The sequence below is a fragment of the Oryx dammah genome, unplaced genomic scaffold, assembly GCF_014754425.2.
Source record: "Oryx dammah isolate SB20612 unplaced genomic scaffold, SCBI_Odam_1.1 HiC_scaffold_26, whole genome shotgun sequence".
In the NCBI taxonomy this organism is placed as follows: Eukaryota; Metazoa; Chordata; class Mammalia; order Artiodactyla; family Bovidae; genus Oryx; species Oryx dammah.
Genome location: NW_024070210.1, coordinates 51,347,309 through 51,491,487, shown reverse-complemented (window position 1 = coordinate 51,491,487; position 144,179 = coordinate 51,347,309). Strand labels below are relative to the sequence as shown.

The window sequence follows — 144,179 nt, the reverse complement described above, 5'->3', positions numbered from 1 at the left end:
TACTTTAAGTCATCGCTGGGTGACCTGTAATACTGAATACAATGTAAATGTTATGGAAATAGTTGCCCTGCCCAGCAAATTCAAGTTTTGCTTTTCAGAACTTTCTGGAATTTTTTTCCCAAATATTTTCAACCTGCAGTTGATTGTATCTGCATCTGGGATGCAGAACTCCTGGATGTGAAGGGCCGACTATACAGATTACACTGAAATCATGGGTCACATGGTAACAGCAAAGCTACTTTACACTGGGCCAGAGTTACATAAATGAAACAACCGGATTTGCTCCGTGATGTGGAGTTTTATAACTCCATACAAATCTGCACACAGAGAACCTTTATTATTGAAATGGCAATAGGAAAAATAACTTTGTTGTTTTGATTCAGAAATTCTTGCTCCGACACCCATTATCCCAGTAACACAGTTTTCAATCAGGTGAGGTTTAATTGGAATACGAATATCAAAATCTGAGCACTACCAAAAACTATTTTGTTGTGGTTTAGTCGCTCAGTCGTGTCCAACTCTTTTTCCCCTGTGGACTGTAGCCTGCCAGGCTCCTCTGTCTATAGGATTCTCCATGTAAGAATACTGGAGTGGGTTGCCATTTCCTTCTCCAGGGAATCTTCCCAACCCAGGGACTGAACCTGCATCTCTTGGGTCTCCTGCATTGGCAGGCAGATCCTTTACCACTGAGCCAGCAGGGAAGCCCCATAAAATCCTGCATATTCATTGTAAAATAAAACTAGTCTAAGTGCTTTCAGACGAGTAAAAGTGAGTTATTATGAGGGACAGTGGTATGCTCTGAAAGACTTTTCTAGTCTTTCAGACAGAGCTGTAACATTTGTTAGTTTCCCCTCTCTATGTGGCTGATTTCAAGCTACCAGGGTGACTCCCCCACTGGTTGCAGAGCTGGGAGGAGATGCAATCTCCCACCATCATGTAGGCAGCAGACATTAATAGCATGGATAGATGTAAAATGTGGTAAAATAATTAGGGAGGGTTACATTCTGAGTATTTGTTGCCATTGCTTTTAATTTAACTTACTCAGTGAGATGTTTTTTATTTCATCTTTGTTGTTCAGTCACTCAGTCATGTCCGACTCTTCGCAACCCCATGGACTGCAGCACGCCAGGCTTCCATGTCCTTCACTATCTCCTGGAGTTTGCTCAAATTCACGTCCATTGAGTCCAGCCATCTCATCCTCTTTCACCCCCTTCCTCCTCATGCCCTCAATCATCCCCAGCATCAGGGTCTTTTCCAATGAGTCGGCTCTCCGAACCAGGTGGCCAAAGTATTGGAGCTTCAGCTTCAGCATCAGTCCTTCCACTGAATAATCAGGGTTGATTTCCTTTAGGATGGACTGGTTTGATCTCCTTGCTGTCCAAGGGACTCTCAAGTCTTCAACACCAGAGATTTCATCTTTAACGATTCTTTAACAACTGACACACATAATTTCTGAAAGTGTGACAGCCTGCTCTCACAGGCTGGGTTGAGGCCAGTTCCTGCACACTGGGCACGAGGGTCTTGTTTGCTAGGTAAGAAAGTCTGAATCCCTTTTTCATGACTGTGAGAGGTGTCCTTAATTTCTGGTAGCTGGTAGAAAGGAGCCGTCATCTCCTCGTTGTTGACTGCACAGGATCGCCACCTAGTGGTGGAAGGAGATGGTCTGAGTTGAGTCCAAGCCAGCCAGGAAAATGGCTGTTCTGACTGATTTGTGTCATGGTTTCCAGGTCTGCACTGCAGTTAGTAAAGAGCCAGTGATCACCCCATCGGGGCAGGTGTCCTGTGTTCCATGGTTGGTCTGACAGTAGAGATCTTAAAAGCACTCTGGAAAGCCGTCTTAGAATTAGAAAAAGGGCCTGGGCCATTGCCAGAATTCCCTCTTTTTAACCCGTGAAGACAGATCCCTAAAGATGTGAAGTGATGGATCCAAGTCATGTGCCAGCCAGTGTCGGAACTGGGCCTCAAACCCAGTGCACTGACTCCGATTCAAGCCACAGTCCCTTATACTACTCCTGCAGGACGTGCAGTCTTCCTGGGCCTGACGCCAGGTCCAGGGATTACCATGGTGAGAACAGCCGCCTCCATGGACTCTGCTGTCCTGCTAGGGAGACAGGTAGCCCAGGCCCCTGTCCCCAGTGCACCCACCCCCTGCTCAGAGCAGACACAGGCTACCAGAGGATGCTGCAGGGGCTGAAACAAGATCCCAAGGCTGAGCAGGAATTAGCAGTGCTCTGTGTGGGCTGGGGAGCATGGGGCCAGAAAAATCAGTGTGGCTGGAGTTCTGGGAGCCTGCTGCATACGCATCATGCCATTCGCTGAGGAAGCCAGCAGCAAATTCCAGGAACCCACGTCAGTGACCTCGTGGGAGTGTCGTGAGGCTAAATGAAGCAACATTTGAAAATGCCCAGCATGGTATCTTTCCCAGAACCTCAGGCAGGGGTTCCCAGACCACACCCCCTCTGTTGTCACTCACAAGAAGAGCGAGGACATGCTTAGATGTGAGAAGGGGGCAAAAGTGACTGGAGAGGAGGAGGGCTGACTTGGCAAAGGTGCTGCCTGACTGGACAGTTGTCCCCTTTCCTGGTTACAGAGGCAGACAGTGGTGACCTTGGGATCGCCTAAACAGCCCCTTTACTGATGCAAAATGCCAAGCTGTTCTCCACCCCCACGTCCTTTCCCCATCAAACACAGCCCACCTCGTCGATACTGCTGCTCCCCAGCAAACAGTGCCCCATTTCAGAGCTCTCTGGAATCTCCCCCTCCCAACTGAGCACTGTGAGCCCCATTCAGCCAAGAGGTACACGACCAGACGACCTCACACTGCCTGGCGGCCGTTGTCCGGGCCTGGGACGATCGAGCCAGTGTCCACTGTGCACGGGAGCCCAGTGCCTCAGTAATCCCTGAGGTTTTACTTTGCCTTATTCTGAGGAAGTAGGCTCTGATGGCTTGGAATCAAAGACCACACAGTGGCTGTGTTCACAGGTGTTTAAATGGTCTTCCATCCCCTCCTCCACTGTGTCGCAGTTCCTGGGTGGGACACCCAGCAGCTGCTTGTATACAAGCTGGCTGAGCTGACTCTGGGTATCAAGAGTGCACTGCAGGGCCCGGGGGGCCCATGCAATTTACTTATTTTAAAAATATTTTTTATGCAAGTATCTTTTAAAGAAATATTTATGGATGGCTGTGCGGGGTCTTTGTTGCTGGGCGGGCTTTCTCTAGTTGCAGAGAGCAGGGGCTACTCTCTAGTTGCCGTGCATAGGCTTCTCGTTGCAGTGGCTTCACTTGTTGTGGAGCACCGGCTCTAGGGCATGAGGGCTTCAGTAATTATGGAGCACAGGCTCAGTAGCTGTGGCACTCTGGCTTAGCTGCCCAGCGGCATGTGGGATCTTCTCCGAACAGGAATCAAACCCGTGTCCCCTGCATTGCAAGGCAGATCTGTAACCACTGACCACCAGGGAAGCCCCTTACTTTTTTATTTTTGAGTCAGCTTTCTTGAGATATAATTTACATACCATAACATCAACCCATTCAAAATACAGTTCACCAGCTTTTAGTATAGTCAGGGGTATACAACCATCATCATAATCTAATTTAGGAAGATTTGCGTTATCCCAGAGGGAAACCTTCTTCTCCTTAGCAGTCATCCCTCCCTCCCCTGGCCCTCAGCAACCACTAATCTACTTTCTGTCAGAACAGTTTTTTCTGGACATTTCATGTAAATAGAATCATCCTTTTGTTAAATTTACTCCTAAGTAAACTGGAATTGTCTTCTCAGTTCCTTTTCTAGATTGCTCGTTGCTAGTTCATAGAAATATAGCTGATTTTTGTAAATTGATCTTGTGTTCTATAGTCTTTCTGAATCTTTTTATTATAGTAGTATTTTTTAGCGTATTCCTTGGGCTCTTCTATGTGCAAGCTCATCTCATCTGCAAATAGAGGTATTTTTCACTTCTTTTCTAATCTGTATGCCTTTCATTTTTCTTGACTAATTGCCCTGGCTGTAGAGCCTCCAGTGTGTATTGATGAGCTGATATCTCTGTTTTGTTCCTGATCTTAGGGGGGAAAGTATATTTGTCACCAGCAAATAGGATGTAGACTAGGAGTATGTGGACAAGGTTCCTAAACCCAGCCAGGGCTCGGACTGCATGGAGAGAGGTAGGAAGATGCAAGTGTGGCCTGCAGTGGGATGAGAGGCTGGGAGCAAGTGGGGCCACACCTGGCAGGGACTTTATAAGCCAAGGGCAGGGGGAAGCTGTTGAAGGATCAGTGGAGAGTCAGGTAAACTAATAACACACTGAGCTGATGTTCAGGGAGCCTTGAAAGAAAGCAGCTGGCAGGAGTGACATGAAGGGGAGGAGCTGGGTGACCTCAGCCAAAGCTGGAGGTAGGTGGGCAGAGGAGCAAGGAGGGAGACTCCTGGGAAGGCTGCAGGCAGGCTGGCCCTTCTTTTCAGAGAGTCACCCAGCTTTGCCTCTACTTTAAGAGGGCCCCCTGCCCAGAGAATGCACCCAAGTCCCAGTACTCTTGGCCTCCAGACACCCCAACCACCTACATTAATGGTGGCAGGTCTCTTCCCATGGACAAAAAAGAGGCCAGCTCTCCATCTATGAATATTTGGTGAGTGTACGTGTGTGCACGAGTGTGCATAAGCACACATACCCTCCCAGCCCCACTCCCTGGAAGTGCCAGGCTGCAGGCTTCCTCCCTCCCAGGGTGTTCCAAATGTACACACACACCCCCCTCCCCGCCCCATTCCTCACTGCTGGGAAATCAGAAGACTTCTGGTATCCAGGCTAATGGCTCTTATTAACCAAATGCTGACACATCTCTAATATATAGGTTACTTAATTAAAAACCTGCTTATCCAGCCAGCCTGCCTTCTCAAGCAGGCGATGGGGATTTCCAAGACTAGGAAGGAAGTGATGTCATGCTAACGATCTATACGATGTCTTTCCTCTTCTATAAAAGTGCCTGGAGGGGGTGGCAAGTGGGCATGGGGGTTGATGTGAGAAGAGTGGAGCCTGAGTTACTTTGGGGTTTGCTCCCTTCTACATAGGGAGACCCGGGAAGCACTCAAGGAACCCCACCCCTGCTGGGGACAGCTAGCAGCCAGTACCCCCCACCCTCAGCCACCCGCCTCATGATCTGACTTGCTCATCAGCACCCCATAGCATCTATTGTCACAGGACGTCAGCGAGGACAGTGAGGCTCTGGCCTCTTCAGAACACGCCTCAAAACTGGGTGTGCTTTTTCTCTCCAGAACTCAGGCCCCAGGAAATACCCTGCCTTTTGCTCCGCCCTCCCACAGGTATTAACAGGCCCGACCAGACCTAACTGCCAGCCCCACTGTGTTGAGTTCAGTCCAGCCCCTCTTAGAAGTCTTCAGTTTCTTTCAGAAGCAAATGAGCATAGGCTTCACTTTAGTTAGTCCTTAAAGGGGAAGGGGGGTGTTTGCTCTATTTGTTTCCTAAATGCATTCTCTAAATGCTTTTGATGAACATATTTCTCACTAACTAGGACCATGCCTTTGAGACAAGGCATGAATGGTGACTGGAGGAAGCATAGTTTGTAGAAGGAATACATTTAAAGCTAGAAGACATTTAAATACATTTAAAACTGGATTAGGGCCTCAGCACCGGAGACATTTTTGATGATCATCACCAGGTAGAGGTGGCGGCACTGGCATCTGTGGAGTGAAGGCGAGGGATGTTTAACCCCCTACAGGGCACAGGGTACCCTCTGCAACAAAGCATCTTGACACCCACAGCGTCAGGAGTGCTGATGTTGATTCGTTGCTTTGTAAATTTTCTGCACAAGAACATTCACAGCAGCATTTTTCTGTAATGAAACTGGAATTATCTTGAATGACCACCAACAGTAGACTGGATAAGTAAATGGTGACATATTCATGGAATGGAATAGTAAATATAAAGCCATGAGCGTGAGTCAGAACTTCATGCATAAACAGTGTTCATCTCAGAAATGGAGTGAGTGAGGGAATTGCCTGGTTGCCCAGTGGTTAGCACTTGGTGCTTCCACTGCTGTGGCCTGGATTCAGTCCCTGGTCAGAGAACTAAGATCCTGCAAGCTGTGCACCGTGGCCAGGGGGGGAGAAAATGGAGCAGGTTATAGCAGTGTGTGATTTTTACACAGTTAAACAGGTAAACTATACCTACTGTTTAGGGATACTTATGTGCATGGTAAAACTACAAAGCAAAGCAGAATTATTAATATAAAATGCAAGCTAGGGGTTCATTCTGGGAGGGCTTGCAGTTGAAAGGAGGCACCTGTAGGCTTCTGTGGCAGAGTTCTGATTTCACAGTTGGGGGTGAGGGGAGTACATCCATGGCTGCCATATTATCATTTAGATGTGTAAATATGTTTTATAAATTTGTCTTACATATTTCCTTTTATGCTGAGAACACAGCAACAGCAGCTAATGTTTATGCAGAATTAACTACGTGTTTTTGCACCGACCTTGTCAGGAAGGGTGTTTTATTCTCCAAGAAAGTTTAGAGGTTGACATGTCCTTCTAAGGATGGGGCTAGATTTGAACTTGAGCAGTGTTGGCTCCAGGCTCCAAACCAGCGCACCGGGCTACTGCCTCCTCTTAGGGCCCAGCTCACCGCCTCCACTCTCTCCACAGGGCCCGGAGACAAACAACCAGCCGGCCTCCCCCAGCGGGGGGCAGACCCAAGCCCCAGCCCAAGCCCAAGCCTCAGGTGCCACAGTGCAAGGCTCTGTATGCCTATGATGCTCAGGACACAGATGAACTCAGCTTCAATGCCAATGACATTATCGATATTATCAAAGAAGGTAAGTGCACGGCTGGCTGGGATAGGCTCAAAGAGCAGACAGTCACGAGGCTATAAAAGCTAGTTTAAATGTGAACAGAATTTATGGGCTCTTCTAACTGAAATTTGAAGAGGTAGGTCAGGCTTCAGGCGGATTGAACTGGAAATAAAGTCCAGCTTAATTTTTCAATACTTCTGTCAGCTCTGCTCTCCCCTTTGTATTTCTTCACTCCTCTGGCTGTTTTTCCTCGTGGTAGCAAAGAGACTGCATCAGTTCTAGGCCAACAGATCAAACCATGTCTAAAATCCATTTTACTTCTGAAACGTCTCTTAGCCATTGGATAGAAAGCCTAGGTTTCACTCTGACTGGACCAAAGTGGTCATGTGCCTATTCCTGAATCAGTCTCTGTAGCAAGGCAGATGCTGTACCCTAAGTGGGCTAGACCTGCCGGCGACTGCCCTAGGAAATGGTAGGTAGGGCTGTCCCACCCAGATGTCATGGCCTCTCAGACTGAAGGGAGATGGAACGGAAGCCAGGGAGACAACCTGTAACATCCATTATAAAAATGGTCTGGTCTGTGGGCGTGGCTGAATACTTTATTAATTTGGTAGAGAAGATATGTTAGCACAAACATTACTGCTTATGGAAGCATGAAAAACAAAGATCACTCCTAACTTAGGATGTTAGGAAAAAAAAGTACCCTGATGGGAATGACATCTGTGGTGAGGGCGGGGCACAGAGAGAGGAGCCTTGGAGGCTAGAAAGAGCAGGCCATTTTAGGAAAATGATCTGACACTTGACCCCGGTGAGGAACCCCCAAGGAGATGTCACAGGGGATGAAAGGAAGCCAGAGTGGCCTGGTCACAGAAGCCCTGGGTGCTGGGCTTAAGTTGTCAAGACAGAGCAACGACAATCCGAGTGGACAGTGGTTCCCCAGCAGGGGCCGCTTTCCGGAAGAGGTGGCCAATTCTCACTCCCAGGAGAATTCTAGGTCCCCAGACCAAAGTCCTTCTAAGCAGCCTCTGGGTGTTATTTTTAATCTCCTTTTAACCACCTGGTTTTCTACAGGTGTTAATATTTTAAGTCATTTAATAGTCTTCAAAAAGTTGGAATTAAAATAAGTATTGAAATAAACTTTTAGTAACACAAACAGGATTTTTATCACCAGCATTGTTCAGCAAAAATATGGGAAATGACCTAATATCCAGTGACAGGGATTCGTTAAATAAAGTTTGCCATATCCACTCAGTGAACTTGGATGCAAAAATGTGTGTGAATGATGTAGAAGTACAGTACATTTATTGAAATGGAAAAATGTTCATGACGAAAAGGACAAATTAGAGGCTGAACTAGTCTCATTTTTGTAAAAATATAAAACACATGGAATAGAAAAAATTTTTTAATGTTTTTAAAAGTAGAAAATGTTATAGTGTTCCCTTAAGAGTTGAACTTTCTTTTCAGTATTACTTTCTTTTCATTTCTCAATATTTTCAAAGTTTTCTAGAAATAACACTGCTGCTCCTGCTGTTGCTAAGTCGCTTCAGTCGGGTCCGACTCTGTGCGACCCCATAGACAGCAGCCCATCAGGCTCCCCTGTCCCTGGGATTCTCCAGGCAAGAGTACTGGAATGGGGTGCCGTTGCCTTCTCCGTAAGAAATAACACAGTGGGTATAATTAAAACAATTATATATTTGTGTAAAATATAGAGTCCTAAAAGTTATCAAAACATGCTATAAAGTATTGCTTTACTTTAAACAGTGCAGGAATTGACATACAGATACAAGGGATAGAATAGCATCCAGAAACGGACCCCTGTGTGTATAGGTATTTAATAGATGATAAATGTGGCACTTGAAATCAGGGGAAAGGATAGAGTTACTTTCCATTTTGAAAAGAAAGTTTGCTGTATGCTTCATATACAAAATAAATATCAGATGAATATAAAGATCTGAAAATGTATGACTAAACTATAAATCTTAGAAGGAAACCTAGAATATTATATTAATCTTTGGGTGAGAAAAATCTTCCTATGGAAGATGTCAAACTCAAAAACCATATAGGATTTAACCTCATAAAAAGGCTACATTGAAACCTAGGTGGTGAATAGCACTGGGAAAGTTAAATGATAGAAAACAGACTAGGAAAAAAAATGTTTTACATATATAAATAACTCCTCTATGTAAATAATACAAATAATCCAGCCCCAAAGTGGACAGAGGCTATCGGGGCAATCAGTGCATGGCAGAGCCTCCTGTGATGTCAGCAAAGATTAAAATGTGAGAGAATCCACCACATTTCCTTATCCAAATCCTTAGAGTAAACTGAGGTTCAGAAATCAGAGCTTTTGCAAAGTTAATAATGGAGTATATATAAACATGTAATATATATACACATCATGTGATAGATAACCCCCCTTCCAATTCCCAGGGCAACAGCTTAGATCAGCCAGTTTCTGCTGTGGAAACTAAGAGCCTTCACGCTCAGTCAAAGACATCATAAACAAGCCCATGTCAGTTCAGGTCAAGTCTGGCCATCAGATGGATTATAGAAAACTTTCAATTTTTAGAACTTTCTGGATTGTGTCACTGCAAATAAAGTATGGAGCGTAATGTCTGTGTTTAGTCAGGTAAATAGATACCTTCTTTCACTATTTACTGCTGAAATAGGCTTTTGGGAAGGAAATTTAACAATATTTATCAAAATTGTTACTTTGGATTTATATATTAACCCCTTCCCCCAAGGTCAGTTACAAATAAATTAATACTTACATGCATAAAATACAGAAGTCCTTGATGTAAGTATAGGAGAGTTTTCTTTTCTTAATAGTATCAGTGTGGGAAAGGATTTCTAAAAGTGATAGAAAACTAAGACTGTAAAATGATCATTTGATTCAGTTGCTCAAATACTATGTCAGAGTTAATAAAAATGGGAAGAACATTTGTAACTCATGTGACAGATTCACTAGTATATAAAAAAACTCCTAATCAACAAGAGGCCAACATGAAATAAAATTAAGCAAGTGATATGAACAGAAGCTGATAGAAGTGATAGAATACAGAAGCTCTTTATATACAGATGTGAAATGACCTTTAGTCTATATTATTAAGGTTAAAGTACAGAACACAATAGTATGCTATCATTTATTTACAAAAGGTTGCTGGCTTTTTAACAAATACTTGACTTTATAGACATGGACTGTATCTTTGGAAGAAGTGCAACTGGCTCAGACGGTAAAGGATCTGCCTGTAATGGAGGAGACCTGGGTTTAATCCCTGAGTTGGGAAGATCTCCTGGTGAAGGGAATGGCAACCCACTCTAGTATTCTTGCCTAGAGAATCCCATGGGCAGAAGAGCCTGGCAGGCTACAGTCCATAGGGTCCAAACAGTTGGACACGAATGAGCGACTAACACTTTCACTATCGTTTGTATACAAAAGGTTGTTTTAAATAAATACTTGCCTTTATAGACATAAACTATCTCTGGAAGAAAGTGCAAGAAATAGGCCCTCCAAGAAGGGATCTGGGTGGCTGGATTCACTCTTAATACTTTCACGTGCACTTTCAAAAGTACAAAAGGATAATCTATCACAAAAAGTAAACTAGATTTTCTTAAAGGATAATAGAAGGTCCATGTTCTTTGCTCCAAGAATCTATCCTATAGAACTACTTGCACATGGGCATAAAGATATTATGTATGGACATTTATTGCATTAACAGCAAAAAATAAGAGAATGGCTATACAAATTTTGGTTTATGATGCAGCTGTTTAAAAAATGGGATGCAGTCATGGAAAGATGTATTGAGTTCTGAAAAGCAAGATGCAGAAGAGTAAGATATAGAATGACCTATCTAAAATGAATGTGTGTTTATAATCATAGAAAAAGGTCTGGAAGAATATATATCAAATACTTATTACTGGTAAGGGACTGGGATTAAGCTGGGAAGTAAGGATGGTGAAGTGGTGCAGATCAGTTCTCCCAGAAAGATGGTGAGGTGGAGTAAGGCGTGTGAAAGGTGAGTTGGGAAAGAAAAGGGGGGACGCAGGATTAGAGTCATCAGACCACAAGCTGACCTCACAGTCCGCCAGCCCAGCAGCTGGCCCGTCTCACAGGCAGGAAGATCCCACGAGGCCAACCACTAGAGATGGGCAGCAAAACCTCACAACTGGGCAGTGGGTTCCTCTGGAAGGGGGCCTGTGAGGCACATCTGCACGTCTGATTTTCATTAAAAGAACATAAGAAAGAACATGGATGGAGCCTAGTCTCCTCTGCCTGTAGGCGCAGCTATGGGAGCAGAGGCCCCCACTCACCTTCATGATCTCTGTGTCCCCACAGATCCTTCTGGCTGGTGGACGGGGCGACTGCGTGGTAAACAGGGCCTGTTCCCCAACAACTACGTGACCAAGATCTGAGGCGTGCAGAGACTCCGACGCTAGGGACGAAGGAGCTTCAGGCACACATGGGAGGGGACATGTGGGGGCTCTCCTCCCGATCCATAGCGAGCAGCTGCTTCTGCGAGGCCTGGAGCTCCTCGGCCCCCTGCCCGTGGAGGACTTTGCAGAGCTGGGTTGGAGACAGGCAGTGTCACTCCATTGGATCCCAGGAGGGCAAAACAAGCACCCACTAAGATTTATTTATTCTATTTAAACCTGGTGAGAGGACCAGCGAGGTCCACGCAGACCTTGCCAGCTCTATCAAAACAGCACCTGCTCGCTCACCAGGCCCAGGGGAACGGCCATGGGTGGCCGCTGACAAGTGCCTTTAGTTGAAGAGCACATCTCTCATCCCCCTCTTCATTACCTGACATGCACATTCCTCGGCCACCTGCCCTCAGGGGGGACCCGCTCTCTGCAGGCGCAGGGGGGCTTGGCGGGAGCGGGCACTTCCCATGCAGATGCCAAGGGCCCGCTGAGCCCACAGGTGCATGGGTGCTGCTGATTTTGCCAGGCAGCAAGGCAGGGGCTGGGCTGTGGGCCTGGCTCTCTCTGGGTCTTCAGTTGGTATGTGGCTGGCCCATGTTGGTTTTCGTGTTTAATGCTGTATCTATTATGAGAAGGATCTTTTTTTTTTTCAAGCTGTACATTTATTAAAAAAAAAACACACAACAGATCATATACTGTATATATAAAAATCTCAAGATGGTAGAAACATGTATGAATGTACTAAGTAGTATCCCACTGTACTTACTCTTAAGATAGGTTTTATGACAAGACTCACGCCAGGTACTTACAGATGTGCACTACTCCTTTCTAACTATAGAATCGTCAGTGTTACTGCTTCCTAGCTCAGTCCCTGCACACCCTTCCCAGCCCTCACCTGTTGGGAGTTCTCCTCTGCCCCCCACTCCGTGTCTCCTCTCCTGCCCTCCAAAATAAAGAATCAGTGAACCACCTTGCTCTTTCATGACCTGTGTCTGGGTTGCGTCCACCTCTACAGGAGAAGGTATGTTCAGGTCCTAAATGCCAGCACCTTACTTGGAAATCGGGTCTTCACAGAGGTGACTAAGTTAAAATGGGGTCATCAGCAGGGCCCCTAATCCAATATAACTACCATCCTGATTAAAAGAGGAGATTTAGACACAGATCAACACAGAGAGAGGAAAAAGATAAGTGAAGAGTCAGCTACCTACAAGCCAAGGAGAGGGCCTGGAACAGAGCCTCATGGTCCACAGAGGAGACCAGCCCTGCCAACGCCTGCATTGTGGACTTGCAGCCCCCACAGTGGTGAGGCAGGGGATTTCTGTGGGTAAGCCACCTGGTCTGTGGCACTTAAGTAACGCAGCGCTAGCACGAGGCAGTGTTCACTGCCAACAGCAGGAAGAAGTTGGAAACAGTGTCGTGTCCACCAACAAAGGAATGGTCACAACCTCTTCTCCTGGTTGCCACAGTTGATCTTAAGCTCCTGGGAAAGTAGGATTTGATGGCACGTCCCTTTTTGTCATTTTGGGGTCTCCAGGTCCAAGGGAAAACAATTATCAGGGATTACATATTAGGGGGAAAATGCATTTGAATTTGGGGCAAATAATTCTGTTCTACTTCAAGAGCAGAGAGCAAATATCATTTGCTAACAATGTTTAAAGTATATTTCAGTTCCATTTTATGACCACTTAAGAAAGGAAAAGCAAGCCGTAACGTGATGACATAAGGAAAGGTGATTCTACTGACACTAACAGTCTCTGTATTTCACAAGGGACTTTCAGTCTCACCCAGTTGGACTCACTGAAGAGCAGGAGGAAGGAGACAGAGAAGCATCACAGACTCCCCACAGCCCCAAGGCCAGGCCGCCTCCTTAAAGGGAGCAGGATCGTCCAGATCGCCTTGGTGTCACCAGGAGCCCCAGGCCCAACGCCCACACAAGGCTGTGCCCAGGGCTCGTGGTGACGGACACCAAAGTCCGGGGCCGGGCTCCAGGAATTCGGGCGTTGCCTGAATTGGTGACGGTATTGACGTTTCTAGGTAAAGACTTAAACTTGGGTTTCTCTCATCTGTGGATCCAGCCAGGCCTGCCATTTTGTTTAGACAGACATGAGGCTAGTACAGGAACCACTTAATAAAACATGGAGAGGGTGAGGGGCCATCCCCACCTCCTAGAACTTGTCATCCTGCTTAGGAGAAGGGGCCTGTGTGTACAGCAGTAGAAACTGTTACATTATGAAAAGGTGACAGATCCCTTCAGCTAACGATACAAAGTAACCAAGAGCCACAGAAGCAAGCTTGAACTTGGACCCTAGGGCAGAGGTGTTCAGACTGGTAGTGGGCCAGCAGTTCCCAAACCCTTGGGCCTCAGAACTCCTTCACACATTTCTGTACTATTAACGACCTCCAAGAGCTCTGCTTTTGTGGGTTGTAGTCATCAGGGTTTACCATACTAGAAATTCAAACTGAGAACATTTTAAAACGCCAGTGAACACGCACATTCCATCATCACATGTCACATAGCCTCTGGAAGATTCCACCATAAACTACTGACAGAATGAACAGTAAAAAAAAAAAAAAAAGAAGCAGCAGCAAATAACATCCTAGTATTAGGAAGAGTTTTTGCGTTTTGAGAACGACAGAGTGGGGTAAGTGCAAATAAGCAGAGGATGCCACAGGCAGGGAGGCCTGGCTTCCTGAAAACATTAAGCAAAGGGTCAACTTTGCACAGTGTTTGGGAAAGCAAGATTGACGCCCATGAAGAGGGCAAAGCTGAGCCTTATGAGCTTGCTCCCCTATCAGCAGGGGTGCAACCACCCATACCCGCCTCCCCCATCACACCTGACCCGTCACCAAGTCTGCCCCACGAAGGCAGTAAGGGGTGAGGAGCGCAGTTTTCCCATTTAAAGGACATTCCCTTCAAAGTGCACATACCTGAGTCCTGTGGCCTCAGATGCAGGAGTCGGGAGTCTCTTGCTGGGGAGTCTCTGCCCAGAGCAGCTGGCTCAGTGCTGAGAGCTCATTCACAGCCATGCCTCCTTCCAGGGAGAGATGCTCACAAGCACAAGTGAGGGACAGCAAGGTTGGGCACCCATGGAACTTAAGTCTCCAGGCTCGCTGCAGAGCAGGACGTGCACACAACCCAAATCCTCTCTCACATGATTTCCCCCTCCGCTCCCCAGACCTGTGTGCTGCTGGGCAGGCCCAGCTTGTCCTGCCTCTGGTATAGGTGATTTCCTGGGTGGTTTCATGGGGGAGTTCTGGGAGTAAAGTCCAGGTGTGGGAGCAGAGCACGCACAGTGTATCTTTGGTGGAGACCTAACAGTTTCACTGGATCCCTCACCTTTGTGGTCATGAGAATGGGGGCCACTCTGCACTGCTGCCCCCATCCCTCCTTGTTTTGTCTCCCAAGACCTTGCCAGTCTCACTTTTACTCCTCCCAGCCCATCTTGATGCCTTCCCCTCCCAGTGTACGGGACTACCTACCCTGCTGACCAGCATCTCCTAGCCTAAAATGTCCACTTTGCAAATGAGAAAGTGCAAGGACAATGCCCAACTAGAACCAGCTACCATTGGAACCCTGATCTAAGCCCAAGGTCTATGCTTTTAGTCTTTGTCTTCAATTAAACAAATATTAAGGTGTTTGATAGTCTGTTAACCTTTAAACTACCAATATCTTTCAAAAATCAGAAACCTAAAAACAAAAACAAAACCTTACAAATATGACTCAGAGCCTAGAAACAAACCCACACACCTACTGTCAACTAATCTTTGACAAAGGAGGCAAGAATATACAATGGGGAAAAGAGTCTCTTCCCCAAGTGGTGTTGGGAAAGCTGGACAGCTACATGTAAACCAATGAAGTTAGAACACCCCTGACACCATACACAACAATAAACTCAAAATAGTTTACATACTTAAACATTAGACATAACACCATAAAACTCCTAGAAGAGAACATAGGCAAAACATTCACTGACATAAATTGTACCTATGTTTTCTTAGGTCAGTCTCCCAAGGCTATAGAAATAAAAGCAAATATAAATGGGACCTAGTCAAACACAAGCTTTTGCACAGCAAAGGAAACCATAAAAAAGAAAAACGACAACCTACAGGATGGGATAAAGCATTTGCAAACAATGCAACCAATAAGGGCCTAATTTCCAAAATATACAAACAGCTCATACAACTCAACAAAAAAAGCCAATAAAAAAACAGGCAGAAGACCTTAGTAGACATTTCTCAATGTCTACAGACGGCCAACAGGCATATAAAAAGATGCTGAACACCACTAGTTATGAGAGAAATGCAAATCAAAACTATTCAATAAAATGAAGTACCACCTCACATCAGTGATTAGAATGCCCACCATTAAAAGCTCTACAAACAACAAATGCTAGAGAGGATGTGGAGAAAAGGGAACCCTTGTACACTGTTGGTGGGAATATAGGTTGGTACAGCCACTTTGGAAAACAGTATGGAGTTTCCCCAGAAAACTAGAGTTTGATCCAGCAATCCCCCTCCTGCACGTATATCCAGACAAAGCTACAATTCAAAAAGGTACACACACCCCTATGTTCATAACAGCACTGTTCACAATAGCCAAGATGTAGAAATAAGCTGACAGATGAATGGAAAAAGCAGATGTGGTACATATATACAATGGAATACTACTAAGCCAAAAAAAAAAAAAGAACAAAATAATGCCACATGGGTGTAACAAGAGATTATTGTGCTAAGAGAAGCCAGTCAGGAAGAGGACAGATACCATATGATACCATTCAAACGTGGAATCTAAATATGACACCGATAAACCTATCTATGAAACAGACTCACGGACGTACAGCACAGACTTGTGGTTGCTAAGGGGGAGAGGTGTGGGGAAGGGATGGACTGGGAGGTGGGATTGGCAGATATAAGCTATTATATATGGAATGGACAGATGAACAACAAGGTCCTACTGTATTACACAGAGAACTACATTCAGTATCCTATGATAAACCATAACTGAAAAGAATATTAAAAAAAGAATGAATATATCAATATATGTATAACTGAATCTCCTTGCTGTACAGAAATTAATACATTGTAAAATAAAAACATTTTAAAAAAGACCTATGTACAATATATCTTTGAATGCCCAGAGTCTATCTCTTTACAAGACCATCAACCTTCTTAAACTAACAGCCACTCACATTTGAGCACCTCCAGATACTTGCTTGACATGCTTGAGTACAACACTGTGAGGCAGATACCTTTTTTGGGGGGCCACACCATGGCAAAACATGGGATCTTAATTTCTGCAATCAGGGACTGAACCCACACGCCCTGCATTGGCCCTGGACCCCCAGGGAAGCCCTAAGGTAGATGCTTGTCTCCCCAATTTACAGACACAGAAACAAGCACAGAGGTTCCACAGCTGCTAAGAACACTTTTACCCAAGTAGCCCAACTTTTAAAATACTGGGGTTCCATCATCTCATTGTCTAATTTCAGTGTTTTTAAGATGTTATATGATCTCTGCTTTTACAGCTTATTTCACATTTATAACACTTCAGTTTTAGGTGCCTGGTTGGCACATGAATATCTTAAAAGGTTTTTGGCTGTTTTTTTGTTTTTTTTTTAATGACATCCTGGAAGTATGAATTTCCTGAGTCAGAGTATTAATAAAATAACTAAGCAAAATATGTAATAAAGAAGTTCTAAAATGTCTTTAGAATACGCCTAGAAAAACCCATCCTTTCTTGATGAGAAGTTGGAGCTCAAGTGTCCCTGAGAAATAACTGCTTTTCAGAGCCAGGAAATCTCCCTCTCAAGGTCTCACTTCGTCACCATTCACACTGGTGACTAAGTGGGTCTAAGGCTGCCATGGGAACAAGCATCACTAACTCAACGAGATATTTATAAAACTTTATACTAAGACACAACATATAAAGACACCCAGTTCCTCTCCATGCTTGAAACTTACAGGCTTACTAGCCAGGCAGCCTGGCCTACCCAGGAAGAGGGGTGAGGCCTCTGTGGAGTCAGACAGCCCTCCCGGGACAGGGCAGTCTCACACCATAGCTGAGCACAGAGCCAGGCACCTGTGGACCTCGGTGCTGCAGGAGGCAGCTTTTAACACATCTAGGTTGAGGAAACCACATTAAATGAGCTTAGTGCAAAGCTTCTGAGCCTTTATGAATCTTACATGAATTTGCAGTGTTTCCCAAATGTATCTAACTCCTGTGTCTCAGAAAATCAACTACCATCTTGTTGAACTAGTAGTTTAGGAAGCTGTTGCTATAAGAGACTTTTTTCTTTTTCAGGTTAGTGTTTGGAGACTGAGAATGTACTCCCTCTTAGAAAACAGTATTAAATGTAATCAAATGCCCACCAAAGGGAAAAAAAAAGTAGACCATAATGTAGTTAGAACAAACAAGCATCCTAAGTTTCACCTTTAACAAGATGTCACAGGCCTGCTTCCTTTTTCCAGCTGTGGCCCCTTGGCACTGGTATTCCTGGTCTCAACCCATGCCTTCGAGTAAAACACATTAGGAGGGTTACTTCTGGAAGCCATCACCCTAGTGGGCCAGGTGCTCCTGTACAGGAATTAGAGGATAGATAAGTATGATCTTGAAAGAAAATGTCATGGTTATTCCCATTTTAAATTTTCTATGATGAACCAATACTCTTACATTCACAGTTTAGGAATAGTTGAGTATTCACTGAAGCAAAGTTCTAGTTTTCTCTGAGAAAATGGTTTAAATCTTACCTACATCTACATATAATAATCATAACAGCTCAAAAAGAAATTAGTCATAGCAAGGCTTCTATTGACTTCTTCAGTATAGAATACCCAAACACAAACACACAGGATACCTTAAGAAAATCAATAGCTTTATTTTTCCTCAATATACATTTAGAAAACTGGTCTAAGAGGTTTCATGAGATAGACCAGAGGACTATATACAAACTCAGGAATTCCAGATCAGCAAGACAAAGTGCACAGACGACACACTCTTCCCCAGGGCCCTGGAGCCTAGGACCGTCCCAGCAGAGGTGAGGCAAGCTCCTGGATGGCTTTTGAGTTCAGCTGAGGAATCGTGCTGATCTTCAGGAGTTTGCTGCTTGCATACTTATTCTTGACGGCCTGCAGAAGTCATCTGCGGTTAAGCACACATCAGGAGCCCCCCACGACGCCCCCAACCTTATACATTATTCCTAGTCTAATTTACAAGTATCAAAGGGCCAAATCCACAATATCCAAAGGGTATGATGATGCCAAACCACTAAAGTTCACAAGTGCTCTAGGCAGGGGTCCCCAACCTCTGGGATCTAATGCCTGATGACCTGAGGTAGGGCTGATGTAAAAATAATAGAAATAAAGTGCACAATGAAAGTAACTGTGTTTCAGTCATCTCGAAATTATGCCCCCCATCCCATCCATGGAAAAATTGTCTTCTACAAAGCTGGTCCCTGGTGCTGAAAAGGTTGGTGACCACTGCTCTAGAGCAATTTCCTGCCATGCCTAGGAATGGATAAAACCCAGCTGGTAGCACAGGTGATGGGGAACAAACGATTTCAAGGTCCAGAGAGCAGGCTTTCTCTCATGAGGGGTAGAGACAGGAGCTGTTTATCATATCTAGTGCCACTGGGACATAACAGATTCACCAGCACTGGAGCAGTAACTGGCCATAAAGATGAGCGGTAACTGGTGCTCAGGTCCCAGAGGACACTCAGGACCAAAAACGCACTGCTTCCCTGGTGTGCTAAGTCATGCTGAAGCTACAAGGGAGGACGCATGCCTGACCGTGAGGACACTCGGTATAGATGTCTTGCTCTCGTAACCAGACCCTGGGTGAGTCCTGATATTCAGCATCACACAGGCACAGGACAGCACCCTGTCTCCCCTGGTTTCTCCTCTCAGGTGGGCCACAGAGAGACAGACGCCAGCCCCAGGACTCTTCCTGAATGGGCTGCCTGCCTCGCCTCCTTCACCAGGCTTGCTGTTCAGGGGTTGTATAGTGCTAGTTGCTCAGTTGTGTCCAACTCTTTGCAACCCTAGGGAGTGGAGCCCGCTCGGCTCCTCTGTCCATGGGATTCTCTAGGCAAGAACAGAGGATCTTCCCCACCCAGGGATTGAACCGCGTCACTTATGTCTCCCGCACTGGTAGGTGGCTTCTTTACCACTAATGCCACCTGGGCAGTCCCCCTCAGTCACTGTCCTAAAAGATGCTGGACAAAGGCCCTGCGTGAGGTCACCCGAACACCCAAGCCTTCCACAGGGCCACTCAAGCTGGGCCCTTACGTGCCGGCCAGCATTCCCTGCTTGTGGTGTGCCCTGCCCAGAGAGTTGGGTGGGACATGGGTAATACACTGAACAGCTGCCTCGGGCTGGACACAGGGAGCCTGTCTACCTTGGTGTAAAGGCCGTCAGCTCTCGGGGGTTATCAGTATGCTCCAGCCCCTGGTCTACTAGAGAAATATAACATATGAAACAGACTCACATACATGCCCGAGTATTTACATGAAGATGCAAACACATACACACCCGCCCTCTCACACCCTGAACCCGTAACCTTGAGTGACCAGTTGCGGGAAGAGCACTCACGGTGAGCCTGGTCATGTTCTCGTTGACACGCACGACGTTTCTGGCCATGTGCCGCATGACCTCCAGCATCTCGCTCTCTGTGTAGCCGGTGTAATACTGCTGCTTTAGGTTCTGGAACACAACGCAAAGCAGCCGCGAGATGAAATCCCTCTCCCGTAGGAGAGCACATCTTACATATGCTGACATTAGTGATGTAAAAGCTATAAAAATATCCTTCCCTGCTGGAAATTCAGCCTCAGCCTCAACCACTATCATGGTATTTACAAAGCTGCCAGTAAACACAGGATGACTCTGGCTCTGAGCCGGACTAAGTTAAGACACTACAAAAACTCTCAGCTCAATCAAATGGCGAAGGTCCCAAATAATTACATTGTAAAGAAGGTTGCACAGGGAAGTAGGTTAGTTCACCTAACAAAGCTTTCAGGCTTGCCTCTGTCACCACCCTGAAAGGGGAAGAAAAGAGGGACACGTATAAACAGCCTTAGAAGGGCTGACCGTAAGGGCACGCCTCAGTCCCCACTTAACAGCACAGCTTGGCAGCGTCCAGTGGGGAGCTGAGAGCCCAGATATCCATCCTGGCAGTCAGGGAAAAAGGTTCAGGATTAGGAAATAAACTGGGGGACTTCAGCGGTTAAGAATCCACCTGCTACAAAAATATACAATGGAGAAAAGACAACTTCTTTAACAAATGGTGCTGGGAAAACTGGTCAACCACCTGTGAAAGAATGAAACCTGAACACTTTCTAAACACCATTCACAAAAATAAACTCGAATTAAAGATCTAAATGTAAGACCAGAAACTATAAAACTCTTAAGAGGAAAACATAGGCAGAACACTGACATAAATCACAGCAAGATCCTCTATGACCCACCTACCAGAGTAATGGAAATAAAAACAAAAATAAACAAATGGGACCTAATTAAACTTAAAAGCTTTTCCACAACGAAGGAAACTATAATCAAGGTGAAAAGGCAGCCTTCAGAATGGGAGAAAATAATAGCAAACAAAACAACTGACAAATAATTAATCTCCAAAATACACAAGTAGCCATGCAGCTCAATACTAGAAAAATAAACAACTCAATCAAAAAGTGGGCCAAAGAACTAAATAGATATTTCTCTAAAGAAGACATACAGATGACTAACAAGCACATGAAAAGATGCTCAATATCACTCATTATCAGAGAAATGCAAATCAAAACCACAATGAGGTACCATTTCACACCAGTCAGAATGGCTGCAATCCAAAAGTCTACAAGCAATAAATGCTGGAGAGGGTGTGGAGAAAAGGGAACCCTCTTACACTGTTGGTAGGAATGCAAACTGGTACAGCCACTATGGAGAATAGTCTGGAGATTCGTTAAAAAACTGGAAATAGAATTGCCATATGACCCAGCAATCCCACTGCAGGGCATACACACCGAGGAAACCAGAATTGAAAGAGACACATGTACCCCAATGTTCAATGCAGCACTGTTTACAATAGCTAGGATATGGAAGCAACCTAGATGTCCACTGGCAGACGAATGGATAAAGAAGTTGTGGTACATATACACGATGGAATATTACTTGGTTATAAAAAAAATGCATTTGAGTCAGTTCTAATGAGATGGATGAAACTGGAGCCTATTATACAGAGTGAAGTAAGTCAGAAAGAGAAATACCAATACAATATATTAACACATATATATGGAATTTAGAAAGATGGTAATGATGACCCTATATGCAAGACAGCAAAAGAGACACAGATGTAAAGAACAGACTTTTGGACTATGTGGGAGAGGGAGAGGGTGGGGTGACTTGAGAGAATAACACTGAAACATGCATATTACCATAGGTAAAATAGATGACCAGTGCAAGCTCGATGCATAAAACAGGACACTCAAAGCTGGTGCTCTGGGACAACCCAGAGAGATGGGGTGGGGAGGGAGGTGGGAGGGGGCGTTCAGGACGGGGGATGCATGTACGCCTGTGGCTGATTCATGTCAATGTATGGCAAAAACCACAATATTGTAAAGTAATTAGCCTCCAATTAAAATAAAAAAAAAAAAAGAATCCACCTGCTACCACTATTTACAATAGCTAGGACATGGAAGCAAACTAGATGTCCACCAACAGATGACTGGACAAAGAAGTTGTGGTACATATGTACAATGGAAAACTACTCAGCTATAAAAAGGAAAGCATTTGAGTCAGTGCTAATGAGGTGGATGAACCTAGAGCCTATCATACAGAGTGAAGTAAGTCAAAAAGAGAAAAACAAAATATCGTTTATTAACACATGCATATGGAATCTAGACATGGTACTGGTGAACCTATTTGCAGGGCAGTGATGGAGATGCAGACATACAGAACAGACTTATGGACACAGGGAGCGGGGAAGGAAAAGGCAGGACAAATGCAGAGAGAGAAGCATGGAAACATACACACTGCCATATGTAAAACAGATAGCCAGTAGGAATTTGCTTTATGACCCGGGGAACTCAAACCAGGGCTCTGTGACAACCTAGAGGGGTGTGATGGGGTGGGAGGTGGAAGGGAGGTTCAAGAGGGAGGGGACATATGTCTATCTATGGCTGATTCATGTTGATGTAGGGCAGAAACCAAGGCAATACTGTAAAGCAATTATCCTTCAATTAAAAAAGAAAAAGGAATTCATCTGCTAATGCAGGGAACACGGGTTCAATCCCTGGTCCAGGAAGATTTCACATGACACAGGGCAACCAAGTCCATGCATTGTAACAAGAAAAGCCACTGCAATAAGAAGCCTATGCACAGGGACTAGAGAGTAGCCCTGCTTGCCACAACTAGAGAAAACCCATGCTCAACAATGAAGACCTAGCACAGCCAAAAATAAATAATTTTTTTAAAAAAAGAAACAAACTGGGCCATAAGCAGCAATCTAAGCTATGAAACCCTAAAGAACTGACTTCCCAGGTGGCACCAGTGGTAAAGAACACTTGCCAATGCAGGAGACACAAAAGACGCAAGTTTGATCCCTGGGTCAGGAAGATCCCCTGGAGCGGGGCATGGCAACCCACTGCAGGATTCTTGCCTGGAGAATCTCATGGACAGAGAAGCCTGGCGGGCTACAGCCCATAGGGTTGCAAAAGAGTCAGACACGACTGAGGCAACTTGAGCACACAACACACAGGGCTCTCTTGTTGGGCCCTCATAGTTAAGAACGAGAGGCCCACAGCACTCAGAAGCATGGACACCCAGCCTCCCAGAGAACAAAACTTAAGCAAAAAAAGACAGCTGCTGACTGAGAGTAAGACTTATTTTGCATGAAGATATGTAGCCTGACAATTTCAGTTTGTGATAAAAGTCTAAAAGCTAAAACACACCACTTTCATATGTACAATTGGGAAAATAAACCACAATATCCTTAATAAACCACAATAAATAAACCACAATAACCTTAATCCTAAAACAGTTTAAAGGCAAAAAGAAGTAAGCAAGAGTGAATCTGATGTAACACACAGCTACTGGCATTTTGATATTAACTGCCAGTAAACAGGGAGGCCTACAGTTGATAGGTTTAGAGCCAAGGAAGCAGCTCTAACTGACTAAAATGGGCCACTGGGACCAAGATCACGTGCCCTACATGGACCAGTGACTTTTTTGTCTCCAATTTTGTGTGTGTTTTTTATTTTTTTTTAATTGAAGGAAAATTGCTTTACAATGTTTTGTTGGTTTCTGCTATACAACAGCGTTAATAAACCATTGTTGTTGTCCAACTCTGCAACCCCATGGACTGCAGCACGCCAGGCTTCCATGTTCTTCACCATCTCCTGGAGTTTGCTCAAACTCATGTCATATATGCCCCTCTATTAAACCTCCCTCCCACCTCCCCATCCTTGCCTCCTATTTTTATGTCAAATAATCTCAAATCTATAGAAAAACTGAAAGAATAAAATAATGAATATCTGTATATTCTTTGTGCAGATTCATCCGTTCTTAATACTTCACCACTTTCTCTCCTCTTCTCCTCCCCTGTCACTCACTCATAGCATCTGCAACTCACTTTCACATGGTTCAGCAAAAGTTGTATGTGATTTTTTAAGCCATCAAATGGCTGAACCATGTGAAAGTGAGTTGTAGGACTTCCCTGGTGGTTCAAGGGTTATGAAGACGCCTGCCAATACAAGGCATATAGGTTCGATCCCTGGTTCCAGGAAGATTCCACATGCTGTGCTGCAAATAAGCCTGTGTGCCACAACTATTGAGCTTGCGCTCTAGAGCCCACAAGTCGAAACTACTGGAATATGTACACCCTAGAACTGCAATGAGAAGCCTGCGCACCACAACTATAGAGTAGCCTTCACTCACCACAACTAGAGAAAGCCCGCATGCAGCAACAAGACCCAGCGTAGCCAAAAATAAATAAAAATAAATTATAAAAAGGAAGTGAGTTGCAGACACCGTGACACATCACTTCAAATGTTTCACAAGTATCTCCTAAAAAGTATTCATATTTTCCTCCCTAGCCACAATAACTTTATCACATAAGAAACATCAACAGTTCCATAATATCATACAGTCAATATTCAAATCTCACCAATTGCTGCAAAAATATATTTTACAGATTTTTTTTTAAAATATATATCCAGGGTCCAATCAAGGTACACACAGTCCATTTGGTTGTTGTTGTCTTTGGTGTTTAATTTCAAACTCCCATTTTCTTGGCTTTAAATGACACTGACTTTTTTGAAGGATCCAGGCCAGTTGGTTTGAAAATGTCCCACATTCTGTATTTGTCTGTTTCCTGATGGCTAGATTCATATCCAACATTTTGGACATGAATTCTCTATAGGGGAAAATGCATACTTCCTACTGCATGAGAAGGAGCTCAAGTCAGGTTGTCAAAGATACAGGTTTTCTTCAGAATCACTATGCAACTGAGGGGTGATATTTGGAGAACAATATGAATCTTGTTCTCCAAAATTATTTTACTTAATACTTATAAGCATCAATTGATGATCCTTGCTGGAATCAGTTATCACTGGGGGTTTAAAAATGGTGGGTTTCTATCTCTACCATTATTTCTAATTAGCTGGCTTTCTACTGAATTTTTTTTTTTAACTCCCTCCCTCCCTTCCTCATCTTCCTTCCTTCCTTTTTTATCATTATGGACTCATGCATTTTTTAATGCATTATAATCTATTGGATCATAATTCTTTTTAATGCTCAACTGTAGTCGGAAACCTTCCAAGCCAGTTTCTATGTCCTCTTTTGATGTATCCCCACTGATGTTTGAGAATTTGCTTGCTACTTGTTATAAACTGCTCTAGGCTCACCATGTACTTCCCCCTGCCATAGTTCTGAAATCAGATATTTCTCAAAGGAGCCCTAGTTCCTAGTGGGTCATGCCTTGAGTATCCAAGATGTGAGCACTAGGCATCTTCATTGCTACTGGGTTATCACTCTTTCTGGTCTTTTCATTATGAATTTATTGATGTTTCTAAAACAGAATTAATATTATAGAGTTTTCCTTTTGTTTTTAATTGTTAACAACATTTTATCTTACAGTGAGAGTTTTCATCCTTAATAACATGAATGTTTATTTGCTTTGAGTGTTAGTCACTCAGTCATGTCAAACTCTATGCAATCCCATAGATGGTCTCCTCTGTCAAATTCTCCAGGCAAGAATACAGGAGTGGGTTGCCATTCCCTTCTCCAGGATATCTTACCAACCCAGAGATCGAACCTGGGTCTCTGCATTGCAGGCAGACTCTTTACTGTCTGAGACACCAAGGAAGCTCTACTGTTATTTGCTTTATCCTACAACATAGTTTCAGAATTATAACACCTACTATTAGTCTCCTATTAACAGATTAGTAAACCTCCTAAATAAGCTTTAAATATGTGACCTTTTTTGTTCCTTTGTTTTGTTGACCTTCACATCCCATTATAGATGCACAGTCAGAATGCTGTGTTCAAAAGCTACCAGAATTATTCTCTCTGTTACCACTCTGAATATATAGTAACATTTTTTTGCTTAATTCCAGTTCAGGATTTGCATAGAAGGTTCAAAAGTCAAAATAGTTACATTACTGTTGTATACAAGCTAATAAAAAATTACAACCAGGAGTCCTGCTTCCCCACCCTCAACCTTCTACTCTGATACCCACACCCAGAGGTATCCATCTTCATTCATTTCCATTTATATGTTTTTTGAAAAATGAGCAATTACATCACACACATACAAATCCCCTCTCTGTTTCCATTCTTTCTTATGTAAAATGTAAACTTTATCGACTGTGTAGAGGAACAGGTTCACCATGGTGCCCTGGCAATCTTGCACGTATCCATCACAGGCCATGCAGACAAACGCTGGAACCACATGGATCTGCCTTGGCTTTATGATCTTGTGATAAGATGGAGTCTTACCGCCTCCTGGGTTCAGCTAATGTGTTTGCTCTGCTGTCTGTGAACTCTAAAACTGGTTAATAGGAACCTCCCGGTGGTCCAGCAGCTAAGACTCTGTGCTCCCAATGCAGGGGATCCCTCATCAGGGAACTAGATCCCACATGCTGCAACTAAGACCTGGTGTAGCCAAATAAATAAGTGCTTTTAAAAATATATATATAAATAAATAAAACTGTTTAGTGGCGGTCAAGAGCAGGCTCGTCCACAAAAGCGCTCCTCTGACTCTCACCGCAGGCAACGCCCCCTATGTTTCACTGCTATCCTTTTTGGTGTTCGAAACAAGAACCCAGGGAGCAGCTGACATCTTTGACTACTTGAATGAACCTGAAAGTGGCTCAGTTCATCTTTACCCATCTAAACAAGGTCGGGTCTTGGCCCTACTTTGTCTTATGTGCTTGACAACTTGCTTGTTTCACTTAACAAAATAACCCAGAAATCTTATTGTATCAGTTCTCAGTGACCTTCCTCACTCTTGACGATGCTGTAACACAACATGTGTAAAATACCACGGCATAGTCCCCCAGTCTCCACCTGCATCATTCCAGCGGCTCTTTTAAGCCTGTGGAATTTTAAGAGCTGTTTCAAGGAGAGCACTGTGAAAATGTTAATACATTTCATATCAAGAGGCCCTAAAATACAGCTAATACATTTCTTCTTAAACTCAATACTCACCCATTTTCCTTGGCCTAGAACCTTCTGGGACAGGCAGGAAGCAGCCGCCGCCACCTTGGAAGGGTGATAGTGTACCATGTCATAGTCAACGAGAGTCAGCTCCATCAAGTATTTGGCTAAAGTGTGCTGTTCAATATCGACCTATGAGAAAACAGCCGGAAATGGAAAGAAGCACGGCTGTTATTACTCTCCTGCAAAATTCTGAGTGAAGACCTAGGAACTCAAAGCCACTGAACTCTCTTTTTCCTTCCCAGGCACTGCTCTGTTCCACAGCATGTTACAAACACAGAACATAAAGTCTTTGAAGAAATGACAAGTGTTAGGACTTATCTAAGAAATGCTTCCTATCAACTCATAAGCTTTCCGTTCATTGGATCATTTCTGGGATGAGATGACAAACAGCAAAATAAAGTCTCCTAGAGACTGGAGGCACTTACCTCCCCAGCTTTCGACGCCCGCCTTAAGAAATGTAGCGGCAACGGTCGACCCAGCTCAAATTTCAGTTCCTTCAAAATCAGAGTTTCCATTTCTCGAATTTGAGAACTGGTATAAGCATTGTCAGTGATGTAAACAAAGTCTTCGATGTTTGGAGAAAACATTTCCTCATACTTGGAAGCCAAGAGCAGTGCTGTAATGCCAACCAGCTGAAGCTTCTTACGAGAGACTGGCTGAACCTAAAGAAGAAAAAAGTGTCAGAAGTCTTAACCAAGGAGAACGGGGGCTCTGGGTGGAGGAAAGTGAGAGGAAACCAAATCCTGGAGAAGCCCACATCAGCCCTGCTCACACCTCTCTTAAGGCCCAGGAACCTCAGCACTGACCACAGTCACCACCACGGCCCATGGCACCTGCCTGTCATGGAGTGCTCGCTCTGTGCCAGGCACAGGGCTGAGATTCAACCATCTCTTCGGATCCTCACAGAAATCCTGGGCAGTGCATGTTTTTCCCTCACAATTAGATGGCCTGAGAAGAGAGGCAGACACCAGCCCTAGATCGGTGAATTGCCGACAGGGAAGAATTAGCCTGATGACCAAGCTCCCAGGCAGTACTCTGCACGCACCGTCCTGGCTTGAGGGTCTGGGGAAGCCCCAACGTGGCACTCAGCATGGTCTGAGTCATGATGAGGCCAACCGAAAAAGCAGGCGTTTAACAGGTGAGGAGGGCCAAGGAAGGGGGGCCTCAAGCGTTCCTTTAATCCTCACCAAAAGTACACTTATTATTCAGCCTGAAGACCCTTCCAGAGATGCTTCAGTGTCAGAGGAAATCTAAATCTAGAGTGTAAGTGCTTCTCTTGACTTTTACTTTTAAACTAGGAATTTGCGTGTTTTGCTTTAACTCTCAGTATTGAAAATCTGCCAAAAATATGACAATGCTTTCTGTACCACTGAGGATTTTTGGACAATGAAAACCAATGGCTCTATGGTTGCTTAGCATTTTGCAGACTCTCAGGGTCATTATTATCAACACAGTTATTACTGTATTGTTTGGGCAGCATTGTATTTGACCTACACCTATATTATAAATGTTGACTTCAAATAAATAAAACCTTAGGACTTCCCTGGTGGTCCAGTGGCTAAGACTCCAAATTCTCAATGCTGAGGGCCTGGGTTCAATCCTTGGTTGGGGAACCAGACCCCACATGCTCCAACTAAAGATCCCACATGCTGCAACTAAGACCTGGTACAGCCAAATAAATTAATTAAAAATAAATCAATAAATCCTTACCTGCAGGACTACTAGTTGGTAGATAACACACTAGAGGTTAAGGTCTGGCATTTCTTCTCAGTCAGTGTTCTTGCATTACTGGTAGATATTTTGATGGTTACTTCTGCCTCTCAGCTTCATTTCTTACCTTCCTCTTTGATTTAGACCTCACACTCTGAGTATACTCCCCACACATCCCTCCAACCCTTTTAAGAAAACTGTCTCCTCCCTCTTCTACAGTGATTCAATGCTACAACTGGCTGGAAACTATTAAGTTCTCTAGTCAAACTCTTCATTTTTCAGATAAGAGAGCTTAACACCAAAGAGTACTGAACAATGGAAATTGTGCAAGCAGGCCTAGAGAACCAGCCTCCAAAGGCACCATGGGCTTCAGATGGACTTTCAGACCATCTGCTGGTTTATCTCCTTTGATGAATGATTGTGGTGAGACAGCATCTCCTCTGGGCACTTTTCAGCAGGCTGACCTAACAGCAATGGTCAGCATTCCTGGAAGTGTGACATGCTTGAACTACCGCCTTTCCTAGCACTTGAAGTTCTTTGGCATCTCATAAACTGGCCTTTGGTCTCTTCTTCTGCGCAGAGTCCCCACAGCGTGCTCACCTGTAAATATCGGTCCATGATGGCAACACACATGTACAGCGTTTCCTGCAGCAGCCTGAACTTGGAGTGCACTTGCACCAGCCAGTCCACCAGGATGGCACGCATGCGGCCGTTTATGTCTCTCCCGTCTAGGAAATGCGGGTTTATGGACTGCAGAACCTGTTGGTGGAAGTGAAAAGTTTAAAAAGCTGACTTCGGTGAACAACAACGTCCTGCTTTAGCCATAGTCAATATCCTGTGACAAACCATAATGGAAAAGATTACAAGAAAGAACATATATGTATATATAACTGAGTCATTTTGCTGTACAGCAATAATTAATACATTGTAATTCAACTATACCTTCAATAAACAATAAATTTAAATTTTTTAAAAAAAAGTGAATTTCATTTCCTTCCCAGCTGTGTGGCAGATTCCACACTGCTGTACAACCAAACCACAAAGGCCCCCTCACCTCAAGCTGCCTTAGATACTGGTAGATATCCTTTACATAGTCACTGCAGAGCTGAGGGTTCTCCCAGTCCTCAGTATCAATATCCTCAATTTTGCAGAGCAAGGCATCAGAAAAGGCTTGGCAGAGGCTCTCTTCCTTCATGGAGATATCCTGAGGTGTGGGAGAAGGACCCTGCATCCAAAAGGGAAAGCACATGTGTCGCTACCTGAGGAGTAGACTTGATCACAAATGCAGGGTCAACTGGTTTAAAAGCATCACATGCATGTTTATAAACAATAGAGCCCCAACAAATACATTTCAGAGTTAAGAGGTGAATAATTCAAGTAGATGAAGTGTTTGGAGATAAACTCTTCTGTTTAAAAATGGTCTCATCCTTCAATTAAAAATGTACTTTAGGCCAAAAAAAAAAAAAAAAAAAACTCTAATTTCACTCAAAATGAAAACCCAGGCCCTCACACTGTAGGCCTTTCCCTCTTCCCTTGCTAACCCATCTCTTACTTCTCTCCCCACTGTCTGCTCCTCACCAGCCTCCTGGTCAGGCCTCCCTCACCACAAGCAGGCTCCCTCTTCCCGGAAGGCTCAGTCCTTGTATCCACATGGGTAATTCCCTCACGTACTTCCTCAAGTTTTGCTTAAGTGTTATCTTTTCAATTAGATTTATCCTATTTAAAATTACCATCTGTCTCTATAGTGCCCCCCCCCTCAACACACACACATTTCATTTCTCTAGTGTTTTACCCAACGAATCTATAACCTCCTAACATACCACAGAGGAGAGGCCGGGGTGCCCTCTGCTCCTGGGTGATGGAACGGCCCCAGGGTGGCCGATGGCAGCAGTGAGGTGGGGGTGCCCCCCACTCCTGGGCATCCTTCAGCATCAGTTCCAGCCTTTCCCAGAGCCTTTCCCTGGAGACTCCAGCAGGGCCTTTGCTTTGGCCCCCAGACGGCACATTGACCAACATTCAATGGCCAGTGAAGGTTTACACACTCAATGAGGACCAGCAGGGGGACAACCAGGGCACAGGGCATGTCATCCAGCTACATGAGGTGGCTGAAGGGCATGTCCCTGCAAGTCAGGGCCTGATAAAATGTGGTCCACTGGAAAAGGGAATGGCAAATCACTTACTATTCTTGCCTTGAGAACCCCTTGAACACTATGAAAACGCAAAAAGATAAGACAATGAAAGATGAGCCCTCCAGGTCGGTAGGTGTCCATTATGCTAATGGGGAAGAACAGAGAAAATACCCCTAAAAGAATGAAGCGGCTGAGCCAAAAGCAAACAACGCCCAGTTGTGGATGTGTCTGGTGGTGAAAGTAAAGTCCAATGCTGTAAAAAAAACATTACATAGGAACCTTGAATGTTCAGTCCATGAATCAAGGTAAATTGGATGTGGTCAAACAGAAGATGGCAAAAGCGAATATCTACATTTTAGGAATCAGTGAACTAAAATGGACGGGAATGGACGAATTTAATTCAGATGACCATTTTATCTACTACTGTGGAAAAGAATCCCTTAGAAGAAATGGAGTAACCCTCATAGTCAACAAAAGAGTCCAAAATGCAGTACTTGGGTGCAATCTCAGAAACAACAGAATGATCTTGGTTAATTTCCAAGACAAACCATTCAATATCACAATAATCCAAGTCTATGACCCAACCACTAATGCTGAAGTTGAACTATTTTATGAAGACCTACATAGACCTCCTGGAACTAACACCAAAAAAGATGTCCTTTATCATAGGGGACTGGAATCCAGAAGTAAGAAGTCAAGAGATATCTGGAGTAACACACAAGTTTGGCCCTGGAGTACAAAAAGAAGCAGGGCAAAGGCTAACAGTTTTGCCAAGAGAATACACCAATCATAGTAAACACCCTCTTCCAACAACACAACAGACAACTCTACACAAGGACATCACCTGATGGTCAATACCAAAATCAGACTGATTATATTCTTTGCAGCTGAAGATGGAGAAGCTCTATACAGTCAGCAAAAACAAGAGTGGGAGCTGACTGTGACTCAGATCATCAGCTCCTTACTGCAAAATTCAGGCTCAATTTGAAGAAAGTAGGGAAAACTACTAGGCCACTCAGGTATGACCTAAATCAAATCCCTTATGATTATACAGTGGAGGTGACGAATAGATTCAAGAGACTAAATCTGACAGACTGAGTGCCTGAAGAACTATGGATGGAAATTCGTACCATTGTACAGGATCAGTGATTAAAACCATTGTACAGGATCAGTGATTAAAACCATCCCCAAGAGAAAGAAATGGCAAGAAGGCAAAGTGGTTGCCTCAGGAGGTCTTACAAATAGCCAAGAAAAGAAGAGAAGCGAAAGGCAAAGGAGGAAAAGAAAGATATACACATCTGAATGCAGAGTTCCAAAGAATAGCAAGGAGAGATAAGAAAGACTTCCTAAATGAACAATGCAAAGAAATAGAGGAGAACAACAGAATGGGAAAGACTAGCGATCTCCTCAAGAAAATTAGAGATACCAAAGGAATATTTCATGCAAAGATGGATACTATAAAGGACAGAAATGGTATAGATCTAACAGAAGCAGAAGATATTAAGAAGAGGTGGCAAGAATACACATAAGAATTGTATGAAAAAGGTCTTAATGATCCAGATAACAACAATGGTATGATCACTCACCTAGAGCCAGACATCCTGGAATGGGAAGTCAAGAGGGCCCTAGGAAGCATCACTACGAACAAAGCTAGTGGAGGTGATGGAATTCTAGCTGAACTATTTCTAATCCTAAGAGATGATGCTGTAAAAATGCTGTACTCAATATGCTAGCAAATTTGGAAAACTCAGCAGTGGTCACAGGGCTGGAAATGGTCAGTTTTCATTCCAATCCCAAAGAGAGCAATGCCAAAGAATGTTCAAACTATTGCACAATTGCACTTATTTCACATGCTAGCAAGGTAATGCTCAAAATCTTTCATGCTGGGCTTCAACGATAAGTGAATTGAGAACTTCCAGATGTTCAAGCTGAATTTAGAAAAGAGAAGAACCAGAGACCAAACTGCCAACACCCATTGGATCACAAAAAAAAGCAAGGGAATTCCAAAAAAATATCTACTTCTGCTTCATTGACTACAATAAAGCCTTTGACTGTGCAGATCACAACAAACTGTGGAAAATTCTTAAAGAGATGGGAATACCAGAACACCTTACCTGCCTCCTCAGAAACCTGTTAGAACTGGACATGGAACAATGGACTGGTTCAAATTGGGAAAGGAGTACATCAAGGCTGTATATTGTCACCCTGCTTATTTAACTTATATGCAGAGTAAACCATACAATGCCAGGCCGGATGAAGCACAAGCTGGAATCAAGATTGCAGGAAAAAATATCAATAACCTCAGATATGCAGATGATACCACATTAATGGCATAAAGCGAAGAGGAACTAAAGAGACTTTCTTTTTTTAAGAGACTTTTGATGATGGTGAAAAAGAAAAGTGAAAAAGTTGGCTTAAAACATTCAAAAAACTTGGCACAACATTCAAAAAACTATGATTACGGCATCTAGTCCCATCACTTCATGGCAAATAGAGATGGAAAAAAATGGAAACAGTGACAGATTTTATTTTCTTGGGCTCCAAAATCATTGCAGACAGTGACTGCAGCCAGAAAATTAAACGACACTTGCTTTTTGTAAGAATAGCTATGACAAACCTAGACAGTGTATTAAAAAGCAGAGACATGACTTTGCCAACAAAGGTCCGTACAGTCAAGACTACAGTTTTTCCAATAGTCATGTACATATGTGACAGCTGGACCATAAAGAAGGCTAAGCACCGAAGAATTAATGCTTTCAAACTGTGGTGCTGGAGAAGACTCTTGAGAGTCCCTTGGACAACAAGGTGATCAAACCAGTCAATCCTAAAGGATCAACCCTGAATATTCATTGAAGTATTGATGCTGAAGCTGAAGCTCCAATACTTTGGCCACCTGATACGAATAGCCAACTCACTGGAAAAGACCCCCATGCTGGGAAAGATTGAGGGCAAGAGGAGAAAGGGGCAACAGAGGATGAGATGGTTGGATGGTATTGCTGACTCAATGCACATGAGTTTTAACAAAGTCAGGGAGAAGTGAAGGACAGAGAAACCTGGTGTGCTGCAGTTCATGGGATCAAAAGAGTCAGACACCACTTAGCAATTGAACAACAATATATCACAGACTTTATTTATATATTATGCATATTATTTTCTACTTCTACCAGAATGTAAGTTCTATGACCTTACATCTATTCACACTGATTTTGCCCTCTAAGGCCTCTCAAATGCCTATGTCATCCCTGACACACTTTTGTTGGCATGGCTGCTCAGTCATGTCTGGTTCTTTGCCACCCACTGGACTATACCACCAGCCTCCTCTGTCCATGGGATTTCCCAGGCAAGAATACTGGGCTGGGTTTCCATTTCCTTCTCCAGAGGATCTTCCCAACCCAGTGATTGAACCCACATGTCTTGTATCTCCTGGTAGGTGGGTTTTTTGTTTTTTTTTTTTTTTTTTACCACTGCTAGACCTGGGAAGGCCCCCTGACATATATTAGGGTTCAGTAAATATTGAGTGTAAGAAACTTAGACACCTCGGTTCAGAGATTCCTAGAACTGATAGTTCACTTTGGCAGTGCCCTCTTGAGCAAGTGTAATGTTTTCTTCTGATCAACTAATTTATTCTAAATTGAGAAATTATTTGACAATGAAAAAGCAGGAAAGCACATTCCAGCTTATGAATAAAACAGGAGGAAGCAAAGACTGAGCAAGTAGACACCCAGTATTTTATTTTCTTATCGTGACTGGGTGATTATTAAAAAAAAAAATCACACAAATTAAAAATTGTATGGAGTTAAGCATTTAGTAATGAAGCATAAATAAACCATTACTTTTTTTTTTTAAGGATAAGAGGTACTTCTCAAAGTATAGCCTAGGACTGCTAGGCTGTAAGAATATATATTAACATAATAAAATATAGAAAGAAAGAGAAGGCAGGATAATAAATTTAACTTACATAAAAACTCAACGGTTACAGTTTCCAGTCTTAGAGAAGAAAACAGTAACAGCCACAGGATATGTAGCAATTCAGATCATGTTCTTCCCTCTTAAACAAAAGGTCTTGAATTGAGGAAAGGCCAGGTGAGCAAGAGGTATACAGGTATACCTCATCTACTCAAGAATTTAAGAACTAGTAGAAGGAATAAGAAAAGTTACCTGAGGTCCTAGGGAGAAACCTAGTAAGCTCTTCAGAGAGCACAGAACTCACTGAGCAGGCAAAGGCCCACGAGTACAAAGTCCCAGGGGAAGCCAAGAAATAAAGGCAAGTCTGGGGACTGAGCACTGACTTGAGAATGGAAAGCGTAGCGTATGAGGTGACAGAAGCAGACTGGAAAGGTGAGCGAGAACCCGGCTAGGGAGTTTAGATTTCATCCAAAGGGAAGCAAATACCCTGAAGGCACTGAGCAAGAGTGACTGGAATCAGATGTGCGTTTTAATAAGTATGTGCAGCTTCAGTTTAAGGTTTCCTTTTTAGGGATAGTCATCATTACTCTCCCCAGGAGGGGCAATCAGTACCAGGAAGCCTGGTTTAAGAAGACAGAAGTATACTACAAAGCTACAGGCATCAAGACAGTATGGTATTGGTACAAAAACAGAAATACAGACCAATCGAAAAGGATAGAAAGTGTAGAGATAAACCCTCGCACCCATGGGCACCTTATTGTTGACAAAGGAGCCAAGAATATACAATGAAGCAAAGATAGCCCCTTCAACACATGGTGCTGGGAAAACTGGACAGATACATGTAAAAGAATGAAGTCAGAATACTTCCTAACAACATATACAAAGATAAACACAAAATAGATTAAAGACCTAAATGTAAGACCAGAAAATGTAAAAATCTTACAGGAAGACATAGGCAGTACACTCTGACATAAATCATCAGCAAGATCCTCTCTGACCCACTTCCTAGACTAATATACAAATGGGACCTAATTTAACTTACAAGCTTTTGCACAGAAAAGGAAATAAACAAGATGAAAAGACAACCCTCAGAATGAGAAAAAAATAATTGCAAACAAAGCAACTGACAAAGAGTTAAACTCCAAACTATACAAGCAGCTCCTGCAGCTCCGTATCAGAAAAACAACACAATCAGAAAACTGGCGAAGACCTTCTTTGGAGGCATTTCTCCAAAGACGACATACAGATGACCAATAAACACATGAAAAGATGCTCTCAACATCACTCATTATTAGAGAAATGCAAATCAAAACCACAATGAGGCACCATCTCACACCAGTCAGAGTGGCCATCGTCAAAAAATCTACAAACAGTAAATACTGGAGAGGATGTGGAGAAAAGGTATCCCTCTTGCACTGTTGGTAGGAATGTAAATTGACATAGGCGCTATGGAGAACAGTATGGAGATTCCTTTAAAAGCTAGAAATAAGACTACTGTGTGATCCAGCAGTCCCACGACTGGGCATATACCCTGAGGAAACCACAATTCAAAATGACATGTATACCCCAATGTTCACTGCAGCTCTATTAATACAATAAACAGGACATGAAAACAGCCTAGATGTCCACTGACAGATGAATGGATAAATAAGCTGTGGTACAGATATACAATGGAATATATTCAGCCATAAAAGGAATGAATTTGAGTCAGATGAACTGAGGTGGACAAACCTAAAGCCTGTTATACAAAGTGAAATAAGTCAGAAAGAGAAAAACAAACATCGCATATTAATGCATAAATATGGGATCTAGAAAAATGGTACTGATGAACTTATCTGCAGGGCAGGAACAGACACACAGACGTAGAGAACAGACTTGTGGACACGGCGGGAGAACAGAGAGGACAGGACAAACAGAGGATAGCACTGAAATGTACACATCACCATGCGGGAAAGAGAGACAGCTAGCAGGAAGTTGCCGTGTGACGCAGGGAGCCCAGCCCTGCGCTCTGTAACAGCCTATAGGGGTGGGGTGGAGTGGAGGTGGGAGGCAGGTGCACGAAGGGGATATATGTATGCTTATGGCTGATTCACCTGTTGTACAGCAGAAACCAACAACACATTGCAAAGCAATTATCATCCAGCTAAAAACAAATAAAAATAAATTTTAAAGAAGAAGACAGAAGTTATGTACTTCAGATGCCTTAGCAGCTTGAATATTCACCTGTGTCTACTCAGAAGCACACCTAAGTTTAGTCATATCCATAAAGCCACCAGGATAAGACAAGGATAATTGCTCTGGGCCTTAATTTAGAATTTCTTGAAAGCATTCCTTTAGGACTCCAACATAATGGAATTATTATAAAACCCTTTCTAAGATCTCGCTTGCCTGTGGAGATAATAACCTAAGTTCTGTGAGCCAACTGTGCACTGGCCAAACTGTCCAGTGTCTGCTGCATGCAAAGATAACATGGATCAACTGGTTGTCCAACACAAAAGTGGTCCTAGAGCAAAAGCTTCACATTAGATTGATGAATGAGTTCCGTGAGTTGTCAGAGACAACTGAAAAGCAGGCTCAGAAACAATTAAGTTGTGAGACTGTTCTGAACTTGAGATGTGGTTCTTTGGCAAAGGATGTGTGGAGTATGAAAAAAGGCTACCTGAGTTCTCCCAGCACCAACATTTAATGAGTCGGTTTGTTAAGAGAGCGGATTAATATGCATATGCAGGGCTTCCCTGGTGGTCCCGTGGTTAAGAATCCACCTGCCAATGCAGGGGATGTGGGTCAACTCCTGGTTGGTGAGCTAAGATCCCACATGCCAGGGGGGAACTAAGCCTGCCCACCACAACTAGAGAGGCTGTACGCAGCAACAAAAGATCCCACAAGCCACAACTAAGACCCAATGCAGCCAAATAAATAAATAAAATATAAGTATGCAAATATATAGGTATTTCCACAAGTTTTGTTGAAACAGAGTTATTTTTTAAAATTATACTTTACTTTCAGCTGCACTAGGACTTCGTCGTGCGGGCTTTTCTCTTGCTGCAGGGAGTTAGGGCTACTCTCTAGCTGTGGTGCTCAGGCTTCTCACTGCGGTGGCTTCTCTTGTTGCTGGTACACAGGTTTAGTTGCTCCGCATCACATGTGATCCTCCCAGCCCAGGGGTCGAACCACCACATCCTGCACTGGCAGGAAGATTCTTCACCACTGAGCCACCAGAGAAGCCCCAGGGTTCTTTTATTTGCTAGATTTATAATAGATAATGTCAACTCAGTGCAATAAGGAAGGACTCCAAGAAAAACTGTTGATTCCAATCAGAGTTCACGATTTGCAGCAGTGACTGTGTATATACGCATACACAAGCACACTCAGTTGTAGAAAGACAAAGTCAACTACTGAGATTACCTTTAGGGAATGCAATGGAGTGGAATTTTGAGGGTGGGGAGAATAGTAAAAATGAACTGACCCTTTATTCTATGCACTCTGTCTGTATTGTCTTGCTTATGCCTGTTTCTCGTATAATTAAAAATAAAAGACACTTATTTTAATATGAATAGTCATGCTCATTTCCTTTTATATATAGTTTTTGTTTTAGGGAAAGTTAGACCATAAAATATTCTTATCCTTGAATAATGACCATCACTACATTTAGTGTTTCAAGCAAATTTGTAAATCTAAAGCCACCTCAGAATTTCTAGCTGCCACTCCCCAGTATGTCTCCTAAGATTGCATCTGCCTCTGCTACAACGTATTACAGCACACACCTTCACTTTGATGTTCCGGGTTTGATTGGGAGCCTCCTGGGAACAGGAAGCTGGTTCACTCACCTTGTTTTCCCAGTGCCCAGCAAACAAGAGACTAGTAGAAAGCCTATTTCCTTCCTTCAAACTACTGTTTGCCAAAGCCTCGTGAGTCAGCAAAAACATAGTTTTCTCCCAAAATTTCAGGATTAACTACTCTAGTGCTTAAGGGTCTCACTCCACTCCAAGCAGCATACCCAAAGGATTCCTTCTGAATACAGGATGATGTCCCTGAAAGGAGTTCTGGGACATCCCAGCACGTTGAAGTTGTTTCTTAGCACCCACATTGACACTGGTAAATGGGCGGGCACTTAGGAGAGATCCAGGCTTATTCAAGACACCATCGGCCCAAGACACCCAACATATCCCTTCCATGGTCACCCTACACTGCTTTCATCACTGCTCTCATCTCCTCCTCCAAACTTTCCATACATTCCCCTCTGCCTAATGGGATATAACCCAAATTCCAAGGCCTTCAAATCCAACTGCAATCTTCTGTCCAACTTTTTGCCTGCCTCCTCACACAAACCTTCTGACCCAACTTAGACTTGCTGACTCTTTGCCCTGAAGGACATAACTTATAGGCCTATCCCCTCTTTGGTGCCTTGATCCCCACTGATGCTTTGTTTCCACCTTTCCTATCTGCTTTTCTCTATCCCTAAAAATCCCGCTTACTTCAGCAAGTTTGCCTTGACCACTCCATCCCCCATGATTCTCTCCTTCCTTTAGACGGGACACTGCATTCAGTCATCCATTGCCTGTGGGTACCAAGCATCACGCCCTCAGATTACATACTTAATTTTCAGGTACAAATGCCCCTCTAGATAAGTCTCCTCAAGGCACGATGTCTTAACACAGCCTTAACACAACTGGATGTGTATAGTAAGTACTCAACCTATTTCTCCAATATGTCCAATGTTTTACCAAAAAATTTCAAGCAAACAATTATATAAATATCTTGAACTAGAAAGAGTGGTCATTGTTGTATTGTCAGCACTTACAACAGTGTTGCTTCACTGTAATTATATGACTTTGTGTAATCTATGAATGAGAGCATGCATGAAATAGAAGATGGTGGAAGATGAACAGGCCAGTGCGTCCACTTCCATTCTAACTTTAATTGAACTGACCAGTCATGGAGACTACAATCGCTCAATACTATCCTGGCATTACTTTGTTCTTCCATGAGTGAAGGTCTCAGAATTGTAAGCTTCCACCACCTTCGCAGGCAAGTTCATTCTTACAGTGAATTATTTTTAATGAAATCTATCAAATTTTCCTCTGAGATCATGAAATTTATTCAGGTATTAAGGTATTTAACTTTGTTACTCAAGGTCATAACATTACGTTAATTACTACAAAGATGTTCATTTTCTACACTGTTGTCTTAAAGCAGAGCTCCTGCTATCAATGTTCTTCAAAAGCGGCAGTGATGATAAAGGTGCCCTTACACCATAGCCCCAAACTGGCTACTCTGTTAAGTATGCTTGTAAATTCAGAACTTCCTACCTTTGGAGCCAACACATCCATCTGCACTGGTTTCACAGAAGCAGTAGGTTTCGGGTGCTTGTTGACATTTGTTGTTTTGGTGGGTGGAACAGGTACTTTAGTGTTCTGGGCTTTCTGAAATGAAAAAGAAATGTGAAGAGGGCAAGACAGCCTGTGTTGCCACTGAGTGCTCTACAGGGTCAGCCTAGTGTGCAGAGGTGCAGCCCTCACAGTTGTTACCTTAGCTACTTGTATGGCTCGGGTTGTAACCCGATTTCCAATTTCTTCTAAAACTGCTCGCCTGATAGTCACATGACTTTTAGATTTAGAATTAACTCCTGTGTCATTATTCTCTAAATCGGTGGACACCTAAAACAAAAAAACACAAGGAAAAAAATTATTGAAAGTTGAGATAATTTACAATACTTTGCTGGTGTCAGATCCTCAGGTTCAGAATTGATTTGGCAATGGTGAATCTACGGAGGTCTATTTGAGAGAGGGAAAGGTAAATTTTAGGAAGTCTAAAAATGCTACTTTCTATTTATAACATCACTCTAAATTAGGCAAATACACTCATTCATTTTTTTTTAATCCCACTAAGAGCTTCCTATATGGACCCTGTATATGAATGGCATCTATTTAAAAAACTTCCTGGACAGAGATGAGTAACTGGTACAATTAAGATGCAATATTAAAAAGCTATTTAAAAGTCAGATGTTTAAAACGTAAACTAGGTTTTGATTCTACAAATAAGTGCTCAGATTGGCAACATCTTTAAAGACAGCCTTTTAGCTGTGAGGGTGCCATAGCATATAAGCTCTCTTTTATTAGGGATATTTAGAAAGAAAAGTTTTCATGGGTAAAATAGTTTTACCTCAAATTCAGAGAAAGTGTTAATTGTGTGAAATAAAAATTGTTAACATGCATTAGACAGAATGCACTTAGAAACAGAAACTTGTTAGTAAAAACAAGAAAAGTTTTACATAGAAAAGTTTATTATATGTGATAAACATTTCAGGAGAAAAAAAACAGCATGTACTATTCTTGATAATCAGGAGTCCTAATTGTAACATATTTTCCAACAGAGGGTTTGAATGGACCTACCAGAATAGACAAATGGGCAGGGGAAAATGCAAGCCTTACCTGAATAGAAGGGAATTTGACTATGAAAGCACTTTATGGGGTAGTTTAGACAAAAATTACTTATCAGTTTGACTCAGATTCACAAAAGGGTTACAGTTAAATACAGAATGTATTCAACTTATTAGGATCCTCAAAAGTCACACTGTTCAAGTCACTGCCAGTTTTAAAAAGTGTTTTAAATTTCCTGTGGGTTGAAGTGGTAATCTAGGTCAATCCATTTAGAAGGGGAAATCAGCAGCTTTTAACAAGCCTACAGCCAGGAGGATGGAGCTCAGGTGTGTCAGGGCCCTCTACTTTTCAGCAAGGAAAAAAACAGATCCAGGTACGATTCAAACCCACAGAAAATTCCAAACTACCATTAACGCTTTGTTTTTTGCAAAGATGAAATAAATGAATTTGGACCTTCTTTCAGTCTGCCATATGGCTCCAAATAATCTCTCTATTACACTTGAGTAAAGAAAATTACTTTTTTAAAGGGGCAAGCCCATAAATTGGCGAACTTAGCCTTGTAAGACTTCGTGTGCAGAAATAAACAGGAAACTCAAAGTGAAATGTGCAAACATTTGAAAAACAGCCATAGCTGTTGCTTGATTAAACATTTGAAATACTTTTCAGCCTGCGAAATTTCTTCGTCCTTCTCCCCTTCCCCACAGCTGATTCCTTAGCTGGCAAGGACTGAAAGAGGAAGAAAACCCCAAGCAGCTGTATTTAGATAATTCTTAACAACAAAGCGCTCTCGGGGACTGCTTGCCCAGTCCTAGGCCCAGCGCTCCAGGGACTCACTTGACAAGCGCCAGGCCCGAGGCGTTTTCCTATACTCCCCTCGCCCCGCGGAAGGGAAGGCCAGGCCAGAAGCCAGCAGCGGGAGAGCGGAAGGAAGGAGAGGAGAAGTCAGCCGGCGGGGATAGGCCTCAGGGCCGGCCAGGCCCTAGGGCCCAGGCCGCCCGCAGGAAGAGGAAAACGGCGCAGCTTAGGACGACGTTCAAAGCCGAAGAGAAAGAGAAGAAAGAGTCGGCGGAGCAGGCAGCGCGGCCGGGCCCAGGACCGTGCGGAGGGTCGCCGGCCCACTCACCGTCGGGCGTCGGAGAAGCGCCATGAGGAAACGGACAAGCAAGAGTGGCAGCCCCGCCCAGGGAAGGACGCGGACTGGACACAGAGAGCACTAGCTTCCGCCGCGCAGTTAGGACTACTCTCCGGGCCCGTAAGCTGGGGATCTTAGAGAAGTCGCCTAGTTCCAGGATTCAAATACCGCGCCGCTCGCGCCCCCATTGGGCGGCCCTACGAACCACGCACTCTTCCCATTGGCTAGTCAAGAGGCCCTTCCGCAGGCAGATTGGCTGAATTTTCCAGACCCGTTTGTTGTCATATCAACAGGTTGGTTGGTTTTTTTTCTGCTTGGTGTATTTTAAAAAAATCTCGGCTCCTAAGATAAACAAAAATAAAATGCCTCATTGGAAAAGCAAACTTAGGACGCCTTGTCTGGATTTTGACGCGACCTCAATTACGGATGTCTGCGTTTGTACAGGGTGCGGGGAAGTTGGTTCTAGGGATCACCCTTAAAATGCCATTTCTGATATTTACTCTTCTTCCATAAGTTTTGCGTTGAAGTTAGGTCGGATTGGCCTGCCTAGGTGGTGGAACAGGCGCCTATGGGTCATTTAGGTCTACGTTGTGTTAGGTGATTGTGATGCAAACGTGTGCTTAAGGAGTGGGAATTGTGGCGTTTACTCTAAAGCTAAGATTCTTAGGAGATGGGAAAAAATGATAAATGCGGTTCATGTGACTTGTGATTCAAGTAAGCTCTTCATTGTATTGCGGAACCTGGCACATTGTTTCGTGTGTGTTGTGATCGGTGCTCAGTAAATATTTGTCGAATAAATTATGATGTGCTGAAGATTTTAAAATGAGAAAGACAATTGAAGTGTGATCCAGCCTTGGGCAGCAGGGTGGGAGGTTCAGGTCAAGACAAGAAAAGAGGAAAGAAAAAGGGAGAGGAACAAGAAAGAAAAAGAGAGAGGAACGGGAAAGAGGAGAGGAAAGGAAGGGTCAAAGGCCCACAGTAAAGGTAGCGAAATGACTTCTGATGATAGGCTCCATCTAAGAATTTAAGCAAGATTTCCCATCTCTCCTACTCTTTAAAAAATGGTTTATCTCTCTGTTACTAGGGTACTGCTGCTGCTAAGTCGCTTCAGTCCTGTCCAACTCTGTGCGACCCCATAGACGGCAGCCAACCAGGCTCCTCTGTCCCTGGGATTCTCCAGGCAAGAATACTAGGGTGGGTTGCCATTTCCTTCTTCAATGCATGCATGCACGCTAAGTCACTTCAGTCGTGTCCGACTCTGTGCGACCCCGTGGACAGCAGCCCACCAGGCTCCTCTGTCCACAGGATTCTCTAGGCAAGAGTACTGGAGTGGGTTGCCATTTCCTTCTCCAACTGAGGTACTAATGAGCCTTAAATAAAGTGATCTGAATTAAATTCCTTCTCTTGGATCTAACATGACTACACCTGTTTCCTCTTCAGTTCAGTTCACTCACTAAACGTGTCCAACTCTTTGCGACCCCATGGACTGCAGCATGCTAGGCCTCCCTGTCCATCACCAACTCCCGGAGCTTACCCAAACTCATGTCCATCAAGCCGGTGATGCCATCCAACCATCTCATCCTCTGTCATCTGTTTCTCCTCCTGCCTTCAGTCTTTCCCAGCATTAGGATCTTTTAAAATGAGTCAGTTCTTCGCATCAGGTGGCCACAGTATTGGAGTTTCAGTTTCAACATCAGTCCTTCCAATGAATATTCAGGATTGATTTCTTTTAGGGTGGACTGGTCAGATCTCCTTGCTGTCCGAAGGACTCTCAAGAGTCTTCTCCAATACCACAGTTCAAAAGCATCAATTCTTCAGCGCTCAGCTTTCTTCACAGTCCAATTCTCACATCCATACATGACTGCTGGAAAAACGTAGCTTTGACTAGACGGACCTTTGTTGACAAAGTAACATCTGTTTTTTAATATGCTGTCTAGGTTGGTCATAACTTTTCTTCCAAGGAGCAAGTATCTTTTAATTTCATGGCTTCAGTCACCATCTGCAATGATTTTGGAGCCCCCCAAAATAAAGCCTCTCACGGTTTCCATTGTTTCCCCATCTACTTGCCATGAAGTGATGGGAACAGATGCCATGATCTCAGTTTTCTCAGTGTTGAGTTTTAAGCCAACTTTTTCACTCTCCTCTTTCACTTACATCAAGAGGTTCTTTAGTTCTTTTTCGCTTTCTGCCATCAGGGTGGTGTCATCTGCATATCTGAGGTAAAACAGAAATAATTGCAGCTACTAAGTGGCATGAGAAGATGTTAATGTATCCATCGTCCTAAAACTAAAAATTAGATATCCAGTGAAAAAGTATTGGGAAGGGAAAATAGATGTTTAGGGCATTGGGGTTGTGAGTAAAATTATACTTTTTATTTATTGTTATATTTTTGTGGTAATATCAAAAGCTACAACTATAAAACAATCCTTATCAACTCTTAGGGCTTTGTAAACAGAAATGTTATGAATGGTAAAGCGCTTTTATAAACTGATTTGACACTGTTAAAATTGAATAATTTATATTAGACATACTGTATTTTCAGATAAAGTAGAGGTACTATTTCTTGTGGCTTATCCCTCATTGCAGCTAACCTAAAACCTTACAAATAAACTTTTTGATTCAGTCTCTTGTTTAATGCATTGTAGTCCTATATTTTTATTTCCTCTTCCTGTCTATCTTAGATAACATTGACCACTCTTCCTATATACTAATTTAAATAAACTTCCTCATAGAATCCTCTTAGTCCTTAGATCCCAGTTTTTAGTATTATCCTAATTTGGGGGGCATTTTAAAAATTGATGTATAATTGATATATAGTAGCTTCAGATGTAAAATATAATCATTTAATATTTGTATATATTCCAAAAGGATCACAATGACTCTAGCTAACATCTGTCATGTGTTCCAATCTAACAGATAAAGAAACTAAGACTCAGAACAGTTGTATGTCTTGGCTGCAATCACAGTCCTTATGGGTTTCAGAGCTAGAGTGTGTACTCAAGTCTGATTTCAAAGTGTTTCCTCTGTATTTACCATTGTCCTCTCATTGGCTTCCCTGATGGCTCAGCTAGTAAAGAAACCACCTGCAATGTGGGAGACCTGGGTTCAATCCATGGGTTGGGAAGATCCCCTGGAGAAGGGAACAGCTACCCACTCCAGTATTCTGGCCTGGAGAATTCCATGGACTGTATAGTCCTTGGGGTGGCAAAGAGTCGGACATGACTGAGTGACTTTCACTTTCCCTATTTACATTTGGCAGAAAGAGTGGCAAAAGCTGAAAGAGTCATCAAAGAGAACTGAATAGAAAATTAACCAAGGATAAATTTCCTGAAGGCCAGTCTTTTGCAGTACGGTAAAATTCTACATGATCAATTCACTTTATTTCATTTATTGGTCAAGTACTGCTTCAAATATAGGCATATCAGGTAAATATGGAGTGTGGAAAAATATTCCAGGCGTAGAATGCACCCTAAGCAAAAGCACAGACCACCAATATTGGACTGGCATGATTGAAGACACGGTGAGTGGCTTGGTTTGGCAGGAGATATTATGCTTCAAGGTAGGTGTTGCCTAGTATCTTCCAACTGTATAAAAGTAAGTCTGAGACAGATTCTGAGATTCCTACACAAATGTTTAGGTCCTGAACTGCCAAACGGGAACTCTTCAAACACTAAGATTCCTCAGTCTGGGATAGAGTGAATGTTGACATTCTAGGAATCAGCGAACTAAAATGGACTGGAATGGGTGGATTGAACTAACATGACCATTATATCTACTACTGTGGGCAGGAATCCCTTAAAAGAAATGGAGTAGCCATCACAGTCAACAAAAGAGTCCAAATGCAGTACTTGGATGCAATCTCAAAAATGACAGAATGATCTCTGTTCATTTCCAAGGCAAACCATTCAGTATCGGTAATCCAAGTAATTAACGGTAATCCAAGTAAATAACAGTAATCCAAGTCTCTGCCCTGACCACTAACGCTGAAGAAGCTGAATTTGAACAGTTCTATGAAGACCTACAAGACCTTTTAGAACTAACACCCAAAACAGATGTCCTTTTCATAGGGGACTGGAATGCAAAAGTAGGAAGTCAAGAAACACCTGGAGTAACAGGCAAATTTGGCCTTGGAGTACAGAATGAAGCAGGGCAAAGGCTAATAGAGGTTTGCCAAGAGAACGCACTGGTCATAGCAAACACCCTCTTCCAACAACACAAGAGAAGACTCTACACATGGACATCACCAGATGGCCAGCACCAAAATCAGGCTGATTATCTGATTATCTGGGTAGCAAATCAAGATCAGGACCTGACTCTCGCTCAGATCATGAACTCCTTATTGCCAAATTCAGACTTAAATTGAAGAAAGTGGGGAAATCCACTAGACCATTCAGGTATGACCTAAAACAAATCCCTTATGATTATACAGTGGAAGTGAGAAATAAATTTAAAAGACTAGAGTGCCTGATGAACTATGGATGGAGGTTTATGACATTGTACAGGAGACAGGGATCAAGACCATCCCCAAGAAAAAGAAATGCAAAAAAGCAAAATGGCTGTCTGGGGAGGCCTTACATATAGCTGTGAAAAGAAGAGAAGCGAAAAGCAAAGGGGAAAAGGAAAGATATACCCATTTGAATGCAGAGTTCCAAAGAATAGCAAGGAGAGATAAGAAAACCTTCCTCAGCAATCAATACAAAGAAATTGAGGAAAATAATAGAATGGGAAAGACTAAAGATCTCTTCAAGAAAATCAGAGATACCAAGGGAACATTTCACGCAAAGATGCGTTCAATAAAGGACAGAAGTTGTATGGACCTAACAGAAGCAGAAATTATTAAGAGGTGGCAAGAATACACAGAAGAACTGCACAAAAAAGATCTTCATGACCCAGATAATCACGATGGTGTGATCACTCACCTAGAGCCAAACATCCTGGAATGTGAGGTCAAGTGGCCTTAGGAAGCATCACTACAAAACTAGTGGAGGTGATAAAATTCCAGTTGAGCTATTTCAAATCCTAAAAGATGATGCTGTGAAAGTGCTGCATTCAATATGCCAGCAAATTTGGAACTCGGCAGTGGCCACAGGACTAGAAAAGGTCAGTTTTCATTCCAATCCCAAAGAAAGGCAATGCCAAAGAATGCTCAAACTACTGCACAATTGCATTCATCTCACATGCTAGTAAAGTAATGCTCAAAATTCTCCAAGCCAGGCTTCAGCAGTACGTGAACCGTGAACTTCAGGTGTTCAAGCTGGTTTTAGAAAACGCAGAGGAACCAGAGATCAAATAGCCAACATCTACTGGATCATCGAAAAAGCAAGAGAGTTCCAGAAAAACATCTATTTCTGCTCTATTGATTATGCCAAAGCCTTTGACTGTGTGGATCACAAGAAACTGTGGAAAATTCTTCATGAAATAGGAATACCAGACCACCTGACCTGCCTCTTGAAAAACCTGTATGCAGGTTAGGAAATAACAGTTAGAACCACATATGGAACAACATAATGGTTCCAAATAGGAAAAGGAGTATGTCAGGGCTGTATATTGTCACCCTGCTTATTTAACTTATATGCAGAGTACATCATGAGAAACGCTGGGCTGGAAGAAGCACAAGCTGGAATCAAGACTGCTGGGAGAAATATCAATAACCTCAGATATGCAGATGACACTACCCTTATGGTAGAAAGTGAAGAACTAAAAAGCCTCTTGATGAAAGTGAAAGAGGAGAGTAAAAAAGTTGGCTTAAAGCTCAACATTCAGAAAAGAAGATCATGGTATGTGGTCCCATCACTTCATGGGAAATAGATGGGGAAACAGTGGAAACAGTTGGTGACTATTTTGGGGGGCTCCAAAATCACTGCAGATGGTGACTGCAGCCATGAAATTAAAAGACACTTACTCCTTGGAAGAAAAGTTATGACCAACCTAGACAGCATATTAAAAAGCAGAGACATTACTTTGGCAACAAAGGTCCATCTAGTCAAGGCTATGGTTTTTCCAGTGGTCATGTATGGATGTGAGAGGTGGACTGTAAAGAAAGCTGAGCACTGAAGAACTGATGCATTTGAACTGTGGTGTTGGAGAAGACTCTTGAGAGTCCCTTGGACTGCAAGGAGATCCAACCAGTCCATCCTAAAGGAGATCAGTCCTAGGTGTTCATTGGAAGGACTGATGTTGAAGATGAAACTCCAATACTTTGGCGACCTGAAGTGAAGAGCTGACTCATTTGAAAAGACCCTGATGCTGGGAAAGACTGAGGGCAGAAGGGGACTATAGAGGAATAGTTGGTTGGATGGCATCACAAACTCCATGGACATGAATTTGGGTAAACTCCGGGAGTTGGTGATGGGCAGGGAGGCCTGGCGTGCTGCAGCCCTTTGGGTCTCGGAGAGTCGGACACGACTGAGCGACTGAACTGAACTGAAAGATAAAACTGCTAAATGTTAAAGATCCAGAAAATGAGAAACCATGGAAAGTTTTGAAGGATGATGATTTGCTTAGAACTTTGTTTTAGAAAGCTGCCCCTTGGGGCAGCATGAAGAATGGACTATGGAAAAAGTTTTCTTAGCTGACATGTAACTAAAAGTCTGATTTGTATGAATGCAGAGGAAAAAAAAAAAAAAACAGGTATGAGAGACATTTCTATGCACATGAGTCTGAGCAAGCTCCGGGAGTTAGTGATGGACAGGAAGGCCTGGCATGCTGCAATCCATGGGGTTGGAGAGTCAGACACAACTGAGAGATTGAACTGAGCTGAACTGAATCTGTTGCTGGCTTGGCAGGGTGTATGGTTATGTCCCAGTCTGTTGTCTGTTCAGTAGCAGGGAGACCCAGAGAGGTAGAAATAAACACCTATTATGAGCCTCCACTCAAAAGGATTCTTTAAAATCTGGACCTCAAGCTTGTGGATTATCCAAGCCTTTTTTGTTGTTTGTTTTGTTCTTTTAATCTACTAAATGCCTTGTATAAGCAAGGCACTGAGCATGCTAATTAGAAGGAAAAAAGGGTGGTCATTAAAAACTGCGCCGCTGGGACTTCCCTGGTGGTTCAGTAGTTAAGATTCTGTGCTGCCAACGCAGGGGTTGCAGTTCAATCCCTGGTTGGGGAACGAAGATCCCACATGCTGTGTGATGCTGTCAAAAGATTGAAACAAAGAAGCCTGAGTTCCTGCCTTCATGGTGCTTAAAGTATAAAGTCCATGAAAGGATAACACTATAATTTACTCATCTTTAGAAGGTGAGTATAAAAATGAGGTCCCTTGAGGATAATAAACCACTGACTCGTTTTAATATTATACTGTTCAATTATTCATGCATTTTCTCTTTTCTGTTATTCCAGATAAACATTGTAAGACACTCTCTAATTTTTGTCTCATATCCTAATCAGCTTTGGTGCAATCTTGAGGGGCTACAGAATGCAGAGAATGTCCCAGCTGGCATATCAAGCTTTCTTTTCACTAACCAACCCCATGCTGGGCTAAACTGCGCCTGTTGGGTATCCAGGCCAATTGGGACATGAGAGCCAATCCCACTCTCACCCAGAAGGCAGAGAGAGTGAAGACTATGTCTCATTTCACTTCAGTTTGTATTCCTTTTTCAACTCATTCTTTCCATTTTCACACCTGTTGTTTAGGAACCTGTGTACCCTTAGAAAATACCACCATTCCAAGACCTAACTCATTAGCATGAGTAAGTTCAGGTTAATTCTGTACTTCTTTCATGCTCAGGTCACATCTGGAATGATGATCACTTTCAGGTATCATTGTGTGTGTGTGTGTGTGTGTGTGTGGACTGTAGCCCACCAGGCTCTGCTGTCCATCAGATTCTCCAGGCAAGAATACTGGAGTGGGTTGCCATTTCCTGCTTCAGGGGATCCTCCCAACCCAGGGATCAAACCTGTGTCTCTTATATCTCCTGCATTGGCAGGTGGATTCTTTACCGCTAGAAATACCCCCTAAAATGGTGACAATAGATAAGAGGTTTATGATCCAGTTTAAACAAAAGGGTTCTAAGGATATTCCACTTGGAAAAGACCCAAATCAATCAAGATGGCTGTCCTATAGTATCTGAAGAGCCAGCATATAGCAAGAAATCACTTATTTTTACACTGCTCCAAAATATAGGATAAGATCCTACATTGTAGGAACACCTAACAAAGGAAAAGAATTAATGACTTTTTAAAATAATTAATGATTTCAACACTTTACAAAAAAAAATGTGCTTCTACAATAAATAGTGACCTCATCAGCCCTGGAAGAATATAACTACAGGCATAATTGGATTAGTTGGGGTTCTTCAGAAAGATAGGGAATTGGCCCACACGATTTGGAAAGCTAAGAAGTCCTGCAATCTTGTCTGCAAGCTGGAAACTCAGGAGAGCCAATGGAGTAGTTGCAGCCCGAAGGCTGATAGCCTAGAAATCCAGGAAGAGCCTAGGTCTCAGTTTGAGTGTAGAGATAGGAGAAAATCAATGTCCCAACTTGAAAGTAGTGAAGAGGAGAATTCTCCCTTACTCATGGGGTGCGGGAGGAGAAGAGGAGAGTCTTTTCGTTCTGTTAAGACCTTCAACCGATTGGATGAGGTCCATCTATATTAGGGAGGGCAAACTGCTTTACATAGTCTACAGATTCAAATGTTGATCTCATCTAGAAACACCCTCAAAGACAGACCCAGAACAATGTTTTACCAAATGTCTGGGCACTCAATGGTGCAGTCAAACTGACACAGTAAATTAACTATCACAATAACCATCTATCAAGAACACTGCAGAAAGAATTTCTAAATTACACAAAGATAGGGCAGTCAAAGGAAAAGAAGCACCTAGCTATCTGCAATTTCTTTTTCTCAAATATCAGCATAAGGAAGTCAAAGTTCCTCCACCACTGATTCCTCTCATGATTACACTTCAGAGAATAGACCGTTTGCATATATGGCTTCTCCATATGTCAGGCTTCCCTCGTAGCTCGGCTGGTAAAGATCTGCCTGCAATGCAGGAAACTTGGGTTCAATTCCTGGGGATGGAAGATCCCCTGGAGAAGGAAATGGCAACCCACTTTAGTATTCTTGCCTGGAGAATCCCATGGACAGAGGAGCCTGGCAGGCTACAGTCCCTGGGGTCACATGAGTCGGACACAGCTTAGCAACTAAACCACCACCACATATGCTAAACTTCGACTTGGGGGGAAAAAATAAATGTCTTCAGGAAGTTTGTACTAGGAATTCTAACAAAGCAATAGCACGTTTTATCTCACTGTGATAAATTAAAGATGGTCATAATTCTTTTTTTTGCTGCTGCTGCTATTAATAGACAGTCTATTTCCCCTCCCCTTGAATCTGGACTAGCCTTGCTTTGACTCACAGATAATGGCAGAAATGATACTGTGCAGTTCCAGACCAAGGTCTTAGGAAGCCTGGAGGTTTCTTCTTAGAGTTCTGACCCACCATGTGCAGAGAGAGCTCTAGCTATCCCTCACTAGAGAGATCACATCAAGAGAGAGAAGTGCCCAGTGAGTCTTCAGCTGTTCCAGCCAACCCCACTAAAGCATCAGACATTGAAGGGAGGCCACACTGGACACTGCATCCCAGTAGAGCTCCCAAATGAATGCAGTCACATGAAGAACACAGAAGTCACACTACACTGAGATACGAGCTATCCTCACCCAGCTCTGCCCACATTTTAAAACGATGAGCAATTATACATTCTGTGTCTAAGTCACTAAGATTTGGTGTGGTTTGTTACATAACAGGTAACAGATATATTTACCTGGCAGTATTCGCAATCCTTGTATCAAATAAGCTTTTCTGTTTGCTGGAATAGTCTTATATCTTATTGCTTACTATGGTGTCACAGCTTAGGAAAACACAGCACAATAGGTAGGATTTACAATTATTTGTAAAGGCTGAACCTCAAAAACATTATTCTTGGAAATTTTTTCACACAGGAAACTTTAGTGCCTGAGCCATGTTCTTGCATTTGGCTTTCTGAGGGCACAGTTTACTTAGTGCTGAACCATGGATCAGATGTAACTGAGAGCCTAGGAAGCACTGAACTGGTCTCATAGAATTTCTGGCCACAGAAGTCCAAGGTCTGGAGACTGGGTCTTGATATAGGGGATAAGACAGTTACTAACTGTAGTATTTTAAAAATATGTACAGAAATTCTTGCTATACCTTCCTTCAAATTTTGGAACCCAGTCAACTCCTCCTGAGTAGAGGCTATAATTTGTAACTTGCTTCTAATGAATATAATATTGCAGAAATGAGAATATTACATCAGACTAGATGAAAAATCTCTTTATGGCTTCCTCCTTGCTCTTTCTCTGTGGTCATTTGCTCTGGGGAAGCCAGCTACCCTGCTGTGAAGACATTTGAGCAGCCCTATGAAGTGGCTCTTATAACAAGGAAGTGGGGTGGGTCTCTTGGCCAACAACCGATACTGAACCAAGTCTCCTATCATCAGCCATGTGAGTGAACCATCTTCCAGAGATCATCCAGACCCAGCAATGACTTCAGATGACTGCAGCCCCAGCTAGCACCTTGACTGTACCTTCACGAGCCACCCTGAGCCAGAAGCATCAAGCTAAGCTGTTTCCAAATTCCTGATCCACAGAAACTAAAATGTTTAAGGTTGAGCCACTAAGTTTTATGGTTACCAAGCAATAGAAGGTAATACAAAGCTTTGGGATTTGGGGCATGTGTAGCTAACAGTAAAGGAGGACCTTAGGAACATTATAACTTATTCTCTAAGCAAACACTAATAGAATGGTAGTCTAGATAGTTCAATAAACACATCCATCCTTTATTAAGGGCAAGCTGGGAGACTACCACATCTCTTCCAATTCTCTTGTCAAAACTCTTCTTAAAGAGGCTCCTGGGAATCTAAAAGGTTTGGAGCATCCCATATTATGGGCCAGCTTGGAAATCTGAGTGTCTTGACCTGTTCTACCAGCCACATAGGCCTTGGCAGAAGCCAAAAACTTTCTTTCTAAATAACACAATAGATCAGTAAAAATCTAAAGAATTTCATTTTAAAAGTCTCCCCACCCACCCTGCACACATACTGAATATTGCTACCTAAGGTAAAACTGACTTGGAGTAGCACACAATGAAAATCAGTGAATCTAACCATTCTGCTTTACTGATGATTATGCCAGAGACTTTGACTGTGTAGATCACAACAAGCTGTGGAAAGTCTTCAAGAGATGGGAATACCAGACCACCTTACCTGCCTCCTGAGAAATCTGTATGCAGGTCAAGAAGAAACAGTTAGAACCGGACATGGAACAACAGACTGGTTCCAGATTTGGAAAGGAGTACATCAAGGTTGTATATTGTCACCCTGCTTATGTAACAATGCAGAGTACATCAGGCGAAATGCCAGGCTGGATGAAGCAAAACTGGAATCAAGATTGCCAAGAGAAATATCAGTAACCTCAGATACTCAGATCTAAAGAGGAACTAAACAGCCTCTTGATGAAAGTGAAAGAGGAGAGTGAAAAAGCTGGCTTAAAACTCAGTATTCAAAAAACAAAGATCATGGCATCTGGTCCTATCACTTCATAGCAAATAGATGGGGAAACAATGGAAACAGTAAGAGACTTCATTTTCTTGGTCTCCAAAATCACTGTAGATAGTGACTGCAGCCATGAAATTAAAAGACGCTTACTCCTTGGAAGAAAAGCTATGACAAACCTAGACAGCATACTAAAAAGCAGAGATATTACTTTGCTGACAAAGGTCTGTCTATTCAAAGCTATGGTTTTTCCAGTGGTCATGTATGGATGTCAGAGTTGGACTATAAAGAAAACTGAATGCTGAAGAATTGATGCTTTTGAACTGTGGTGTTGGAGAAGACTCTTGAGAGTCCCTTGGACTGCAAGGGGGATTTCAGGCCAGTAATCCTAAAGGAAATCAGTCTTGAATATTCATTGGAAAGACTGATGTTTGAAGCTGAAACTCCAATACTTTGGCCATGTGATGTGAAGGACTGACTCACTGGAAAAGACCCTGATGTTTGGAAAGACTGAAGGCAGGAGGAGAAGGGGACGAGAGGATGAGATGGTTAGATGGTATCACCGACTTGATGGACATGAGTTTGAGCAAGCTCTGGGAGTTGTTGATGGACAGGGAAGCCTGGCATGCTGCAGTCCATGAGGTTGCAAAGAGTCAGACATGACTGAGCGACTGAACTGAAGTGAACCATTCTCTGTAGTGATGATAAAGGATTACAAGAGACATGCGGTTTGTCTGGACTAATCAAAAGCTTCCCCTGGAAACCTACACCTTCTACAGTCATAGCTCTTAGCCTAAGAATAAAGCTTAGAAGCAGCTAATACAACATACGTGGCTCAGTAGTGTGCTTAGTTAACTGTTAATGGGCACCAGATCTCTATATAACACAATTTGATGGGAAAAATTAGGAGAGATTGAGGAATTCTGTTAATTTCTCCATAATATTTATTTTCTTTTAGCTCAGAAAGGATGAATGGTTTCATATTCTGTGCCAATTCTGATCCACTGGCAATAACCTAAAACACAGCATTAGATGGTTTTGATGGGCAACTATGTGCCTCATGTGCTTTCAAGGCAAAGGAAGAAAGCACACGTGCTCTGAATCTTCCATTCCTCTGGTAGAAGAAAAAAGGCCAACCTATCAGAGAAGGGCTGAAAAGGATTGTTCATTCTTACCTAGTAATCAGTTGGTTGAACCCAGTAAGAGAAAGATTGCAGTAAACACTGATCTACGGTCCAGCACCTGCCTTTGCTATTATTTGTTATCAAAGGGCAAGCGAATTTGGGTGGTGGGGTGAAGCGGAGCAAGCATTGGGAGAACTTACTTCTTAATATATCGTATATGCAAAGCTCTTTATACTCATCTCATTCAATTCTAATAACAAACTATTTCTGTTATAGGTAAGAATGATGGAGCTCAGAAAGCTTAAGCTTTTTACAGTTGCACAATTCAAAGCCCAAGTCTTTCTGACACCAAAGACTATATTCTTTTCAAAATTTCAAAAGATCAACTGTGTAGCCTGTGAATCTGTACAGTATACAGAGGAGAGAGATGAGATTGTGTCCAGAAGGCACAATCACAGAATTGATAACATTTATTTTTGTAACTCTTTCTTCAAGGAAATGAGTGAAATCTATAAGAGAAAATATTTCAACCTTAATACATCCAATATTGTGACATGTTAAGTCTTGAATAAGCAAGAAAATTTACTGTGTTTCCGGAAGTTTTGGAAGTTAAATTAGAAATCAGGATGCAGTAATAACCTAAATGGGAAAAGAACTTGAAAAAGAATAGATATATGTAATACACATAACTGAATCACTTTGCTGTACACCTGAAACTAACAAAACATTGTAAATCAACCATACTCCAATATAAAATAAAAGGTTTTTAAAAATCAAGATGCATTTTCTACAAAACTAAGTTATTCTCATTTATGAAAAACTAATAATGAAATGTCCACAGAGTCAACATTTTAATGTTACAAATGTTAATAGCATTTTAAAAACAGAGCTAGTTACCTGTCAAATTGTTATGATTCAAATGATGAAACATGCTAGCAGCTAAAAATCACCAGATAAGAAAAATGCTTCAAGTATCACTTTATCACTTTCATATTAACAAAAATGAACATCAGGATTTGCTGACAAAAGAATCTTAGTTTTAAAGAATTTGGATAGTTATCACTGAAATTTTCACTTTGACATAAAATGTAGCAGGATATGGAAGACACCAAAACAAAGCACAAAAAGGTAAAATACCAAAAATTTCCTTCCATATTTGGTTCAACACTAATCACATCTTCCTGCAACTAACTGTAGTAGCTTAATAAGTTCCTACATAGTTCAGGTATACGCCACAAATACTTGCATAAATTTTAAAGTAATGATAGTTTATATTTTTTAAAAATCAGTAGCAAATGTTAAACAAATCAACAATTTAGTTGTGCATCTAAATCTGATATAATAAAAAAATAGAGAAATCTATATGTATTTGTGTTTTGGGGAGCATCAAGAGGACTCCGTTGTATAGAATTCTCCCCATTTTATCCCTCGGCCTGGACCACAGGTTTTCCAGTGGTAAAGTCCTACATCTAGGCCAGCAGAATATGGGCTACTAGCTCTTCTCCCCAGTAATATGGCAAAGTCTCTCTCTTTCTCATTCTGTCTTGCCACCCCTCCCACAACCCTTCCACAACTGCTGCTAGTATTCTTATTAATTGTATTATTTTATATCCAATTTTCTTAACCATAATCCACCCTTGATCTCTAACACCTACTATGCTGAAGCATGTTGATATTGACAATTACTCAGTGTAACATTTACTAATACAAAAAAAAGGCAAGTAGCCATAATTGAATGAATACAAACAAAATTAGGCAAATGTCAACCTGAGTGAGATCACTGTTTTTGAATCCCATAATGTTCAATGTAGGCAGTTTTATAAAAATGAATTATGAAACACAAAGACAATAGAAATATAAGTTATTTATTAATCAATCCACTTACAAAGCAGGTGGCTTAATGCAAGCTTATCGACATCTTCACATATGATCCATGGGAACATGTCTTCCACATACAGACAGTGATGTTACTGACTGATGCATTTGCAATCTGGGGCATATTAAGCATATTTAGACAAATAAAATTAGGCTATCCTGTATATGAAAGTATCTTGATAATATGCATCCTGAAGTGGATTAAAACTTTCTCCAAAAGAGAAATGTTAGTACATTAACTTAACTTTAATATTCTATATTATGCAGTAAATCTTAACTATAGAAATTAAAAATTTTAAATCAGTGATCGACTCTTGGTAATGTATGAAGTGGGAGTCTAAAACCAGAGCAACAGTAGGTTGACAGTATAATTTGTGCCTCACAGTATCTGCAGATTTACTGTTTTCAAGCTTAAAGAGAAATAAAACAAGAGACATGTAGATTCAGCTGACTTTATTTATCTTTAAACTAATAAAAATCCCTTTAAAAGTGATTCTGGGACCTTTAGAAGTTCTATGAATGCATAGATACCTGCCAGTGACTGCAATTCTAAATCCTGACTAAATGTGTTTACAAAAATCAATGTAAGCAGATATCTTTACTATGCGTGCTTAGCAGAAGACTGAATGAAATTCTACATGTCTTCTTCAATTTCCCTAAAATTTTGTTAAATCTGCAAGTATATACAATCCAGCTAATTGAAATTAATATTTAGTGTTCATCAGAGCTGTTTCACAGCAGCAAAAATTGAATCTGGGAAATAAAGTTCTAAACGATGGAGGAAAAAGATAAATACAATAGGAACAGCAGTCTAAATGTATGGTATTAATATTCAACTCTATCTGCATTGTGCTAAAAGGAAAAGGATACACCAAGAAGAATTCTATTGATCACTCTGGTGATGTGAGTACCACCTGCATCTGATTGAAAATGGTTTGTATTCTGTTCCTGGTATCAAGGATGGTATTGAACTCAGAACTCCATATTGTAAATATACAGCAGCCATTTTGTCCTAATTAAGGAATGTCTTAATACACAATATTATCATTTTCTAGAGGATCTTTATACATTAAACTAAAGTACATGATTGATTAAATTAAACGTTAGTAATGGATAAAAAAATTCATAATTCTCAAGACCTGGTACTATGTAAAAACCAAAAAGACCACAAAATTCTACTTACTAAAGCAGCTAATCTTGCCTGCAAGTTTAGGGTCACAAGCCCATAATATGTGCAAAGAAATGCAATACAAGGAACCATGCAAAAATACAGTAAAATGATACAGGAAAAATGTCAAATCTAGAAAAAAAAAAAGCTTTTATAAATACATCAAAATCAACTGTATACATAAACTGTAGGTCTAGCATTAGTTGTACCATGTAGCAGAGCCAGCACTCTTAAGTTCAAGGCTTCCGAATCTGCGCAGGTAAGTCATGCCATCTTTGGTTGACTGCAGTACCAGGAGGGTGGGAATGAGAGGGAGGGTAAGAGTTCTGAAACATGGTGTCAACTTTCACTTGGCAGCTGGGCCTCAATGTCCACTCTGCAAATGGGGCACTTCTTATTGGTGATCAACCACTGGTCAACACACACTTGGTGGAAAAGGTGCATACAGGGAAGGCGTCTATTATAAGTAAACAAAACAAAAAGCAAAAGTTAATTTTATGACAAGTGCAGTGGCATTTAAACAAATGATACACGCAATACTTCAGTAATGTTCTGAAGTTACTAAACATTTTCTCTTCTGTTAAAAAAAAAAAAAACAAAAAAAAAACCCCTCCCTACTCAAGATTATATACCTACATTAAATTAATACTTGGGGCAATGTAATGTATTAATGACCAAGATAATTAACTGTCACAGCTAAAGAATCAAATTATATAAAATCTCAAGAATTTTAAGAACAACAACTACAGTAACAATTATTCCAACTTTGTTTCTATACATGAGCTGCCAATTTATTAGAGCTGGCAATATGTTCCCCACAACATAATACTGTAAATATATTTTAAATATCAAATCATTGTATTTATGAAGCACTTTCCAAAAATTTCTCACTTAGTTCTCTCAAAAGAATTCTGTAAACACACAGCAGCCATATCATACTAATTAAGGAATGTCTTAATATGCAATATTATTTTCTGTCTAGAGGATCTCTTTAACACATTAAAGTACATGATTGATTAAAGGTTATTAATATTGTTTCATGAGATTATTTTCATGTTATATCGTACTATGCTACTCTTTTAAAAGCAGATTAAACAGATATGTTTGCTTTAGTACACTATACTATCAATTAGAAATAGAGAAATAAATAAAGCTTCCATGCACTAACATGCTAATATCAAACCTAACGGTAGAATAAAGGTTACTGACTTAAGTGTCAATTTCAACTTCACCACTGTTGAGTTGTTGTACATTTCAGATTTCATATTTTGTAAAAATAGCTAAAAAGAGGTGTTCTAATTACTCTCTGTACAGTATTATCAATACTGTAAAAAAATAATTATCTATATTTATAAATCTTCATTGGAAATACAGTGTTCAAACAACCTTCTATGTGATATAGTAGACAATAAAAGTTTATAACTTTTTCTTCTCTCTTAGTCAACTGAAGAAATAAGATACAGTTGTTATATATGTTATAGAACTTGCTTCATATGGGATTATGTTACATTCGAAAAAACAGAATAGGAACAAAACAGTTACTTAACAGATTATAAGAAGAAAAGTCTAAAATATTTGGCTAGCATAATAACATTTTCTAAATCACATAGTTGCAAGAAGAAAACAGTCTACAAATTGAGAGGAAATTTTAGGACAAGATCACTTTATAAATGATGATGTAAAACAAACTGCATGGAGCTACTCTGGATCCCTCTCTGTAAGCTTTGGAGAAACATTAATATACATGTTTTGGCCTCCAAAGTCTCTCATCTCTCAAGTTCTCCGTCCTACAAGATTCAGATAAGACAATCTTGACCACAAAATCCCCCTGGCCAAGTCTTGGTGTGGCCCTAAAACAGGTACTATATTTCTCTTTGATTTTAATACAGAAACTTAATCTTTTCACTGTTTTATTCACTATTAGAAGGCAATTCTACATATCAGAGACTGGTAACAGGGTACACTAGGAGTAACCTTTATTTGGTTTCTGGTCTGCTTTATAATAAAATTCCTCTTATTTTGGCTGTATTGCAGGTCTGTGAGAGATTAGTTCCCTGACCAAGGACTGAATCAGCACCCTCAGCAGCTCAAAGTGCAGAGTCTTAACTACTGGACGACAAGAGAATTCCCTCAAATGAAATCTCTTGTCCAGTTCTGACAATGAATTTTAGATAATTAGTGTTTAGTTACCTCACATCTTCACCTTCCTCTAAAATAGACAAACAGATAGTACATTTTTCCTCTGTGTCTTCCTCAGTCCCTTCTTCCCCATCTTGTTTGCAGTGCAGTTTCCTCTGTGAGAACCAATCAGTTGTTACCTTGTTAGTAGAGATGACATTATTGAACAACTGAGTAAAGTTTGTGTTTATTTGAAAAACAAAACAAAACAAAACCATACATTCACCCACAACATATTTCCCAGATAAAATTGCCATGAATTAAAGGATGAATTAAGTGACTATTATCAACGAAGTGTTCTCATAAGACCCTTAAATAATCAGCATCAAAATTAAAAGTAACATATTCATCAGTCTGAAATCTATCATTTCTAACTCACAATCAGGATCCTATATACTATTCTGTCCCATCATGAGGTACAGCCAGATGAAACACTTCGTTTCATTAATAAATGTTTCAGATAATGTTCAAAAATGAATGCTAGTTATAGTATTTAGCTTAAACAGTTAAGAGGACTTACATTGAATGGTAATACCCCATTAATAATCTTAGGAAAAGGGTGAAAAATACAACGAACAGTCATTTTCAAACTTCATTAGTCTCTATAGTATAGAACATTGTTTGTTGAAAGAAATTTATTTAATGTGCCTACTGCACATCTTCTAGATGTAACACTACATAAGGAATATAAGGGTAGAATATAAGAAATGTAGGTCAATTAAGTTCCCATCCAAACAACTGAGTAGCTAAATTATGGTACCTATAGGATGGAATTCTGTATAAGCTATTAGTAAGAATACAGGTCATCTGTAGGTGCTGACATAGAATAAAAAGAAAATGGACAAAAACTGTATGCATATTATCCCCTTTGAGTTATTTTCAAAAGTGGAAGAAAAAATATATACATATGCACATTATTAAAAATACTTGGAAGATTACCTAAGAAATCTTTAAGCATGATTTTTCTTTTGGGAAGGAAAACTAGGATCATTAGAGTAACAGACTTCAATTTATAGTTTTAGATTTTTTAACCACATGCATATATTGTTTTAATAATAAAAAAATGTAGTTGATAGACGCCACAAACTTGAAAAAAGTCCATGATATTAAATGTTATGCATTTCAACAATAATGTAGATGTTTCACAGAACAAATGCTTACCTTTTTATATTTATGTGGATATGTACATCTTTCAATTGTCCCCTGGGATGCTCCACGATTGACATTTCCTAATCTTTCTTCTAAATGAATAAGTTCCTGAAGAAGAAGAATAATCAGTATTAAAAGCCAGCATTATTATTCCTTGAACAGCACAATCAGTATTGTAAAAGCAATAAAGTACCATATTTATAAACATGCAATGTAAATAGAGTACTCAAAACTCATATATGGTAAGGCAAATGGCTGTTTGTAATTATTTCTCAGCTAACTGAACTGGTATGGCAAAGTTATCTTGGTAGACTAGAACAATGTATTATGACATGATCCTATATAAGTCAGTAAGCTTGTATGCATCTAGAAGATGAAGTCACTGCAGTAAAATAGGGAAACAAGTCAAACAATAATTCTTGATTCCAAATTCCAAACTGACATGAAGAAACAAAACTTTAATCATATTTAAATGATCTGTTCTTCCAGAAAATTCAAAGATATTTAGCAAAAAACTGAATTACTTAGGTTTCCTTTTCTGTAGCAATGCTTCTCTAAAAATTAAGCTTAGTCAAAAAGCATTAGGCATTGATTATAGTAGAAAAAATATTTTAAAAACCTAAATGTTTTCCTAGAATGGTTAAATTATATTCATCTACCCATGAGAATATCAGAACTATCAAAAACAATGTACTAGTCAAAAAACTGATAGTACTTATTTCCCAGATATATTGCAAAGAGTAAATTTATAGAAAAAATGTTATCACTAAATTCTAATGTATTACAAGCATCACATGGGTTCAGTAAAGCATATAAGTCTAGTGCATTTAAAAAATTTTTAACTTCTTATTTTGTATTGGGGTAGAGCCAATTAACAATGTTGTGATAGTTTCTAGTGAATAGCAAAGGGACTTGGCACATACAATACATGTATCCATTCTCCCTCAAACTCCCCTCCCATCCAGGATGCCACAAACACTGAGCACAGTTCCACATACTACATTTATTTAAAAAAAAAAAAAAAGGCATTAAGGTTTTTCTAGCACATTTAATGGTATGGTTCTTTATCTGATATTTATATTTAATAAAATTCTCAACATTCAGAAAACGAAGATCATGGCATCTGGTCCCATCACTTCATGGCAAGTAGATGGGGAACAGCGAAAACAGTGTCAGACTTTATTTTTGGGGGCTCCAAAATCACTGCAGATGGTGACTGCAGCCATGAAATTAAAAGACGCTTACTCCCTGGAAGGAAAGTTATGACCAACCTAGATAGCATATTCAAAAGCAGAGATATTACTTTGCCAACAAAGGTCCGTCTAGTCAAGGCTATGGTCTTTCCAGTGGTCATGTATGGATGTGAGAGTTGAACTGTGAAGAAGGCTGAGCGCCGAAGAATTGATGCTTTTGAACTGTGGTGTTGGAGAAGACTCTTGAGAGTCCCTTGGACTGCAAGGAGATCCAACCAGTCCATTCTGAAGGAGATCAGCCCTGGGATTTCTTTGGAAGGAATGATGCTAAAGCTGAAACTCCAGTACTTTGGCCACCTCATGCGAAGAGTTGACTCATTGGAAAAGACTCTGATGCTGGGAGGGATTGGGGGCAGGAGGAGAAGGGGACGACAGAGGATGAGACAGCTGGATGGCATCACGGACTCGATGGACGTGAGTCTGAGTGAACTCCGGGAGTTGGTGATGGACAGGGAGGCCTGGCGTGCTGCGATTCATGGGGTCGCAAAGAGTCGGACACGACTGAGTGACTGAGCTGAATAAATTTCTACATTCTTCTATTAGTAGATATTTTCAATTACTCTTCTTCAATATTGGGGTAATTTCTGATGCTAAGATTAATATTACTAATAAACCTTTCTATAATAATCCCTAGAAACAATATAGATGTGTTACTGCCTTTTGACCCTCAGTCACTGCAGCAATCCTATACTTGTAACTATTAATATTACACATACTCTCTTTTTACATTATAGATACTGTGGCAAATATCTTCATTAATGCTATTACATACCTCAAAATTGCCCCTGAAAGGACCTCTGAATGATGTTCCATCCAAGCCTGATGAAATGTAACGAATGTGAGGATAGCCTGCCATGTCAGGAACCTATTTTAAGAGAACAGGTAAGCTAAATGAATTAAGAACAGGCTCAAGTTTTATTGCTACCATCCAATAATTCAGATACTCAATTTTCTCCATATAGCTTCTCAAAAAAATCAACTTCAGGAAGTATACATAACTCCAAAAAAGGCATTCTGTTAACAGGTTCCTCTTCAAAAATGATCTCATTTATAATAACTTTTAAATTATCATCAGAAGGAAAAAAACAGAAACAGCAGTTCCATGAGATAACAGATTCTCTTCTACTTGATTTATTTTGCACAAAGAATCCTAAGTAGGGAATACTCAAACCTAAGAATGATGCTCTTAGTAGCCTAAACATATACAGAGTAAAATTTTCATAAGATCTGGTCAATTTCATACAATATTATACAGTAGTTAGCCTTCAATTAAAATAAATAAATTTACATTAAAAAAAGATCTGGTCAATTTCAGAGAGCTTTATTATACAGTATTAAGAAATAGAAATGCATAAAATTTTCTAACAAAACTTAATTTCAGGATAAAAGTTTTATTTCCCTTTCTCTAACTCCCAAATAGCCAAAGGTACCTTTGGCTGCTCTTTTGGTTTGGTTCTATTAGTGAAAGTTTAACAGTTTCTAACTTTTTGTTAGCTAAGGTCAATCTTCACAATCTTATTTGTGAGCTCACCTACTTGACAGAATTTGTTTGTAACTCCAAAATCAATAGTTGTGCTCTCACAAGTCATTCATAGACCTGCACAGAGCAGCAAAAAAATCTGAGTTACCCAATACTGTGCTCCCAGCTGAGGAAGAACAAGACCCTGCCCACTTGTTTCAGTTCTTACACTGTAAACAAGTGTCTTTTTTGCAATGTATTAAGTGCAATGTTTTTCACATTTTTGTACTTTGTATAGGTCATTCTGTTGTTTAAACTGATCCCCAAACATAATGCTTAATTGTTAGTTAGGGTTCCTAAGTGCAAGAAGGCTGTGACGTGCCTTATGGAGAAAATATGTGTACATAAGCTTCATTCAGGCATGAGTTATGGTATCATGAGCTTGGCCATGTGCTCAATGTCAATGAATCAACAGTATATATCAAACAAGGTGTCTCTAAACAGAAAAATACATTAAAACAAGGTTATGCATTGGTTGTTGGGACTGGAGGTTTGCACTAACCTAGGGCTGTATTTACCCTGGGAATAATGGTTCAATATCTATTTTGTCAGCATTCACAGTAACTCTATAGTACATTAACTACCATGAATAACTAGAGCTGACCATAGTGTTAGGAAAGGGATAATCTAAGACCATTCTTGCATTTTTATAAACAAATCTCCAGAATTATGTGGCTTCTACTAAATCATAATACACTTCTAGCATGTTTTACAGCTTTAAAAGACAGTTCACACATGGAAAAGCATTTAAAATAAGCAATAATTTTTTACCCTTTAAATAGTCTATTATTTAAGTATCTGCAACTTTCCTTATAATCAAGATCAATAGTATCCAGCTCTAAGCAGATAACCTATCTTCCTACACATCTCCAAGAGAAATGAAAAAATCAGAAAGGAACTCCTGCTTCTAAATTACTTAAAACCTGCACATCTCTTGTAACCCTCTCTAGCCTCCTTTCTCTAACTTTTAGGGATAATCTTCCTCTTTCTCTTACCCAAAGGTGAGCTCTATCATTTGCTCCCCCTTTCTCTTGTTTCCCTAACCTGGACCATCCTTAACTGCTACCCACCCTTTTTCTGTATGTCTTCAAACAAGTCCTCCCTGTTACCATTGTTTTGTCTTAAACCTAAAATTACCTTCAAGTTTCTCCAAACCCAGGTTGTCTCTCTAATCCTAATAGTGAGAGAGTGTTAGTCACTTAGTCGTGTCTGACTCTTTGCCACCCTATGGACTAGAGCCTGCCAGGCTCCTCTATACAGGGAACTCTTCAGGCAGAAATACTGGAGTGGGTACCCATTCCTTTCTCCAGGGGATTGCACTTACCCAGGGATTGAACCTAGATCTCCAGCATTGCAGGCAGATTCTTTACCATCTGAGCCACCAAGGAAGAATCAATCCTGGACTAAATGCCAAGGCTATTTCCCACTTTCCCTTCATAGCCAAGTTTATACAGCAAGTGGTTTATATTCAATCTCCACATATTTTAACTTTCCCTACCTTACTGTGATCTAAGAGGCACTCCAACCTCCATCCCTCACCATTACTGAAATCACTTTGACAAAAGCTGCCAGAAACCACTCTAATGCCAAATGCATTCAGCATTTTTCAAACTTTACTTTTTTGTGATGAAACACTACTGACCATATTATTTTGACATTATTCTAACTTTGTTTCTCCTCAATTATCCTAGCCAATTCTTGGAATTATTTGTTTGAAGTACAGTTGTTGTTGTTTAGTTGCTAAGTTGTGTCTGACCCTTTTGTGACCACATGGACTGTAGCCTGCCAGGTTCCTCTTAGCACTGAGCCACCCAGGAGGCCCTGAAATACAGTATTATCATTTAAATACAGTATTATCATTTAAATACAGTATTATTATTGGCCAAGGTTCTTTCAATCTCTCATCAGTTTGCACATTTTTCTTAGAAATCTAATCTTCTTCCATGGATTCATGTAATATGACAGACATGTGACACATGTAATATTTTATATTGACAGATCACAACCTATCTTTAACTCAAAGACCAGTTTGAGTTAAAGGAGATCCAGACCATAAATCCAACTTCCCACTGGACAGTCCACCCTGACACATATATCTCAGATTCAATATGTCCAAAATCTAACTCACCTAACCCTTTCCCTAAATCCTCATCTAATATTCTCCAAATTAGTGAATGGCAGCACGATACATACACCTAACAACCAAAGCTAGATATCTGGGAATCATCTTAAATATTACTCAAACAGAGCCCATCATTTTTAGGTCAACTGCCACTGCCCTTGTTCAATCATTTATCAACTTTCATCTCTTCTACTATAATGCGTCCTTGCTTCCATCATGAAACCTATTTTCCACACAACTGAAGAGATGGTCTATTTAGGTGCAATCTGATTAAATCACTCTAACAACATAAACATGATCAAGACATTCCTCTTTCAATGAAGCCTAAGTTCTAGTTTCTTGGCAGTGCACATATTTCATTGCTGAGTAACCTTCACCCCTAAGATCTAGAAACAGCAACTTGGATTTCCCTGTGCTTATGCTATCTGAAAGCTCTTTACATGATGTAGTCACTTTAAGAGTGCCATTCTCAATTCCAAAGCTTGCTTAGAAGTTGCATGTATAGTAAAGTGTCTTGGAAACCTTCTCTGCAATACTTCTACCCCTACAAAACTACTCACTTCTCTGTATTACGCAATATGTATTATGTGAAAAGAAAACTCAATTTTTGCTGAATTTGCTCTTTAGAACTCAAACTGGTATCAACAAAATCTGAATCTGCTCAAATCAGTTACAGAGAATTAGTAGAGTCTTTCTACTGATCAGAAAATAAAGTATGAATGCATTAGAACAGACCCATTACCATTTATGATAATAAAGCAGATATCCCACTAAAAGCAGATAAAGATTATCATGTCAGTATAAACAAAAAAAAAATGTCATTTTTTACATCAAGAAGAGTATATGTAACACTGCAGATACAAACACATATTTTACTGTATCTAATACCTTCTTATAGCACAATTTCAATCTAATAATAATAATTCTAATCCTCTACTGAAACACCTATTAACAACTAATACATTAAAAATATTTCCAAAAAATAATTTAGAAAAGGAAGAACAGTTTTTGAAGGCAACTATGTCAGAATTTTGAAATCTTCCTATTTTACCATTAAAGGTAGAGCTCCTAATTGCAAGTGATGAAGCCGGGGTGGTGCATGGTAATGAGCCAAGTGAGGATGCAATGCTCCAGGTGTATAAGTAGCTGCAGTTACTCCAGCTTCAATTCCCAGTTCCCTGACAAAGGAGAACAGTTTAAATGTTAGACATCCTTACAGTGTCTATTTTCAACAGAAATGCAGGAGTATGTTTACATTTTTTAATGTCATCTGAAGATTCTTATCTTACTTAGCTGAGAAAAAAAAGATAATTTAGCCCAAAAGATATAACTAATAATTTCAAGTTCATTTTAGAAACCAAAATTCAAAGGTTCAACTTTGTGACCATGAGGAGCAAGGCATCTGTATCCAGTTTCACACCTTACAAAGGAAGGACATATGAGTGGCCCTAAGGTTCCTTCCAATCTAAAAGTCTGATTTTTCATGAGAAGCATATACAATTGAGTTTACTTTTTTGGTTTATATGAATATTGCCCCCACGTCTTTTGTTTGTTGGATAGTGCCTCTGGATTGTTGGCATCAAGGATAATTCGAAGAGTAAACACTTCTATACCTTATAAAGCAAGGGTAAACAAAATTTTAGAAAGTAAAACTGGTAAATATCAAATCTTCATTTATTTATTCTCATTTTATATTTTGTCTGAAAAGTCACTGTGGATCAAGATCTCAATAGCTACCTACAGAAAACAGATTCAGAAAGAAAATTAATGCAAATTTGCCTCCATTTCTCTAGGAAATAACTCAAGCCTGGAGGATCCAGGCTGGATTTCCCTTGTCAATAGCAGGGGTTAAAGGAGGTACAGCAAACCTGAGTACAAAGGTGGAGGTGCTGGATAAAGAAGTTATAAAAAATTTAGGGACTTTACTTTGATGGTAGATCTCTGAGAAACAACAACAAAAAAGTTCTATTCCAGTTTGACAGGGTTCCCTGCCCTAGAACTCAAGTTGCTACTCTTTCCTCCCCAAGTCTCTTATGACTCACCCAGAGACAGTGAGTCACAGCTAAGCTGTAATTCAGTTTCTCTGTATTATCCTTAAAAAAAATTTTATATATCTAGCTATTTGCTGTGCTTAGATCTTAGTTGCAACACTCAGGATCTTCAATCTTGTTGTGACATGTGGGATCTTTACTTGCAGAATGCGAACTCTTAGTTGCAGCACGTGAGATCTAGTTCCTTGACCAGGGATCGAACCCAGACTCCCTGCATTGAAAGTCTAGTCTCAGCCACTGGACCACCAGGCAAGTCCCCACATTACCCTTCCCCTACAAAGTATCTCTTCCAACTTTTTCTACCACAAGAAACTGATCACAGCTCTGAAATAAATAAGATACTGACCAGGCAGATCTCTCCGGAGCCTGTCGAGGATGTGAGGACATAGTCTGAGGCACATGAATATGATGCCCGTGACCATAATTTGGGTGCATCCTATGTGGATGGGGTGGGGGGCGTTCATGTGCCCGCCTGGAAACACAGAACACAAAAAGACCACTGGAAATAATTGAATAATTGGTTATTTCTTAATGTAGAAAAAAACAATCTAGTATTAATATTATAAACATCTATAGATTAGTCTTGAAATTAACTCTGTAACAATAAACTTAATGATTAACAATAAATCAAGAAACCATAGTCCCACAAATTCTCACTACTCATTTATTTCAATGTCTCCAATCCAAATATCATCCAAGGGAAAAAACAGTATCTTTATAATATGGCAGATAGTTTAAATAGAATAACAGGAACTAAATGAAAATAAAATTTAAAAAATTAATACTCCAGCATATGCTTCAGACACAAGGAAGTTGTCTATATAAACATATAAAACAGAAGAAATAAAAACTATCTTGCTTCATCTTTTTGCTGTAATAATACTCATCCATTTTAATGGATAAAACTTCTAAGTAAAAAAAAAAAAACTTCTAAGGAAAAAAATTTAACCTGTGCATTTTCTTCAAACACATGCAACTACATGTCAACACATCTGGGAAACTGGTATTACTTCTATTCACACTCTTTATTCATCAGTCCAGCTTACAGTATTTTCTCTTTCTAAAGTCTGTCAAATTTACAAATGTAAATGGTAACAAAGTTCTAAACGAATGGCACTTGAGAAAAAAAAACAGTTCTAGGGATTCATTTTTATAGTCTAATTCTCATTTTCTACTAGTTTCAAACACATATACAGAGTTTTCATGTTTAACCTTAATGATTCAGAACAAGTAATTTTCTAGATACTGGAAGATAGAAATATTAATTGGCAACTTTCTATATAAAGAGGCACTGTATTAAAATGACAGAAATAGTCACAGATTCTAAATATAACCTTAAATTATATAACTAAAGAAAGAAGTTACACAAGAGCCAGATCATTGATTAAATCAAGAGTCTGCAAACACTCTGTAAGGGCCAAATACTTAATATTGCTTGCTCTATAGGCCACATGGTTTCTGTTCTAACTACTCAACTTGGTTTTTGCAGCGTAAAAGAAGCTACAGACAATATATAGATGAACCAGTGTAGCAATTTTCCTGCATAACTTTAATAGGCAGGCAGAATAAGACCAACAAAGTACACTGCCCCAAATTAGAATATCAGATCCTGAGTTTTCCAAAGAAAACAAAAAGTTCTTTTTGTTTTTACAGTCTTTTCATATGAAATAACCTGATATAAAATTTTTATGTCAGCACCTACAACTCAGGATAAGACATTCTGGTTAGTAAAAAATTAATTTCCTAGTGAACTAAAGATTAAGTATAGCTATATCGCTTCTGAAGACTTTACAGTTTTAAAAGCCAATGGAAATAGAAGGCAAAGAATAAAGGGTGATTATCTTTCTAAAAATGTAGAACATACGTTGGGTGCTGCATCATTCTCCTTCTTTGAACTTCCATCCTCTGCATCATTTCATGAGGGTGCAGTCTTTGTGCTGGAGGTGCTGTGGCTGGAATATGGTGTGAAATTGGCTGGTGTGTGGGAGGAAGATGCTGAGGGATTGGTGCAGCTGTACTGGCTAAATGAGTTGGAGGTGGGGCTGCCACAGGGTGAGATGTGGCATGAGACGATATTTGAGAATGGAAAGCATGAACAGGATGAGGAATAACATAATCCACTTGAGGTGGAGGCTGAGCCTGAGGAGGAGGGTTTCCATGAGAGTGGGGGCAGGCAGAGGTTTGATGATGAAGTGGTCTTGTCAAAGAAGCATCTGTAAGAAAAGCACAAGCACCACAAGGTTAAACATATATTGCCATAATACATTTATGTTATACTTTACAAACATATTAGTGTATTTTACTTTATAAATACTTTATCAATGCTTGAGTCTGCTTAGTCTTGTTTGGCAACCTGCTTTCTTCTTTGAGTAATCATAGGTATCTTCTCAAGTCAATATATATAGCTTTACTTCATTCACAGCATTTCATTACAAGAAGGCACCAAAATTTATTGAAGAAAACGCCATTGATAAAAACTGGAAGCAAACCAAAGCTGCAATAAACATCTCTGTGTATAATTCCTCTTGTACTCTCTTTCATACATGCCCTTGTACACGGTGTCTGAACACAAAGGCATACATTCATACACACCACTCACAGGAAGTTTCTATAGCATAAATTCCTATAAGCAGTTATGAGTCTGAAAGAATAATTTAAATTCAGATTACTGTTGTTTATCATGTTCGACTCTTTGTTATTCCATAGACTGCAGCACGCCAGGCTTCCTTGTCCTTCACTGTCTCCCAGAGTTTGCTGAAACTCATGTCCACTGAGTCAATGATGCCATTCAACCACTTCATCCTCTGTTGTACCCTTCTCTTGCCCTCAATCTTTCCCAGCATCAGGGAAAGATTGGCTCTTCGCATCAGGTGGCCAAAATACTGGAGCTTTAGCTTCAGCATCAGTTCTTCCAATGATATTCAGGGTTGATTTCCTTTAGGATTGACTGGTTTTATATCCTTGCTGTCCAAGGGGCTGTCAGAGTCTTCTCCAACATCACAGTTCAAAAGCATCAATTCTTCAGTGCTCAACCTTCTTTATGGTTCTACTCTCATATCCATACATGACTACTGGAAAAACCACAGCTTTGATTATATGGACCTTTGTTGGCAAAGTGATGTCTGTGCTTTTTAATATGCTGTCTAGGTTTGTCATAGCTATTATTACAAGGAGCAAGTGCTTTTAATTCCGTGGCTGCAGTCACCATCCACAGCAATTTTGGAGCCCAAGGAAATAAATAAAGTCTGTCACTGTTTCCATTTTTTCCCCCATCTATTTCCATGAAGTGATGTGACTAGATACCATGACCTTAGTTTTCTGAATGCTGAGTTTCAAGCCAGCTTTTTCACTTTCCTCTTTCACCTTCATCAAGGGGCTCTTTAGCACATCTGAGGTTATTGAGGTTATTTCTCTCAGCAATCTTGATTCCAGCTTGTGCGTCATCCAGCCCAGCATTTTGCATGATGTACTCTGCATATAAGTTAAATAAGCAGGGTGATAATATACAGCTTTGACGTCTTTCTTTCCCAGTTTGAACCGGTCAGTTGTTCCTTGTAAGGCCCTAACTGTTGCTTCTTGGCCCACATACAGGTTTCCCAGGTGGCAGGCCAGGTGCTCTGCTATTCCCATCTCTTTAAGAGCTTTTCACAGTTTGTTGTGATCCACTAGTGTAGTCAATGCAGCAGAAGTAAACGTTTTTCTGGGATTCCCTTGCTTTTTCTAGGATCCAACGGATGTTGGCCATTTGATCTAAATTCAGATACTAGTTGACAAAACACCTTTCCCAAAAGTTTACATAATTAATTACCATCAATAGTACATGAGAGTTCCTGACTAATTACATTGTCACATTTTTTACATGCTAATCAGAAAAAAATTTTGTATTCATTAATCAATTATATTTCTTCCCAGAATTATCTATTCACATTCTTAGCTTATAATTCACCTTTTTCTTATTGATTTATAAGTATTCCTTGTATACATGGGAGCTTTGTCATAAGAAAAAGTATAGTATAAACATTGTCACAGTATAAACATTTTTCCAAATTGTCTCCTGGCAATTTTACTTTGCCATAAGTGTTTTGCTTTTGTAAAATCAAATGTAAAAATTATATATTTATAAACACATAAATCATGTTTTCTTTCATCATTAATGGTTATATAGCACTATAGAGAGGAAAGGAACTTGCAAGTCCCAGGCACGCCTGTAAACATGTATGTTCACCACTGCACTTCTCTCCCTGCCCCATGCTATTTTTCCTGTGCTATATATTAAGTAGAGGGCATATTTGCTAGCAACTTGCCATGAAAATCAGCCTTTATCAAGATGGTTTCACCCATTTCTTCAATCTGAATCTTTATGTTGCAAAATGACTGTTGAAAGGTCCCTTAAAGGAATACTTTTCTCTCTTACTCTTAAGAGATAAACATCAGTTTGAGGTCTAAAAGTAAGTTTGTCTCCTCTGTGGATTTCAGCCCTAATTTCATTTTATTTGTAAGATTTTCTTGGTAGCCTGGTATGGAGCCATAGCATTTCTCTAGTTTCATTACAGAAAGATTACCTTCAATTTTTAATTGCTTTGATTCGTACAGCAGGGGTTAAAGTTAGGTAACCACAGACTCATTCAGCCGTACTTCAAAGGAAAACATGTTAGCATATATTTAAAGGAAACTTTCACTGAGCTCAATTTAAGTTGTGAGACATATTTTTAAACTAATTTTCTAAAAGTTGTATTTTCAAATCAGTGTTTTACTCTAAGAAGTCACAAAGCTCAGTACTTCTTAGTCATCAAAAAAGAAGTCACTAAGTTCTCTAACTGTTAACTATTCTTCCTCAAATTTAGAGCATTTTGCCCAGTTTCACAGCAAGGTTCTCTAACTCTATAAATTATTATATCACAAAATGCTAAAGTTTTGCTTTGGAATGAATCAATTTATTTAACCCTTCATTAATGATTTTTCAACTTTACTGAGGTATACTGAGGTATAATTAACAATTAAAACAATATATCTAAAGTGTATAATATGATAATTTGAAATGACTACCACAATCAGTTTAATTAACATATACATCACCTCACATAGTTGCCAATTTTTGTGTGTGGTGAAAACGTCAGCCATCATTATAATGCACTGTTTATCTAAACTAAATAATTACTAATCATTGTATAAAGGTGATATATTCTGCATTCCCACAGACCATTTCCCTTCTTCTCTGTATTATGTGTTCTTGCCAGTAAAAATAAACAGACAAACAAAATTGTTCTTGATATTGTTTCTTAAAAGTTTAGCATGTCACTTTAACCCAGCAATCTCAATCCTAGAAGTTGTCCTACAGACTAGTAGAAAACTACAAATAATTTAAATGTTCATCAACTGAGGACTAATTAAATATACAATGGAATATTATGAGGATATTAAAAACAATGAGCTAGAATTTTATATTTTACAAAAATCTAAGACATATTGTTAAATTTTTTAAAAATGAAAAAGAGGGAAATACTGTTTGATATGATCCCTTTTTTTTAAAAAAAAAAAAGAAGAGATATGTCATAATAAGAGATGTGTCATAATAACATGTGCAGAGAAAGAAAATTTCTGAAAGTGTTTATAATGAACTATAAAACAGCTGCTACCACTGCGGTATTGGGATTAGTGGGAAGAATGGAGAAGGACTTTTAACTTCTTATTTTATATTATTCTGATTTGAATTTCTTAAGGTGTACACAAGTTACTTTTATGATAAAAAGAAAACATTAATTTTTTAGATTAGGATATAAAAAAGCAAAGGATACACTTATAAATTGCTTCAGTATATTATTTTTAAAGAAGAGGGGGAGAAAACCACACATTTTGAATTTCCAATAAAAGATGATAAATGAAAGATGAATATCAACAACTATTACAGAACAGCCTGCACATCCTTCCAGCATTCACACACGGAATTCGTCCACTAGTTAATGCTTTGCAAAAACTTGCACTCTTGAAAAGATAAATGATGTATCACCAGATTTCACTGTGCAAATTCTGGGTTGACTCTAGCTGTATATGCAGGACACAGATTTTTGAAATTATAGGACTGGAATTCTAAGAAGATAAATAACTGAACATTATCCCTCGTATGTAATCAGGGGACAAAAGCAAATTTCTTTGCCAATGTTTTGCTTTACTCCTGACATGAATTTTCAGTGCTTTTTTAAAAAATCAAAATATTTAATAAGTTTCCATCTGATTATTAGCCTATGATTTAACAAAGCAATAAATACACAGCCTAAGGTTATTTCTCATTTCTTGTATCTTATAGATTTCAATTTCTTAGAAAAGTCATATCTGATTCTATTTTAATTGCTTGCATGAAAAGAGGACAGATAACCTTTCTACAATTGGCTTTCTGTCAAGGAATTTTCTCCTGTATCTCAGTTAAGTTTCAGAATTCTTAAAAGTTTACTTTCCTATGCATAGAAACAACTACTAAACCTTCCAATTTCTTTTTAATACTAAAGGATAAATATAAATTCCTTAGAATTTCCTTTTATAGGAATCTAAAGTGCCATTCAATGTACTTCTAATAGACAGATATTAAAACATAAATGTTAAAATGTATATCAGACAAATATGATACTTTTTATTATTTTCCCAGACCTTTTAAAACAACATCTGCCATTTTTGCTTAAGAAGACCGCTTTAGGTATATGAGGTGAAGGAAGGATGAAATGGGAAAAATACACTCCACTTTTTGGTCAAGGAAATACTAGAAATTTATAAATTAGAATTACTGAAAGGTTATTAAATGGAGGAGAGTACAATGCTTCATTTATGTGCCTCTAAGTTCTTTGCCTATTAAATTTATACTTACAAGGAGGTGGCATATAATGTCGACAAGATGACAGTGAGGCTTGTGGAGGGGGCTGGGGCTGGGGCTGGGCAACCATGCTTGATCCATAACCATCTATTGATAATGGCTGACTCGGGGCAGCGGCAGCAGCAGCCTGATGGCCAAAGATTGCAGCTCGGGAAGAAGAAACAGGACAGCAGGGGTCAAATGCAGATGCTCCATGAAAACCAGCACTTCCATGACTTCTGATACCACTGCTGCTCAGGTCTACTGGCAATGCCTGCTGTATAAAGAGGAACTATGTTTTATCTTTCTAAAATTTGGTCAAAACATTGTTTATGGTATACTGTAAAAGTACTCAATGTAATCTAGAAAAATAGAATCAATAAATTTGAAACTGGTAAAATTTTGAGTGTGAAGACCTACTGAGCACCAAAATATACTATGTGTATCTTGGACTGTAAAAATTATAGTGCTTATCCACTTAAAAACTATAATCAATTTTAAATAACCAAGCATGTGATAGTGCTTGAACAAAAGTTAATGTATTATTTTAAGATCTGTTTATCTTCCATATACTAGGTCTTAAGAGAAAAACTTTTAAATCATACTTCGATATCCTCCTTTACACCAAACTCTTCACTGGTAATTTAGGACTCCTTCAGAAAACATATAATCATGCCACTGAAAACATTTAAGGTTTCAGGTAAAAATCTGTCTCATTTTTAAACTGTACATAGCAAGGATTCAACTAAAACTCAAATAGTGAAACATCCAAGATAACAAAGGGTCTAAGATTATTCAAGCTAAAACCATTAGTTAGCTTTGCCTCACAACCTTTTTCACTTAAAAAATATTAAGCCATGATTACTTTTATTAGTAAGGTAATTTTAGGAAAGGATCATTTACCAAGTTGAAAAATCAAAGAGTCTAAATTCCATCCCTACTACAGCACTTTGAAAAGTCCTAAGGAAAACACTTTACCTTCTACTCTAGAGCAGATAACAGAAACAGAATTGCTTCTTTATAGTCTTAAGTATTTTAAGTATAAGCCTTTGCTTAGTGTTCAGTACAGCTGCAATTTTTAAAATATGATTAAAGAAAATGAAGATGTTATATACAGAATCATATGTAGGGATTGTTGACTACTGAAAGCTGACGGGCTAGAGGTGAAGAAAGCTAGGGTAATGCATTTATTAGAGGCCCAGGTCACTCAGTCCAGTGAGGAACCATAGCGGTCTTAGTATATTTTAAAAATTTATTTTATTATTATTATTTTTAGAGACAGAGTGGTCTTTGTGGTTTCAATGGCCACCCTGTTCAGAGGATAATAGAAACATAAGAAACTCTGGATATTAAAAGGGAAGGAAGAGGATGGTACAGAATGAGGGAAGGACAATAGAACTACTTTCCTCTTGTATATTACGTGTCTACAATCAATTAAGTAAATGTCTGACGTCTTTCTTCTGAGTTGGCAAATACAATATCAGCTTCTAATTTGAATAAGGTTTAAGAACAATATTTTAAGATTGTGAATTATTACTGATGACTCAAATCCTTTGTGTATTTCCTATTTAGGTTAAAATTTGGCAAATGGACTGGAATATTAACATACTAGGAAGGTGAGCAAATTTCCTATCTTCTTCTCCAGTCAGTGATTAAGAAAACTCTCGAAGTGTGAGTAAAGTAGGGTGAAGGTCCTCGTAGAAGCAACCGAGGGTAAAGTTAACAGTAGAGAATAAAAAGAGGGAAAAAACCAACAGAGAGAACCCTCTTCTTCACAATTCCAAGAGTTCACTCAATTCTTCTTCTAGAAGGAAAAGAGGGGTTAAGCAAGATGGTACAGAAATAGCAAATATTACTTTTTTGTTGTTCAGTCACTAAGTCCTTGCGACCCCATGGACTGTAGCCCACCAGGCTCCTCTGTCAACTGGATTTCCCAAGCAAGAATACTGGGGTAGGTTGCCATTTCTTTCTCCAGGGGATCTTCCTGAAGGGAAGGCCAAGAATGCTGGAGTGGGTAGGCTATCCCTTTTCCCGCGGATGTGCCCAACCCAGGAATCAAACCAGGGTCTCCAGCATTGCAGGCAGATTCTTTACCAACTAGGCTATCAGGGAAGCCTTTTACATCATAAATAATGCATAAAACTAATTAAACTATTCTATCAAAAGAGAAAGCTACACCCAAAGGAGTAGTATGATAGAGTCAAGTGACTACTAAAACTTCTCTGTTAAGACTAATCCTCCCCAATCTTTCTCTGCCTATCTACAGTTTGACAATCATGAGACACCGCACAATTATAAATTCTAAGATCAATCTCCTTCTCCTCAGCTTCCTACTATGTCCACACAGGTCTCAAATGTAGACTATATGAGGATATCTCATGTACATCTGGTTAATTTCAGGGTCCTACAAAGAGCTACACGAATCTCAAACTGTTCGTATCTCCAAAACCTCACTCTTTAGCTTCATATCCATTATCACTATTGAATGCCTGATCCTGCTGATTTTCCTCAAGGTTTGTATATAGTCCAAATACTTCTACTTAGAGATAGATGTTAGAGAAGATCTCTTGGAGAAGGAAACGGCAACCCACTCCGGTATTCTTGCCCGGAGAATTCTGTGGACAGAGGAGCCCAGCAGGCTACAGTCCACGGGGTCACAAAAAGTCGGACACAACTGAGCAACTAACACTTGAGAGAGAGACAGATCCGTAGGTTACACCTATATTTGACATAAAACAAAAAAAGAGATTCTACCTATAATTAAGTCACTCAGGTTGCTTTTCTAGGCCCAAAAGGTAGAACAGGTGTAGTCAACCAACAGATGTTAGTACTTAAAACTGCTGTTACCAGAGCCAAAACATCAGCTAAAATCTCTTTAATCACATTTCCTACTAAACCCTTTCCATATTTTTTATATCAGCAGCTAGTTTCTTCTTCTTAAGGGAACACTTCACTTTCTTAATTTTAATTTGTCAGAACCAGAAGAGATAATCAGCAAAAATTTAAAAGACGAAGCAAGTAAAGTACTTGAGGAAAGAGGAGAGGGTACAGTGGAGCAGTTACTCTGAATTTCACTTTAACTTTTTCAAGCCCATTTTTTTTAACACATGTGTCACTTACCATTTTATATTACCCATTTTGTTTTTTAAAGTATGCACCACCCAGGTTTACATCACAATTATATACAGAAACAACACAGCAAAAGTTAAAATAGCACATAATACCTTCCTTTATTTACTCCATGTGATCACCAATACGAATTTAACATTATTGACATTTTAAGTACTCACTAATATCATCAACCAATTTACTTAATTAGCAAAAAAATATTACTGATAATTTTTTCTGCTGATATTTCAATTTCCCAGAAACTAAAAATCTAATCTGCTCCTGCGAAACAAGAGGTTCCTCCCTGTATGGTTTTGCAGCTGAGAAGTCTGTTTATTTCTAGATGAATGGAGATTACCAGGAGGCTCCAGAAGAGGAGGTAGAGGAGGAAAAAACTGGGAGAATTCCCCAATTTCTCATGAATGAGGCTGACACTGCAGTTTCAACACCTTTGTTTGAAATGAAATCCTAAACATTAAATCCACTTATATTTAAGTAAAAACACTGAAAAACATTCCAGAATAAAAAATAGTATCCAACTATCCACATCCCTGGTCCCCTCAATTGGTTGCAATCATTTAAAACATGAGAAAATCCTAAATACTTAATCTAAAAAAAAAAAAATCACAGATCATTAAATTACGCCACTCTTGCAGGGGCAAAAAGAATGACTTATTTGGTACATAAACTTTATCATTAGATTTTTTTTCTCCAGCAAGAACTGCAATTTTAAAAAATTAAGAAGAACTCATCAAATTCCACATACCTGGTCATGGTAGCTGGTACTAGAAGTACTATTTGCTCCACAAGGTGGTTGTACTTGTGGAGGTCTTTCCACAGGACAAGTAGGATCACTAAAGGAAGGAGAAACTGGGACAGCTGGGTGGGGAGTATGATGGTGGTGGTGATGATGCTGAAAATGGTGGCCATGCTGCTGAAAGCAACTTGTGTGTGGATGTCCTAACGCATGGTGATTCTGCGATGACCCTCCACAGGGCGAGTGCTGGGGACAGCAGGACGGTAACCTAGGCATTGCAGGAGGGCCAGTTTCTGTTACAGCATTAGACGCAGTTCTCCTCGAGTCATCTTGAAATGAAAAAATGCACATATCAATTAAATGATCAAGTATCACTGTGTAAAAAATACGTGTGTGTGCTTATCTGCTCAGTCATGTCTGACTCTTCACAACCCCATGGACTGCAGTCCACCAGGCTTCTCTGTCCATGGGATTCTCCAGGGAAGAATACTGGATGGAGTAAGGTAGCCATTCCCTTCTCCAGAGGATCTTCCTGACCCATGGACCAATCTGGGTCTCCTACATTGCAGGCAGATTCTTTACCAACTGAGCAACCTTGTGTATAAATGTGTATAAATAGGTGAATAATAAGTGATTAGTGAATTCAAGTATCTGGAAATAATAATGTGATATAATCACCTTCTTAACATGTATATAATTTTAGGCAGTGGTCTTCACTGGGATTTTCTTCCAAGCTTCAAAAGGCTTGTATTTACCATGACATTTAAATATGGCAATAAATCACCTTTTCCTAGGTCATGATAAATTATTAGTTTTTAAAAATAAATTATTAGTTTTAAATTGCATTTTAAAAACTCCAAAGTATCATGGGAGTCCTTCCATTATATACAACAAATACTCTTAATACTATAAATCATTCCTATATAATGAAGACTACTATGTCACACTTCTTAAAATCTTAACTTCTAAAAGATATAACCATCCAACTCAGCATTTCTGGCTAAGTCTTACTAACTTCCAATTTTTTTCCCTTTCTCTGATCTCTAACCTCAAACCCAGTAGAACAAAAGAAATGATAAGATTCTACCTGGTTGAAAATTAAAAGTCTCCTGTAATAATTTTGTGAATCAAAGTTGAATAGTGGGACAAAAGCATGAAGTCAGATGGGCTTAAATTCTAATCCTGAGCCTGTTTAATTTGAGTAATGAGACCTTAAGAAAGTTATTCAATCTCTTTCTCACCTATTAAATGTAGCAGTAACTATCCTGCATGGTTGCTCTTAGAAAAGATAATAATCTTCTAGGTACAAAACATCTGAGTCCTAATTATGCTCTGTTGCACGCCCAGAGTTACTTTGAAGGTACATTCTTCCAGGCCAGAAGAAAAGCAAATGTGTCCCCAGAAGGTTTATCCTAGTGTTTCAAACTCTTCTAAGAAAAAGCACCCTTTCCTCAAACTATATATGTGCAAATTTTAAAAAGAAAAAAATGGAGATACATTTTTTACTTAAAAAATAAAAATTAGAGGAATAGAAAACCCAAAGCCTTGTCCTTCCTTTCCCCCACATGAATCATGAGGCATCTCCTCAGAATTCTTACGATTCTAGAGTACACCTGTGTTCCAGCCATATTTCTAGAATAACCAATACCAGGGATACCCTACTCCTATTTGGCTCACAATACAAAGCTATTCTCTTCTGGGTCAATGTACCAATTAGGAATCTTATAGTTATTTATAAACAATACAAAAAATCCAACCAAAACTGGCTGAAACAATGAAGGGAATTTACAGACTCACATGAATGAATCTGGGTGGCTCTGACTGATGACACCTCCCTGTAATTCTCCAGGGTCTGCCCTCCTATACATGTCCTATTCTGCTGTTGCTGAGTCTCTTCTGGGCAAACCTAAACTCTTCCTAAACCCTATTAGGCGGTATCTCTATTCTAAATCTCTGAATATTGTTTTTTTTTTCCCCCTCAAGTTCCTATTCTGGCCTATTTGGGCTAATTTCCTGAGCCCTTTTGTATGGATTCTTAACCTGAGAACCAGAATTCAGGAGTCTGTAAACTCAGATAGAAAGGAATTACACTAATCTCTAGTAGCCTCCTGGAATTAATACTACCTTGTTATCACAAGTTGAGAGGTTAAATACCACAAGTAATTTGTAACAAAAACAAAAAAGATAAAAAGTCAACAAGTTGTTCACTTTTAAAACATAAGTGATAGCATATTCAAAGTCAGTTGGATAACTACATCCCTTTCATTCATTTGCATTTCAAATTTCTTGAGTAACCTGGATAGAATCACAACTGGCATACTAGAAACTGACTATGATCAACAGCTATCTTAGTTATGCTGAATCAAAAGTAGCTATTTTCTATAGGCTGTAATATTTATAGCAATATCATTATTATCCGATCTTCACTTCCTACAACATTTCTGGGGTTATATCTCTGTCTCCATGTCAAAATGTTACACAAGTAAATGTCATTTATTATGTGTTACTTCAGAAAAGAAAATCAAAAACCTTTAGGACACTAAATCCATTCAGTGGATGGACTAAATGACCTTCATGGTTCCTTCCAACTGTGACACATTAATTTTACAAATCGAAAAACTCTAAGACTCAGGAGATGAGTCTGTAACCAGAGCAAGAGACCTAGGGACTGTATGACCAAAGTGATAGATACAACATTTATCTGTTTAAAAATGACTTGCCCTCTTGGTGTTCAATTATTACAAAAACAGAGGTCAGAGTGAGAGAAGAGGAAGCACAGTAACTATAATATCCTTAAGGCTGAATATATATTTAAGGGGTTAAATGATTAACAGTATGCCCCTCAAAAGAGGACTGACCTTATAGCTCTACTTCTTAGGGTACAGTTTTGACTTCCAATTAAATTAATATCTGTTTTCCTACAGTCCAGAAGCTATCTGTTGCTCAAACAAGGTAGAAATCCAAAGTAAAGACAACTGAATCTCCTGTTGTTCAAGAGTTAATAACCAAAGAAAATTGCCAGAGCAGAGTGAAATACAAAGATATCTGATTAAGTAAATAAACCCTGCCCTTTTTAAAAATTAAAATTAGCCTACTGAGTGTCCACTAAAAATAGATCATCACAAATCTACATCAGAGAAATTAACTCTACATCACAGTGACATCAAGCTGGTTAAAGTATTTTTACTGTAATTCAAGGAAGAATACTGAGATGTACTCATGCATTTATTGATTTATTTGGCAAGTCTTACATATAATAATAACATGGCTAAGGATCTATAAAGATACTGGAAAATACAACAGTAAAAAGGAAAGTCTTGATCATTAAAATAATTTAGGGATATTGTCTGCTTTTGTTGTTTTAGCTCTAGCAACTAGAAACAAACTACAACATAGGTAGATCAATAAGCATTTGCTAAATTTAAGCTAACCTCGCAAGGGAAAAGAGGCATGCCTGCATGGGAGCAACTTAGTGCTAAAAAAAGGAAGACTTGATCTTTGGTCTTCAAGGAGCTCATCATCAAGCACAGAGAAAATTTAAAAAGAAATCAACCAGTATTGTAACAGAAGCACTGGGTTCTAGTACAGTATAGAGCAACACTGTCCTCCAAGGAGTATCCAGCAACAACTGGGGATACTTTTGACTCTCACAACTGGAGGGGAGGGGGCACTAATGGTTATTCAGTGGGTGGAAGCGAAGAAGGATGCTAAATATCCTACAATGCACAGGAGAGCCTGCCCGCCCCTACAGGAACTGTCCAGCCCAAAGACAAGAGTACCAAGGTTGAGATATCCTGGCATAAAGAAGAATATAGTGCACGGGGATGATCCAGAGAGATGATATGGGGTGGGAGGTGGGAGTGGGGTTCATGTTTGGGAACTCATGTACACCTGTGGTGGATTCATGTCAATGTATGGCAAAACCAACACAGTATTGTAAAGTAAAATAAAGTAAAAATAAAAATTAAAAAAAAAAAACATTGATTTTGAGAATTAAGAAAAAATAAAATAAAATCAGTTGTTTGAAAAGCTAAAAAAAAAAAAAGAATACAGGATTCAAGCTAGACTTTGTAGGTCTGAATTCTGGCTCTACTGTCATATAACCTTAGATAAGTTACTTCACCTGCAAAATGAGAATAATCAGAATCTGTCTCATGGGGCTTCCCTGGTTATTACAAAAGTCAGAGCTACTATAAATAATTAACCAATATTATGAGTTCAACAGGTGTTAGCTATTATTATCCGCTACAATTGTTAGCTCTTTTTATGTTGTGTTCCCAGTGTCTAGAACAGTGCCTGATACATAGCATGCAATCAATAAATAGTTTGCTGAATAAACGAATACACAAGATATGTACGCATACGCTAGGAACACATTGAGAAATCATACAGATGACAAGCTGACTGGAGGCATGCTGAGTTTGAGGTGATTGCAGAATGGCCCAGAGGAGAGGAAGCTGGATATGAAAGTTTAAAACAAGGAGAGCACTCTGGAAGCACAAAATGGTGAGTCATTGACTACTGGTGGCAGGTGAAAACACCTACACTTATGAGATGGATCAGTGAAAAAAAGGGATGAGAATAGAGTTCTAGGAGAAAAGAAGATGAGAAGAAAATTTACTGCCAGATTTTAAACATCATGTTTGTTTTAAAAGGAGTCAAAGTTAAATGAAGGAGTTTAAGGTGAAGAAGATCCCTTAGGTGTACACAGACTTAACACAAATGCACATGTACATGTATGAAAGGAATGAAACCAGCACAGATGCTGAACACACAGGCAAGATTAAAACAAGGTCAAGGACACAAAAAAGGATAGCATGAAGAGCATAGATAAAGAAACTGGAAGCTACAGGAAGGGAGTTAAGAGACCAGCAGTTAGGAGATCTGGATAGGTATAAACATACAAAAGTTTTTATTAAAGGGGCTGGAAGTTACAAATATTCATGCATGAGAACCTTCATTTATTTTTTTAATCCTCCTTCCACCCCCAGAAATAAGAATCTTAAGGAAAATAAGACAATTTTGGAATAGACACTGAGGGGAAGGAAAGGGTAGGGAACTAACTAAGGTATCATACTATCACAACTTATTACCAACAGCCCCAAGATCTGATTCCATAAATTCAGGAGGCACTGATCTGCATGGTTTTATGATTTCTATCAGCCCCATTTAGAAACCTGAATAAGAGAAAAGCTAGACGGCTCAAGTGATTCAAGGTTGGAAATACGCAAGAAGGTGCAAAGTAAAGACAGGAGGTGAAGAAAATAGGTGAATGCTATTCTACAGTCCTGGAAGGAAATGAAGCCAGCAGAACTGAATGCCCCTAATACAGTCTATTTGTATGTGCTTTTATCAGATTTATACAGAGGAACAACTTGGCCTTGAAAAAGATTCTCCTAGTCTAGAGAAATGTAACATGATTAAATCTGTCAAAAGGGCCATCATAAAAAGATAGAATAAATATCATGGAGAGGGTCCACTCATGCAATGATATTACTCCTTAATAGATTAAATGTGAATCCTAACTAAACAAGTGTGTTAAAAAAAATAAGTACATAAATAAAAGCTTTGAGATAAAGTTTTCCTGAAATAAAGTTGGGACTGTTTCAAAGTTGTCTTGAAATAAAGTTGGGACTGTTTCACATAACATCTAGTTAAACACAAGGTACAGAATGCAACCAGAAAAGAGTGTGCAGTCAATAAATGAAATAAAAGCCCATTTCACTTCTGCCTACATTTTCTTTTTCAAAAAATGCAGTATTTAAAAGATATCCCTAGGAAATCTTGTTTCCTCAAGGTTCACCTTTAGTTTCCAGGGGAGGGAGATCTAAACCAGACACAGTTTTCCAATATGCTCAACGTTAAGTTATAAGGATATAAGAATTAAACATATTATTAAAAGCAAAAAAAATAATGATATAAAATATATGGTGGTTTCATTATTAATGGTGATTAATTACTATTATTACTGGTGATAGAGGCAATCTACGACCTATAGGGTCTATGATGTCTCTGTTAGTAAACAGCAAGTTCCTATCTCTGTGCCATCATTCAGGAGAGAAAAAAGACTAGTTTAAGATCTAGTCAAACAGCTGATAGGAAAGAACCAGAGATAGCACTGCCAACTGAAACTTAAGAAATAATCTATAAGCTGAAACTATAAAATTCTCTCTTTAAAAATTTTTATTGAGATATAGTTGATTTACAATGTTGTGTCAGTTTCAGGTATTAAGTGCTCAGTTATTTACATATATATATATATTCTTTTCTGGGGCGTGGAGTGGGTGGGCTTCCCTGGTGGCTCAGATGCCTGGAGAATTCCATGGACAGAGAAAGCCTGGTGGGCTATGGTCATGAGGTCACAAAGAGTCAGACACGACTGAGCGACTAACACTTTCACACATCACTTTCACAGGTACTCTTTTTTTACATTCTCTTCCCTTATAAATTATTATAAGATATTGAGTATAGTTCCCCTGAGCTATACAGTGGGTCATTGTTGGTTATCTGTTTTATATATCAAAGTGTACATATTTTAATCCCAAACTCCTAGGGATGAAGGAGGAAACAACATGTTGCTGCAAGAAGGAAATTGTTCTAGGACTACTGAGAAGACCATCAGCTCATACTGCACATAATCAGCACCATCATATTCCCTTAACTCCCCAGAGGGCCCTTCTGGCATTTATTTTTCCCTTTTTTTAAAACTATCAAACTCTTAAAACATAAGAGTAAATCTTTGCAACCTTGGGTTAAGCAATAGCTTCTTAGACATGACACCAAAAGAATAAACAATAAAATTGGGGAAATGGACATCATCAAGCTTCTTAAAACTCCCACTCCTATTTTCAATTCTTTTGGATACGTATTTAGGAGTTGACTTTTGGGTCTTATGGTAACTCCGTGGTTAACTTTTTAAGGAACCATCAGAGTGTTTCCTATCATTTTACACTCCTACCAGATGTTAATAAAGGTTCTAATTTCTCAATATCCTTATTAACACTGGTCATCCTCTGATTTCTTTTTTCTTGTTTTTGTTTTGTTTAATTATAGGCATCCCGGTAGGAGTAAAGTGGAATTTCATTCTGGTTTTGATTTGCATTTCCCTAATAATTAATGTTTTTATGTGCTTCTTGGTCGTTTATATAAATGACCTTCTTCTTTGGGAAAATGGCTATGTACATTCTTTGCCCATTTAAAAACTGGGCTGTTTTTCTTTTTACTATTAAGCTGTGCAAGTTCTTTATATATTCTGGATACCAGATCCTTATCAAATATATGATTTTCAAATATTTTCTCCCATTCTGTTGGCTATCTTTTCACTTTCTTATAATTACCCTTAATTTACAATAATTTCAAATTTTGATCAAGTCCTATTCATTTTTTTCTTTTGTTGATTGTATTTTTGATGTCAGCCATACAATTCTCCCCCATCTCTTTCAGTTGAGCTATAATACTCTGGTAATACAGCACACAGAAACTCAAATATGAAGTCATAATCTAATTCTAATAGAGACCACTTTGTTAACATATGATGTTTATTCTAAGAATATACTCTTGCTAACACAGCTAAAATCTTAATAACAACAATTCTTTTTCTAACAAAGAGTCCCTCCCCACCCCTTTTTATTTTTTAAACATACCTCCTGTAGAAGTACCAGTCATACTATTGCTTGTGAGAGTAGTTGAAGTCTCTGACACTGTGGAGGGTTGGCTACTAGTGACAGCTGCAGCAGTGTCAGAGGCCTGCTCAGAGGTAGATGGATTTGAATTGTTAATGGAAGCGCTTGTGGTTTGTGATTCCATTCTCGCAGAAGTGGTTGGTACTACAGTAGGTTCTACAAAATACAAAATGTTTACTTAGCATTTCAAAACAAATTAGGCAACAGGTTATATTTTAATGAAAGCTAATATTTTTATAGCTATTAAACTTAAAATGTGAACCCTCTGTAAGTACAATAAATATATAGTTTAAAAAGAAAAGCTTTCATAAAATTAAATCAACATTAAAATGAAATGTTACTGTATTTTTAAACACACGTGTGCATATTCCAATAATTCAAAGGACTAACATAGTTTTTTGGGGTAAGGACCATGCAAGTTTTCTGATCACAGAAAGGTAAAGGAAAAGTCCCTCTGCTCTGTTCACACACACTGTCACAGGCTGTTAGAACAACACACAAATTGTACTTTCTCTGGTACCTATGGATTTTAGAGTCAAGCGGTTTGGATAGAAATTCTGATTTCACCACTGACAGATTGATCCAGGAGAAATTATTCAACTACTCTCCATTCCTCATCTACAGAACTAGTAAAGTACAAAATTTTCATCATAAAACTGTTGTTAGGATGAACAGAGATCACACATATGAAGTACTTATAAATGATGCTTTACAAATGGAAGTTATTTAATAAACATTAGCTGTGATTTTCAATATGTTTTAACTTTTCACATGTCTTTTTGTATGTTTTCCCCCGATTTTTTTGCAGATATTTTTATCAGTGCTTTCTAATAAAAATTAAAGTTTCTGTAGTAGAAATTGAAAGAAATTTCAGGTAGACTTTAACTTATGAATGAGTTCTATTTTAGACTCTAATTGTTACATGACTTTAATAATCAATAATGGGAATAAATCTGTCCAAAGCATAGTCACAATAATTAGACTTGCAAAGAAGATATTTAAAAATGATACAGAATAGAATGTGAAGACAACCATTCTATACAATACAGTACAGAAGACTGATTAGTGAAACACAAATAGTGCCTGTTAGTCTATATGGAACCCTATACTTCATTTGCTTAAAGAAATATATTTGCCTAAACATAAAAGGGAGAGGAAGGAACTTCTGTTTATTTGCCAATAGTTTATCTCAGTTTCTCAATCAGAGGTATTGACTTTTTTGGTTGAATAATTCTGGACTGGAGGTGGGAGTGGCTTAGAGGTGGGCTGTCCTTTGCATCATAAGATGTTTAACAGCACCTCTGGCCTCCAGTAGATGTTAGTAGCACTCTCCCTCCACTCTGAGAATCAAAAGTGTATAGATACTGCCAAATGTCTCCAGGCACACAAAACGGTCACCAGGTAAGAACCACTGTTCTAACTAAACTTATGTTTTAGATTTGCTTTTAGTAAGATGGAAGCCTTACCCTGAGAGAAGGGAGTCTGTCTACTAATCACTGGAATACTTTTAACATAAAAGTATTCTGTTTGAACTAAATTCAAGTGGATGAAAAAGTTACTTAGATGGCAGGTGTCATCTAAGTTTCCAAAAGAGTCATCAATTTTAACTGGATAATCTTTAATAAATCCCTATTATATTAACCATTTCTTACAGATGATTAATGGTACTTCCAAAATAAAAACCAAGACATTGTTAACTGAAATGTAGACATTGCAAAGAAATTCTCTCTTCATAAACACCTTAACTCCAAAGTACTGGTACTCTGAAAGTTATGATCATCCAAACTGCAACAGCCAATATTAGAGTTGATTTCACAAGGCCCCTAACTCTTCTGACCTAGAAAATGTATTCTTCATCTAATTTATAGCTAATTGCCAAAACTAATGGGCTTCCCTTCTGGCTCAGATGGTAAAGAATCCAATCCATATATAGCTTACCAAATATTAAGGACATATGATTGAGGGCTTCTTTTTATTTTTTATTGGAGTATGGTTGCTTTACAATGTTGTATTAGCTCCTACTATACAGCAAAATGTATCAGCCATACATATACATATATCTCCTCCCTTCTGGACTTCCTTTCCATTCAGGTTACCACAGTTCATTAAGCAGAGTTCCCAACCATTTCCTTCCAAGATGTAACTATCAGTATCTGAAGATAATTCTCAATTTGAGGGAAAATTCACAAATGTATTCATATATTCATACCTGCTTACCGCATTTCCTAACCTCTGCTTTCCAACTCTAGCATTGTTTCCTCAGTTACTTGGATGTAGCTGTATGTAAGCCAAAGAAGTGAAGTGTAAGTCTTAGTCGCTCAGGCATATCCAACTCTTTGCAACCCCATGGTCTGTCCATGGAATTCTCTAGGCAAGAACACTGGAGTAGGTTGCCATTCCCTTCTCCAGGGGATCTTCCTGTCCCAGGGATTGAACAGGGTCTCCTGCATTGCAGGCAGGTATTTTACCATCTGAGCTACAGAAGCCCTGTAAGCCAAAACGAAACGCTAAAGCTAAGCAGCACACAAAGTAACCATATTATTACACTGAAAGATAACGTAACTTATAAAAGCAAATTCAACATTTCAAATAACTAGTATTAATCATTTAAACTCAGTTACACTGCTTTTCTGTTCTGTATTTTAAAACTGTTGTTTCGATTTTTCACAGTAAAGTATGACAGCAATATTGTAAACAAAGTAACACATAAGTCTGAGAATAGATCAAACTACCACTTGTAAAAATAATTTTTTCTAAGAAAACAACTACCAAGCAGTGAAACAATAACCAGAAAGAACTTTTAGACACAACTTAGAAACTGGGGTTATATTATCAATTGAAAAATAACATTAGGATATCTGCCAACTTCTCTGTAATTTAATATTATTGACATATTATTATTATTACCAATAATATGTAGCAATAAGAGTTTCTAACATATTAAGATATTTCATTTTACTAAACTGTCTTCATAATTTCACACTGCTAGTAATGGCAACCCACTCCAGTACTCTTGCCTGGAAAATCCCATGGACGGAGGAGCCTGGTAGGCTGCAGTCCATGGGGTCACTAAGAGTTCGGCACTACTGAGCAACTTCCCTTTCACTTTTCACTTTCATGCATTGGAGAAGGCAATAGCAACCCACTCCAGTATTCTTGCCTGGAGAATCCCAGGGACGGGGGAGCCTAGTGGGCTGCCATCTATGGGGTCGCACAAAGTTGGACACAACTGAAGTGACCTAGCAGCAGCAGCACTCCAACTTACCATCTTCATCAACAGTAAGGTCCACAACTTCTGCTGCATTCTGCCTCAAGGGCTGTATAACAGTAGACATTCTATTGCGGTTCCGTGGCTCCTGTGGTCGACTTGTATGAGAACTTGAACCTTGGTTCCAGTGAGATCTGTTGTGTCCAAGGGTTGACCGAGACCTAAATAACAAAATTTTTAGTCACCTAAGAAATCATAAGCCTTTCTTACAAAATAAGTTGTGAAATTCTTCATGCAAGAATTCTCCAGAGAGATAATCACAATAGATATTTAAATTATGACTAGCATAATGCCAAGCACTCAATAAACATCTGCTGAATTAAATATTTAATAAATGTTCACCAACCAACTGACCTAAGAAAACAAAAAATATGTTAGGCCTATCATTGGTATAAAAATATAGGATTCTGTTTCAAGAATGCTACTCTCTTTTCAAGGTGTACTTTGAACAGTCACCTGGGTTATAATCAATCATTTACATTTTATGTTAACACCTGAATTATTCACCATAGATATAGTAACAAAAATATCAACACCCTAAACATTTAATAACATTCACATGATCTTCAGCTTTGGGAGTCCAGAACCAAGTTGTTTCTGGGACTGTCCTAAAAGAGATTTGAAGTACTAGAGAGATTTCTTGCTATCAGGAGAAGTAAGGGTAGCTGTAGCTAGTTTACTGCAGCTAACTATACTTTGGCAGCTATACATAACATCATTGTTTGAGCCACTTTACGCTTTAAAGGCATATAACTACAAACCCTCAATACTGAATGCCTTTTATCATCTTTTAATTATGTGTATTGTACTAAATTACTTACAGGCATATATTTTATTATTAAAAAATTGTAAAGGATTCACTGTAATGATCTCGATTAAAGGTACAGAGACAGTATATAGAATATGCAGTTCTCAGGAACCAAGGAGAAAAAAATAAATGTTTTAGGAAGATAGAGTTTATTACAAAGTTGGTTTTTCCTCCTGCCCAAAATGAATGTAAAACTGCCTATATGCTTATATGTATCTATGTCAGCATGTATGGAAAAAAGTGAGCCAGATTCACTAACATGTAGCAGTATGTGTATGAGATTGATCACTCACAGTTCATACAGAGAAGTTCAGAGAAGAACTCCAAAGTTCAAACTGAGCTGAAAATGGCCTCAGCAATCATAGAGCCTAGAAGTTTAGAAAGAACTTCAAATTGTAAAATTAAATTTTCAAGTAGTAGGAGTATAGAGGTTAAATCCTGAGACATAGATTAAAAGAAAAAAGAAAAAAAGACAGTGTATTCCAGCAAGAATTGTACATATTAAGGCATGAGGATAAACAAATGTTTCAAGATGAAATAGTTTTAGATAAGGAGAATGATCACCATTAAAAATTCTTGAGAAACCAAGAGTCTTTGATGAAACTGAGCAGTCTATTATTTCTGATAAACTGTTAATAGCTGAAGAAACTTCCAGGTCTTTGCAGTACTTTGGTGAAAACTTCACAGGATATACTAACTCCAAATATAATGTTGAGTGAAGTACCAGCAAAAAGCCTGATGTATAAGGACAGTTTCAGAGAGGCCTTAGTGGCAATTACCAAATCCTGACACGAGGAGATCTGAAACACGGATACATTCTCTCTTAGAGAGGAAGGGCGAGGAGCCAACTGAAGTAACGAAGTTCGTGTTCTACTTAACCATAAGGAAAATGAATATGAGTAATGAGCATGTATGGCTTTTTCAAGAGCACTGTCTACCACTATGTAAATGCATTTGCTTCAATATTTAAACATCTGCATGGTAAGAAAGCTCTTCAATTCCATGAAAAAAACAGGTTCTTAGTTTCAACAATCATTATAGCTCATAATAATCAAGTTAACGTTGTATCAAGCACTATGGGCAGTCACAGGTATCAATGGCACATACCATGGAGTATCAATTTTCCTCCAAGTATGGGAAAATCATTTAAATTTAAACAAGGATATGTTATAGAGTGCTCTCTTCCATGCCATTAGAGCAGTACTCCAATGAGAAAGTGTTAAGCAGTTCAGATATGACTGCAACATGAACTTTTTTTTTTAATCAGTAACATTAAAATACATTTTAAATTCATTCTAAATTTCTAAATTCATTTTAGAATTCATTTCTAAACTCATTTCAACACAAACATTAAGGTTCATCCATAGATTAGTTTTGTGCATGAAATGAAGGTGAGGAGCAGTTCACTGCTTCCTTTACCAGTATCAAAACCATCTAAAGCCCAAAATGAATACAGTATTAGGGTCTCTCTCTCTCTTTTTTGGTCAAAGTGATTCTCAAAACGACAATGTCATTTCAATTATTTATCAAAACAAACAAGGATATCCCACTCATTTTTTATTACAGAGCTTATAACAAATTACTGAGTGAAGGACAAAAAAATTTTAAAAGAGGTTTCATACAAAGTTGTCCTAATATAAAAGCATAAACATCACTGGTATTAATGAGAGACCAGGAGTTTGTGAACTCTGAATCATAAAACAAACTCAATTTTATAAAACACCAAGTAAAATCAATATTTATCCAGAGCAATGACTCAACTCTCACTGTATATTTGGGGTGCTTAAAAAATACTGATTCCTAAGATTCTGGTTCAACTGGTCTGGGCCATGATCCAGCAACAATATGTATTTTCTAATCTTCTCAGATGAATCTAATTCAGCCTGGTTTAACAACCACATACTCACACTAGGTTTAAAAAAAAAAAAAAGTAAAACAATGAAAATATCTGCAGCACAAATGTGTCTAAATATTTATACTTAAAACTTATCAAATATACAACCAGGAATTAAAATCTTACCGATAGCTTTCCCCAACTGTTACTATCTCCACTTCACTGTCAGTTGAGGTAACATTAATTTCTTCATTGGCAGTGATCTGGGGAGTGGAGGAAGCTTCTATCACCACAACATCTTCATCAATATTTCCTAGAAAGAAGAAAATACATTTGAAGGGTATATGAGATAAAGCCCTACTGTACAGCATAGAGAACTATATTCAGTATTCTGTGATAAACCATAATGGAGAAGAAGAAAAAAAAGAATGTATATACATGGGTAATGTTATCAACTTGCCAAACAGAAGAAATGAACACAACATTGTAAGTCAACTATACTTCAATTTTAAAAATTAAGGGCATATGCCTGTCAGCTAACTTATAGACAAAAAATTTTGACAGAAATTAGTCACAAAAGTAAAAATTTCATCTGTCAAAAGTATTTAAAACCAGAATTCACCACACGTAGTGAAAAGTTACTTACTCTTTTTTAAAATTTTTATTTATTATTTATTCTTGGTTATGCTCGGTCTTCATTGATGCGTGCCGGCCTTCTCTAGTGGCAGCAAGCAGGGACTACCCTCTAGTTGCAGTGCACAGGCTTCTCACTGCGGTGGCTTTTCTTGTTGCAGAGCACAGGACTCTAGGACACGCAGGCTTCAGGAACCGTGGCATGTGGGCTCTAGAGTGCCCGCTCAGCAGTTGCGGAGCACAGGCTTATTTGCTCTGAGGCATGTGGGATCTTCCCAGACCAGGGATCGAACCCCTTGCACTGGCAGGTGGATTTTTAACCAATGGGTCACTAGGGAATTCCCTTTCTTAATCTGTACATATTCATTTTTAATTATTCTTATGATTTTTGTTTATGCTTTACAAACTTGCAGTAGTTTCCATATGAATTTGCATAATCATATAAGGACAGTAACACTGTAATATTAGGAAGTAGTCATTTAAGATCTTATGTAAGATATTCACATTTTGTAAGATATTAACCCTTTAACATATAAAATGAAGACACTACACTCTGCACACTTTCTTCAGGGTTGTTTTTATTTGTGTGGTATGGTATTTTTTAAGAAACACAGTGACTTTTTAGTTTTATGCTACAAAATCTTTAATTTTTCTGTACACAATCTTTTCTAAAGTATTCTAAGCTTGGAAAGTGTTTCCTTATCTAGAAGACATTATATTGGGTTCAGTGTGTTTCCTTAGTATTTACTTCACCTAAAACTAATTTTTACTTATGGGATTAGATAAGATTATTACTAGAATTTGGCCCTGCTAAATGAAATAATGTAGTCGTGCGCATGCACACACACACACACAGAATATGATTTCACTTGTGGGCGACTGTCTAAAGTAGTCAAAGTCAAAAGTGGAATGGTGGTTACCAGGACTGAGGGGGGAAGAAGGAAAAGGGAGCTGTTAATTAGGTATGGAGTTTCAGATTGCAAGAAGAAAAAGTTCCAGAAATCCATTTCACAACAATGTGAATATTCTTAAAACTACTAAACTGGACCCTTTAAACTGGTTAAGATGGTCAAACAAACAAACAAAAAAAAAAGGATAAAAGTTACACTCCATTTCTTCTCGCTGTATTTTCCACAAATCTAGGGCTAAACTATCTTTTTTAAAATAGTCTTTTTTCTTCATTACTATCACCTGTCTAAAGGTCAGCCAACAATTTCTAAGACATGTTTGAGATAAGAATTTTTCAATAATGATATTGAGAGCTTAAAATTTCATCCACTTTAAGTGTACATTTCACTGACTTTAGTACATTCATGAAGCATAATCATCATCACAGTCCAGTTTTAAAATATTTCCAATACCTAAAAAGATCCCACAAGCCCTATTCCAGTCAATCACCATCCCTCTATCTGCATCCCTACACCCCTACAACAGGGAGAAGGAAATGGCAACCCACTCTACTATCCTTACCTGGGAAATCCCACAGACAGAGGAGCCTGGTGGGCTACAGTCCATGGGGTAGCAAGAGTCGGACACGACTTAGTGACTGAACCACCCCTACAACAACTAACCTGCGTTCTGTCATTATGGATTGATTTGTATTTTTAAAAGCTCAATATAAATGGAATAATACATTATAGATACTTTCATATCTGGCTTATTTCACTAAGTATACTTCTTTTGTAATTTATTCATCTTTCTGGCATATCAACAGTTCATTTCTACTGCTGAGTAAGTATCCTATCATATGAATATATCAGAGTTTATCCATTCTTCTGTTATTGATGAACACCTAAATTTTTCTCACTTTTGGCTATTATAAATAAATGCATGTACTTCATTGTATACATGTGATTTCATTTTTCTTGGGTAAATTCTTAGGAATGCAATTTCTAAATACTATCATAAATTTATGTTTAGCATTTTAATGAAGTGCCAAATTGTTTTCCTAAAAGACAGTTCAATTTCACATCCTTGCCAGGAAAATGAGGGCTCCAGTTTGTCTACATCTTTGCCATGAATTATTATTGTCTCTTTTTTATTATAACTGTTCTAGTGCATATATAGTAGTATCTTATTGTGGTTTAATTTTCATTTCTATAATAACTAATGATGTTGAGCATTTTTTCAAATGCTTATTAGCCATTGTGCCAAAATATCAATTCAGATCTTTCATTCATGTTTAACTTGGACTTTTGTATTGGATTATAAAAGCTCTTTATATACTCATTTTCTTAATGGTGTCTTATGAAGCTCTTTCATTTTAAGATGGTACCGAAGAATTTATTCGCAGGGCAGCAATGGAGAAACAGACATAGAGAACAGACTTACAGACATGGAGAGAAGGGAGGAGAGGGTAGGATGTATGGAGAGAGTAACATGGAAACTTACATTACCATATGCACAACAGATAGTCAATGGAAACTTGCTGTATGTCTCAGGAAACTCAAACGGGCTCGGTATCAACCCAGAGGGGTGGGATGGGGATGGAGATGGGAGGGAGGTTTAAGAGGGAGGGGATATATGTATACCTATAGCTAATTTATGTTGAAGTTTGACAGAAAACAACAAAATTCTGTAAAGCAGTTATCCTTCAATTAAAAAACAAACAAAATTAAAAAGAAAAGAAGTCTTTCATTTTGATGAAACGCCAAGTCAGCAATTTTTTTAATGGATCACATTTTTGGTGACTGTTTAAACAAACCTCTGCATAACCAAAGGTGACTGAGAATTTGTATGTTTCTTTAGCAATTGTGTAATTTAGCTCTTAACATTTATGTCTGTGATCCATTTTGTTAATCTCTGTGTCTGACATGATATAAAAGGTTTAAATTCACCTTCTGAGCATGTAGATCTATAATTGTCCCAACACCATTTGATGAAAGGACTAAAATAATTCTATTTTGATACCTAGTACATTCAGGTTTTCTTAATTATTCTTCAGGATTGTAAATCAAAGGGAGAGAAAAATTTCTGAGATCTGGACTGGAGTGGTGGCATTAGACATCACTTTAAAAGCGCTGATATCTCTAAAACATATATACTTCCATCCAAGATCCTATCTTGACATCTACCAATATCATATTTATAAACCCCTAAAACAACGGAGAATACGGTTTGATTATAAATGTAATTCTATAAAGTTACATAATTTTCTTCAGAGAAGCCAAATGTACTCACATTGAGCTTATTCTTAGACACTGTATTCTCTCTGCTGCTTCTGTAAACATGTTACCTTTTTCTCATTGTATTTTCTACTAGTATGTTGGTATTCCATTGATAGTTATATTCAATTTTATCCAGTTCTGACAGAACGCTTGCTTACCACATGATAACAAATGGCTCAACTTTTTTCCCAGTGTGGAGTTTACGCAGTCTACATTCATTCACCTGAGGCACCATTTCTAGACCTAGAATTTCATCTGTAATATAGCTGTATCATCAAATATCTGCACTACTTCAAAAGCTGTCCATGATTAAATATATAACATATTCTCTGATACTGATACTCCAAAGAGGATAACAAAGAAGAACTAGTAAATCATAGAGGCAATGAAAGATGTTATGATTGGAGAAATAGTTATTTTAAAAATATTCCATAACATTTCTATTTTGGAATACTTATAAGTTGTTCTATCCACTAAATAGAAAAAAAAAATAAGATTTGAAAACTATGAGATGTGCAAAATTTTAAAGTAGTTTCTAAGTCCTAAAGACTATACACATAGACATGTTCAGGTCAAATGTTGTTTTTTTGTTTCTGCTTTGCTTGTTCTGTTTTACATTTGGGAAACCAGGAGATGGCTTCTGTTTTTTAATTGTTTTCAATTTATTTATTTAGCTGCACCAGGTCTTAGATGCAGCATGCAGGATCCTTTATTTGCAACATGTGGGATGTACCTCCCTGACCAGGGATCAAACCCAGGACCCCTGCATTTCGAGGGCAGAGTCTTATACCAAATGGACCACCACAGAAGTCCCTAACTGTATTTTTAACATCATAAATATCTTATACACAGAGAACAACAAAATGGCGGCACTTAAGTGTCTACTTAATAGTCTCAATTCAATTTCCAAAATACTTTTCTAATTCTTCATAATCTCATACATACATGATAAACATTAAGACAAAAGCTCCCAGCAATCATATATTTAGAACTAAAAGTATTATATATAAAAATAAAACACCATGGATTAAAAAAAAACAAACTCTCTTATTTTAACCTATCAAGTAGACATTACCATTTTACATGGAGAAAAGCTACATCTGCATGTCAGCTTTGTTGGTGTTCCCTCCATGGTATGTATATATGAAATTTCTTTACAAGCCTGTAAAGAAATCACCTAACGTTGTTGTTCAGTCACTAAGTTGTGTCCCACTCTTTGTGACCCCATGGACTGCAGCCTGACAGGTAATATTAAACACCTTTCACATAGTTAAGCAAAGTCAAATATCAGATCCAATGATAAATGATACAAAGCTAGCTTTGCTACTGTATTAAAATTCAATTTGTATCATTTTTTATGAATATAGAGGTTGTATAACTAAAAGTTATATAAGTAACTCATTTAGGCACTGTTCCTCTATTTGCTTAAATGTAATTTTTCCAAAAAGAACCTTTATAAGCATTACTTGATCACACTACACAAAAATCATGCAACTAAATAACATCACAATTAGGCAAGATTTGGGTATCTTTAGAATGACTATTATTTAAAACAAAATTTAAAGGAAATATCCCTGAAATTATGAAGTTAACCCTAATAAAGCTTTAAAAAATCAACAGGTCACTTCTTATTGGACCAATTTCATTTTTATGTTGTCTTTTACACATAGAAATATTAAATGACAAGAAACTTTAGTTTAACTAAAAGTGATGGGACTGAAGGTGATTTAGCTGTTTAAGTTTACTTATTTTATTTGTATTTCATGAGAAAAATAAAATGTAACAACCTGGATAGTGTAACACTGATAACAAAAACAATGGTTGCTCTCACAGACTTCTTCAAGAATCCCTCCATATCACTGGTTATTTTTGTTTTCCTGTGTCTTAAGTCTGGTATGATGCCAATAACAAGAAGGCCTTCCAATCTGTGAGCATATACTCTGTCCCATGTTTAATATTCTACGTGTCTAGCTCCATAAGAACCTGAAACTTAGAAAGTTTAAATGACTTGTCGAACAAACATAAGCAACACTTGGAATTAACACCTAATTCCAAATCTGAACTCAGACTCTTTATATAAAATATATCATCATGTAACACATACTCAACAAGCTGATGCTAGTTACTATTAAAAGAATCTTCCTGTTACAGTTGCCATTGCTACTGCTCCTGTCTTTTGTAGACACAAAGTTACTTAAGTTTTAATAGCTTTGACTCTTCTTCTTAGGGAGCTTTTGTTGGGTATCTATTCAAAATAAATGAAAACATATACGTACACAAAGAATCTGTACCCAAATGTTCACAAATAGTATTATTTACAATAGTCAAATACTAGAAACAATTAAATGTCCACCACCAGACAAATGGTACAAAATGTGGCTTATCAATACAATGGCATATTATAAAGGAACTAAGTAATAAAATGAATAGAATTCAATAAAACAAAGTGAAACTAATTACTGATATCTGCTACAACACAGATGAACCTCAAAAACACTAAGGGAAGTGAAAGAAGCCAGATACAAAAGATCACATATAGTATTATGAAATGTCCTGAAAAAGCAAGTCTATAGAGACAGCAGCAGATTAGAGGTTGTATGAGGAAGTAAGTGTAGGACACAGACTAACTGTAAACAGGCAGGTGGGGTCTTTTGAGATTAATGGAAATGTTCTAAAACTGTACTGTGGCAATGGCTATACAGCTTTAAGTTTACTAAGTCACTGAACTGTATACTCAATATGGATAAATTTTATGATAGGTAAACTATACCTCAATAAAGCTGATAAAAAATCTACAAAACATTCCCTGCAAGATCAAAATTACATTTCAGTAAATGAAAAGACATTCCATACTCTAGAATAGGAACACTCAAAATCTTAGAGATGTCAGTTCACTCTAATTTAGCCTACAAATACAATTCCAAAAAATATATCGTCATGTGTCTCCCCACTACCACCACCCTCAAATAAAAAGTTGACTACACATTCACTTGGAGGAAAAAACAGGAGAAAATAATCAGGAAACTATGAAAGAGTCTATAATTAAAACTGTGCTTCTAGTGCATGGACAGACAGACTGACCAATGGAATAGTAGGAAAGCTCCATAAATAGATCCAAATGCTTATGGAAATTTAACATAAGACAAAGGTGGCATCTCAAGTCAATAGGAAAAAGAACATTTTAAACGGTTTGGTTTGGGACAGTTGGATAGTCACGTGAAAAAAAGGATCCATTCTTCACATTGTAAACATCAAATAGATCTGCACTTTGTAAGGGGGAAAAAAAAGGTAAACAATACAGGAGCCAGAGGGAAATGGGTTAGTTCCCTTATAAACTTGGAGTGGGAAAAACTTTACTAATTATGATCAAAAACATAGAAACAGTAATGGTCAATAAATGTGACTAATCCAAAACAATATTTGACACTGCAGAGTCAAAAACTAAAGAAAAATTTGAGAAAAATGTATGATACAGAATACATCTCTCTAATATATATATAAAAAACTTCTAAAAATGGATGGACTAATGACCAATTTTCTGAGAGAAAAACAGGCAAATGAAGTGACTGATCTCAAGAAAAGAAATGCAAATAACTTTAAATACATGAAAAGACACACAAACATTACTCATGAAAAATGCAAATTAAAATACACTGATATACTACTTCTTCCCTATCAAATGGACCAAAAAATTAAAATCTGACAACAGATGCTGCTGGAAAGGCTTTGGGGAAATAGGCACTTTCATACAACGCTGATGAATCCAAAATGGTTACAATCTTCACAGAGAAATTTGGCCATATTTTAAAAATAACATACTCTTTTGTCTTTGACCCAATAATCCCCTCCTAGAATTCTATCCCAAAGATACAATGGCATAAACTATCAAATGACATATACAAAAAGCTATTCATTGCAAGCCGATTTATAATAGCAAAAGTGTGCAAAATGTTCATCAATAGGAGACTGGTTGAACAAATTAGGATATAACTATACAACAAGTACTGTGGACCTGTGGAAAAAATAAAAGAGGAATGAAAAAGAATGAATAGAGGAATGAAAGCCTACATATCATATCCTTTTTTTATTCCTCTATTATATCTCTATACTCTAACAACTGAATATAGTGTTATGTGAAAAAGAGAGCTATGTTGTGAGTAAGGGGAGGATGTGTATATGTAAACATATATACACACACATATATATATTTGCTAATCTTTTTGAAGAGAAAAATGGAACAAATGAAGACAGAAAGTGTGAAATGACTATTAGCGAGAAAAAGACAGGAAGAGAGGGCAGAGATGGAAAACTAGACCTCAGTGAATGCATCTTATTTAAAAGTTTTGATTTTGTTCAGCCGCTAAGTTTGACTCTCTGTGACCCCAAGGACTGCAGCATGCCAGGCTTCCCTGTCCTTTACTATCTCCCAGAGTTTGCTCAAACTCATGTCCATTGAGTCAGTGACACCATCCAACCATCTCATCCTCTGTCACCCTCTTCTCTTGTCCTCAATCTTTCCCAGCATCAGGGTCTTTTCCAATGAGTTAGTTGGCTCTTCACATCAGGTAGCTTCAGTATCAGTCCTTTCAATGAATATTCAGGGTTGATTTCCTTTAGGACTGACTGGTTTGATCTCCCTGCTGTCCAAGGGACTCTCAAGAATCTTCTCCAATACCACAATCCAAAAGCATCAATTCTTCAGCGCTCAGCCTTTTCTATGGTCCAGTTCTCACATCCATACCTGATTACTGGAAAAACTACAGCTTTCACTATGTGGACCTTTTTCAGCTAAGAGGTGTCTCTGCTTTTTAATGCCCTGCCTTGGTCTGTCATAGCTTTGCTTCCAATGAGCAATCGTCTTTTAATTTTGTGGCTGCAGTCACTGTCTGCAGTGATTTTTGACTTCAGAACCAGGTATGTGCTTCACAGAATTAAAAAGCAAAACTAAAAATTTTTACAAATCCTTTAAAAGAAGAAAACAAAACCTTGCAGCAACCATGAAACAAATGATCCTAAATGCATATTAAATTGGTGGCATAACCACACAGAAAACCAGCCAAGGGCAACAAAGAAACACACAGAAAAAATTTTGTAATATATTCAACAGAATTATTGTTAGAAATAATTTTAAGTATTTTCATTTAAATTCATATATGAATGTTTACTTCTGTGTATTTATAGTTTGTATAGAATAAAAGTGAATATTAAGAATCAAGATTTTCAATGTAAGAGTAAACAGATCAAAAAGTAAAACACAAGCTTACATAAAAACCCTAATCCTAAATTTTCAGTGGAAACAGTCATGTGAATTAATGATTTATCTTTCTATAATCTTTACAAACCACATCCATTAAGAAAGATGAAGAGCAATGATAACCCAATAGAAAAATGAGCAGTTTTGTTCCCAGGGTATAGCTTCTAAATATCATTTCTCAATAAAAAGCAATCAGGAGTACTTGGAATGACTAGTTCCAGGTTTGGGACAGGAAATGAAAAGGATGAATCTGGACTATCTTGCAAAGTCAGAGAGTAAGGAAATTATCAAAGTTTACTTGAGTGGTATCAGAAGGACACAGACCAACTTGAAAATGCTCCCACTGGTCAAAGATGAAACTATGTGAACATCAAAAAGAATAAGAAGACTGCAATACATCAACTATGCCAAAATCCACGATCTCAAAATGGTACTTGAAAATGAAAAATCTCTTTAAATATTGCTAGAGTTTATTCTGAAAAAATAGCAAATGAAGGTAAAGATTCAAGCATTCGTCTTACCTTTCCTGTATGACCTACATTTCAGAGTAACTGATTAGTTGATGTAGAGAAAATTCTTCCTTTTAAGAGAACTCAGTTAAAAAATATAACAGAATGACAGAATTAGAAAGTCAGCATTTTAGAACCCTTAATGAAATAATGTATCTAGATAAGATCATCAAAGCTGCTAAAAGTATTTTATGAAATGTTGATGGGAAATTTTATGGTGGAAGGATCAGGATGACATAATCTAAACCCTCTCATCAATTTTAACATGTGATACAACAGAAAGTGCACAGCATCACCAAGGAAATGTTGCTAAACTGAACCTGAATCTAATCAAGCTTTCAGATCTACCAGTCTGTAGGAAATATGTAGTATATAGAACAAATTAAATGGTAGGATGTCAGAAACTGTTCTGAAATTCTCCATTTAAAAAAAAGTGAGAGGTAAGAGATGAAATAAGAATGGCAGAATGTTGAAAACTGAAGTTAGATTCTGAATATGTAGGAGTTCATTGTATACTTATATATTTTTATATTAAAAGTGTGAAAATTCCCATATAAAAATTATAAAATAACAACAAAACTGTTATTTTTAGAAAAGAAATATTCATGAATTTAGATATAATTCACAGTGTAAGGACTTTACAATTCCAAGGGTTGAGCATCTTTACAAGCTGAGTACACCTGTAAAACCCTTAAGTCAATACAGTATGACTTAAAATGTTCACAAAATATGAACATACACCTGTTGGATAAATTTTTAAAAGCTGTAAATAAAGTGTACAGCTATGAGATATAAAACAAAACAAAACAAAAAACCTACAAAAAAGGGATTTTCCAATCATAATATAAGGAAAAAAGGTATATGTAGTTTGGGATAAAATTTCCAGTGACAGCATCACTCATGGAGTCAGCAAGTACTATATCTTACACAAAGATGAGAATAATATGATCTTGAAAACTGTCCAACTTAAAATGTGGTTCTAGCAATTACCAAGTCACTGGTACCTAAGGTTCCTGTGTGAGTAATAATAATTATTATTATTATTATAATTCCTATTATAAGGAAATATGGGTACTGACACGCAATATTTCTAAATTGATATTTATTCAACATTTTATATATACAAATAAATTAGTGATTTAGTTTTAAGACTAAAACTACTACTTTAGATATGCTACTACTTTAATTATAGACCTAAATGTACATATTTCAAGAGATTCAAAACTTTTTTTTTCTCCTCAGTAGGCAAGTGGGACTGACATATTCTAGCTCTCTTATTTGGGGACATACATGGTATTTACATTTCCTTCAAGTCTGGAGGAAATATAATCTATAAATATTTAATTTAAAGTTAGTAAAATAAGGAGATCCTCAAAAGCACAATTGGGAAAAACCAAAGCCTATAGTATTATATAATAAAAATTTAAACAGCAGTTCAGAGAAGGCACACTGAATAATAGCTTCTCTGAAACTTAGCTGCCACTAAGTTGTTTTAAAATATATGAAGTTCTTGGCAAATACTGAGAACAAAACACGATGTATAAATTCTCTACCCAGTTGGCAAAGGGAAATAACTCAATGTCCAACAACTCAAGTTGTGTATCATTTTGGCTTTCTAGGCTTGAATAGAGAGCTCTAATAAATTTAAAAGACAATAATGATAAAGCAAAAGGCAAATAGGGATTCTACAGAAATCTGCTGACTACATATGAACTAATTTGTTATACAATATAAAGTACTGACTTAAATAACTCATTCTTGGTAATCTGGCAAAACCCTTTAATTATCTACAACAGTTTTGCCTTAAGAGAGTTTGAAGATTAAACAAAAGACTTAACATGTAAAACATTGTTTCCATCAGTTCACTACAGTAATAATCAATAAGTGCTGATGAACAGCATTATGAAAAAGTTGTCCCAGTACTCCAGATAATGCCCATCCACATTACAAATCATATTACTAAAGTTCAGTAGATAAATCCTCCCCCCAAATCGTTTACACACACTAAAACACACTAGACCTGGAGTCAAAAAGCCAGGACTAAAAATACATCTAGAAGAAAACCCTACCTCAAAGAATCTAAAGAATCCAATTTTTTGAGAACACTAAAAATTTTTGACAATACACCATTCGCTGTTCACCTGAAACTATCGTAACATTGTTAATCGGCTATACCCCAATACAAAATAAAAAGTTAGAAAATAAAGATTAATAAAAAATACAATAAAGTGGAAAAAAGAAAAAAATGTTTGACAATACAGCTAAGTCCCATCAATATTTAACTCTTCTGTATATAAATTATTCTAAAATGGTTTTCTAAATGCTTCTCTATGATATGAAGATGATAATGAAAGAATCTACCTCCAAAGAGTGGGAGGATTAAATGAGAACACATATAAAACACTTAAAACATTACTGTGCACGCGTGCTAAGTTGCTTCAATCATGTCCTACTCTGTGATCCTATGGACTATAGCCCACTAGGCTCCTCTGTCCATGGGATTCTCCAGGCAAAAATACTGGAGTATGTTGCCATACCCTTCTCCAGGGGATCTTCCTGGCCCAGGGATCAAACCCACACCTCTTATATCTCCAATACTGGCCGGCAGGTTCTTTGCCACTAACGCCACCTGGGAAGCCCAGAACATTACCAGCACAGAGTAAATACCCAACAAATACTAGGTGTGTTTTAAATTTTTATTTACTTATTTGGACTACAATGGGTCTAAATTCATTGTTACACATGGGCTTTCTCTAGTAGCGGCAAGTAGGGGCTTCTCTTTGTTGCGGTGCACAGGCTTCTCGTGGCAGTGGCTTCTCTTGTTGCAGAGCACGGGCTCTGGGCCCTGGGCCTCAGTAGCTGCAGCTTGCAGGCTCAGTAGTTGTGGCTCACAGGCTTAGCTGCCCCATGGCATGTGGGATCTTACTGGACCAGGGATTGAACTCATGTCCCCTGCATTTGCAGGCAGAATCCCAACCATGGGACTACCAGAAGTCCCCAATACTAGGTATTTTTACTATCATGATATCCTCCACTGTTGGGGAGTGAAGAACTTGAGGCAAACTCCTTGGAGGGCATCCTGGCCACAACTGCTACCAAATTTTAAAATGCATACACCCTGTGATATACTTTTCAAATTATTCCTTAAGATATGCTTACTTAGACATGTAAAAAATGCATGTAGAATGCTGAATACTGATGATTGTAGCAAATATCAACAAAAATAAGTTGATTAAATAAACTGTGGAACAAAGGGAATACAAAGGGAATACTATGCAGCTTTTTTTTTTTAATGAACTATACATACTGATATTTTTAAAACCCACATTACTTATCTTTATTTATATATACTTCCACATTTTTTGAAGGAAGTAAGAAACTGCTAACTGATTACTTTTGGGTAGCAAGACTGGAACCTAAGAAGAGGTAAACTTACTTTTTACTTTATACTTTCTTGGAACTTTTAAAATTTCACACCAAATGAATATTATTATTAAAAACTAATATAAAATAAAATTCTGGTCTAGAAATGAGAAAACATCAGGAGTACTTGGCTTCAACTTTTGGATCTGTGTTTTCAGAGACAAACCATTAAGGGTAATGTTTGAAAATAATGAAGTTCTTACAAGAAAGTTTAAAATCCCACATGCTACAACAGTACTAAACAAGATTCTTAAATGAATTACAGTTTGAATTTATCTTGAGTATTTGCAGGTATACGACCTCCTTTCTTCCTAGATAAAGATGCTGACCCAGACCTACATTTCCCCTCCTCTTATGCTTCCTTGCAAACACCAGTTCCGTGGACCTTCTGCCTTACATAGCCAACCACGCTGTCTCACTAACTTCGAGCAGACACTACTCCTACTCCCCAGACTAGGCCTCACATTCCAATCACCTGAGAAAATGTAAAATGCGACACTTAAGCAAGACAATTCCTATCAGCACTTCCCTCTTTCTCAAGAAACTTCAAGGAATGGTTGTTGTAACCTTCTTTCAGGTGATCTCAATGAACTTTTTTAAAAACAAGTATTTGGGTAGGTTTTAAAAAATAACGAACTAACCATAGCTAAGACTAAAATTAAGAACAAAGTTGCTGATTTCAGTGTTCTGGCAAGGATAGAAAAATAAACATGGGAGAGGAAAGGGAGTCTCAAAAAGGAAGGGACCCATATAGAAGGAGAGAAGGGGGAGAAATGGTCATCTGCAGAGAAGGCTAGCAGGCTTTGCTCTCAATAGGAAGACACCAGGCAAAGACTGGGAAAGTTCTGCCAGTAATTGGAAACCATGATCTTTGCCCCATAAAAATCAAGCTCTCTCAAATCGCATTTTCCTTATACTTTCACAAGAAAGTAATCTTTTACTTCAGTTCAGACTTCACTCTTCAATGCTCACTTCATCAAACTACCTTAAGTGACTATGAAGTATAAAAATGGTTTGTATGTAACATATGCTGTAGAGACTATACATAAACTTATTCCAATTAAATGTAACATTTACTGGGGTGAGGGGTGCACTCTAGTTAATGATTAACCCATTTTTAACGGACTAATCACAGGCTTGACTGTGCACTGTCAGGACTAAAAGTTTGTGTTCCAGTATCACAATAAAAGCTACCTCTCAAATGCTTGAAATTATTTTTTGGTTATAAAGAACATGACAAAAGAATAGTAAACAGTAAGAATAGAGTACTTAATGAAAAATAAGTGTCTTTTTTACTGACCAGAATTGTCCCTACTGTGGCTGAATGTAAAAGAAATCTGTCACATAGCTATCTAAAAAGGCACTCATAAAAGGTAATCATATTAAAGCTGCACTGTAAAAGAAAAAAGGAAACTGTGCCATGAATCAACAATTCATAAAATATGATCTGATATGTGTAAAATGAAAATTTTTTCAAAACAACCCTCAATAAAATCTCTTGCTTCATTTTTGTCAGAAAAATTGAGAAATATACAATTTTCTATTTAAAATTTTAGAAAATTTAAACATTTGTATCTCAGAAAAGGAGTCATGGCTAAATAAAGTTGGTTATTTTACAGCTTAAACATCAAAGTTAATAGAGCCTCATATTCCTTTTAAATATAATGAAATCACCAAATGTAGAAGAAAATGAGGACAAACACAATCCAATAGCTTCCATGCTATACTAAATTTAAGGAACAAAATTTTTACCTGAGGCAACAGCTGGATTGTTTTGGTGGTTTTCACTGGTAGAAACAAACAAATCTTCTTCTCCTTCAGTTGATGAGCTGGAAGAGGATTCACTGCTGAGGTCATTCTCACTGGAACTACTAGAACTGGGAAGCAATGCATATTTTCTTCGGGCTAACACTTCTCGTTTTTTCCTCTGCATTAATATCCTCTCTTTTTGTTTCTGTGTCCTCTGTGAGGAATTATTTTTCACAAATCTCTTTCTGCATGGAAGTCTCCTTAATGAACTGCTATGAAAACAGGGTCTTTTCATTAACAATCCTGAAACGGATTCTGTCTCAGTCCGAGGCCACTTATGGGACCGTGAACTGTGAGTTCTACTTTTAGCACTCAAAATTGCCTGGGAATGTCTTACAGAGACTTCTTTATCCTCATCTGAAGTCACAGTATCAGAATCTCCAAAATGTAGACTAGATGAAGGAGAAGAAAGACAATCACTAAAAGAGGAATCATTATCTTCATCACTTGGTGTTTCTAGGTGTTGTCTCAATCCTAATATTCCCTGGTTCTCCTTAGCACAATTTTGCATGTATGAAGGGCCAGCCTGCTGGCTTTTGCGTTTCTTCCTCACAACAACACTTTTTTCTTGCTCTTGTTGGTTACCATTCATGTCCTTCTCTTGTTTTTGAGAATCATCACACAAATGAGAGAATTCATTCCCCACTTTACTATTAATCATCTCAACTCCAGCAGGAAAACTTTTGGCTGCCCCAATGGGCTCTGGATGCAAGAGGATCCCTTTCAGACTCTCCTGTGTCTTTGGTGCATCAGAAGGAATCTCACTCTTCATATCCACTTTTAAGGTGTACAGCTTGTTATATTCAGGAGTCCATTGAGACATGGGAAACTTTAAGGAAGGCCTAGAAGACACAACACGATATTTAGAAGATTGTTAATGTGTTTTATTAGAATATTTAAAGAGTTCTCATATTCCACTGAGAATATCCCTGGGCGTGCGTGCTAAGTTGCTTCAACCATGTCTGACTCTGCAACTCTTTATGATTCCATGGACCGTAGCCATCAGGCTCCTCTGTCCATGGGATTCTCCAGGTAAAGATACTGGAGTAGGTTGCCATGCCCTCCTCCAGGGGATCTTTCCAACCTAGGGATCAAACCCTAGTCTCCTGCATTGGCAGGCAGGTTCTCTATCACAAGCGTCAACTGGGAAGCATGAATATTCCTGTAACAGGGCAGAAATGCCTTTTTCTCATCAGGATATAAAATGGCTATAACAAGTCTTTTTTCTCTGATACCTCTTACAGATCCAATTTTCAGGGAGAGTATAGATCACAGAACATAAGTCCACTTCAAAACTTATATCAAAAAGCTGATCTTATTGTATCTTCCTAACATCAGCAGCATAATGTATTTGGTCAAAATCAAACAACTTCTCCAAACCCTATTATAGTAAAAACAGATAAAAAGATCAGAATTCAAAAGACTGATTAGTCAATATTTTTCTTTTGGTATCACATTTTAAAGTGATAATTATATCAAATACTTTCTGTACATCTTGATGGTTACTGTGATAGATGGATTACTATAAATAATGAATATGAATATAGCTTCTTTTTCATGGTTCTTTCCTTCACACTACTCTAGTCTCTTAAGGAGACTCAACTTACTAACAGACAGCAGGCACAACTACTACATTTCATGAAGTTGTAGATACATATAGAAAGAAAAAAGCCAAGACTGAGTTGCTTCAGATCACTCAGTTAAAGCAACACAACAGAACATAAAAATCAAACTCTCTACAGCCAATCTAAAAACCTAAATCACTGTATCTCTAAAATTATGAGCTGCACATCTGGGAAGCCCTAACAAGAGAACCTGAAATTAAAACATCTATACCAAAGCAGTGTATATACAAGAATGGTGATACTGTAAGGTATTAAATATCATGACTCAAAATGGAATACATTCTTGGGATGGGAGGTGGGAAGGAGGTTCAAGAGGGAGGGGACATATGCATACCTATGGTTGATTCATGTTGATTATAGCAAAAACCAACACAATACTGTCAAACAATTATCCTTCAAATGAAAATAGATTTTTTAAAATGTATACATACTCATTTAAAAGGTAGTTAATAAGACAAATGAAGACCTTTACTAGTGCTAAAAATGATTTAAACAATGTTAACAATTTTAACTTAGGATTTTATTGAAGTATAACAAAAACACATGTATTCTAAGTTTACAGCCAATGAATTCTCACACACTTATGTAACTAGCTCCAAGATCAAAAAACATAAGATAACTAGCATTCCAGAAATCCCCTTCCAGTCACTCCACCCACCAAGAGTTTTAACCATTGTCCTAACTTCTAACACCACAGATGGATTTTTGTACTTAACACCCACTTTGTAAACTACTTCCAGAAAAAAGAGGAAAACAAGATAGATATTTAGTAGGAAGATTTTTCTTCTCCACAATTGACAGTTACAGGAATAAACAATGTCACAGGTATATGTTTTTGTTTGTAACTATTATCAAATAGATAAAGAGAGGACAGCGATTAAAAATTGAAATAACCTATTTCTATAAGAAACTATCAAAATCTCTATCTTCTTCAAGGGGAGGTAGTGTTGTATTCAAGATCAGTCATCAAGCCCTGTCCGGAATTCAGCAGTATCAGCAGTAAAGGAGGAACAAAAGATGGGTTTACATATGTGTAGAGCAATGAGCAAACTATAAGAGGCAGCCAGTCATACAAGGATCACCATAATTAAATGCAAGAAAAACAAGTCACCGTAAGACACAGGTATATGTGATTCAAGATTCAAGCAGGTCCCTTAGGAGAGCTACAATAAAAACTACAGATAATAACAAATGTTGACAAAGAAGTAAAGAAACTGGAACCCTCACACATTGCTGGTGAGAATGTCAAATGGTACATATACTTTGGAACAGTAGTCTGGCAGTTCCTCAAAAGATTAAACACAGAGTTATCATATGATCCAGCACTCCCACTCCAAGGCATAACCCAAGAGAAATGAAAATATATATCCACACAAAACTTTATACACAAATATTAATAGTACCATTATAGCCACTCACAAGAGCCAAAAAGTGTTAACAAATGTCCATCAACTGATAAATAAGTAAGTCCACAAAACTGATTAACACTCAGTCATCAAAAGAAATGAAGTACTGATTCACTTTAGAACATTATACGGACCTCAAACATACTATGCTAAAAAAAAAAAAAAGTCATAGAAGACCACTTATTTAAAGACTCCTTTGATGACTGTTCAACTCAGTGAATATTCTAAAAACCACTGAGTTCAGTACACTTAAAGTGAGATGTGTATGGTATGTGAATTATATCTCAATAACACTGTTGTCAAAAAGTAAAGCCATAATTAAGAAGGCATCAGATCGTTACGATCACCCTCTGGGTCTTGGTAAAGCAGATCCTGAGAGGCAATAAAAATCTGCCAAAAGAACAAGATAAATTCTGAGAACAGGAATCCGTAAGAGAATTTACAAAGAAATGATTCACAGCATAATTTACTAAATTCAATTTCTTTTCCATTAGTTTATGCCCCAAGGCCAAAATAATTAGCTTTTTATGTTAACTCTGCTCTGATTTTTGGTGAATTTTGTCTGCTCAATTCAAGGTGGGAAGGGAGTAAGGGAGAGAAGTGTGGAGTAAGGGAGAGAAGTAAGTATGGTGCAGCACGTGGTATGTGCGTTTGTTTGCCAGTAACTGTTTTCTGCACTGTCACGCAGTCCTCAGATGCAATATTAACATCCCCTATTACCTAAGATGTTCCCACCAAGGGAGTACAAATGTATGCTCTACTTTGAACTAAAAAAAAAGAAGGGGAGCAAGGTCAGGAAAAGAAATAAATATCAATTCTATATTTTTTAACTAAAAAAGCAACAAAACTGACACAGAAGATCAATAAAGAATGCTCTGAACTACTTGTTATTTAATAAGATTACCATCTAGTATTTTATTTCTGTAAAAATTATTGGTTGATCTAATTTATAAAGGTAATTTTGTACTAGATATATCTAGTTCCTTGGCCCGATTATGAATGGTTTGATACTATAGTGTTTCAATACTGAAACCATAATACCAGTTCTTCTTTGTACTGGTTTGATTTAATCATTTTACTGCTATTCATAACAGCAGCATACCAATTACTCCTGATATTAGTTTAGGATACAGAATGAGTAGGAAATCCTGCATGAAAGAAGATAACAGCTAAAAAGGCTAACTTTTAAAACTAAAAATTAGGGTTAGGATTTGGCAGTTTACATTATAAATTAAGTTTATGTGATGGTATAAGTTTAATAATGGGAGTAAAAACCCACTAACTTTATCAATACAACTTTTAGGAACTGTTACTTCAACACAGTGATAAAGTTTAGAAACAGTCATCATTATTGGTATGAACCTTCACTACCAATGATAAATATACTTTTTTATGATTAACACAATATTTTAAATTTTTAAATAATAATTTTACAGAACTCTAAAGGAACAAAATTTTAAAAGGAATACATAAGATAATTTTGATTTTTCTATTAAAGTTTTAGAAGTTTTCAGAAAATGAACTAGAAACAGGTTTGCTCTTTATTTTCTTTCATATGTGAAAGTGAAAGTCGCTCAGTTGTGTCTGACTCTTTGTGACCCCATGGACTTTACAGTCTAAGGAATTCTCCAGGCCAGAATATTGGAGTGAGTAGCCTTTCCCTTCTCCAGAGGATCTTCCCAACCCAGGTCTCTGGCAGTGCAGGCAGATTCTTTACCAGCTGAGCCACAAGGGAAACCCAAGAATACTGGAGTGGGTAGCCTAAGCCTTCTCCAGTGCATATTCCCAACCCAGAAATTGAACTGGGGTCTCCTGCATAGCAGGATTCTTTACCCACTGAGCTATCAGGTTATATGAAGCCCCTGTCATATAATTAAATGGGGGGAAAAAAAGGAAAGAAATATTGGATAATGAAGATATAGGACAATGGAGTTTAGAACTGTGAGACTCTGAAAGTTGCCTTAGGAGATCACTAAAAAGGGTAAAGAGGAACCAGGAAGCGCAGAGAGCACCAAGTTTACATTTAGAGTTCACAGGGTCTGACTATCTCATCTAAGGCTTACTCTGTGAATGCAAAAGTCTTGTGCCCCACCCTCCCAGTACAAACTTGACCTCAAATGACTCAGGGTAGAGAACTAGCCAACTAACCAAACCACCAAGAGGAACATTTCAACACAAAGATATTTTATATCTCCAAAATATTCTAGGAAGCTAGAGGAAATAAAGGCATTACACTAATAACCAAAAAAGTTATAGCGAATTTAAGAACTTCGGGAAAATATTAAGGAAAAAGATATACTCAAAGAATACTGAGATCAAATTGAGGAACCAGAGATCAAACTGTCAACATGCACTAGATCACAGAAAAAGCAAGAGAATTCCAGAAAAACATCTACGTCTGCTTCAACTGTGGAAAATTCTGAAAGAGATGGGAATACCAGACCACCTAACCTGCCTCTTGAGAAATCTGTATGCAGGTCAGGAAGCAGCAGTTAGAACTGGACATGGAACAACAGACTGGTTCCAAATAGGAAAAGGAGTACGTCAAGGCTGTATATTGTCACCCTGCTTATTTAACTTATATGCAGAGTGCATCATGAGAAACGCTGGACTGGAAGAAACACAAGCTGGAATCAAGATTGCCAGGAGAAATATCAATCACCTCAGATATGCAGATGACACCACCGTTATGGCAGAAAGTGAAGAGGAACTAAAAAGCCTCTTGATGAAAGTGAAAGAGGAGAGTGAAAAAGTTGGCATAAAACTCAACATTCAGAAAACAAAGATCATGGCATCCGGTCCCATCACTTCATAGGAAAAGATGGGGAAACAGTGGAAACAGTGTCAGACTTTATTTTTTGGGGCTCCAAAATGACTGCAGATGGTGACTGCAGCCATGAAATTAAAAGATGCTTACTCCTTGGAAGAAAACTTATGACCAATCTAGATAGTATATTCAAAAGCAGAGACATTACCTTGCCGACTAAGGTCCATCTAGTCAAGGCTATGGTTTTTCCTGTGGTCATGTATGGATGTGAGAGTTGGACTATGAAGAAGGCTGAGCGCCGAAGAATTGATGCTTTTGAACTGTGGTGTGTTGGAGAAGACTCTTGAGAGTCCCTTGGACTGCAAGGAGATCCAACCAGTCCATTCTGAAGGAGATCAGCCCTGGGATTTCTTTGGAAGGAATGATGCTAAAGCTGAAACTCCAGTACTTTGGCCACATCATGCGAAGAGTTGACTCATTGGAAAAGACTCTGATACTGGGAAGGATTGGGGGCAGGAGGAGAAGGGGATGACCGAGGATGAGATGGCTGGATGGCATCACTGACTCGATGGACGTGAGTCTGAGTGAACTCCGGGAGCTGGTGATGGACAGGGAGGCCTGGCATGCTGTGATTCATGGGGTCGCAAAGAGTCGGACACAACTGAGCCACTGAACTGAACTGAACTGACCTGTCTCTGGAGAAACCTGTATGCAGGTCAAGAAGCAACAGTTACAATCAGACATGGAACAAGAGAGTATGCCAAGGCTATATGTCAAGGCTGTATATTGTCACCCCACTTATTTATCTTGTTAGAAGAGTGAAAAGAAAGTGAAACTGAAGTCACTCAGTTATGTCCAGCTCTTTGGGATCCCATGGACTGTAGCCCACCAGGCTCCTCCGTCCTTGGGATTTTCCAGGCAAGAGTACTGGAGTGGGTTGTCATTTCCTTCTCCAGGGGATCTTCCCGACCCAGGGATCAAACCCAGGTCTCCCGCATTTACAGGTAGATGCTTTACCCTCTAAGCCACCAGGGAAGTCAGAGTACATCATGTGAAATGCCAGGCTGGATGAAGCTCATGCTGGAAGCAAGATTGCTGGAAGAAACATCAATAACCTCAGATATGCAGGTGACACCACTCTAATGGCAAAAAGCAAAGAGGAACTAAAGAGCCTCTGATGAAGGTGAAAAGAGGAGAATCAAAGAGCTGGCTTAAAACTGAACATTCAAAAAACGAAGATCATGGCATCTGGTCCCATCACTTCATGGGCAAATAGATGGGGAAACAATAGAAACAATTAGACTTTACTTTCTTGGGCTCCAAAATCACTGCGGACGGTGACTGCCGCCATGAAATTAAAAGATGCTTGCTCCTTGGAAGAAAAGCTATGACAAACCGAGACAGTCTATTAAAAAGCACACATTACTTTGCCGATAAAGGTCCATATAGTGAAAACTATGGTTTTTCTAGCAGTCATGTATGGATGTGAGAGCTGGACCACAAAGAAGGCTGAAAGTGAAAGTCGCTCAGTCATGTCTGACTCTATGAGACCCTCTGTCTAGTCCATGGAATTCTCCAGGCCAGAATACTGGAGTGGGTAGATGTTTCCTTCTCCAGGGGATCTTCCCAACCCAGGGACTGAGCCCAGGTCTCCCACATTGTGGGCAGATTCTTTACCAGCTAAGTCATCAGGGAAGCCCAAAGGAAGAAGGCTGAGAGACAAAGAATTGATGCTTTCAAACTGTGATGCTAGAGAAGACTCTTGAGAGTTCCTTGGAGAGCAAGGAGATCAAACCAGTCAATCCTAGAGGAAATCAACTGTGAATATTCACTGGAAAGGCTGATGGTAAAGCTCCAATACTTTGGCCACTTGATGCAAAGAGCCAACTCATTAAAAAAGACCCTAATGCTGGGAAAGACTGAAGGCAGGAAGAGAAGGAGATGACAGAGGATGAGATGGTTGGATGACATCATCGACTCAATGGATATGTGTCTGAGCAAACTGCAGGAGATAGTGAAGGACAGGGACGCACGGTGTGCTGCAATCCATGGTGTTACAAAGAATAGGACGCAACTTAGCAACTGAACAACAAAAGATACTGAGTGAAAGGCAAGCTTGTAATCCACATTTAAGTGGGATCACTGACAAAAAGGAGTAAATAGTCAACCAAAGCTAAGTGTTTTCATTTGTGTACTAAAAAGACCTGGATTCAAGTCTCTGGTCATGACTAGCTGTGTAACCTAAGGCATATTATTTAAACTAACACTGTTTCTCCTCTATAAAATTGGGACAATAATAGTATTGACCTTGTAAAAGTACTTTTAAGGGTTAAATGAGAGTACCTACCACAGTGCCTAGCATAATGGCTGTTATTCCTTTTTCAAAGCAGCAGTTACACACAAGGTACACAATGTTTAAGGTCTTCTCATATAAGCAAAAATAAATGAAATCCTCAGAGTCAAAGAAAGGCATAAAATCATCTGTTCCTACAGAACCTTAAAGTATAGAAATAAGGGACAAAGATTTTTTGGCACAAAACCTATGAACGCTAAAAATTCTATAATGCTGTAAAGCAATTTTCCTCCAGTTAAAAAATAAATTTAAGAAAAAAATATTCGAAACTCTCCTTTACTATGGAGGATTAGTTGAGGAGCAAGATGCTTCAGCTCCCTAATTTCTAACACAAGACATACTACTTTTGGAAAAAGAGAAATTAAATGTCTTTCAAATAATAGTTTTCTATTACTCAGTGAACTTAATGATTTTCTTGTCTTGTTTAAAGTACTCTAAAATCCCTAAGTATTAGTCATCACAGAAAAAATCAGCTAGGACCTATTTAGGTCTCCTATCAGTACAAACCAGGTGGAGTTCAATATATTATAGTCTACTGCTGTAGTCATGATTGTGTTATTATCATGGCCAGTAGCAAAATGTAGGGTGTATCTCTCCTGCCAAGTCTGAAGAGTATCTGGCAGTCAGTTTCAACTGGTTAGGAAGGCAGTATTGCAAATTATAGGGTACAATGCACAAATGTCTAACATGGCTGGCTTGGACTCTGGAATTACAACATGAAATGTGAGATATAAAGATATTGCTAATTACCTATTATATAAAATATAGTCTATCAAGAAAAAAATGAAAGAATCAACAAAAAAAGGCCTATATGCAATAAACTATAGAACTGTACAACACACTCTTCATAAGTCGAGAGATAACCACATTTCTAAATGAGCAAAAACTCCAAATTGGCTCTGTTACAAATTAGAAGATAAATTTTTAAAATTTTATCTAAAGATTAATTCAAATTCATACTGTCTACATTCAGTTTCTCATCATTTTGCTCACTGGAAATTTCAAATAACATTTAATTAAAAATAATAGCAACTATATGGCTATGTGTAAGTGAGGAGGGTAGAAGTAAAAGGGCAAATCTGAACTCAAACTTTTTTTTCCTTTTCTAAAATCAAGCAATAATTTTACGACAAAGACAAAATTAGGGTATGTTCTGTTATCACTTATATGTAAACCTAAAACAATGTTAGTGAATATAATAAAATAGAAATAAGACTCACAGATACAGAGAACAAAGTAATGTTTACCTGTGGGGAGAGGGAAGGAGGGAGAGCAAGACAAGCATAGGGGATTAAAAGGTACAAACTACTCTATATAAAATAAATAAACTACAAGGATATACTGTACAGCACAGGGAAATACAGCCATTATTTTAAAGTTATTTCATAATAACTTTAAATGCAGTATGATCTGTAAAAATACTGAACCACTATGTTGTACACCTGAAACCAAAATATTATCAATAAACTATACATCAATTAAAAATTAAGGGCATAAGTATAAAATAATCTGCTATGCAGCCTTTGAAAATGAAGCAGCCTCTGTACGATAATTTTTTAAAAGCAGATTGCAAATAAGCCTGTTAAAATGTTGTCCTTTTTTGTAAAACAACTTATGTTTATACATGCATGGAGAAAATACAGAGAAATATACACTTAGTTTGGGACTGTTATTGTGGATGGAGATTTAAAGCACGGGTTAGGAGCATACATATTTTTATGTTACAAATTTCTGCACGGTTTGAATTTTTATAAAATGATCATTTGCCACTTTTGAAATCAAAGTACAAGAATTTTTAAAGGAGTGAAAAATAAGAACTGACTATATTCTATTTTCCTCTAGACTAGGACACAACTTTGTTATTAGCAGATTTCTATATAAATCAAATATATGATAGTATGATTTTTATGAGAATCTTGGCTAAGTATAAAATTTCTCCTTAGTGACCAGAAATGACCACCTGTCCTGGACAATTTAATAACAAAATAAGACAGAAACTGATAGATGGCAATTAATTAAGTGTTGGCAAATTTGAATGAAGTTGTCAAATTTGAGAGTTGATTAACCTTTTTAGTTAATGATACTACTCTACAGTCCTAGGCATGTTGTTTCTGAACTTATCTCTATGAGGAAACTTTTCATGCTTGGAAAGTAATAATCCATCATCAAACCATTCCACAAAATCTTTCACCAATTAAAGCATAATAACTGTTATTATTGAGTTAAATGAAAAGTATCAGTAAAAAGTCAAAAAATGTGCAAGGAAAACAAAACTCCACAATCTTGCATTCAAGTAATCAATCTGTCAGCTTTCAAAAGGCTTCAAATTTACAAACTACTCTTAGAGATTACTATTATTTAAACTTTCACTTTCCAAAACTGAACTTCAAATGGCCTCCAGGTTTCCTTGGCAATTGGAATTCGGTGAATTGAGAATTCTTTACTTTTTAAAGTGACAGAGGCCAACAAAAAGACTTTTTATAAGTGGAAAGATAGCTGCTTTTAACTTGCCTAATATCTTATCAAAATTTAATAATATGCAAGAGCTAAATGTAGAATTTAACTATACTGCTAAATAAGATCTGAAATCTTCACTGGAGCACATTTAACATTTTGAACTAATTTTTGTCAGTAATTTTAAGAGACTTGGTCTTTTACTTATGAATAAACAGTCACATATGTTGAATGATGCCAAAGAAGGAGAAATAAAAAATACAAAAATAAAAATTACTGTAATTTATGCAAAACTCTTTGAAGAGAACCTCAACAAAGCAGTGAGCACATCCTTGTGATAAGCAGGAAATACCATTTAAGATAGGTAGGGTGGATCCAAATGATGGTAGGCTGAGAAAGTCAAAATGAAAATTTCTCACTGATACAGTGTATGCCCAGTTATTCAATTAATTACAGAATGACTAGAAGTCTACGTCAAAGGGAAATGCAATGACCAGTTAGAGTGCATACACAAGAATCACTACCTATGATGGGATTTATGGTTCTGTGGGCAGAATATAAATAAGATACAACAATAAAAAACGTGCAAGGAAAACAAAAAGAGACCAGGGAGAAGGCTTTGCAGTGGTTGGGGGCAAAAGGTGGTTTTAGGAGTGGAGGGTCGTATGAAGGAAGGAGAACTTATTTACCAAATCAAGGGTTGCACATCCACCATCAACCAAACTTGAGTCAAAATACCAAAATATGACCTTGAAGCCGTCAACATTTTTTTCAGAGCACTGCTCAACAAGCGAGCCAGAACCACAAACTGTAGAACACTACAGAATTATGCTATTCTGCAATGAATGTTGTTTTTTTGCTGATACCACACTTGGTCCTAAATTTCATACTCCCACCCAAGCAAATACTCATGTTAAAATATGCTGTATCTTTTATAATTCAGTAACTTATATTTCCTTTGCATAAAATAGTCAAGTTTTATCATGTTGAAATAACTCCCCTTTTCTGTTTCTATAAGGCAGAAATAAATACTCCATTTGTTTGGAAGTCAGATTTACAGTAATTTTAACTCCTGAGAACAGAACCTAAAGGGAAAAGATTCTATGAAGGTCAAAAATAATTATCAGGAAGGTCACATGCAATTAAATACTCAGAAACTATTATTTCATATTTAATACTAATAAGCTTTTATATTATTTTATATTTAATGCTAATATTTAATTTAAGGTAATATTAATAAGTATTGTTTGGATTTAACAGATGTAATACTGGTGGCAGCACCTAAAAATTAAAAGACAGGAGAACTAAAGCACTTGTCCCAATAACTAAAGAGTCAGCAGTTTGTCTAGATTAAATAACATTATTTATGTGAAAAGATTCTGAGGGCAATACTGAAATAAAGCAAAAAACAAAAGCTCATGTTCTGAATCATGATTCTGAGCCCTCCAGAAGAGAGACTGTCCTCAATAAAAGAAGCATACAGCATGTTTCAGACATATTTATAATAATATGGGTAATTTTTAGTTGCTTACCATGGTTAACATGGTTACATGTCAACTGTGACTAACAATATCATCTTAATTTTTATTGAAAATGTACAAGATGACAATGTCAATAGTACAAAAAAACTGCAAATAAATTCACAAAAATGGTAAAAGCATAAAGTTTTTAAAAATACAAAATATCTTCAAAATATGAAACTATATTCATAAAATGCAAAGTTTTTTCAACTGATAAAGAAAACACAGGTGACTTCTATCTATAATGTCTTTTTTTGAGAAATTCAGAGAGCAAAATAACCAAATAGAAAAAAAGGAAAGAGATTCAGCTTTGTTATTTAAAAACTTTAATCCCTAGTGGGTATCATTCCTCAGATCTAAGTTGCTAAGTATAAGTAGGAGAACAAAGGCTGAACTATAAAATTTTTAAGACAAGAAACTGGAAAGTTCAGAAAACCTGTGAGTATCACTGACTCTTTCTTTAACTGTTACAAGGATGAACTCTGCTGTTCTGACTAAAACCTTTTCAGAGAGCTACAGTTACTATTTCAAATCAGGTTTTCCAAGATAATTCAACAATAAACTCTTTGCATGATCCAGGCGCATCCATTTTCTAAAATATTTAATAAAGTTTCAAGGAAGAAATAGATTTAAAAGCTCCAATTTCCATTACTTGGAACCCAAGTCCAGCAAAAGCAATTTGGAAAAAGGTTCCAACCTTCCTAATCTTTTAATTGCCCTGACAGTCTGCAAATCATTACCAAAAATTTCAACATTATGGAAAAGAAAAGACTGAAATAACAGCAGTTAGGCAAAATAATACAAATATTATTGATGATGACAGCAACAAAGATGAAAAAGATGGAGAGGAACAGGCTCTAAGAAGACTGCAATTTCTGTAAGCAGAAGTTCTCAAACACACTTCTTTGTCCATTGCAGGTTTCTTGATGATACCCTTTCTTTTTGCATCCAGAGAGTTCATTTTTAAGTTCAGAATAAAACAGAAGAACCTAATGATTCTTCCCTATTTGGATGCCCTACAACAAGCATGCCTTAAAGCTTTCTAAGTTTTTAAAAAACACTTAGAAGTACTTTTGAAAAGCTGCCTTTGTAACTCCACAGCAGAAGACAAAGTCAATACACATAGATACTACCAAGTGCATGCTCAGCCTCTCAGTCATATCCGACTCTCCAACTCTTGGTGATTCCATGGACTATAGCCTGGCAGGGCCCTCTGTCCCGGGTATTCTTCAGCCAAGAATACTGAAGTGCGTTGTCATTTCCTTCTACAGGGGATCTTCCAGACCCAAGGATCAAACCCAGGTTTCCTGAACTGCAGGCGGATTCTATACCACTGACCCACCAGGGAAGCCAAATACTTCAATTAATAAATGTATCTCCTAGCTTAAAGTGTTCAGCAACCATACATTAACAATCAATATATACACAAAGCACACGTGTCCAGAAGTGTGTGTGACTGTGTTTTAATATGCTTTTGTGATAAAGAGTAAAGGAAAGAAAACTTATCATATCACATGAGAACAGCTAGGAGCTACTTCCAAGCACTAAATGTTACAGTGTCTTAATCACTAAATATATACTGTGTGTGACCATGTGTTTTATCATGTTTTTGTGATATAAAGAATAAAGGAAAGAAAACTTATTACAGGAGAACAGTTAGGTAGTACTTCCGAGTACTAAACACTGCAGTGTCTTAATCATTAAATATATACTACAATACATTAAGACAAAACACCAGAATTAAGCCATTTCTTCTTATGCAAAGTAGGAAATCTTTGGTCCCAACCTTGACAATCTTGGTTTGGCATTAAGACCATAACGAATCTTCTTCAGCTAGAATGTATACCAAATCAAAGAATTCATGTGTTATGGACTGAACTGTGTCCCATCTAAATTCATATGTTGAAATCCTAGCCCACAGTATCTCAAAATGTGACTATATATAGGGCCCTTTTACTTCTTTAGAAGCAATAAGATTAAATGAGGTCATTATGAGTGGGCCCTAATCCAATTTGACCGGTGTCCTCTATGAAAAGAGGAAATCTGAACACTCATAGGGACACACTTGTTCTTGGACTTCTACTCTCCAGAACTGTGACAAAATAGATTTTTGGTGTTTAAGTCACCCAGAATGTGGTATTTTGTTATGGAAGCCGTAGCAAACAAATACACCATGCAATAAACATCTCCTAAATATCTTAATGTGCTAGACTGTCCCAAAAGACAAATAAGACATAGACTTGTCCTTAAGAAGTTCAGTCAGTTCAGTCGCTCAGTCATGTCCAACTCTTTGCAACTCCATGGACTGCAGCAGGCCAGGCTTCCCTGTCCATCACCAACTCCCAGAGCTTGCTCAAACTCATGTCCATTGGGTCAGTGATGCCATCCAACCATCTCATCCTCTGTTGTCCCCTTCTCCTCCTGCCTTCAATCTTTCACCATCAGGATCTGTTCTGATGAGTCAGCTCTTCACATCAAGTGGTCAAAGTATTGGAGTTTCAGCATCAGCATCAGTCCTTCCAATGAATATTCAGGATTATTTCCTTTAGGATTGATGGGTTTGATCTCCTTGCAGTCCAATGGACTCTCAAGAGTCTTCTCCAACACCACAGTTCAAAAGCATCAATTCTTCAGTGCTCAGATTTCTTTATGGTCCAACTCTCATATCCATACATGACTACTGGAAAAACTTTGGAAAAACTACTGGAAAAACACAGCTTTGACTGTACTGATCTTTGCTGGCAAAGTAATATCTCTGCTTTTTAACATGCTATCGAGGTTTGTCATAGCTTTTCTTCCAAGGAGCAAGTGTCTTTTAATTTCATGGCTGCAGGCACTATCTGCAGTGATTTTGGAGCCCACTGATAGGTGCAGCAGACAGAGAAACCTATCAGTAAGTAATTAAAATACAGTATCATGAAAGAGGTATGCACTGAAACACACTGAAGTAAAATCTAATTCAATTCTGAAGAGGAGGCTGTACCACGGAAGGTTTTTCAGAATAAAAGGGAAAAGTGAAATGGCAAGAAAGGAGACTTGATTACCCTGTTTTCCACAGAAGTTCTCTGAATGAACTACATACTTAATGATGAAGTACACCTACAAAATTTTAAAAACCAGTGATCTGAAAGACAACACATGATCTTCTGAAAGACAGCATATAATCTTCAAAGATGCCATTTCACTTCAAACAATTATGTCTAGAATTATTAATACTGTTAAGAATAAAAGAATAAAATAACATGACTTCATTTATTTATCTACTTATTTATGACTGTGCTGGGTCTTCCGTGCTGCACAAAGATCTTCTCCAGTTGTGGTGAGCAGGGGATACTTTTCATTGCAGTGCTTGGGCTTCTCATTATGGTGACTTCTCCTGTTGCGGACCATCAGCTCAGGTACAAGGGCTTCGGGAGCTGCAGTGTTCTGATTCAGTAGTTGTGGCACATGGGCTTTGCTGCCACGCAGCATGTGGGATCTTCCCGCATCAGGATGGAACCCATATACCCTGCATTGGCAGGTGGATTCTCAAACACTGAACCACCAGGGAAGTCCAAGATGACTTCTTGGGATACTTATCACCATATGAAAGAAGAGACAAAGGTCCACAGAATTACAAAATTTCTCCCAGAAGTTTTCTGAATTTAATCTGAGACAGAGGAATCTACCTCACAAGAACTAAAGCCCTATGTTCTCCTTTAACCTCTACCTGTAATACTAAGCTCCCTACCACTCTCATCAGGCAGCACAGTCTCAACTTCATTACCCTTCAGTAGACAGAGAAGAACTGTAAGCTAGAACACATTTAAAACAGGATAAAGAGTAGTCCCAAAACTTGTCTGGAAATGTACAGATAATCAGCAACATAAAATGAGATGTATAATTAAAAATTAGCCTACACCATGAATTCTAAAAGCTGTTTTCAGCAATGATTTCACATGAAAATATAAATGGAATGTTCACCATAGTCTCAAGTGACACAAAGCTGAAAAAGAATTAAATATAAACTGAATAACAAAAATAAAGACCTGAAAATAAAAGTTTAGAATGAGATGAGCAAAATTATTTAAAACAAAAACTTTAATATAAAGTACAACTAAGTTTACCTTATATATAGATTAAAAACATAGGGGAGGAATTTTTACACTTTTCACCGAATAATTTCCCTAAAGTCAATAACTGCATAATTCAGAGACAGTCACTTACAAACGCTCCAAGGTGTAATTCTGGTCTAGTTCTACAAAAAGAATATATGATATAACCATCCTTTTGGGGGGGCCTTAAATGTGAAAGTTTTCTGCTCTGAATTGATCAAATTTAAATTTTTTATGATTTTCATAAATCATCACTGTGTGGTCACTTTTATGAAAGTAGAATGAGAAAAAGTGAGTTCTACCAGTATTTTCCTCATCGATACTCACCTTCACAAGGATAATTCTCTAGACATCACTCCCAAATTTCAACAAAGAAATTCTCCCCAAACTAATAACATGCAAAAGTAAAATGTATGTCAATATAATAGTGCAAAGCACAGGAGGGAAGCAAAGAAAATAAACCATTTTAAGTTTCTTGTATTATACATGAAATAAACTATTATTCCTTGAAGGCAGACTCTCAAAAAAGTCAAAAGAAGGCAAGAAATAGGGAGAAAAAGGAACAGAAGAGACGGGACAAGTAGAAAACAAACAGCAAGATGACATTAAAGCCAACTGTATCAAAACAGGGTGCTATTAGCATACAGATAGACTGGAAAGTCCAGAAATAACCTCACACATATCATCAAATGATTTTCAACAACAGGTCCAAGACAATGGGGAAGGAGACAGTCTTTTCAACAAATGGTGGTAGAACAACCAGTGAATTACATGGGGAAAATTTCAACTCCTACCTCACATGAGACAAAAAAATAACTCAAACAGATCACAGACTTAAACCTAAAAGCTAACACTTCGAAAAGAAATGGGCAGAAAATGTACATGATGACACCATGGGCAAAAATTTCATAGATCACAAAAAAGACTAAACATTTTAACTGATAAACTGGACTTTATCAAAATAAAAACTTACTCTTCAGAGATACCATTAACACCATTAAGAAAAGAAAAAGTCAAGATAGCAAGCTTAAGACAGAGAAAATTACATGTACATACACATAATTCAAAAAACTAAGATCATGGCATCTGGTCCCATCACTTCACAGCAAATAGATGGGGGAAACCATGGGAACAGTGACAGGCTTTATTTTCTTGGGCTCCAAAATCACTGCAGATGGTAACTGTAGCCAGGAAATTAAAAGACACTTGCTCCTTGGAAGAAAAGCTATGACAAACCTAGACAGCATATTAAAAAGCAGAGACATTACTTTGCCAACAACGGTCGGTACAGTCAAAGCCATGGCTTTTAGAGTAGTCATGTATGGATGAGAGTTCAGTTCAGTAGCTCAGTCGTGTCTGATTCTTTGCGACCCCATGAACCACAGCACGCCAGGCCTCCCTGTCCACCATCAACTCCCAGAGTCCACACAAACCCATGTCCATTGAGTCGGTGATGCCATCCAACCATCTCACCCTCTGTCATCCCCTTCTCCTCCTGCCCTCAATCTTTCCCAGCATCAGGGTCTTTTCCAACTCTATGATTTTTCCAGTGGTCATGTATGGATGCGAGAGTTGGACTATAAAGAAAGCTGAGTGCCGAAGAACTGATGCTTTTGAACTGTGGTGTTGGAGAAGATTCTTGAGAGTCCCTTGGACTGCAAGGAGATCAAACCCGTCAATCCTAAAGGAGATCAGTCCTGAATATTCATTGGAAGGACTGATGTTGACGCTGAAACTCCAATACTTTGACCACTTGATGTGAAGAGCTGACTCATCAGAAAATCCATGATGGTGGGAAAGATTGAAGGTAGGAGGAAAAGGGGATGACAGGATGAGATGGTTGGATGGCACCACCAACTCAATAAACAAAAGAGTTTGAGCAAGCTCTGGGTGTTGGTGATGGACAGGGAAGCCTGGTGTGCTATATTCCATGGAGTCTCAAAGAGTCGGACATGACTGAGCAACTGAACAACACAACAACACATAATTTACATGTATGTATTACACAAATACATACCCAACTTGAATCCAGAATATATGTAAAACTCTTACATCTCAGTAAGACAAGCCCACCAAATAACAGATGAACATTTTTCTAAACATATACATATATAAATGGCAAGTACACAAAAAAATGCTCAATACTTTCCATTATCAGGGAAATGCAAATTAAAACCACAAGATACAACTCTACACCCAAAAAGGGCTAACAGGCTAAGAAGACCAAAACACCGTGTGTTAAGGGATGTGGCACAACTGGAACACCACTTACAACTCCAAGCAGCTTCAAATAAAGTGACATTGATCTAACCTATGATTCAGTAATTCCACACCTAGAATGGGAAATACAGGTATACAAACATGTTTGTATGCAAATGTTCACTCATAATAACCAAACAGTGGGGAAAAAAATCTCCAAGGAGTGAAAAGATAAACAAATTTCGATATATAGGTACATTGGGATACCAAACAGCAACAGTAACAGCAGCAAAGAAGGAGTTACTGAAACAAGTAAACAGATGAATCTCAAAAACATCCTGCCAAGGGAAGGAAATCAGATACAAAATATCTATACTGACTTCATCTGCATGAAGTTCTAGGTTAGGCAAATTTAATGGAAGATAAACAAAATCAAAACAGTGGTTGTATTCTACAAAGGACTGGGAAAGAACTGAACATAAGGTACATGAAGGAACTTATCTGAGGTGACGGTAATGTACTATCTCTTCATAAGATTTTGATTACACAAATATATACATTTGACAAGACTTAAATGGTACACTTAATATTTATGCATTTAACTATATGTAAATTTTACTTCAAAAACAAAGAACTATATATAAGTATTCAACTCTAGTTAATGACATGGAAGCTGAATTTGTTTACGGGTAAAATGCACTGTTTGAAACTTAATTTAAAATACAAAGCCAAACAGCAATTGACTTGAATGGTAAATGATTACAAGAATGGATAGATGGAAGGATATGTGATAAATCAAAAAAGCAAATTGGTAACTGTAATAGGTAACAGGGAAATGGGCATTTGCTGTACAATTCTTTTAACTTTAATATGCTTGAAATTTTCCACAGTAAAATGCTAGCGAGAAAACACTCGATAAGCAAAAGAAGCCAGATACAAAATAGTAATATTATATAATTTGTATGTATATGACATTCTAGAGCAAACAAAACTAATCTATAATGTCAAAAATCAGATCAGTGGTTGCCTGGGACAGGAGCTAGGGATGATTTAACGGCAAAGGAATAAGAAAGAACTTTCTAGGGTAATGGAATGTTTTATGTCCTGACGGGTGTTGGTTACATGGATGTATATATTTGCCAAAACTCACTGAACTGTACAGTAAAATATGTACCTCATACTTTTATAAAATTATACTTCAATTAAATTGATTTTTTAAATGTGTTCACTATAAAAAATCTGAAATACACAGAAAAAGCACAGAAAAATTAAGTCCCTCATAATCACACCATCTTTCCTTCTCTTTTGACAACAGCCATGCCCAGTGGAGAAAAAATACAGCTTAATGTTTTCCTGAAAGGCCATACAGAAATACACGTTAAGCCCCTGAATTCTGGAATTCCTTTCTTAGGTTGACTCAAAACCTAATGAACTTAAATCCCTTCAACCACATCATTGCTATGAGCCTTCATCAAATTACTAACCATTCTGTGCCAAAATTTCCTCACCTAAATAATGGAAATATTTACCTCAAAGTTTTGTTGTAAATGTTAAGCAATCATCCTGGCAGAAAAAGTCCACAATCTTCCCCTGCCATGAATTTTTTCTTTTGCAGGCCTTCAATTCTATAGGTACACCCACCTCAAAAGTCAGTCTTATTTGAGAGAACCTCAAATTCCTCGTTGATCAGACTGAAACCCTGAGTTGTTAAAGCTCGAAAACAAGGACTGGGGTAACAAAATAAAACAGAAAACTAGATTAGAAAAGATGTCCGTTGCATTGAGAATGTAAGACCTAACATCCTGAGCAACAGTATCCAAGGGTACAATTTCTCCCTGAGTGAATTCCAAGATGTATACTTTGATACAAGTTGTTTCTGCTTTATCGATGTGATCTAGATCAAAATATGTAACCTGGAGAATATTCATTAAAGAATATGATGTTCTCAAGAATGAGAAAAAGAGTCATAAGAGAAAAACTGACATTTTACAACCGAAGGTAAAGACATGCTGTAAAGTAGATGGGGGAACACCTCTAGAGTGTACATCATATGAATTGAACCTCATGAAGAAACAGAAATCAGACCATGTAGATCATGCCTGCTATTCTGCTCAATGAGTAAATGCCCAAAATGGACACAAAAACGAAATATTTTACTTCTTTCTAGTTGGTCTCATTTTCCATGCGCCTCTCATGATATGAGCATCTTGCTGTGCTGTCAGATTCTAATGTTTAGAGCCATTTATTTTTCCTAGAACATGGACCATAAACACAGCCTACTACTTCATCTGGTGTTTAACAATGAAACACAATTTGTTTCAATACTGAAGGAAAAATAGGATGTTTTGGGCTTTTACAGACTGTGTATCTGTATTTTACATTTTATGGGCAACTTTAGGGATTTCCAAGGTTATTTGGACTAAATGACATTTTCATCTTCCTTGAATCTGTGCATTCAGATAGCAAGTGAAAATCTTTTGTGGCAAAAAGCAAAACTAGCAAGCTATTAAACAATCCTAGGGTATTGGTTTGGGGAAACCAAGGAGTTACTATCCAGTATACTAATGTCAGCCACTTTACTCAAAAAAGTCTTCTGAATTTTTTTTGCTACCAGTAACTGCTCAAGGTGATAATTTAAAAGATAGTTAAAATACTACCCTGTTCCAAGAATTTCACATTCTACAAATACAGAAATCCTAACCCTAATATGGATTCCCATACATGTTAAGTCTAAACTTCACTTACGCATATACTTTTGAGGCAATCTTCAGGATTTTAGCTTTAGTGTACGTTAACTCTGAGTTCTTCCTGTTATGGAAGACAGTGGCAACTGACAGAGGCAACTAGGGATCAGTAAAGATGACGGAAGACAAAAGAACAAAAATCTTTTAAATTGAAATTTGTTCAAAATAAAGGCAGATGACTGAAAAATAAGTCCAGGCCTTAGAACTGCTACCCAGAACTGCTATCCATGAGGAAAAATATTCACTTACACAGGAATAAAATGGGTAAACACAAGTCTAGGAAGAAGGTTTTAGGAAGATCAATTCAGTTCTAGCAGGATAATAACAGACTAGGCTACCCAAGCTTTTTCAATTCCAAACATCTGGAAGCAGATCAGGATCTGGAAACAACTCCCAAGTAATAGAAATGAAATTTAGAGCAGTTTATTAACATGTTAAGAGATACAATATCACTGATAGTATATTAGTTACCATTTACTTATGTACTGTGGTCAGTCAATAAATATTTATTGAGAGCCCATTACAAGTTCTAGACACAGGGATCAGCAGTGAATGGAATACAGAAAGTTTCTTAAAGAATCTGCATGCAAATGAGGACAAACAAGACACAAGGAGACAAATAATCAAGATAATTTTATAAATATGTGCTCTTAAGGAAACAAAACAAATAGTAAAGGTTAACTATCAACAGTGTCTTAGATAAGAAGCTAAAAGACACAGTCATGAGAAGGAACCAGCCACCAGTCAGCCAAGCTACACAGTTCTGGAGGAAGAGCATTCCTAGCAAGGGGAATAGTAAGGAAAGATCAAACTTAACAGGAACAAACTTAACATGTACAAAGAACAGGAGTGGGATCAACCGGAGAGGATGACATATAAGGCGATCAGAAGTGGTCAAGGGCCAGGTCAGATAAAGCCGATAAGAAACTACAGGCCATGTTTTTATTTCATTTTATCCTCACTAAAAACTATTATCTCCAGGGAACTGAGAACTACGGAAGTCAAATGACTTGCCTAAAGAGGTCTGACACAAACACTTGGATCTTAATTCCTACAAAAATTGCTGGATTTGGTCTCTCTTTTTAAAAACTAAATGTATAGTTATGAGGGCTTTTACATGTTCACTCAATGCTTCAGTTCTGAGATCTTATTTTTACGTATAATCATTATGTTGCTGCTGCTGCTGCTAAGTCATGTCAGTCGTGTCCAACTCTGTGTGACCCCATAGAAGGCAGCCCAACAGGCTCCTCTGTCCCTGGGATTCTCCAGGCAAGAACACTGGAGTGGGTTGCCACTTTCTTCTCCAATGAATGAAAGTGAAAAGTGAAAGTGAAGTCACTCAGTCGTGTCCAACCCTTAGCGACCCCATGGACTATAGCCTACCAGGCTCCTCCGTCTATGGGATTCTCGAGGCAAGAGTACTTACTGGAGTAGGTTGCCATTGCCTTCTCCGATAATCATTATGTTGCTAAGTTGCGTCAGTCGTGTCCGACTCTGTGAGACCCCATAGATGGCAGCCCACCAGATTCCCCCATTCCTGGGATTCTCCAGGTAAGAACACTGGAGTGGGTTGCCATTTCCTTCTCCAATGCATGAAAGTGAAAAGTGAAAGGGAAGTCAGTCAGTCCTGTCCAACTCTTCGCGACCCCATGGACTGCAGCCTACCAGGCTCCTCCGTCCATGGAATTTTCCAGGCAAGAGTACTGGAGTGGGGTGCCAAGTTACTCGACCACAATTTCTTCTCTTTATCATGAAGATTTTCAGAACTCAGCCTCCAAAGTGAGAGAATGCTTAAGTTTTAATAAAATGAAATAACTGCTAAATAAAGATAAGAAAAGCACAAAATACTACAGAAGAAAAAAAAAGAAGGATACAGATTCTGGAGGAGAAACCACAGAAGCTTAAGAGCTGGTCCTTAAAAGGAAATGGCAACCCACTCCAGTATTCTTGCCTAGAAAATCCCAAGGACAGAGGAGCCTAGTGGGCTATACAGTCCATGGGGTTGCAAAGTCGAACGTGACTGAGCACACAGGCAAAAATAAGATTTCCTCAAGTGGAGAATAAGGATAATGGCAAATAGAGGAATGGCAGGCAGGAAGATGATTATTAAAATAAAATGACCACTTTTATCTGTTACTATATATAGGTCTTTAAAGAAATGTGATTTCAGAGAAATTACAATTAAATCCTTGAAAATGAATCATAATCTGCAGAAATTCTGTAATTAAAAAATTTTATCACATGATTTTAATAAGACTACTTTGTATTAAAGAATACAGATGTTAAAAGTAGAAAAAGATTTTATAAACATATTTACTGCATATATTTTTAAAAAGCTTTATTTATTCATATATTTAAATATGATTTAACCAACAGAATTAAGAAAAAAGCCCATTTCCATACCAACAATACAACCTGCTCCTAGTAATACTGTTACTATTTACCAAACCAAAAGTTCACATTATATTTAAACATGGTAAATTATACACATATATGTATCTCAAATTTCCATGCAATCCCCACTAAACTGTCAGTAAAAGTATTTTTTAAAACACACACACACAAAACTAACAGCAAGTATGGAACAGCAACAAAACACAATCATCTGACTTTACAGCAATTACAAAAACAGAACAGAGGAAAAAATGACTAAGAAGTTATGAAAGCTAACATAAAAATATTTCCTAAAATCGAAGGACATAAACCCTTGCTATCTTTGCCCTGTTGTTGTTCAGTTGCTAAGTTGTGTCTGACTTTCTGCAACCTCATGGACGGCAACCTCTGTCCGTGAGGCTTCCCAGGCAAGAATACTAGAGTGGGTTGCCATTTCCTTCTCCAGGGGATTTCACTGACCCAGGAACTGAACCCACATCTCCTACACTGGCAGGTGGATTCTTTACCACTGAGTCACCAGGGAAGTCCACCTTTGTCCTCTTAAAACATTTATATTCTTATGGTAAAAGGTTAAACTGATATTTATTCAATAAAAGAGGGAATATGAAGTATGTTCTTAAAAAAACAAAAACAAGCAAAATAATCTAAAATTCAACTATATTAAGAGAAACAGTAAAGAAAGAAGTGTGAACTCCTTTTCCATAAGCAGTCAAAAGGTAAGGCTTAAAACCGATTAATACTGGGACTTGCTGGTGGTCCAGTGGTTGAGAGTTCACCCTAGGATGCAGGTGATGTGGATTTGACTCCTGGTTGGGAAACTAAGATCCCACATGCCTCGAGGCAACTAAGCCACAACACAACTACTGACCCTGCTAGCCACAACTAGACAGTCCACACACCACAACGGAAGATGACGCAACAAAGCTCCTACATGCCACAATTAAGACCCAATGTAGACAAATTAAAAAAAAAAAAAAAGGCTAAAAAAACTGCTTAATCCTCCATGTTAACCAGTTGTAGCAGCAGTTTTCAAACTTTTTGACTTGTGAACCCCTTTACACAATAATTGAGGAACCTAAAGAGCTTTTATTATGTGGGTTGTATGTATCAGTATAATATAAAAGTTGGCAAATGTTTTAAAATTTTAATTCTAAAAACTGCAATAAACCCATTCCATACTAATAAGTAACACTTATGAATATATTTTCCAAAAAAACTGAGTGGCACTGCTGCTCATTTTTGTAAATCTCTTCAATAGAGAAACCTGGATTCTTATATGTGCTTCTGTATCCAATCTAAAATGAAAATCTATTTTCACACAAATATGCAGCTGATAAAAGGAAGAATTTTTTTTAATTTTATTATTTATTTATTTTTGGTTGCTCTGTGTCTTCATTGCTGGGTGCATGCTTTCTCGAGTTGCGGTGAGTAGGGGCTGCCCTCTAATTGCAGTGCACAGGATTCTCATTGCGGTGGCTTCTCTTATTGCAGAGCATAGGCTCTAGGGCATACAGGCTTCAGTAGTTCCAGTGCTGGCTTACCTGCCCCAGGGCATGTGGAATATCCCCAGGCCAGGGATCAAATCCCTGTCCCCTGCATTGACAGGCAGATTCTTAACCACTGGACAACTAGGAAAGTCACAAGGAAGAATATTTGTAATAGTATTTTCAGGTAAGTGTGGATATTATCCTTTGATATTAAGCCAAAACTTAAAAAGTGTAATTCTGTAACAGTAAGTTGCAAAGTGGACTCTGCAACCTTATCAATTAAACTTTTCAGACCATTTCACTTAAAATCTATTGCTCTTTCACTTAAGTAGGTCTTACATCCACAACATGATTTTGTAATATCATGCATGGACCTTTTGAAAACAGATGGTCCACTGCTTTATGCACATCTTCCAAACACTGACACACTTCACTGTAAGCTAGCAAAGAAAAAAAAATCACATGTTAATATCATCAATTTCATCAGCAAGGTCCTAAGAAGTTTCGAAGATCATAGTGGCAGATATGTTTTCCAAAATTCTAGTTTCTGCTTGAAAGCCTTAATTTTATATGACAACAAATTTTGCTGGTCCAAGTGACAGGCTCACTTCATTTGTTTTTGAGAAAATAGGTACAAATATACATGTTTAAATAACTATAGTTTGTCACTCTTTCAAGTAAAAATAGTGTTCCATGAAAAAACCAACCAGCTAGCTAGTTCAGCTCACACCTCAATCATACAAATATTTTTCTTCAAGACAAACATCATAGTTTGGTATGCGGCAGTAGTGTCTTATAACATTCTTCTCATTTTGTCACAACAAATATTAAAAAAAAAATCTACTCAAGCATCAGGATTAATGAAATTAACAACTTCTACTGCTTCATGGAGGATATTCTTAAATGAAATCAGCTTTCCCCTCCCCAACCAAAAATGTAAAGCGATGAAGAATATGACTACTGGTACAATTTTTGCCACTGTCTTGATATGTACTGCAGAACCAGTAGATTTATGCATCACTGTGTTTGTACCACTAATTCAAATGTCAACAGAGTAAAGTAGCAAATAATTTAGTATTATTATGAAATAGTTTCAAACCAACAGGTAATTTGAAACATTTGATGATTCTCTCAAGACTTCACAGACCACATTTTGAGAACTGCTGCTCTGGAGATACATATAAAATAAGAAGAGGAACTAAATCTCCAGGGGAAAGAACTCCATGGTAGGAAGACAGGTATGGCAAGGAGACATCTTTCCCTGTATACCCTTTGTACTATGTGAATTTGGTATTCCTTGTATGTATTTTATCTTAAAAAATTAGACAATTATTTTCTTTAAATGTAAACTGACATCTTACAGTGGCTAAGTATATATATAAGCATATTATTTAAATATAAAGGTCAATATACGCAGAAAAGTTTTTTTAAGAGCTGAAAATATTCCCATTTAGGAAGCAGAACTAGGAGACTGGGAGAAGTGGCAGAGGAGACTGCTGTTTTTTCACTATAAGCCAATTGGAACTTTTAAACATGTACATTTTAATTGGTTCAAAAATAAAAAATCATTCAAAATATTGAATGGAAAAATACAAGCTAAAAAGACAAATAAAGCAAATACCTAGGCACAGGTGACAGAATGGCTATGAAATACACCAAGATGTAATAGCAAATGCCTGGAATAATGTGCCTGTGAGTTTTCACTCTTATATAAATATTATTGTATATTATAACAAAAATATTTTCATTTAAAAAGCTAGTTTAAAAAAATTAAAAGCTTAGTTCAAAAGCAACAATTTCCTTAGACCAGAATGTCTAAACTCAGTTAAAAAGAGTTAAGTATGTAAATCTTGAGTCATTTTTAACAGTTAAGTGGTTAAACCTTCCCCCCACATATCCATATCCACACACATACACAAATAACATAAAATAATCTTTCATTTTTTCCTTCTATTTCATTTGACCACAATTAAGATCAAATCAGAACTTATTTATTTGAAAAAGAAAATAAAATAATAAAAGAATAGCTTTATGGTAAATATAATTGCTGCTGCTGCTACTGCTAAGTAGCCTCAGTCGTGTCCGACTCTGTGCGACTCCATAGATAGCAGCCCACCAGGCTCCCCCGTCCCTGGGATTCTCCAGACAAGAACACTGGAGTGGGCTGCCATTTCCTTCTCCAATGCATGAAAGTGAAAAGTGAAAGGGAAGTCGCTCAGTCGTGTCCGACTCCTAGCGACCCCATGGACTGCAGCCTACCAGGCTCCTCCGTCCATGGGATTTTCCAGGCAAGAGTACTGGAGTGGGGTGCCATTGACTTATGTAATTACTTCATAAACCCACTATCAAAGTCAATTTTAAATATAGTGTCTCATAAGATGTCCTGATCAGAAGAAGTGATTATTTCTACATATAAATAGGTAACTCAAAAGCAAACTGCATTCCCCACTATATGGACCCAGGGCTCCTTGGAGAATGCCTGAATCCAGGACTGAGATAGAAAAGATGTTAAGTTAAACTTGGAACATTTTGCTGTGCAAAAAGAGAGAATATACTCCAGAAAAAATGAGTATATCAAAAAGACAAAGAAGCCAGGGAAGAAAGGCTCCCACAGGACAAATCCATGACAATCTGAGCAACAAAATAAAAGCAGTAACACAGTATAAACCATTGAGTAAGATAGGAAGTACATAAGTCCATATCAATGAGATAAAAGGATTTTTCTTCCTTAAAACAGAATGCCTACTGACATAAAAGAAACAGAGTCAGAAAATAATCATTCTGCAACCATCAGTGTAAACATCAGTACAGGCAAGAAGCATCAAGGGATGTTAATACAGGAGGGAAATTTGATGAAGATACAGATCTGATTAGTAGCAGGATATCTGCACTATCTCAAAGTTATACGCACAGATTGCTTATTAGGTGAAGAAGAAAAATAGTAACTATACACCCCTGTGAAGAAACCAAACACCACCATGATCAGAAACTAAAAAACTAACATCACCACTGAGGGGCAGGCCAACGGCATGTACTTCAAAATCATACCCTGGAAAGGATACAAAATCCCCAGTTGGGGATGCATAGCCCAAAACTAATTATGAGGAAACATCCACAAATCCAACCTGAGAAATATTCTATGACATATATAAGCCTGTATTCTTCAAAAATGTTAACACAATGAAAGAGAAAGCCTAAGACACTGTTCCGGATGAAAGGAGACTGAAGAGGTATGACAACTAAATGCAGCTGGCAATCCTGACGCAAATCCTATGGGGGAAACGCTGCGTGTGTGTGAAAGTCGCTCAGTCATGTCTGACTCTTTGTGACCCCATGGACTAGCCTGCCAGGCTCCTCCATCCATGGAATTCTCCAGGCTAGAATACTGCAGTGGTTAGCCAGTCCCTTCTCCAGGAGATCTTCCCAACCTAGGGATAGAACCCAGGTCTCCTGCATTGCAGGCAGATTCTTTACTGTCTCAGCCAATGGTGTAATGGTACAAATGATATTATTACTGGGACAAAGGGACAAAACTGGAATAGAGGCTAGAGATTAGATAATGATATAGTACTATCAATGTTAGATTACCTGAATCTCATTAACTGTATTGTGATAATGCAAAAGAATACAATACACAAAGAATATTTAGAGACATGGTTATAATACATGCAATTTATTTTCAAATGATTCAGAAAAGAGCAGTAAAGCAAATGAAACAAAATTTTAAAAATGGTACATCTGACTAAAGAATACTGAAGAGTTCTCAGTACCATTTTTTAAAACTTTTCTCTAAGTGTGAAATTATTTCAAAATGTAAAAAATTTAAATAGAGGCATATTGGATGTCAAAAGGTGGTTTAAAAAATTATTTATTCTGATGCCCTATAACACATATAAATAGGAGAAATGAATGCAACAGTGACTCAGACTGGCACACTGCTGCATATAGAACTTCCTAAACTCTCAATTCTCTAGAAAAACAAAACAAAACAAATTTTGGGGGGTTGAAAGGGAGGGGAGGCAGTTCTGTATGGCATGTAGGATCTTAGTTCCCCCACCAGGGATTGAACTTGTTCCACCAACTCCCATCCTCAAATTGCGAGTGGGGAGTCTTAACCACTGGACTGCCAAGGAAGTCTCAAGAAAAATGCTTTTTAAGTAACCACATAAACACTAAGATGCTGATCCTGTATACCCTCAGGAAAACACAGAAATCTATGACTTCATGTCAACACAGACCACAGTGAGGGATTCTCCATTCATCCAGCAAACCATAAGCTCCTTTGCAGGCAGGCCTTAAGGTCCTGCTCTTTGTTTTAACTCAAGCACTGACACAGGGCCTGAAATACAGCAGACGTATTTGTTGAATAAATGATGAATGTTTATAGAAAGAGGAATAAAAGTCTACATGTTATCAAAATTGAGAGAAAGAGAAAGAAAAGGAGAAGACATCTAAATAGGGTATCAATTATTTTAAATGCATTTTAAAATATGAACATTTTCAAACCTCACAAAAGCAGAGAATATTACTATGCATATACCTACCACTCCAACACAATTATCAGGATATTTCACAACTGCTTCATCTACACTCATCTCTCACATCTTTTTTTTGCTCTGAAATACTTTTAATCAAATACCAGACATCTTATTTCTCTTCCTCATTCTTCAGTTTTCATCTCTATAAATGGGCATTTTCTTATATAAATATAATGCCATTAGTATCCTTCACAAAAACTAACAATAATCCCTTGATATCATCTAATAGCTATCTACATTCAAATTTCCTCCTAAGTGCTTCAGAAATTACTTTCTACAATTGGTTTGAGTCAGAACTTAAATAATGTCAACACATTACATTTGGTCACTACACATAAATATTTTTAACCTTTTTACTACTGTCTATTAGTAATTGTGAAAAACTCTATTAGACAAACCAATTAATTAATTCACACTTGTAGATTCTCTAGAATCAAACCCAATCTAATGCATTTACTATTCCCTCTGTTTGCAGCCATCTTCCTCCAGATTGCCACTATAGCTCATTCTTTCTAATCACTGATTGCAAATCAAATATTACCTCTAAAAAAAAAAGCCCTTTCTAACCTCTCAATGCACAGTACAGTCCCACTTTCATTCATTCTCCATTATATGCCCCTGTTTTCTTCATGGCACTTACCACTATATAAAGCTGTTCTGTTTATTATTTCCTCTAATAAAACATCCACTTCAAGAAGGCAGAGTGCCTTCTTCACTGAAGGCCAAGAATAATGTCAATAACATGAGACAATCAATAATACTTACTGAATGATTAAATAGCAAAGCAGTAAAAGTTCAGTTTAGTATTTGTTTTTAAACATTTGTAGCTCACTGCTCACATCAGGATATAAATTGAGTACCTGCAGAAAATCAGGCCAGCTGTTACCAAGACACTATGGGATACAGCAAATAAAGAATAGAGGTATAAAGCATTGAAAAGCATTTCTGGACTTTTACTGAACAATGATTACAGGTTTCTGAAAGAAAATGTATTCAGAATGATTTAAAGCACATTACCAGGAGTAAAATAAAGTTTCATTTTTTTTTAGTACATATGAGAGCTATTAAATTAGGAGTTAACATCTACAATGGGACAGAAGTATTATTTAGACCACAGCTCACTCACTTTTTTTCTTCTTCCTCCCCCCACCCCATCTCTAATATACATATACCATGGAAGAATTTTACATTTTCAAATAGCATTTCTTTCTGGGGAATGGGTCATGATGAATACAATTAACACCAAAAACACCTAACTAAAAATGCAAACTATTAAATTTGAGACCTGGAGAAAACTAAAGTTATCTGCCCCACACTTCTCATTTGACAGCTGAGAGAAATGTGAGGCCCAGGGTGGTCATACAAAGTCACAGACCTAATGAACAGAAAGCAAAGCTACATCTAAAATCCATATCTCCTGTCTCCAACCCTATACTCTTTCATAAGATAATGTCACTCATAGAATGCTAATATCAAGTTATAATATTCTTTACCATCATTTTCAGTAATGTCACTTCTTTTTTTCCTATTGAAATCCTAGTCACCAGAGGAAAAGTCAAAACAAGGACACCTATAATTACACTCTAAGTAAAGCATGTTATAGAAACCCCTTTTTGACAAAATAATACAATAAACGTCTGAAAAAAACTAACTGGTTTGATTCAATTAAGTTTCTATTCCAGTTTACATTTTAAAGTGAAAATAACTATTTAGAAATATCTGCTGATTATTCCTTCATTTTAAACAAGTAAATTGTTAACTTCTTATATTAAAGATCAGTATATTTTTCAACTACTTGCAGAAATTGAGTACTGATGTGAAACCTGTGAAGGTGAAACTTTCACTACGATGCATTCAAAACGCAATTATTTCTTACTATATCTTTCTTCAAAACCCAACTCCAGTGAAGAACTAACATGCAAGTGACCGAAAGACACCAAATGTAAGGGGGAAAGTGACAGAAAGATCCATACACATAAGATACAGCAACCCTGATAAACAAGAAGAGGCTCTACTCTTCCTAGTTTCCCTACAATATTATTCAGACCTTTTCATAAATACCCTTGTCAGTTCTTAGAATACTAGCAGGAATTGTAGAGGCAAATAAATGCACAGGAGAGATGTCATTTGTCCAAGGTTAAAATGACAAGAGATGGAGGAGAGTAAAACAAAGCAAGGCATTAAAAAATAAGATTATTTTCCGAGTGAAAGGGTTCTACTTGTTCTGTCTCATAAACACAACTAAACGCTATTGTTTGATATGAAAAATAACATTGTTTACACTGACATGAAAATTTTTACCAAAAACATACATAACCAAGTATCAAAATGTAGACTTTCACTCTAGTGAAACCAGTATTTTAAAACTTCTATGTGATATCCAAATCACATACTAACATTTGAAAGCAATGACAAAAAAAAAAAACAAAAACAAAAAAAAACAAATGGGAAAGGAAATGGAACCTTAGTTATCTTTTTCCCAGTCTGTGCTTTTCGGTTGAAGAGATCCCTAAAACAAGAAAATTAAACATAAAACACCAAATGAAATAAAAGTTTGGATTAAGTCAGGTACAAAAAGCGTTATGAACTATAAAATGAAATCTATGTCAGCTGGCATCTTATCTCCCCAGAGAGCTCTAAATTCATCCTGCACGTAAATCAAGAAACAGGAAAGCATGCAATACAATGGAGTCATCCCACACTACAAACACGAACAAATTAAACGAACACCCTATACTTCCTGGTATTTTTTTAAACGTTAAAACTTAGACCTGAGTTAAGAACTTATCTGCAAAGATCTACTCTAACCTATTTAAGAACTATGTGACAAACCTCATTTCTGCAGCACAGAACAAATATTTCCACAACAACATTGCTACCGGCTCTGATAAACTCTGTAAAAAAAAAAATAATGATAATAATAAAAATATTAAGCTTTTTTTTAATGGCCAGCCAACCAACACTTTACAAAACCTGACGCGTCTGTATTTCTGCTGTTCCGCGGTCTACGTTTCCTTGATCACAGAAGGAGGCAACTCCCTAACCGTCAGGGCTGCCTTAGCGCCCTCCAACACCCCGGGTGCGGGTTACCTTCATCACTCCATTGTCAAATCGCACTCCCACGCCTCAGTCCTCAGCCCCTGTCCTAAGACTCTAGAGAGTCAAAAAGGGGAAAGAAATCCCCTCACCCACCGTCCTTTACTGAGGAGGGTGGGTGTGTCTGTAGACGAACGCTCTGTCAAACACAATTAAATCTTCCGCGGAAACCCCGATCCTAAGCCACAAGGCAGCCAGCAGTAACCGGCCGGCCGCCGACCCCAGCCTTCCGCGGCCGCAGCCCTTCCTCTTTCTCCCCTCCAGCCCGGCCCCTCCCCCGTTGCGCGCACGCGCGGCCTCCAATCGATCCCCTCCCCCCGACCCCCTCACCTGAATCATTAGCCACCCTCTTCCCAGGCTCTGGGAATCACTGGCCCAGGAAGGAAGACAGGAGATGTGAGCGGGGAAGAGGATGCGTCGAGAGCCAGTGATCTGCGCCTCAGATGTTGGCCTAAGAGGCCCCTACGGTCAAGAGCAGCGTCTGTCACCGCCACCAAAACTGTACCAGCGGCAGCGCCTGGTTCGGCCCAGCTGACCCGGCTTGGGTTCAGAATGCCTAATTTGGTCCCACGGGAACTCGTTCCCCGAAATTGCGGGCGTTTCTATGCTGCGCAGACCGAACACCTCGCCACCGTCGCCGCCACTGCTGCTGCTCTCCAGTCGCCGCCGCCTAACCAATCCCTCCTCTACCGAGGAAGCACGACACTCACAGCTTTACGACAGTTCGCAAAGTGAGAACGCAGTAGCCTTCAATCCTCCATTAACATCTGTTTGTTTCTGCGCTTGCTCAGATGCCTGTTTCTCACCGTCAGGCTCCCTCTTCGCTGGCCCTCCCCCTTTGTACTCGCCTTATCAGTCTGTTGCCGAAACCTAACGAAGTCATAAAGCTCGTTGTATGTTCATTTGTGAAATGAGTTCAGTATTAAACAAAATATTGACTACATCTTGGTTGATTTTTTTCATAACTGAAAGTTACAACCACAGAATTAATAACTATACTTAAGGTAACGAACAAAAACGCCATGGTTTAGTCTGTCACAGCAAATGGTACTCAAATCATCCTTACCAATGGGATCATCACCGTTGAGGTGAATTTGCTTTCAGAATCAGATAAAAAATGGTAATAGATATCCTGGGAATTAACTGTACAATCATATACGTTTTCTTATTTTATAAAAATCAGGAGACAACAGATGCTTCATTACGTGCATTAATAGGCTGTAGGCAAAAGGGATGTAGGCCTTGGAATCAGTAAAACTTCCTTTCAAATTCCAGTGAGTGAACTTAGAGGTTAGGGGAAGGTGTTGGGAGTAGGGATATATGGGGCGTTTGGGGTTGACATGTACACACCACTATGTGTAAAATGGATAATCAACAAGAACCTACTGAATAGCATAGGGAACTCTACTCAATATTCTGTAATAACCTATATGGAAAAAGAATCTTTCCATTCAGTTCAGTCGCTCAGTCACGTCCAACCCTGTGACCCCATGAACTGCAGCATGCCCAGCTTCCCTGCCCATCACCAACTCCTGGAGCTTGCTCAAACTCATGTCCATCAAGTAGGTGATGCCATCCAACCATCTCATCCTCTGTCGTCCTCTTCTCCTGCCTTCAATCTTTCCCAGCATCAGGGTCTTTTCCAATGAGTCAGTTCTTTGCATCAGGTAGCAAAAGTATTGCAGTTTCAGCATCAGTCCTTCCAATGAATATTCAGGACTGATTTCTTTTAGGATTGACTGGTTTGATCTCCGTGCAGTCCAAGGAACTCTCAAGAGTCTTCTCTGACACTACAATTCAAAAGCATCAATTCTTCGCATTCAGCTTTCTTTATGGTACAACTCTCACATCCATACATGAGTATTAGAAAAACCATAGCTTTGACTAGATGGACCTTTGTTGGCAAGGTAATGTCTCTGTTTTTAAATATGCTGTCTAGGTTGGTCAAAGCTTTTCTTCCAAGGAGCAAGCATCTTTTAATTTCATGGCTGCAGTCACCATCTGCAGTGATTTTTAAAAATTAAAAAAAAATTTCAGTGATGAAAATAGCAGGTGTCTAATTGATTTGAACTTTGTAAATCTGTTTCCAAAAAGAAAGGAAGGCGGGGGAGAAAAGAAAGAAAATGTCAATTATATCTCAAGTTTTAAAAATCAAAAGCAGGTTAAAATTTTTAAACTATGTTAGTAACTCATGTGATACTTCTGTTGCCCAGTGCTAACTGGGATCCAGACCCATATGGCTGTTTACTGGTTATGTCTCACAGGCAATTCTAATGCATCTTGTCCAAAATAAATAAGTGAATGTACATATATAGTGTTTAAATCTCATCCATCTCAGGTTTCACTGTCTCTTTCAACAGGACCAAGTTATCTAACGAGGAACATAATGGTCATATTTGATGACTCTCTGTTCCTCACTCCCTACCTCTAATCAGGCAGTAAGTACTTCCAATTCTGCCAATGAAACATTTCAAATATTGAAAATCCACCCATTCCTCTCTGTACTCTGTACCAGTTCAGGTCTTTCGTATATTTGGTACTATTCATTTGTATAACAAATATTTATCAAGTACTTACTATGTGCTAGACATTGCGCTGAGCATTGTGAGTACTAGATACATGACCCCTGTTTTACTTGAAGTGTTTGAGAAGACCCAGAAAGCAAGCCCACTATTTACAATATAATGTGGAAGGTACAGGATGGCATACTCATGCTCTGAGACCACAAAGACAGAATACTGTAGTCAAACCAAGAGAAGGTAACGTTTAAATTTTGCAACATAAATAAGACAGTTACATAAAGCAAATAGGGCATTGCCCACAGAAAGATTAGCAATGCTAAGCTACAGAATAGTCTAGTTGAAACATCGTGAAACAAATTCTCTACTAAGATCTACTGAATGTATCCTGCAAGGAGCATCTCAGGAGATAAGGGAAGCAAAGTAGACAGAAATGTATTAAATAAGATTTTTGCTAGGAAAAGGAATTTTAACTATTTTATATTTCAAACCATGAGAAGCTGTTAAAGGCTATCAATCAGAAGAGAAATAATCAGATTTGATTAGAGACACCATTCTATAAGGCAAGTAGAGGACAGACAGAGAAGGCCAAGAGGAGAGGAGCAAAGACCAGTCGGAATTGCAGGTAAAAAGGGGTGCGGGTAGTAGAAATGAGCAGGAAGGGACAGAAACAATAAGAAGAATGAATAACTACGTGGTTATAGAAGGTGACGGAGGGGAATCTCAGAGACTTCCAGATTTATGGTGAATGGTTGGGTGGTGGTACCATTCAAGAAAGAGACACAGGCTTGAAAAACCCAACTTTGGAGTCTGGACCTTTCAACTGGTTAGGATAAGGGAGGAGGTTGAGAGAAAGGAAAGTATTACTTCTTATATTGGGCAAGTTGAGTTTACCCAAAGTGGAGATTCCAATAAGCTGTTTGAAGCTTAGGAGAGAGGTCTGGGCTGAAGACAGAGATCTGGACTCATTCACGTATAGTGTGACAGCCAGAATGGTTCTGATGAGGCCACACAGAGTAGAAATGAGAGGAGACAGAGAAGTCTGATATCTTAAGAGTCGAAAAATGAAAAAAAGTCCCACAAGGCTATGCATGGGCCAGAAAAAAAGGGATAAACATGTAACAAACAGCACCAATGAGGAAAAAAGTTTCAATAAAGAAGTGAACGGTGAGGGACATGAAATGTCTGTTAGTTTCACAGTATGGAGATCAGTAAGTCGGAGCAGTTTCAGCAACTTGTCTACATTTTAGAACAGAGGTTTTCAATTGGGGTTCGTTTTGACTCCCAGGGATTATTTGATGCTATTTAGAGATATTTTTCGGAGAAGGCAATGGCACCCCACTCCAGCACTCTTGCCTGGAAAATCCCATGGATGGAGGAGCCTGGTGGGCTGCAGTCCATGGGGTCACGAAGAGTCGGACAGGACTGAGTGACTTCACTTTCACTTTTCACTTTCATGCACTGGAGAAGGAAATAGCAACCCACTCCACTGTTCTTGCCTGGAGAATCCCAGGGACGGGGAAGCCTGGTGGGCTGCCGTCCATAGGGTCACACAGAGTCGAACACGACTGAAGCGACTTAGCAGCAGCAGGAGATAAGCACAACTAGGTAGATGTTACTGACATCTAGTGGTCTGAAACAAGGAATGCTGCTAAATACACAGCACAGCCTCCCACAGCAAAGAATTATCTAAACCAAAATGTTAATAATATTCCAACTTAGAAGTCCTGGTTTAGAAAGGATGAAATGGGGTAATTATACAAG

The 144,179-nt window shown here is 38.5% G+C and overlaps 3 protein-coding genes across 9 annotated transcripts in view; 1 reads left to right on the top strand and 2 right to left on the bottom strand.

The window, feature by feature from the left end:
* Positions 1-11,898, top strand: part of MYO1E (myosin IE) — a 215,323-nt gene extending 203,425 nt beyond the window's left edge. Inside the window, exons 27-28 of the mRNA XM_040226636.1 lie at positions 6,647-6,816; positions 11,129-11,898. Coding sequence (XP_040082570.1) covers positions 6,647-6,816; positions 11,129-11,205 — 247 coding nt within the window. The 3' untranslated portion in view covers positions 11,206-11,898. The remainder of the gene's footprint in view (positions 1-6,646; positions 6,817-11,128) is intronic.
* A 6,167-nt stretch (positions 11,899-18,065) lies between these two features.
* CCNB2 (cyclin B2) lies at positions 18,066-43,418 on the bottom strand. The gene is made up of 9 exons (XM_040226637.1): positions 42,165-43,418; positions 40,190-40,318; positions 39,971-40,084; positions 29,681-29,851; positions 29,227-29,385; positions 27,342-27,578; positions 26,905-27,045; positions 19,801-19,911; positions 18,066-18,339 (listed from the first exon to the last, which is right to left on the bottom strand). The coding sequence occupies exons 1-9, from the start codon at positions 42,186-42,188 to the stop codon at positions 18,229-18,231; spliced, it is 1,197 nt and encodes a 398-aa protein (XP_040082571.1). The 5' UTR covers positions 42,189-43,418; the 3' UTR covers positions 18,066-18,228.
* A 13,237-nt stretch (positions 43,419-56,655) lies between these two features.
* RNF111 (ring finger protein 111) lies at positions 56,656-140,833 on the bottom strand. 7 transcript variants are annotated; one of them, XM_040226628.1, is made up of 14 exons: positions 140,227-140,833; positions 107,163-108,061; positions 92,611-92,737; positions 89,780-89,943; positions 86,476-86,670; positions 78,842-79,161; positions 74,983-75,244; positions 69,991-70,339; positions 68,473-68,625; positions 67,127-67,253; positions 63,207-63,299; positions 61,194-61,289; positions 60,045-60,172; positions 56,656-58,311 (listed from the first exon to the last, which is right to left on the bottom strand). In XM_040226628.1, the coding sequence occupies exons 2-14, from the start codon at positions 108,040-108,042 to the stop codon at positions 58,194-58,196; spliced, it is 3,012 nt and encodes a 1,003-aa protein (XP_040082562.1). In that variant the 5' UTR covers positions 108,043-108,061; positions 140,227-140,833; the 3' UTR covers positions 56,656-58,193. The 7 variants fall into 7 exon arrangements, with proteins under 7 accessions (XP_040082562.1, XP_040082565.1, XP_040082567.1 ...); XM_040226631.1 differs by having other exon boundaries at positions 60,045-60,148; XM_040226633.1 differs by having other exon boundaries at positions 60,045-60,148; positions 68,473-68,598.
* Positions 140,834-144,179: the final 3,346 nt, after the last annotated feature.

What these genes read in the sequence shown, in the direction of transcription:
- CCNB2 (XM_040226637.1), bottom strand. Translation starts at nt 42,188, where the DNA reads ATGGCGCTTCTCCGACGCCCGACG. An exon ending in GAGCCATACAAGTAGCTAAG is followed by an intron (nt 40,085 to 40,189) that starts GTAACAACTGTG and finishes TTTTCATTTCAG; the next exon opens with AAAGCCCAGAACACTAAAGT. An exon ending in AGAACATGACCAGGCTCACC is followed by an intron (nt 18,340 to 19,800) that starts GTGAGTGCTCTT and finishes TGACTTCTGCAG; the next exon opens with GCCGTCAAGAATAAGTATGC.
- RNF111 (XM_040226628.1), bottom strand. Translation starts at nt 108,042, where the DNA reads ATGTCTCAATGGACTCCTGAATATAACAAGCTGTACACCTTAAAAGTG. An exon ending in ACATTATATGCCACCTCCTT is followed by an intron (nt 70,340 to 74,982) that starts GTAAGTATAAAT and finishes CTTTTCTTACAG; the next exon opens with ATGCTTCTTTGACAAGACCA. An exon ending in GCTCCGGAGAGATCTGCCTG is followed by an intron (nt 67,254 to 68,472) that starts GTCAGTATCTTA and finishes CTCCTTTGTCAG; the next exon opens with GGAACTGGGAATTGAAGCTG.